Here is a 121,896-nt window from a genome sequence, read left to right on the forward strand (position 1 = left end):
TATGCAAGAGATATACTCAACACTTTTACTGCCTGTAAGCAACATTTTCTACAGTTTATCTCCCAACTGTTATCAGATATTCTCAATGCTACTCCCTTTAGTAGGCCTTATCTTGATCTTTTGAACTATCTTAATTATAATCTTAAAATTCTTCTTCATCCATCTTTTGCAGGCAAGGCAGCTCCTAGAGAAGGAGTACAATGCTCTCATCTCCATGGGAACAGAGAGGAGGCCAGATGAGGTACGACAAATTGGACTGTCAGTAGAAAATCAGTCAACATAATCACTTCTGCCACAAGGCGAGAGTGTATGTTTTTCTTCTGTGGAACTATTTTACTCGACAGTAGGATATTGTTGCCCTCTATTTACATTTGTCATAGCAGAATAATTTCCTTTTTCTGGGAGAAAAAAAACTAGACAGAATTATCTATCTTCTTCGTGGCATCTGAGCGCACCAGCAAATTGTTGGTGTGCCATAGCGGTTCAGCTGTGTTTACACCACTGCTAATTGCTTAGTTACAGCTTGTAGGACTAAAAACTGTGCAACCGGGGTGTTCTGTCACAACAAATAGTCCTTTTGTTGAACAAATCTCATTACAGCTGGTATTTTTAATCTCTGGTATTATTTCATTGACTCCACAAGGATGGCACAAAAACATTTACAAGGTCACCGTCGTGGAGGAAGATGTTCAGGGAGAAGGATCTCCGCGGCGTGACCTCCGACTCCTCAGAAACATTACCTGCCAACTTCCGTGCCTCGGCGATCTCCACCCCTTCTGTCACCCTGAGAAAAGTCCAGAGTGAAGGTGAGGCGAGGAGCGCTGACAGCTGCACTGTAGCCGCCACGCGTGCTTCCTGTTTACACGTTATATTTGCAAGGGAAAAATGATGTAAACGCTTATTATGATCTAACATTTATTCAAATTTATGCCGACGCAACTTGACGCTTGATGTTCATTAATTTACAATCAGATGAAAATAGTGATACAAAGGGGTCACGTGGCTGCAGGAACTGGAGCAGCTCGAATTGGCAACTTAAAAAAAAGCTAAAAAACATAATAAGTACAAATAAAATGTTAAAAATTATAAATGAAATTTTTTAAAAATGAAAATTGTAATAATATCTTCAGCCTAAATTCGTGTTTTTATAAATAAACTTCCAATCTTCTGACAAGGTTGGACTTTAGCTGAAAATAAAGCGAAAAGAAAAACAACAACTTTTTGAAAGGCAATACAATGAGTTCTGGATTGTTCTATTTATTATCTTTTTTTTTTTCATTTCACTGACTTATCAATTAGCCATATGGGAATGAGATGTACAAATTAAATGTCATCTACTTATTAATTTGTAAAAAGCACATCCAAATCCAGTCTCTTCAATTCCAGGCTGTCAATCCCAGTGAAAATCAATTTTAGAAAATAGATTTTCAGATTTAAAGGTGATTTTTACAGACACAGATAGACTGGTTTATTAAATCTAAAAACCTACAGTGAACTCCTTCCTCTTGATCTATTGGCGGAAATAGAATTGTGTTTTATTTAACTTAAAATCAGCCCTTCATCTACTGTACATCTAGGAGGCGAGCCCAGAGTTCGTCATGCTGCGCCACCATTTTTTAACAGTTTGAAGAAACCTAACACTTTCCTGTTTTTACACAGAAGTTGCAGTTCGAATTAGGAGGCGTGAAGATAATGAGGAGGAAAAAGAAGAGCTGCGTCATGGTTCTTTATGATGCGATGACAATGTACTAAACATCATGTCCTTGTCTCTGTTAGTGAACTCCGGTCCGAGAGCAGAGTCGGGATCGGTGAGAACATATTCCTGCTAAAAGATAAGCACACTAGGTGAGGAAAACCCCACTCATCTTTAAATAAAAATAGAAGATCAAAACTCTTATCGGGTGCTGAGGTTCTTAATATGTCTTCTGTTTCATTTTGTAGAAGCCCACTCTATCCTGTCCCAAGGAAAAACACATTTCTGAAGAAAGAAAAAAAAATCAGTGGCTCAAAATCAAAATGGACCCTTGGAAGTGACCAATAACGTTTTAGTGAGATGTCTCACGCAGAATCAAAGACATGGAGTGAATGATTTTAAATGATAAAATAAATGCGTAAATGCCTGTTAGCCCATTTCTCCCTCTCTCTCTCTCTCTCTCTCTCTCTCTCTCTCTCTCTCTCTCTCTCTCTCTCTCTCTCTCGCTCTCTCTCACACCCCATAGCTGTGGCATGATGATGTTTGATTCTGTAGAAAGTGACCATGGCCTGTTGTGATTTCCTCTTTCATTTTTGAGTGTGAGATGGCAATACTGACACAATGAATTCTTGTTTCTTTGGGTTTTGTTTTGTTTTTTTTGTGTGTGAAAAATGCATTCCTGTTCAGAGTGAGAGAGAGGGAGAGTTAGAGAGAGAGAGGGAGAGAGAGAGAGAGAGAAAGATCCCCCAATACACATCCAATCAGGTGATTTTACTCCACTTTAGAGTTGTAACAGAACAAACTCTGGAAAAGTCACCGTTTTTTTGGAAGGGGGGGGGGGTGTAATTGTACACAGGGGATGTGAAGTGTATGTTTTGAAGCCATAAAAAGACATGAGATGCACAAATATGAATAAGACAGACAATGAAAACAATTAGAAAAGTGCTTTATGACAAAAATCCTGTTCGGACTGGAAAATAACGAGTTAAGCATTTGTGTTAATATGCATGCCAAAATCAACCATTTTAGAGTGAACGTCAATCATCCAATGATGTGAAAGCTTGGGTAAGGACTTTGTAAAATGTGTGTATTTTATTTTTATCATTTTTTTATGATAACTGCTATTGTACGTAAGTATGTACAGTATGTATGTGTGTAAACTATATGTTCATTTCATACTTAGTTTCAAGGTAATTTCATTTGAGGTTGGGGGGAAAGGAGCTATGTTTCAAATTATGGACATTTAAGATATGCTACTTGTATGTGTACATTTTGGAAAACAAAATTGTCTTATGATTTAAATTCATATTATTGGAGAGTAGTGATAATTGAATATAATATGATAACAATAATGATCATGATTGTAAAAGCTGTAATTAAAAAAAAAACCCATACCTGTTACTTCCGAGTGGAGGAGTTATTTTTGCGCTTCCTGCACACATTCGTGGTGGATTATTGAAGGTGAAGTACCTGTAACGTGCTTGTAATACAACATACTGTGAATATTTCCCTTTTCAATGTAATTTACTGGTTTACTTCACAGAGAGCAGATCTTCGTCTCAGCCGCCCCAGGCAGTTGATTGGCATCAATTGATGTGACTAAAATATGAACAGGCATGCCATCATGTCCAGAAGGCACAAGATGAGCTGAGACAAGAAGCGTAAATATCTCTGTAGGTTAGATTTGCAATTAAATATTGTGCACTTCTTTTTGGAATTACTTTTTTAATTTTTGTAATTCAAAGATCCTCCTCCTGGAACAATGCTTTTTGCCTGATGGCGTTTCGTCAAACAGAAAGAAAAAAGTAGTTCTCTCTTTGTAAAAACATGCAGACTCATATATGTTTGATTTACAGTCTCAATCCGAAATTTAATTTGAATGCATGTAAAGGCAGTTATGTCATATGTCATTATTAGTCCACTGGATGGTTCCATTTTTTTAATTTTTTTTTACCTCACGCATGCGTAAATTTGACGCCGCGATCACTCAACTCTTTCTCGCTGGTTTCCAGGGATGTAAAACTGAACTGTTAAATAAACATAAACAACAAAAGTGTTAATACACACACGCCAACTGCAGTATTTCAGTTCCACGAGTAAAGTTTTATTAGGCTGTGTGTATCTGATGGCTCGCCCTCACGGAGGAGAGCTCAAGCCTGAGCACAGTCGCAACGGTGTTTATTTATGCTTTTTATTCGTTTTAGCTCTGCGTCTTTGCATTTCGCTGTCCTTTGCTGAGGATGTTTTTCTTCCGCTTAAAGTACAAAACAAAACAACCTGAAAAGAAATCACAACCCAAAGACAAATACAACATTTTGTATTGGATTGAAGTGTGTTTGAGGCTCAAAAGCTTACAGGAAATCCTGAATGACGCTGAGGCCGAAACATAAGATTATATTCATTTTCAAGAACATCCTTTCATAAATCATTTATTAACCTCACAGTGACAACTTGCAGGAATGTTTACTGGAGATCGAGCCACTTACTAACTCATTCACATTAACTAACATTGTTTCCCGGATGACAGATTCTTCGTCTAAGGGTTGCAATACTGGCCTTTCCTCCCAGAATGTGCTATAAAAACATGATAGCGCCATCTCCTGGCCACATTACATGTTTAGAATTTGCTGTCGTTGTGTTGATTTTATTGGTTTTTATAATATTAAAAATTATTGTTCTGTTGCGGTCCTGGATGAGGCACGTAATGCGTGATTTTAAGACGATTTAAAACTGGCAGTTTTTCCTCAGCAGTCCCTTGATGGGTCACAGGGACGGGAAACAGTGGCAGCCTTCGTCATGAAACATGAATACAGTGTTTATTTGGAATTTCCCCAGAGAACACAACTGTGACACAATAATGATCTGAAGTTAAACAGTTAGCAAACTAATTTTTTAAAGTCTTCAAGGTGGGGCAGCAACTCAGCGTCTCAACGTGTCCATCAGACTGTAATGACAACTGAGTAAATTTATTTTGTGATTCATTTGCATGGACTGGCCCTTTAATTAGCATGGTGATGAAATGAAATGAAATGAAACGAGGAATTTCTGAGCAAGTGCATGTACACACGCCGACGCACCGCGGATTCTCTGGCAGCTTTACAGCTGCAGTCGTGTAAACACTTCTGCTCTTCGGCTCATGGATTCCCTCGCTTTCTCAGCCAAACACACTGACATACATGTATCAACTAAGATAAACACTGTAGGTTAGCCCAGAGGTTCCCAAACTTTTCCGTGCCATGGCCCCCTAAACAGAATTCGCTTCAGGCTGGGGACCCCCTTTGCTATGCTACAAAATATGTAAAGAAACATCAACTTTTAGAATGATTTTCTTACTTTTATTTACGATTCAAGGATTATTACATTTGTTTAGCATAAGAAAATTATTAACAACATGTTTTCATCATTGTCTTATGTTCCCACTCAATAAGAAACTTTCCAACAAACAAAGAACAAAAGAAATCAAATCTCTCAAGTAAGTGTGTGTGTGTGTGTGTGTGTGTGTGTGTGTATTGAGCTAGCTGTATGCTAGCCTGAGAAGCAAAGCAGCTTGATAAATGGCGCAAACACACAACTTCTTGAGGTCCTAAACAATGTTTTGGCTGGCAGGCAATCAGACAACAGACAGACAACCATTCACTCTCACAGTCACACCTACGGTCAATTTAGAGTATCAATCAGCCTCGTCCCCTCTTGATGTCTTTGGACTGTGGGAGGAAGCTGGAGTACCAGAGAGAACCCACACAGGAACAGGGAGAACATGCAGACTCACACAGAAAGATCCTGTGCTGGAGCCGGGACTCGAACCCGGAACCTTCTTGTTGTGAGGCGACAGTGCTGACCACTGCACCACCGTGCCGCCCTACTATTATAAATAATATTTCACACTGATGATTTAAAAAAATTATATTACATTTCATAATAATGATTTTAAAAAGTTTCAATTTTTTTCATATCTTCCCTCCAATTGTCCGAGCCCCCCCCCCCCCCCCCCCCCCCAGCGCCCCCTGGGGCTTCAACTTCTCAGAGTTGGGAAATCGCCGTCATGTTTTTTTAAAGTGGAAGAGAGAAAAAAAAGTCATCCTGGTTTTACCGTAAATTGTTTTTGTCCAGTCACGACTTGGCATTTTCACTTATGAGAAAGTCAAAATAAGACGTTCTCTTGTACTTAAATATTTAAAACAAATGTATAACAATGAACGAGAGAGTAATTTGGGATATGGTGATGGAGGACTACTTTCCAAGAAAACAATTGACAGTACGTGTATTCATCAATTAAACCAAAAAATACTTTGCTTTTGTTCATTCATTCATTCATTCATTCATTTGCTGGAAGGGGGAGGGTGAATACTGGAAACAGGAGGAAAAGTCAGTTCATGTTTATCCATTATTGTATGAGTTATTTGTACAGATGAATGTTACACTGCTGTTGTCCAAATATTTTACACAGCTTCCTGTAAATGGGAAGGAATGAGAGTCACAGCGGAAGGACATTAAAAAACATCCTGGATCGTGTCGACATACCTGACTCATGGGGGAGGACGTCCTTCTCCCGGCTCCTTTATAAAGCCGCAAAATATGCTTCTGTGTTGACAGGAAAGAACTCGCTCGGACATAGCCACAATTTTTTTCTTCTATTTATTTTATAAGCTATTTTTTTCTATTTATTATTTATTTGACCATTTTGATATTTACCAGGAACCGTTATTTATTTGTATTTCGAGGCTTCCCTCTACATCTTTCCAAATGTTTTTGTTTCCACACGGCACTTTCTTTCTCCTATCTTTTTTTCTCCTCATCAACTCGTGTCCTTTCTCTCTGGCATTTTATCTCCCCGACTCCAATCCTCTTTTGTCCTTTAACAGTCAAGTCAGAGAAGTGCGTCTTTACACAGGTACTTAAAAAAAAAAAAATCCAATGCTAGTTTCAAAGGGAATACAATACTGATGATACGTATGAATATGATGTTTTTAAACACCTTGTTTTGTTGCAGAAAATCACAGGCGGGGGATGTATCTGCAGATGAGCCAGGATGGGACAGTGTCAGGAAGTGATGCTCAGACCCCTTTCAGTGAGTTTTTGACAGTTACATTAACTTTAACAACTTAAAAAAAAAAAATTAAAATTGGATTAAAGATATGAAGGGGACTTTATGTTCTGTTTTTGTTTTCCAGGTGTTCTGGAGTTGAAATCAGTTAAACCGGGCCACATAGTCATCAAGGGGCATTCATCATCCCTGTTTCTCTGTGCAGACAGGCACGGCTCTCTGAGGGGGCAGGTAAACAAAAACAACCTGAACATCCTAGGGCGTCTGCCTTTGCTGTCGCCGACTGACAGCTTACATCTATTGTGTTATCACCTCCAGAGACTCTACACAGAGACTGAGTGCACCTTCAGAGAACTGCTGCTGGCGGATGGATACACCCGTTTCCTCTCCTCGCAGTATGGATTTCCTGTGTCTCTGGCATCCAAACACGCCACGGATCAACACGCACTCCCCTTCACTCGATTCCTACCAATTAAAGGCGCTTTGACACGAGAGAGTGTGCCTGAACAACCAATAAACACTGAGAGGCCCTTCGACCTGGACTCTGATGACCTTCTTGGGATGGGTCAGAGCTCTATGCACAGTCCTCACTTCTCACTGGACAAGTAAAGGAAGTAGATCCAGAACCCTATCGGTTCCTTGCCCTGGTCAAACTTGAAGATTTGATTGACTAAAAACTTTGATGCGTATTACTTTAGTTAACTTATTAAGCGTGTTGCGTGTTTGCGAGTGTCTGTAAAGTCAAGATAAATCTCGGATCTACCGCGCAGTGGTGTGAGCGCGCATGTTTGTATCAAAGTTTCATGTCCATGTTGATACTTGTCTGAGGAGTTTCACTTGGTCATATGACTGGGAAGTCTCTTAAAGGGATATTTCACCCAAATATCATCATTTGTATATCAGTTTCTCACTGTTGAATTACTTACATTCGTGAAGAAGTTGCTTTTTTCCTGTGGTGAATTTAGAATCAAGAAAATACCAAACACATTTCTTTTTTTTTTGCTGGAGGCAAATGGAGGCCGAAAATTAACAAGAGCATAACCGTAGAAAACGCTCATTTACAAAGGCTCAAATACATCATCCAGCGTAATCCAAGTCTCCTCGACGCAGTTGTATGCTCGATACTTCAAAAACATCTTATTTGACAAAACAAAAAAAATAGTTTCAGTTCTAAAATATACAGCATGATTGTGACCAGTTCATACATTCAGTTGAGATCTCACCTGCTTGTTTCTTCCCACAGAGATCGCAATGCACCCAGTGTCCGGCCGCTTTTAGATTACATTTGCGTTTCTGAAGCATTGATTGTTTACTAGGATGAAGGGAACTTGGATTATACTGGAAATGAATCTTCAGATTCCAGTTCCTAAATGTTTCCTGAATTCTGGATTTCACAAGAAATCATGCTGGAGAAAAAAAAAAAAAAAACCTCTTCATGAATTCAAGACCGTGAACAGTGAGCAACTGACACGAATGATCGGATTTAGTTGGAGTATCACTTGATGATGATGTCTACAATCTCATCGGTGTCTCCCCGAAAGATTTGAATGGAAATAAGAGTATTATGATGTATTTATTTTTCAGTTCTCATCCGTTGAGATGTTGTGCAGAATGTGCACTGGTGGTGGATGACTATGTCACTGGTGGTCAGAGCTTTGCATGATTGCCCCCTAGTGTACAAATATATAAAAACATCCCAAACCTTCTTCATTCAATTGTTGATTTGTGTCTTTGTGATAAACGGCTGTTGATCTGAATCAAAAGTGCTTTGGGTTGTGGTGCCTGCAGTCATTAAATAAAGAGACAGAAAAAAAAAGGAGTAGCAAAGTGATGATATTGCTGTTATGGTACTTATTTTCAAATCTGGGTGGATTTATTTTTTATAAGAATCAGCTTAATCAATCAGTATGTGCAACTACTTCCTTATTTTTATTCATACCCGCATACAAATAAAACATTCCATATAATGCTCGACAACCAAGTGACTGAATAATGTTGTAATCCCACAGAAAGCTAATTTAATTTGATTTTACTGAGTGTTAAATTAGCATTAATACCTCAAACTAAAGCACATTATGGGAGTAGATTACTGTAGCAATGTTACATTAGTACATCAGCCTTCCACGGGTCACCCATCTGATGTCAGGGGCGGAAAGGCTTATGTGTTACACTGAAATTGAGAACAACGTTTTTAGAAGCTGCGGCTTATAACAGCTTAGTAGCTGTGGAAAAGGTCAGTCAAGACCGTTCAAAACTGGAACACAGATTCAGCCTGGCAGACCTCTCTGACTAAATGTTTTACTTGGAGATTCTGCAGCCCAAGTAGAGAAGGTTCATGTATAATGTTGTTTCTTTTACATACGCGCGTCTGTGTCCAATCGCTAATTATTGTTTTGTCTCTGCACGATTAGTCGACACCACAGGTAAACATATAACACAGCGTCTTTAAGGAAAATTAATAAAATATAATCTTTATTAAAAACATTAAATACATTCAGAAGCAAATGGATATCGAACTTTTGCAGTAGCAAAACTGTCCCCTTCAACACTCCGTCACAAAGCTACAGTGTTGTAATACAGCGTGATAAAGGTCATGTCTTCAGGTCACTTAAGCCAAAACTACATAAATGTGAACTTTGTATGTTATACTTCCAGGAGAATGCTGAGAATGTGGCATTAGTTTACAAGAAATCTCTTTGCACTGACGGTTTTGCCACAAGAGACGTCTCTATGTTGTTGCTTCATCTTCACGCGTTATGGCAAGTGACAGAAGTAAGACATCATAGTTTCAGGAAACAGATATTCAGAAAGCCAACTTCTCTTCTCAAACAAGCTGATTGCGTTTTAAAAAAACCCAGCTTATATTCATACGATGACCCTGAGAACGTTTCAGTCCTTACTGTTTTCCCTCTCACTTACTCGTCACTATAGATACACTTTTAAATGTACGGAAAGGCAATTGAATAGCATCATAATCACTGTTGTTATTGTTTTGAAATCCTGTATGTCAGTTTCTATCTGAAAGGGCGACTCTTCATTCCACCTTTACACTGTCACTTCTTCCGACTGTGATTTTGTCAAAGGTCACCCGTCCTACACCTGGGTGACCAGCGGCTCCCTCAGACACATACTTCCTTCTTTAAACTCCGTGCTCTGGCCTGTGCAAAGTCTGCCCAGCAGGGTTCCATTCATAGGGTTGCACATACCTTCAATGGCATAATAATCTCCTTCTGGATCCTGATCCCCTTCCTCTGGTTCCTCCCCCTCATGGTCCTCATGCTCCCACAGTGATGTCATGACATGGGTGTACTCATGTTGATCCTCACACTCAGTCTCCCGATGGTAGAAGTAGCTAAAGTTGGAGACTATGACGGGCACTGGCAACGAAATTGTGAGAACGCCAGCAATGGCGCACATAGAGCCCACCAGCTTACCCCACACTGTCTCCGGGTACATGTCACCATAGCCCACTGTAGTCATGGTGACGACTGCCCACCAGAAAGCGTGTGGTATACTGATAAATGCTGTGTTGGTGTGGTCAGCCTCTGCGAAATAGATGGCACTGGAGAAAAGGATGACGCCAATAAACAGGAAGAAGATGAGGAGGCCGAGCTCACGCATGCTGGCCCTCAGAGTCTGACCCAGGATCTGGAGGCCCTTAGAATGACGGGACAATTTGAAGATTCTGAAGACCCTGACCAACCTGATGACCCTGATGATAGCCAAGGATGTGGCTGGACTGGCTTCACTGTCCTTGGCCAGTTCTGTTCCCAGAGTGACAAAATAAGGCAGGATAGCGCTGAAATCAATGATGTTCATGACATCCTTGAAGAAGTGCATCTTGCTGGGACAGCAAGAAAAGCGCATGAGGAGCTCAAAGGAGAACCAGCATATACACATGGTCTCCACCAAGAAGAAGGGGTCCTGGAAAACACTGGTTGGAGGAGGCATGGTCTCTGATACGTTCTTTGCATAGGAGTGATACTTGTAGAAATATTCCTGGAATAAGAGACAGGACAGACAATAAAGTATGAATTTTAGCATCGACGAATATACACAATTACAACTGTAATTTTGTAAATGGCGCCTCAAATTTTTCCTTTGCTGTATCTTGGAGTTTCTATACAGGAATATGAGAGCTGGATGAGAAGGTTGGTACCAGTCTTGCCAGTAACTATCAAACCACTTAGCGTAAAGATTGTGGCAACATTTTGTCTCAGTTGTTCTGTAATCTTGAATATATTAATCCTCACAAATCAAAATTGTTCAAAAAGAATTAAAAATTGTCAAGCGGATAACCTTACATACAACAGCCAACTGATATTTCTCGATTTTATTTGTTTGTGTGGACAAATAAGTCGAGGCCGATCATGCTAACCGCTAGTTAGCTGCTAAACTACTGCTGCATGCTGCAGCCATTTATACAGACCTCAAGGTGTTGTATCTTCTCATCTAACTTTCAGCAAGAATGCAAATAAACATATTTCAAAAGTGTCAAACTATTCCTTTAAATGTTCGGCTATATTTATTTAATGACACTTTCCTGTGTGATACTGTTTCATAGTATTCTGATTACCTTCATAGCCTAACAACTCTGGTATGTTGTCCGCCATCTCATTGGTTGTCTTCTTTGGCAACATCATAAAAACGTTTGACATCTGCGGCTTTACATTTCAATCATAGCTGTGCCAATCTCTTTTTCAGTCCACCTGTCTTGCCATCTTCTGTGTCAGTTAGCATTACATCCAAGCAATGGATAGGGGCTCTTTAAGGGGTTTAAAACATCTTACATTTAATGTCAAGTTAGAAGCATGAAAAAGGATGACATGCATATAAATGGATCACTTCAGTATGCTGTAATGGGTTGTGTGTGCTATATAATGTTTCAGTGCAGTTTAAATAAACCTTGTGTATTCCATATTGCTTTCAGTAGCAGTTCCGAGACAGTGTTTATTACTAAAGGTGGATGTCTATGTGTTGATCTCCTCCAAGGGGTCTCCTTAGACTAAATATAAACCCGTGGGATCTCTGAAGAGAAACATGAGAGTGCGTAGCCGCACCACTCCTCATCCATCTCCACCTTCGTTGCTCTCACATCTCCCTGGCTACAGCAGCCCTGTAACATTGCCAATGCAGTTCAGTGGGTCTGCCGCTGACTTGTACAGGAGTAAGTTACACAAGTTTCCTGGCAGCTCCCTCGTGTAAAGGCAGCATGGCCTAGCACAGCAGTCCTCCTGGAACGTATGCTATTCATCCAGTGAGACCTTTAAGTCCCCTCCTCTAAGCCACCGAGAAGCTTTGGCTCACCTTCGCCGATATGTTTGGTCACTTGTGTGACCTTTTCTTAACACACCTAACTGTCTACTAACGCCGTCTTTCCCTCTCCTTATTTCATTTGTGCCCCCCCCCCCCACCTCCCATTTGTTTCTTCATGTACCCACTCTTGAATATCAAATTTAATAGCTGGCTACAATAATCACACCATAAGCTTCGCTCACAGTTTCTCTCTGGCTCTGTAGCCTGCCTACACACATATTGGCCAATACTCTTCCTCTTGTCAGTATTTTCTTCCACTGTAGTACTCACCAAGTGTGTGTTTACTGATACACCTGCTGTGCGTGAAATCATGTTTCCTATCAACACAAGCAGTCACACACACACACACACCCCGTTCAAGACCATGTTTCCAGGAGGGGTATATCAGGTCTAACCTCCTGATACCGAAACTATATAAAACAGTCAAAAGTGGGAATTTTTTGGTTTAAGCAAGTTATTTTTTTTAATTTATGTTCTATCCTGTCTTTCATATGGCTTTTTGTTCTAACCTGTATTAAATAACCCTCTAATCTCATCTTGCTATCTCCCAGAGACCATCTTTCTTCTGGTAGTGCCTCACAATTGATTCTGTAATCAGGTTCCCTACCTCTCGAGCTTCCTTTTCATTCCTGAAGTCAGGCAGTGTCTCCAGGCAGAAGATGAGGATGGACACCACAATGACCATAACACTGATGATGGCTATGATACGAGCGCCTGATGAGGACTCAGGGTGTTCAAACAGCATCCACAGTCTTTTCTGAATTTCGTTGGATGGCAACGGCCTCTCCTCCTCTTTTGGGAAACCTTCGTCCTCCTTAAAGCGGTTCATGATCTCCTCACCGAGCTCGTAGAACATCAGCTCATCCATAAAGATATCCAGTGGTATGTTTGCGGGCCTCCGAAGCCTTCCTCCTGACTGGTAAAAGTACAGAATGGCATCGAAGCAGGCCCGGTTGCGATCCAGAAACAGCTCATTTCTTAGCGGGTCAAAGTAGCGTGACCTCCTTCGGGGGTCACCAAGCATGGAGTCGGGGAATTGGGCTAAGGTGCGAAGCTGAGTTTCATAGCGCATCCCTGAGACGTTGATGGCCAGTCTCTCACTCAAAGCCCATCCACTCCTCCACAAAGAGCCAGAGCGCCGCCTCTTCTTCTCTTTCTCATTTCCTTTAAGCTCCTTCTCTCCCTTTTCCTCCGAGTTCAACTGATTCTTCTTCTGTTTATCTTTCTCCCCATCGCTCTCTTTTCTTCTGTCTTCTGTGTCATCGACCTCTGGATCTCTGCGGTCCATCCCTGCGAGCAACCAGGCAATAAAACTCTCCTGAGATTTTGTAGAACAGCTGGAATGAAAGTGTCTGAAGGTGAAATTGAAAAGGGGACATGGTTTTTATTAATACGCATTACAGTTGGCGTATCTGTGGCCTGTTGAGGGTAAAACTACTACAAATATGCCATGTGTGTCTCTCTTTAATAAAGACAAAAGCATTTACTCACTAAGGACGAAACAGCTGTTGGCAGAGACTCACAGCAGTATGAACCATCACATTGTTCATCTCCTGTTGCTCAGCAGGTTCTCGGTCTGTCGCTCTCTCATCTTGTCCGTCTGTCATGAAAACAACCAACTGCGATGGACACCCCAAAGGTCCACCACGGCCGGTCCTGGTAAACTGTGGCTTGTACACAAACTCCCAGTGCTTCCAGTTGTTTGCTCATCCGCAGTCTGCCCCTGCCGCACGCAGCCCCACGTTGTCTGCCTTGTAAGTTTTTGGGAATGCTGTTCTGTTGAAATTTAATCTCTGCTATACTTCTCCAACCCCTCCCCGTCTGTTCCCTCCATTTTAGCTATGGGACAACCTCCCTATCAAATGGCACCTCTTCCTGGGACTGTTGCCCTCACTAACAAGCCTGCTACTCTGAGCGAGAACCCTCACGGTCCTTCGTTTGATATGACTGTGTATTAATACATCATTAAAAACAGCAGACAACGTAGCAGAAAAAAACAATTTCAATGGCAATATTTTCCAGATTTTTCCAGCAGCAAATATTGATTGTGACACAATCGTAATTACTATGTGTTTTTTCTTCAGAAGGCCACCTAAACTTTGATTTCTATTATTCAGACGCGTATAATCATGCATGATAACGTAATATTTGTGTGTCACGGCCTCTAATGTGTGTGTGTAAAGGGATATGATCATCAAATCTGCTTTTTCAACTCAAAAAAATGAAATGTAGAGGGAAAATCCGGCTCTTTTTTGGAACATTTAATCAACCGTAACATCCACCCTTTAATATTTACAAGTTTCCATACAATAATCATACCTCCCCTGTTACATTGCGGTGGATGGCACGTAATGGAAAATGTTGGTTTCTTCTATTCATAACATTGATCGCCATTACTAATTTCTTGATTAATACAATTAATCTGGTCTGGTCCGTTAATCTGGTTAAACCTGGTCTGTGTTGATGCACTACTGTATGACAACGGTACTGAAATGGAGGAAACATTGCAGGAAAGTCCATATTTAGACATGTTCTTCTTTTCTATTTCACTGTATGTGTGCAAATGTTGAATAATTTGGAAATGAACCTGTTCAATGAGGCATTTTTTGATTTCATAGAACTGCAGAATATGGACCTGCATGGCTGAATTAATTTTCAAGTGACATTTCTACATGATGGAGAACAAATTGTGATACATTTGACTTACTTTTTTCTTTTTAGCATTGATTATACAGCAATGCTCCATACTGAAACAGAAAATACGCAGTACAATATCATATTTCGATGATATTCTGTATACATAGCTCTATACATTACCCACCTCACATGGTCCAGAATTCCTTCGAAATATTAGATATAAATATAAAATTTTACGCAGGCTAATGAGGAAAAATAGTCGTCAGAGAGAAGGAGCTGCTTTTGAGAAGTTAAAAAAATAACTTCATTGTGATTGGATAAACAAATCACAATGAAGTAACTGATTTGAAGCTGGTGTCATATTGCCCATGTCACGTTCTACCTGGAGCTCATAGATAAAAGATCCTTCCCTCTCACAAGCGCCCCTGCAGCCCCTCTCTGCTGCTGCTCATTCCTACATTGCTGGCTATTACCCAACGTGCTTCAACAGAAAAACAACCAGCGCTTGAATTTCAAGGGTTGAATTTCAGCTGACATATATTGTTGCAATAGTTGTAAATGGTTGCATCTGCCGTCACACAAACACACAAGTTACTACACGTCATGCGTAAAGATATAGGGGGAGGGGGGGGGGTGTTTTCATAGACATGCTGTATGTGAGGGAATCTTTGATTTAAAAAATGTGGAAATAGGATAGTGAAATAATTTACATGAGCAATCAATACCCAAATAAACCTTGAGAAAATTTGTGAAAATGTAAATTCTAATGTGATCATTTTTTATTGAATCAAATATTTGATATTCACATTAGCTTTGACATGAATAACAATATATATTTTTTGGGGAAAAAATTATGTAAAAAGTAATTTTGTGTGAGTGAAGGTAGCACCACCTCTGCGCCAGTGAACTGAAAGCGAACGCTACTGCCTATCACCACCAGAGGGAGCCGATGCTTTGGCACAAATGGTGAAAAAAAAAACAACTGAAAAAGACTGCCAACATTTCCTCATCGCTGCCCTCAGTAGCAGAAAAATACTCTGCATACAGGGCTGCCCTTTTTCATCAAATAAAATATCTCTGTTTTCTATTTCTCTCACTGCCTTGTTTTAATATTCTATAATCAAGAAGAAGCCTCAGGACGTGTAGAGAAAAATACATCAACAGTATGTGAATATGAAATATTAATCTGATGCAGCAAATCATTCTTCTGTCTTGATTAGCGCAGGAAATCTGAATTAACCGCAAAATGTTCAGCATCACACCCGATATTCTCGGGCAGACACTAGGTTTAGGTGCCTCTGCGTCTTTAAAATGGCTTTAAATGGATTATTGAAGCAGCAATGCCAAGCAATCACGAGGCATGTTAAATCCCATGAATTAAAAAAAAAAAGATGAGAGATCTGAAAGAAGAAATATGAGCTATCACACTACATTATTATATTATAAGAAGATGTTACGTTATCTCAACTTCCCACTTGTCTTGCAGATTATTTTTGTCCAAATTGCCTTAATTATCTAAAAAAAAAAAATCCTTTTCCATATTAAATTGTAACACCATTTAAAATAATAAGATTATTCTTAATCTCATATTCCAGCTATTTATAACAAGTAGCTTTTTTTCTATCTTATTTCTCCCCTCCAAAAATGACTAAAATGTTTAGCAGGGGTGTCGCTAGGGCTGCAAAACATCTGGGGCTTTAGCCCTGCAGATAGAGTCTTTATTTTCATGGGGAAGTTTTAGTGATTGGGCAGTTGAAGATGCAGTTTCAACGTCGTTTGAGAGCAAAAGGAAGGCCGATCGTTGGGGTCAAAAATTTGAATAATAAACACATTAAGCGCCTACCGTGCCAAGGTGACCACAGAGGTTTAGTTCAGGGCGGGACTGCTGAATCTGTGCAAGCGAGCGATCCCCGCTCCTCCTGACCGACGACGACGGACGTCTTCCCCCCCGCGCGACACGTAAGAAGCCTAAGTCCACATTTCAGTTTCAATTTCATTTTAATTTATCACTTGTCATTGGCAAGTAATACACAAGATAGTAGCCTGGGTCGCTGGCTGTACCAGTGACAGTCGTTCGGGGTGGCTCTCAGACATGCTAGTCCATGCACCCAATATCGTTAATGCAAGTAGGCCTAGCTAGGTAGATTGAAATGGTTCGCCTTGTGTCCAGATGAGGATGTAAACACATTTGCTCACTGGTCCATATTTTTGAGGCGCAAAGATCCGGGGTCAAAGCCCCGAGTGCCCAGGTCTAACGATGCGCTTGATGTTCAGTACCTTGTGGTCATTTTCCCAAAATCCTCTGATCTTTTACAGAACCGACATGTAGCCGGAGCCAAATACTGTTACAGTTATTTGACACCACACCGAGCGAAGGAAAGAGAACAAATACATGAGCTCATCCTTCTTAAATAGCACGACAACGTTTGCAGTTTGGCTTGAAGTTATAGACAAAGAGTTACGTGACGAATTCATAAATTATTTCTTATCTTATTATCTTAACAGCTCAAATGTCTCCTTCTTGAACCATATCCTTTAAACGTCCAGCCACAAATTGAATGTGTCATCTTTCACTTTCTTGGAAGACTTGAGATTTTTCATTGTGTTCTCACATCGGATCGGATCATATCAATCACTGTGTTGTGGTTCTGCTGTACCCGACAGGCTGTGAGCACAGCAACACACGCTTCACACGTTAAAACACAAACTGGCCGCACACCGCTGATGTCACGTTTTCATTTATTTTAAGTTCATTTCAATGATTTTTAAGCAATTTTAATGTCTCTGTAAAAGCATCTCATGACTTTTATTATTCATTCAAGCTGCTATGGAGATTGGTTCACATTAGAATTGCATTGACATTCATACATTTTTAAGTCTCAATAGTAGAAATATGTTAAATTATGACACTTTATTGATATGTTTCTATTTTTTTCTTCAAAATATAAAAAGATAGATCATGAACATTCCATTGAAATATACTTTATACAGTTCTTGATGAGTTGTTCTTTGTGTTCCAACATTTCAAAAATAAAATCCGGCATAAAGTCACAACCAGATACGCCAGTGACCACCTCTTCTCCTCATTCACTCTCCTACGAAGACCGCAGTACAATGGACTGGTACCTAAGTCTGTTTTATACTTTTTGATGGTAAATGAATCTTTTATCTTTGGAAATCTTATGTGAATGCGTGTTAGTCTGCAGATGAATTGGTGTTAATCACACAAATGTCAAATTAAAATAACACTGTACATGAAACAGATTAGAAAAGAATCTATGATAACATCTCCTCTGAAACAACTCCGGTCTTTTTTTTTTTTTAGTAAATTCTCTTTGTAAAATAAAATAATTTTTTTTGTCTTCGATTCGTGCGATTGCTAAGTCGCTCTATGGAGAGCCATAAAGCCACGACACACGTGGTTTGCAATCATTTGGACTGACGACAGAACATCTGCGTCTCGTACAGAAAGTGTCAGTCAGTGGCATTCATGGTGCAGATTGCATACGGTGTCCTCAAATGAACGAGAGAAGAAAAAAAACAACCCAGATTAAACGGAAACAGGCACGTAACTGAAATGAATATCATTGAGGATGTGTCATCTATCCGAGGACTACAACACCCAAGCATCTGGAGAGGACGCATCATAACATCGTCACTACACATAATAGCTTTAGTGGCACCTGCTTAGCATGTAAAGCATTTTTTGTACTTTTGGTTATGTGAATGTTAAAAAAACAACAACAACCACAACAACAACAAAAACAAACGATGAGAAAACAAAACAGACTTAGCACTCTCGACATTGCAACTTCTGTTCAACATGACTAAATCAAAGGGCAGTTTTATGCAATAGAAAAGGAAAGACATCTTCTTTTTTTCAACCTGGCATTTGCAGATCAGGATGTAGAGAATGTAGAACAGTGGACAGGAAAGAAAACAAGATGAGACAGTACTTGGCCTGAAACACACACACACACACACACACACACACACACACACACACACACACACACACACACACACACACACACACGGAGCCGGGCGAAGCACAGGGAGGTTTTTTGCAAGTGAGCACACACCATTGCTGGAACTTTAACCTCTGAGATAAACATCTTTGTGATCATCGAAGCCATTAATGCCTTCTAAAACTGAAATGGGAATTTTTAAAAAGTTAAGGGACTAAAATAAAATCCCCGTGGACCATTTTTGCAAATAGACAAAAGTTCTAGGACCCTGTAAAACCAGTGTATACTCTTGAATAGTCTACACCGCACCACCGAGTCTCGTATACTGGTGAGCCTCCGACCGGACTGGGAATGGAACGAGGACTATTCAGCTGCCTGAGCTGAGCCCTGGACCTGCAGGGCCTGACACTCACTTAGAACCAAGGATGAGGTGCTTGGAGGGCACTCAACAATGAGATGCTTTTTTTTTTTTTTTCTTTTTTTTTAAACATCAATCTCTCCTCGGTGGACACTGGTATCTCATCCTCTCTTTTCTCACAACACTTAAAAGTACTTCACTGACATCATTTTGGAAGCTCTGGGTCTCTCTGATGGATGCTTACATGACTGTGCTGTAACGAGCGGCCGACTAGCCAGATGGATGACGGGAACTGGTGGATAATGACGGATGCAATACCTGGCCATTTAAAAACAAAACAAAAATTATAAATTAAAAGAAAAATACAAAGACGAGCTACAGTACCTCTACACACTCATGCTGACACTGTGAGTGTGAGTAGTTGCCTCTCGGAGGAAGACGTTTCTGCTCTACGACACAGCACAGTGTTGATCAGGACTGGATTCATCATGACAAACAATAGGAGGCTAAAAGGGGGGATATGTCAAGACTCTGTTTCCCCCACCTCAAGAGATTATCAAGTCATGCATGCGTTTTTTTACACATCACTGTGAGGTGTTCACATTGTCTATATACTAGAATTTATGTTAGAAATAAAATAGCAAAAAACACCTACATCGACACACCTGAGTCCTGTAAAGCACACATGAACTTTGGAATGGCAGTTGGTTCCATGCAAACCTGAAATCTCTCCTCCGATATCTCTCACGATGTTATTATTGGATAACCTGTACTTTTTTCTTTCTTTCTTTCTTTCTTTTTTTTTTTTTAAATCTTTAGGGCCTATAGCGGAACAGAACTGCCCATCCAAGCTAAAAATAAATAAATAAATCCCGCAAGTGGACATCCGAGGCCTTGCCGATTCTCTTAAAACGCTGAGGCATTGAAGATACTCTCGAGGTTTGCCCTGCTACAATCATGTCACCACGCTCGTATTATTGCCAAAGGAAAGAAAAAAACAACAAAAGGAAAAAGCAAACTATGAGTATTAATCAAGCAGTCGAAGTACAGAGCGCGTTTTGTTTTTAGAATTGCTGCCGTTGCTGCTGCTACAGTAGTTGTGCAAGTGATTGGAGGAAAACGTGGACACAAAAACATCTTTTGCACAAATGCTATAGATTGGCTGATAAGAATGGTTACAAAATATATCATTAAAACTATATGGCAGCGGGTGAAAAACCCTGGAATGAGGAATGTAGGGCAGTAGGAGCAGAGAGATTTCATCAAACAAAACATAGTTCAGGGTGTACTTTGCAAACATACATGTTTCAATATTCACATTTTTTTTTAACTCTTCAAAACAAAATATAGCTTCTCTTTCATTATAATCTTTTTTTTTTAAAACATTAATTGCATATAACATTTTTTTACTTCATTTTATATATACTTTTTTTGTATCTCTAGCACCCTTGTCTTCAACTAAGGGCTTGCAGAAAAGACAGTCATGCAAAGTAGTCATGCTGGTAAACAAAGTTACAAAAATGCATTATCTTTTTTTTATTCATTTGTTTATCTCAGCGTCCATCCTTTGTCGTCCTCGCGTCTTTTTAAGCATTGCTCAGTCTTATCCCAAAAAAAACAACAAAAAAATCTTCCACTGCTTGTCGGGAAAACAACTCGCCCACCCGTCTTTTGACTCCATTTCACGATGCCAAATTCACATTTGCATCTCATTATTATTTTTTTTTTTTTTAAACTCTTTCCATTCTGGACCTTTTTCTGCACAAATACTGCCTCCGAAGCCATGGATAGTTGATTTGTTTATCAAAATATAGATTTGTTCTCTTTGTACACTTCCACTAACTCTACTCTTGGTCCATTTCGTCTTATTACACCCCCGTCTTTCCGTCTTATAGGGCTCCCCTGATGGGCCGTCCTTACCTTGACATCGACTTACCAGTGAAGCCGTCGTTGGCAGCGAGAGCTACAAGAGAGATTGGGCAGTATTCATCTGTGTGTGTTTGGGGGTGGGGGTGGGGGGTTCTTGTGCCTTAATGGCAGTGTAGGCATTGGTTTTGGGGAAACTTTTATCTGATTGGTCCCTTTTTAAATTGATGACGTGACATAAAAAGTCTCCTTGTGGGAGGGGCGGTCTCCTCTTTGTAATCTAGGTAGAATAATATCATCCTTGAGTCAGTCTGTTGTCTCCTCGTGACTGCCAGAAAATACTAGTAAATACTGACATGTGCATATGGGGTGTGGATGCTAAAGGCGGTTAAGATTCTTTTAGAAGAGCGACTTTGGACATACAGAGACAACGGCCTATTTGAGTGCGTTGAAATGTCACCCAAAATGGAATCTATAATACATTACACAAGGTCCATGAGCAAGTGCATGCTAGAGGACCCCACTTTTTTTTTAAGTACATGAGAGATAAAGATTTTTTTTTTTAACTAGGTTAGCTGATGCTACATGTGCTTCATGTGTTCATAGTTAGTGCTGCTTTTGATTATCTCCTTACACGTGGGGGTGGACAGTGTTTCAGTTTGATAGAAGTGAGCGGAAGACAAAGGTTCAGCAAACTTATACAAGTGCTTCGCAATTAATTTCATCTGCACTGTTTGGATTTAGTGCTAACTTCTTTTCATACGTTTGGTTTTTTTTTTAAAGACCAATCCTTTGTCTCTCATGTACTCCATTCTTCACTGGAAAGGATCTCAAGAGGAAAATGACATCGAAAAGGTCCCTTGAATGCATAAATTCCTTTCTCTTCAAACTATTAATGGATCAAGTTATTTCCCAGCCAACAAATGCTACAATATGTTAGCAGAGATGCTACATTGTTCATTCAGTCCTTTGTGAAGACAAGTGTTGTTCGGAAACTGGTGAAAGTTGCTCAGTTGTTCAGCACTGTAGATGTTACTGCGTTGGTCATCATACACCATGGCGAGTATAATGTTGTCAGAGTGATGTCATCTGGAATGTGTGATCAGGAGTCCGATTCTCCCAAAAGTGTGTCAGTGCAATGCTCAGTCAATTTGCCAAAAAAAAAAACAAAAAACAACAAAAACAAAAACAAAAACACCACCCCCCCCAAAAAAAAGAACGAAGAGGTCTGTCAGACAGTTGTCAAAAGTGTGGTCGGAGTTCCGAGAGGCTACTTTGGTAACAACTTGAGAAGCAGACCGTGTGATTTTTGTATTTCATGATTAACCTCTGGTCTCTCTCTCTCTCTCGTCACCCCCCCCAAAAAAAAACAGATCTCCTTTAAACCGTCCATCCACTTGCCGCCTACGTGGCTCCCGCCGCAAATTTGTGTTAACCGGTAACCGACTCCTCATTAGAGAGAAGGCGAATGCTAGAAACTTAACACTGTGAAGACAAGAACAGAAATCCATTAATGTTTAGTCTCAGGTTACAAAATATTAAAACATCTTTTAGAGAACTTCAAACATTATTCAAAGTTGTAATTTAGCATTTGTCTCTAGATTGGTTTACAGGAGTGTTTAACTCCTAGAAACCAATCCTTGACGCAGGTGGATTAGGGATGCACCGATTTTGAAATTCTGATACAGATATTTTTGTTGTTGTTGTTGTTGTTTATGCGGCTTTTGTTGATCTTTTTTTTTCCTGCCAGTGAAACGAAAACAAAAATTACCATTGAAAAAAACCCAACAGTTTATCACATCAACTTTGAGGGTAAATTCATACCTAAAAAAATTCTATAAAACCAAATTTAAGATAACATTTGACATCAACACATAACCACTGATAATTTGCAGTCAACAAGGCAAATATGGGCCGAGAGCAACGCCCAGCAGGTGTATCTGTGCATCCCTAAAGCAGATGATATTCTGATATTTGCCAATAGCATTCATTGTCATTACACAGTTTCTATGTCAGTTATATAAAATACATTAGGGAAGTAATCAGAGATTACCATTACCTGTAAACGGCTGGTTAACTGTGCATGTCAGAATAAAGTGCAAACATTTGAACTGTAATGACACGTCTGGTACAGTAACTGCCTCTCCCTAGCATACAGGAAGTTAGCACACATGACAAGATAAACAGTAACAATAAGATTAGCGCATGGTCTATTTTCTGCTACACCAACAAATTTCACTTTAATAGGAGGGAATGAGAGAGAACACAAGATTAAGTGTTTGTGTGTGTGTGTTAGTGTGTGTGTGTGTGTGTGTGTTTTATTTTGATGATGTGTACACTTCATGGAAGAACACATTTTTGACAGATGGACACGCATGAAGATACTTGATGTTATTCATGGATGTAATCACATTTATACAGGGTTTTTTTTGTTTTTGTTTTTTTGGAAGAGCAAGTTCAGGGTTTAAACCACGACCACAATAATGTATCGTACAAACACAATTAAAGAACATGTTCGTTAACAGAAGTAGGTTTCACTCTTTGCCTACAGTCACTGCAGACTATTCTTGTATCCCATGTGCTGGCATCATGCATCATTTACTGGGTGATTGAACACTTCTGTTACGGTCTTGACAGAATTTTATGGAACACACAATCAACCCACAACCTGCTTTAGCTCTTCCCATCTGCTCGTCATGTCATCTCCCTCGTCTTCTTTCAATTTCCACTGTACAGCTGCAGTTTTCTTCGGGCAAAGTAAGATCCAGCTCTTACTGGACAATCATCAGCTGTACAGTACACTTTACGGGTTCTACAGTGGCCATGTAATTGTATTAAAAAAAATGCGTTGACGTGACTTTAAAGCTGAATCATCAATGCAGACGTGAAGTCGAGCCTCGGGGTGCTACCTCCCTAAACACAATAAATCAATGCGGTCTTACTTCCAGATATCTAGAAATCTTAGGACAATTTTTATAAATGCACACTCCCACATTACTGTTTGTTTAAATTGAAACATTGTTGTGCCACCATGAATCCATTAAAGACAGCCAAAGACAGTTGAGTAGAAGCTTCCGGGTGTTTCCAGTAATCACAGTGTTGGCGAATCCTGTGGAGCGCTCACAACATGAGTAAAATATAATCTCAATCCCCCCCCAAAAAAAGTATACAGCATAAGCCTCCTTCAAACATCAAGACACAGTTGTGTTTGTGCACAATTAAAGTTGTTTCACATGTATTAGAAATGCATTTTTGCCATGTGAAATAAAGGTAATTTTTCCAAGAACGTTATTTCGTTCTTTGGATTATTTTGAAGGAGCCTTTGAGTCGTTTTGCACAGCATGTCAAAGTTATAGTTCAGTACATGTTAACACAGCTGAATGCAGGAACCAATTCAACTACTCTTGAAAAAAAATTATATAAGGCCCTCCAAAACTACTGAGAGACACTATCCTCTTTTTTTTATTTATATTTTTGCCTTATCATTGCCCTCAGTTTCATATTAAAACTATGCATGACGTACTTACGACTTAAAGTGGATATTTTTACAGCCTGTTCAGGAAATACTGTGCGTACATAGCAGTTCCTATGTGGGTTGTGCCACACTGCAGACCTTTGGTTCCAACATGTTGGTACATGGAGTCGTAAATATAACCAAGAACAGCTAAGAAAAGAAGGAATTGTTAGAAATGGTAAGACTGCACACGCTAATAAAAACTGAATTTCTATTGCTTCTATACTTCACTGGATTCTAAATCAAACGATATAAAGTGCATCAACCTCTTGTCAGTTACTCAGGAATGCACACGTACGTCACTATTTTCTCCCACTGCCTTTTCGGCATAAACAACCTTTTTGAAAATTACACGACCTTTTCATTCATATCCAAGTGGACACAAAGCTTTCGTTCGAGCGAACGACAGTTTTACCATTTGCCTGTGCGATATTACAGCTGAGTTAATAAGGTGACGCAAAGTATTGATACAACGTTGCAATGGTAGAGTAAAATAAGAATATGTCTACATGCTTTGTTTTCAATGAACAGACGATGAAAAAAAAAATAATTTAAAAAAAGTGGTTCAACCCAACACTCACACACTCAATAAAAGATGTTTTCTCTCATGACTTTAATGTATTGACATGTGTAGATACAGATATTTACATATTTTGATATATTCAATAATAACTACTGGCCTAGTAAGCATTGCTTTGAAGGTAGAGCTAGTTAAATCTAGCTAGTTTGCATGAACTCCTAAAATGACATCAGAGCCTACAGGGGCCTCATAGAGGCACTTACAACTTGCCTGTTTTGTTTATCCAAACAACATTTTCTTCAGAGTGTCCGACCACAACTATGTGATATGACTCTTTATACCCCCCGTAGAATCACATTTTCGACACTCCTCGGATATTTTGATACAATACAATGCAAATATGAACAGACACAATACAATCATACGTGTTGAAACTAAAGCGACGTTGTTCCTCTCACCTTTTACAGAAAAAAAAAAACTCTCCTGCAGAAAACGGATCAACCAACAATTTTCCTTCACAGTAACAGAACATTCCCAAATAACACATGAGAAGAAGAATGATGTGCAAATTGTAACGTTCCACATTGTGGAATAATGTAAATATTATTGTGTGTGTGTGTGTGTGTGTGTGTGTGTTTGTGTGTGTATGTGCTACCAATATTTTTTTTTGTCCACCGAGGGAAGCGATGCTGGCAAAAAGAACTAACGTAAGGCAAATTATAAATGCGTGTATGTGTTTCACGGTACGCTTAAAAAAACCTGTATTTTCCCAGAGTTACCCTAGCTCACTGTACACATTCAAGTAGACATAAAATGTTAGGGCTGCTGCCAAATGAACTCACCGGAGAAACCCTGCATGCTGTTTCAGATCTCTTCAGACAGCAATAAGTTATCGTCCTTTTTTTTTTCCTCGTCATATCACAATGGTGAAATGTAACAACACTGAGCAGCTACGCACAACTAGAAGCAATCTGCGTCTGAAAATACGGGTGCTGACTTTGAAAAACCTGCATCGGACGAAGCATTGGCGGATCTCCCCTAAATGAGGCCTTCAAAAAAACTTTCTTTCTGGTTAGGTTTCATCTTCAGTCGTAATACTGCATATCCAAGTTCTCAAAGTTTAGTCTGGAAGCACATTGATTTCTTTCATTTTTCCTCTTTTTTTTTTTTTTTTTGGTGACAAAATGGCACTGATCAAGACCATTGATTGTGAAAGTATGACGGTGGAATCAGGACCTGACACTAAAAATCAAGTACTGAAGTACTCGTTGGTTCTAAAGCACTTACAGTTTGTCCTCATTATTTCAGTCTTAGTAATACATTTCTGTTTGTTTAAGGAGTTAAAGACAATCACATAACCAGACAGTTGGGTTGTTGTTTTTTTTTCATTCTAGACAATGAATGATAAAACGAATCCATTACCACTACACAGATTACCAGTACACAAGGTAAAACATAAATATAAAACTTAAAAATGCCATCAAAAACATCAAAAACTCCTGTAAGAGGACACCGACTGGAAATAAAACAAAACAAATAGAAAACTTCTGTACAATCAATTCATGGACATCAAAACAAAAAACCCCAAAAGACTGCCAACTGTGTGAGTCTGTGCATTTTTTTACGATTAAAAATAGATCTACATATTTACACACTTATGTGCACAGAATGGTTTTTTTTTCCCAGCATAAAAGAATATTGCATGTCTATTGCATATGTGAACGTGTCTTTTATTTTTTTTTAATGTTTTTGCTTTATTCTGAACGTAGTATCTATCAGTATTTTCACGTGAGGGTGTCAAGATAATTAAAAGCTAGAAATTCCATTAAAAGATTGTTAGTAATTAGAAATTGTCGTCTCTTTATGTTTGATTATATCCAATGCCAAAGTTTTTCTTAAAGCCCCCAAGAGCCCGCCCACCCCGACCCCCACCTGCCGTAGTTAACTATTTGAGGCTAAAACCAAAAATTGTGAAGAAACATAGTTAAAAAGAAATGTTGGGGGGGGGGGGGGATGGTGAACAAACAAGCAAAACAGATATTTAGAAGAGCTTTTGTTAAGTTTTGTTTGATGGGTTTCTCTGTTCCTGTGCTCAGCAAAGCCTCATGTCAACATGCGAGCTCACTTTCTTCAAATGGCACATTAATTGTTAATTAATTGTGGGTTCATTTTCTTTTTCAAATATATAATTAAGTACGAGTTCTTTCATGTCTGACTTTTTACATATATTTATGATATTTGTTAAATTTCATTTAGGTCGTCCGAATACATTTGTTCGATTTCGGGTTAGCCGATAGTTCATGAACTCGTCATTTCTCGAAAGGTCCACTCAGTCATTTACTTTGATTAGAATTACAGGAAATGTATATAAGAAGATCGACTGAGGTTGTGATAATTGTATTGTTCTACCGGTCAAACTGAAGTCATCCATCTGTTGTCCATACCGCTTATCTGTTAAGGTTTGGCGGGCTGGAGCCCAGCTGACACTGGATGAGAGGCGTGGTTCACCCTGGACGGGTCGCCAGTCGTCTCAGGGCCATCAGCAGCAATTAGGGGTTCAGTATCTTGCTCAAGGATACTTGGACATGGTCACCAGGGGGAGGGAGGGTTGGACCAGTGACCCTTCGGTTGGTAGACGGCCACTCTACCTCTGAGCCATGCCGCGCCCCAATCTGAAGCCAGCAAGCCTAAAGACTGAGCGTTAACTTCCCTAACAACTTTAACAGTTAATTACGTAACTTGGCTCTATTTAAATTCCACGATTCTACAGTGCAGCTGTCTTCAAGAATACAGATTCCACAGAATTCATCAAATCACTCAAGATTTGCACAACTGAGGTATTTAACACTCAAGAAAGTAAGGAGCTGTGGCGCGGACATGTGTGAGTGTGAAGCTCCAATATATTGGAATTGTTGCAAGCTGCAATGTCGGACCAGTAAATCAGGTAAACAGAGAATAAGCCAGCAAGAATTTTGTCTAAAACAAAAATTTCAACCGACACTAAAGAATTGGAATGTTGAAGTTCGCCAGCATAAAACTTTAGCACAGCCAATGCTGCGCTTTATCAGCAAAGGCCAGAGGAAAGCGGCTTCTTGGAGCACTGCAAACCTCCTAAATTCACGTCTATCTTGATATTCTTAAAGGCATATGATTGCAGTACTTACAGTATTTATGAGTATTTTAATTATGGCTGTTAAATACGTCGAAATATCTTGGATCTGAAGCTTCAAAGGCCTGATTAAATGACTGAATAGACCTTTAACTGTACACCATCAGGTAACAGCTGCGGGATTCTGGAAGCGATTTAACAACAAAAAAAGAATAATAATAATAATTTGACTTTCAAAGTGATGTCATGCTGCTTGTTGAGATACAGCAGCTCTTCCGCTACCCTTCAATTCTATTTGTTTAAACCGAGGTTGACTTTTTTTTGTTGTCGCTTAATCAACCTGGATGAGCTGTCACCACAAATTGATAAGAAACAACACGTGTTGATACTCAGACGTCTGTTTTTTTTTGTTGTTGTTTTTTTTAAAGAGAGAATTACCAAAATGACGTGTGAGGTGTACATACGTGAATATTCACAAATGACAGAAACGAGAAACATCAATCTAATCTCTAAATGTATTTTTGGCTTTGGCTAAATGAACTGACGGATCTATGTTCCAAAAGTCATTTCTCTTGACAGAAATGTGAGCTCAGCTTTGTTTGGTCCTTAACACACACAAAAAAAATGGACGTCCATCTACACACATTAGATTTAAAATGTAACTGTGCATTATTATTTTTCTAAACCTTTGATGCTATTTTTTTTAATTGAATTTTTCTTACATGTATTTGAAGTATTTAAAATAAAAGTGTTTCTTTAAAGCTTTTGATTTTTTAAAATTATTGTTATTAATTCGACCCCATCGACTAACCTGACGCATGCATCATTAGATTCACAAGACAAGAGGTCGTTCTTTCTACATTCAAGTTCATTTTATCTTATTGCTTTTTCTTTTTTTTTTCTTTTCTTTTTTGCACTGTATCACGGAGGTTTTAATGCAACAGGGCCACAGCCTTCCCACTGCATCTTTTACCATCCAATCGTGTGCGTCCTTTTTCTGCTACAAAATGGAGGGGATGGGGGAACGACAGCGGCGCAGCGGCCCCGGGGCCTCGTAGGTTTCAAATGGAGGGCTAGTGATAGGAGCGAGCCGCAGTGACGACCCAGCCATTCCCGATATGTTATTGAGACTGCGAGATTTCTCGTAACCCGTCGTAGCTTTAAGAAGATCATTTTTTTCCCACGAGTTATTATTGTTTCCATACGCAAATAAAAGGAAATCATAGTTAAAATGTTTGAGCGTGTTATGACAAATATCCAGTATTCAGGTGGTTCGTAATTCAAATAAATGAAAAGAAGCATGTCAGTGAAAAGAATCCAATGTTATGAAATCATAAAGACACATAAGGGACAGACAAAGACACACACAGACAAGACAGACAAGACAAAACAGGAAAATGCGAGTTATGATATGTCTTTTTTTTTTTCAGAACAGAAATGCAAAAATATTAAGAAATTTCACACCCATACATAGAACAAGGTCCATTGAATAAAGCACCCAACATTTTATCGTGTGTAATGTCGGGGTGTTTTAGACAACTACTTGGCTGTACAGTTGAACACAAATATCACTGATACAATATCGGAGTTGACCACGTGAAGTTTTGACGAGAATGAACGAAGTACGTCCAACGAGATTCAGCGCATCTTTATTTTTTCCTTGCAAACTTCAAATGGCCAACATCAAGTATCCTCCCTGTAACATTTTTAAAAAAAAACATCTCCTATCCCCTGGCGATCGCATCCTGCAACACAGATCAGGTCACATTTTTGTTTACAGCGGGAAATGACACGCTGCTTTGTAGGAGAATATAACAGATTTGGACAAATTTGGACTGAAAAATTTAAATATTTTGTGTCCTTTCCCGCTGTATATTTGGTGTCACACAGCATGCAGATGTTAGACCCCACAACCACCCCCACCCCTCCCTGTAGGAAGCAGCCACAGGGAAGCTAATGCTGTGCTCGTGTTGCATCAGGTGAAGTGAAAAGCACCATTGGTAGGTAGTAGTTAACTGCCCTAACAATGGCTTACTGACCCATAATGGGTGGAGTTGAATTATTTGAGTAACAAAATTATAATCCTGGGATAAATATTTATTCATTTTGTGCTTCTGTGTCAAACTCCAACCATCTCAAGGCCACACAAGACGACAAAGAACACCCATTTGTACGTGATGATGCTCTCTGTGCCTTCCCGCTGAAATGGAAAAATACAGCTTATATTGTGGCGCCCTGTGACTGACTGTACCACTCGAGACTATGCTTCACTTGAGCCAACCATAAATAAAAGCCCTAGCTCGGGCACATTGGTCGGATGGCAACTCAGTGAAATATTGATGGTGCATTTTCTTGAGGGGTTTTTTTTTTTTCTGGGCTAAAAAACACAGAGAAGCTGTCTGGTCAGTGCTGCTTCCCCCTCAACTTCACTTTAAAAAGTTCCTACAGAACAGACGCAGTGACGAATCAGGTTGCATTAAGTGGTATTTGTTCGTTATTTCATTTGCGTGAGCGTTAGTGAGACACCAGGAGGGGGGAAGAGTGAAGCTGGAATGTGTTTTAATTGCGGAGCAACTGTTTTGATTGAAATTGTGGACTTAAAACTAGACCGTGACGAATAAATTTTTCCAAAATGATAATATTATAAACCCGTTACATGACCTACTTGGAGTGAATAGTTAGGGCACATGGAAAAATGTTAGTCTGTTTATTATATGAATTGTTTCACGACCTGCTGCCGCCACGGGGCTACGTTAACAAATCGCGTCAGTAACTTTCCTTATAACCTGTATATTCTCGTTATCGTAGATCTACCATCTGTCAAGCTTTTAGCAAGCAGCCTAGCTGCTAGTATTTGCAAGTCTGGAAACATAGCTGTCACTCACAGATCCAGATTCATCCTGCAGGTAGCACTTCAATAGCAGGCTCGGACCCAACAAACCCAAATGGGTCCGTGGCTCTCCCATAATAGCAGACTCGGACTCACAAACCTGAGTGGAGCCTTTCCTCAATAGCAAGAAACAGCAGATTTGACTGAGCTGAGGAACTTTCAATAGCACAAAACATTGCTCAGTTTCGTTGCTCATGAGAGAGTGGGTTAAACTAAGCAGCTTTTACCTCCAAATTAACACAGGAAAACTCTGTGTTCACGTTAGTTTGCGATGACATTAAATGAAACGATCACGCTTGTAAAATGAATGCGTGTGGTTATGTTTCACAACATGACAGGCTTTTTCTTTGATTCAATACGAAAATAAAACATAAAAGTCAATCCCTTTGCTTCTGCCTAAATTATTTCCCCTGTCCTGCAGCGCTCTCATCGATGAGTCCCCCTGCTCCTCGGGGCAGGTGACGTCAGCGGGTGTTCGGACTGTGCGTCATCTAGGACTATGCTCTTGGTGATACTGGCTCAAGTGACTCAAAAGACTCGTTAACCCGGATCTGTTCAGTGAGCGACCCAGAAGGACTCGAATCCGTAAAAGGAACCAAATTTCCCACCACTATATGTTGTGCATTTAAAAATTAAATATCTGCCTAAATATAAGTTGTTTTTTAAAAGAACACACCAACTTCTGGGGAGAGACAGAGACAGAGCTTAGCGTAATGAATGGTAGCGACTAGGCTGGCAGAGTTAGCACACCTCCATCGAATGTCATCAAATACATCTTTTTTGTGCATTACATTAAGAATGACATTACATTGTATTAATAAATTAATTAATTGTAATTTTATAAAGAGACACATAGCCGGAACTATTTTCTTGATGGACAAAGCACCTTCAACTTCAGCTAACAAGACAATATGTTTGTAGACGACTAGACCACAGCTGCTAGTACACGTCTGACTTTATTAGAGAGGAAGATTACTTCCTGAATCTGATGTGTTTTCACCAGAATACAAAGAGGAGGAACCACAGGTTTTGGAAGCTAACATTACCATTCATTGTGTAAAGCTAACTAGCAGTCAGCTGGTGTAAGTTGATCTCACATCCCTAAGACACGCACAGAAGAGAAGCGGGTATCTAGCGGCCCTGGAGTCGATGGCAAATGAATATAACACCCAAAATGTTGCAGTGTTCCTTAAAGGATCTGACTGTCGAGCGTATTGCGCGCTGTAGCCCTCATTAAAATCATTGAATACGTGACAGGAGTTCAAAAAGTTTGAGAGCTCAAATACCAACCTCAGTAAAAAGGATTTGCGCGACAGAGATTTATTTGGATCTAATCTTGGTGCTAAGACAAACAAAAACAAAAAACAAAAAAACAGCACGCAGCATGCAAAGTATAAAGCAAGTAAAAGAAAGAACACGCATCCAGACTGCTGAGATGACACGTAAGAACACCTTTACAGTGTTATCTTGTAGTATTTGAGTAAAGGTTGTGACTGTTACTGTTACTTTGGATAAATGTAGCTCGTTTACGGCACTCTTTGATTTTAGACTGAGCGAATTTTAAACACTTGTCAAGTATGATGCAAGTAAAAAAATAAAGAAGAGAACAAAATACATCTCTCGATAAGATGGGAGTTGAAATTGATGAAGGACTGTCAGTAATGGGATTGTGATGATACGTATACACACACACACAAGAGTATATGAATGCAAAGGTTTGGTTTTTTTAAATGTGGCGGTCCTTAAAACTAAAAACAAATAAAGTTTTCAGAAATTAAAAAGAAAAAAAATTCTAATAAAGGTAATCGTGTCTGAGCCACTGCAGTCTGTCACGGTCTACTAGCTGCTTAAATACTGTATTTACAAGAACATCAACGGGGCTTTTGTGCTCTGGGGTTCTGTATCAGGGGAAATGGAGAGTCTGGCTGTCACTGTGTTCAGTAATGACATAATTCCAAGTCACACTTAATTTACACTACGGAGGGAGTACGTACCTACCTACAGTCAGACTTTAGTTACACTTGCACTGCAGTGACGGCCTGGGGATGGGATGGAGAATGAGTGTTAATCACAAGAGGAGGGGGAAGAGGAGGAGGTGGTTATGGAGAGGGAGCACACAGACAAAAACAGAGAGGAGGGAAAAAAAACTGCAAATACTCTGACCAGACTGTTTACCAAAGAAAATAATAATTAGTTAGAATTGAAACAACAAAGGATAAATCATCTTTTACAGAAAACAGATACAGTATATGGATGTCAAGAGGTTAAAAATGTATGTTAGAAGTCCCATAAGTCTTAAAATTTCATGTGTTTGCCATCGATACACTGGGTCTTCTCAAAGTTCACAATCTATTCTTGGCATGGACGGATGCTGTATCATTCTTACATTCGATCAATTGCCTGTTAAAGCTGGTGAGATCTCCTGTTACCCCTAATTAGATATATGGATCGTTTCATAAGCATCGGCGAAGCCACAATGTGTCCGTACGGTAGCTAAACTAGTTGGGCATGCTACCGTATCCTCCTGTTACCTGCATGTAGGTCATATACATCACCAGCTGTTATGTATATCCCCTTAATAATTCATATTAAACACACACACATGAATACAGAGCGCATGTTGAATGATGATGTCCATTCAAAGGTAAAAATCTGGCGCAGACGAAGTAGTATTTGCTGAGCGGTGTGATGAGGTGACTTAGTGAGAAACAGTTTTACTTGCTAAAAAAAAAAAGAAAAAAAAAAAAGTACGACGACACATAGGAGGACATTGACAAGTGTCAGGATGTTTCATTTGTTTGTTGGAAACTGTCCAGGATAACTAATTTTAGCACGAGCACAGGTAGAAACAACACTGGAGCGGTCATTAAAGACTTCGATTCTCGATGACGACTAGCATTAGAAATCTTTAATAGCATAACCCTGATGGAAAACAGCCTGAAAGGGTTGCAGCAAATGTGTAGCTTTTTATTTATATAATGTATAGTATTTTTTTAAACCTAAAAAAATTGTATCAAGTTGCACTGAGGAAACAGTTTAAAGGTGCGATTAAAATAGTCCGTCTAATTCCTGTTCCTGAGTCACAAGATAAAATATAATTGAATATTTTAAGGTTTATAATGAATTTGGAGTCTCAGTACCTGGGAATGACTTGATATGGTGACGTTTCCTCCTTGTTTAATTCATTTTTAAAACGTCAAATTTCTGTATTCTGCCAGTCAAAAGTAGGTGATGATAAAACTCAAATGAACACACAACAGCAACATAGGAGAGGTCAAACTGACAGACAACACAATATCACTGTACACAACTCAAATGTCTTAAACAGTCGACAGAAAAAAACATAGGAATTCCAAATTAAATTTTCCGTAAAACTCATATCCACCACAAAAGAAGTGAATGAAAGACGTACACACCATGTGAGAAAAACAGCTGTTTAAAAAAAAGGGGGGGGGGGGAGCAAACAACTTGTACAAAAATAGTGAGGAACGTAACTGTACGAAACTGAAAAGGCACAGTAAGAAAGAAGGAACCGACAAGACTGAGATCCTCGAAGAACGTCTAGAGGAGCGACTGGGCCAATCAAAAAAGGATGATTGACAGTTCAACCTTACTGAGCCATGCATATTGAATTTAGAGCAAAGGAAGCCAAAAGGCCGACAATCAAATAGAAGAATAAAAATAGGAGTTGGCGAAGACATTTTAAGCGTGTATCTATGAAATAAATCACAACTGAAGCACACATAGGATTGGTTTTACACAGCAGGAGAATCCCTCTTTAAAAACAAGGAGAACTTCCGTTGGAGAACAGGAACCTAATGTTTTTGGGTTTAAGTTTTTTGTTGTTGTTGCTTGTAATCTACATGTTTTGTTTAGTTTATCTTTGCTTAAATCGTGAGACATTTTACTGCCATATATACAGAATCCTGCTTTTGACTGCCCCGACGAGCGTCGATTGCAGAGATGGCGCCGAACAGATCGAACTTCTCCGGCATTTATGGTAAACACCGATGAAACTCCGTGCTCAAAACACACAGAGATAGAGAACCAGCATTAACCAACCAGAATGTGGGAATCAAAGGATCCACGGAGCCTGACATCATGCAATAAATGTGCTGAACGGCTGTTTGTTCACATAACTACGACATTTTTTTGTTTAAATTTTACTTTGGCTTTATCTATTTAGGACATCTTAACATTTTTCACTAATTCTGATTTCTATTTTTATCAGTCAATCATTCTTTTTGAAAGTCTCTATCATTATTGTGCTATTATCATTATCCCCGTGTCAAAATAATAATATCATTTATTACAATGGTTTCTGGGACAATTTGTCGTCCAACTGTTACTGCAACAAGCGAATTGAGGCGCTAACCCCAATAAAGTCGTGTACAGAATGGACTCCGTGTTTGCTTTAAAGAGGGATTTTTATAGCATTTAAATAGGCGTTTTTACATCTGAATTATACTAACACTGAAGCAGTGTCCGGGGTCTACAGTGAAGGACGTGGCTTGCTTACCTTTCACACCATGTAGCCACTTTTTCAATCAAAGCTGCCGCTGCGTTTGACTGTCTGTCTGCTCAGTTAAGTCTTTCAGTCACCAAGTGTAGCGTCTACCTGTTTTGTTTCTAGCCATGTCTCTGCAAAGGTGCTGAACTTTGGACTACACTGGGCACTGAAAGCACAACTACATGGTCTAGGGAATAGTATTTCAGACCCATTTACCGCTCAGTGAATCAGCATCATTGTTAAAACAAAAATAAACAAACTGATTAATAGGTCCAGTTAAACAAACCTTTTTTTTTTTTTTTTTTTTTGGTGCTTGGTGTCAGCGCGGCATGTTTCAAGAGGTACTATCCCATGACCTTGATGTCTCCGCTGACCCCAGTGACCTTGGGCCTTGTAAAATAGGCTACACCGCACACATGTTAAGCTATTAGCTAATTAATTTAACATTTAACACGGCATATGTACATGTAAGTATCCCCGTCTGAGCCTCAGATCAGTTCTTGTATAGAAAGAAGAAGGTGTTTTTCAGTGTCTGGGATTGTAAAAGGCATGAGTACATGTACATATTTTATATATAAAGGCACAAGAAGAGTGTGTGTTTTCGAGGCAAACTATTGCTAAGTTGCAGTGCGCGCTAATGTTTGCCAAGGCTGAGGTCCGTGGGGTTGAGAGTAACACCAGTAAACACAGTAGAAGGAGAAAAACTAAACCAAAAAAACAACAAAAAAAAAATACAAAATAAATAAAAGTAAGCCACACACGACAACACAAGCACAACACTCAGACGGCATTGAGAGGACAGAGACACAGTGTTTTAACATGTAAGAATGAAAAAGCCCACATACACACGCGTGATATGACACAACCTGAAGAGAGAGACAACAACAACACAGAGGCACATCAGACAACAATGTGAGCCGCTGTTCCCGTTCAATCTTCTTCAGTGTGTGTGTGTGTGTGTTTTATTAGCAGTTATTGACACAGGACACTGGGTTATTCACACTTGAGCTGCTGGATGTATGTGCACACGGACACACTCTTTTTAAGCTTTCAAACAGACACACAAGTATTCGGTATGTGCACGCTACTTATTGTGGACATGAAACGCAAGGCTTTTTTTCTTTCCGTTTTTTTTTTTTTGTTTTTTTTTAAACACTCAAAAGATTGTGCAAAATGTTCAGGTGTGTGCAACATTGTTCACAACAGCAAATGCAGGTAGAATGTTGGGCTGAGGTTAGGATGATTCCTGCTGCTGCCTAACCTGAGCTCAAGACTGCAATAAACCCCTTCTCATAAGACATTTTCCACTCTTCCAGATACAGAAAACACCTTAAAACTTGCAGGCACAACACTGTGAAAACGGTGGCGTGTGTGAGTGTGTATCAGTGATTTTTTTTTTGTTTTTTTGTCAAGCAACGTGTGTTGAAGTGGGTGCCAAACTAGTGACATGTGCAACTGCAGGAGCATGCTGGAGAGCCAGATTCAATTTTCTCGGCATTTTTTTGTTGTTGTTGTTGTTGGTTGTCGTTTACTTTTCAATTGATTGTTACCTCTGGTCTATGGTTTGATCCAGGAAGAGGTGGAGTTTGCATTGAGGTCCTGCTGTAACAGAGACCCTTCCATCTTATACCAATCCTCAGTCAGAGGGGAGTCTGGGCTGGGTGCCAGGGCTGCTGCCTCTAGTTTGTTGTAAACAGGGGGGTGTTGAAAGTTTGGAGGGAGTGTGAGGGAGTGTTTAGGTGCAGGTTGGCGGCAGTGGTGGTGGTGGTTAGATTGCAGTAAAAAAATAAATCAAGGAGCATGAAGGCATATGAGGTAAACAAAGAAAAAGTGAGGGAGGGGGGTAACGTGGTACAAAGGAGAATAAGGGGAAGGGTTGTAGGTTTAAAGATGGTGTAGAAGGGAAAGGGAGGTAGGAGGGGGAATGAGGGGAAGTTTAGGTTGGGAAGGTCATTACATAGGGAGGGGGCAGGCAAAATAAAAAAGGATGATTAAAGGCAAGGAGAGAGAGAGAGAGAGATAGAGAGAGAGAGAAGTGACGAGAAATAAATTAATGCATGGTCAACTGTCTGAGTAAAGAAGACAGAGAGAGAGACAGATCGTTTACGCGCATGAATGCGTGTGACACATACAGGACAAAACACACATGGAAAGATGGAAGACTGAGGAAGCCAGAGGAGAGAGAGAGAGCGATAGAAAGAGAGAGAGAGAAAGAGCGAGAGAGAGATAGGGAGAGAGAAAGATTGCGGCACAGACAATGATAGAAGAAATAAATTATGAAACCAAGCGAGCGTTGATGGAAAGACAGACAACATGAATGTAAAGAAGTGGAAACAAACAAGAGCAGAGCAGAAGAGCTACGTCTGCGTGTGTATGTGTGTGTGTGTGTGTGTGTGTGTGCGTGTGTGTGTGTGTGTGTGTGTGTGTGCGTGTGTGTGTGTTACTGTGTTTACTTGCTAGCTGCTTCATTGGAGATCTCAATAAGAATTGCAGGTGAGGCTTCTAAAACCCATCTCTGCTACATGTTTGTGTGCATACATGAGCTAAGCTGTACCAGCTTCCAGATATGTAATGTGAACATGATTTGGCATTTTACCATATGGATCTGTTTATATAAGATGTTTATGTATATGTCTCCTGGTGGGAAACGTACCTTTCCGTACATTCCCATCTGTGGCTCGGAATTCCCTGGTGTTAAGCAGGAAGCAGGCGCGGTCCTGCTGGTAGCGTTCCCGGGTAGGCCCTCGCCCGATAGGGCTCCTCTCATCTGGGCTCAGCACCTGGTCGATGGTGGGGCAGTCTTCGTTAGCCAAAGCAGCCGACGCTGCATCACCGTTCTGCTTGGAATCTAAGAGGGAGCGTATAGGAGAACATCGCACATGAGAGCAAAGTGTGTACGTGACGTGAGGGTGAATATACAGCTGTTACATCACAGGTTGTCACCTTTTAGGGTTTTTTTGATACTCACCAAGCTGACACAAAAACAGGATTATTACGGTAAAATGGTGATACCTCAAGAGATTTAAACACGATATCAGACTTAAGCCACAAAACAGTCCATCACAATCACAACACTTCAAACTAACTGAAGGTTATAGGTCATCTATGAGAAAAAAAAATATTATTGTGCTAAATTATCACCAAAACAATCTATTTAGAATTTGCATGGATTTCTCCCTGTATTATTGCAACTGTTTTTATGAGTTTTGCTAATGATAAGACAAAAAATACACCTTACTAAAGGGCTGTGGGATATCATATGGTGTAAACTGTCACAAAGTAGCTGTAGAACTCCTTTACAAGAGTATTTTATGTTATTAATAAAACAGATGTTTTCTTTTTTGCACTTTTTTTCGGGGCTATTAGATATTTTAATTGCTTGGAATTGAATCAAGGTGTTTGTTGACAAGTTCGTGCCATTTTAGAGGCTCAATATCACAAATGTAGGGAGAAAGGAAAAGAGACAGTACCCTTCGTTTGTATTTCCATCCATCCATCCATCCATCCATCCATCCCTCCATCCATCATCAACAGCTTATAGCTTGTAGCGCAAAATTTGGAGAAAATAAAACTTTCTGCTGATTGGCTCATGGATTTTCTAAGCCGTATTGCCGTACCTGTATCAAGTCGCGCCCTGCGTCATGTTCAAAGCGAAACTTAACATTGCCAATATGGATGCGCGTGGAGGAAAATGGATGAAGAAATGGAGGAAGAAACTGCGAGAGGAACTCACGGAGAAACTCCCCACTGATTGATGCGGGTTATCCGGATAATTTTTGGCAGTGACGCGTGATATAAGTAAAGTAAACGAGCCAATAAAAGAAAAAACATGTTTAAAAACAGTAATTTAAAGCTAATTAGCTAAGGAAAGGATACACCGAATGTTACAATAAATGTCTGTGTTCTGAAGGCTTCTTGCCTTTTTGTTTATTTCTGAGCAGTAAACAAGTCTGGAGCAGAATCGCATCAATGTGTTGTATCAGGACAATAAAGCTACTTTCCTTTCCTGAATTTCCTGATATATTTTTTTAATACTTGTACTTAAGTAATTTTTTAAAGCAAATACTAAAGTACTTAAGTAATATTTTGAGCAAGCTACTTTTCCTTGTGCTGGAGTAATATTTGACAAGGAGTACCTGTAGTTTTACTCAAGTAGTGCGGTTGTGTACTCTGTCCACCTCTGTCAAAATAAAGTCATGAGACATGCAGTTAAATTGTTCATATCTTTTTCAAAGAATTTAGAGAATACATATTAAGATGTATATTATTATCAAGGTTGAGAATGACTTATATTGGGATATACATTTTTAACCATATCGCACAGCCCCACTTCTGAAGATCATTTACATCACAGCGTCTAAAGCCTTGAAAGTAGAGGGGGACCCGTCTGTAAAACTGTCAAACGTGGAGTAGCAAATGCAGATTTAAAGCAGTTTTCAACTTCCTGCAAAGAAATTTAAATGACAGGAGGAATAACAAACAAAAATTAGGGTCTTCGCCTGAAGTACCTTCTGGCTCAGGCCCTAAAAAGAAGAACATTTTCAAACTGGAAGAAAGCCAAACAGATCAAATGTAGTAAAAGCACTAATGATCGTAGTATTTCCCCGAACACTGATGTCTATGGCAGTAAAGTAATGCATTAAAGGTGCATTATTGTTGTATGTCACTAATGGTGCAGCATGTAAGCAGAGCCAAATAAGAGCCAAATGACCTCTCCCCATGATTTTACTGTTAACAACCCCCCCCCCCCCGGAAAGAAATTATGTCAAGTCAGCCCAAAGTGAAATACATTAAGCTGTTTTAATTGATAATTGAGTTCACTTTACTCCATCGTGGTAGTTTTTGTCTGACAGATGGAAGCCCTTGAGGCGACTGCGGACCTACCAGTTGATTATAAATTACCCATGACTTCTGATGGGCCACTGATCTCTCCAGAGAGGATCCAGAATCAACTATGCATCATTTCTCGATACTACCACTTCCTTTTGACGCTCAAATCCAACCGTTCCCATCAAACTCGCAGCGTGAGGCAAATGAATGAAACAGAACAACGAGCATTCAAATTTCACTTGGACAAACACCCTTATCTCAACAATTTGTTTGACTTCACATGAAACATCTCACCTCTGTTGATCTCTATAATTTCTTCTTGGGCGAGAGGGCAGTCACCCCCTATGCCTCCGGATCCCATCACTCCACCTAAGACGTTTCCCAAGATCCTTTGCGGTGATGCAGTCGCCATGGCCAGGGCGTCTGGTTTGCAGTAGTTTGGCGACCCTGGTTGAGGCGCTCTGGGAATATGTTTGTTCTTCTTTTTGGGCAGCTTTTGTTTGGCCATAGCCAGAGAGTAGTACATGCCAAAGTTGTTGACAATGACAGGTACAGGCATAGCAATGGTCAGCACACCAGCCAAGGCACACAACGCCCCCACCAGCATTCCTGACCATGTCTCTGGGTACATATCTCCATATCCTAGTGTGGTCATGGTCACAACGGCCCACCAAAATCCAATGGGGATATTCTTGAAGTTGGTGTGGGCGCTGGCTGTCGGGTCATCTGGGTCGGCGCCGATTCTTTCAGCATAGTAAATCATAGTGGCGAAGATGAGGACGCCCAGGGCTAAGAAGATGATGAGCAGGAGGAATTCATTGGTGCTAGCACGAAGGGTATGGCCGAGAACACGGAGACCCACAAAGTGACGGGTCAGCTTGAAGATTCGGAGGATACGGACAAATCGTACAACACGGAGGAATCCCAGGACATCCTTGGCAGCTTTGGAGGAGAGACCACTTAAGCCCACCTCCAGATAGAAGGGCAGGATAGCGACAAAGTCGATGATGTTGAGGGTGCTTTTGAAGAATTCTAATTTGTCAGGGCAGAAGATGACTCGCAGGAGAACCTCAATGGTGAACCAAATGACACAGACACCTTCCACATATGTCAACCAGCTGTCAGTCACCACTTCATATACAGTCTCCTCACGGGTGATGTTCCCCATCGTGACATTCTCTGTCTTGTTGATGATGGTGTTGAAGGCCTCATGCGTCTCCATGCAGAAAGTGGAGATGGAGATGAGGATGAAGAATAGAGAACCAAATGCCACATACTGAGAGGGAGAGGAAGAAGAAATCAGCGTGGAGAGAAGAGATAGAGAGATGAGGCAGAGAGAAAGTGAGGGAACGAGACAAGAGTCAGTGGCAAGTTAAGACAATCCAGCAACATAAAAAGATTAACAACTCTGAATCCAACTGTGGTATAAGTGTAGTATAAAATGTCGCATCTAAATGCTCTTTAAAATATTTTGAACAAAATAAATATACCAGTTTTTTTAATTTAAAAAATAGACCCGTCAGAAAATAATGATCTTTTTCATTTCATATTGTTTGAATACGTACAAATACTAAATACAAGCAGAGAACAACGGACCCTGAACGCCTCAAGGACAATCCCTGTTGTGACCACAGACTCATCAGGCCTGACTGAATCATATCTGACGGGCAGGAATTACTGTGACGAACAATTACACCCATAAAAAGACGTGTCAGTACCTTTCACTTGATGTGTCGTCATGAAATGATGACTTATTGTGATTATAACTTTTTAAAAAGTAGCAATTTAATATTAGACAACTGGGTAAAAATGGCAGTCACAATTTCTGTTTGACATCCACACCAAAAAAAAGAAGATAATCCATACTAAGACATACTTATAATACTATAGATCAAACACTTCAATGCTGTTGCACTGTGCTTGTCGCATTACATTTATTTTTCCTGTTTCTAAAGGTAAAATGTAACACTTGAAAGATCTCTTTGCTGATTTTATCTTTTCCTCCATGTTGCCTGCGGACCTCTCTGCTCAAAGCATCGTCTAGTGGATTTTTGCTGGCTCGTGCAAACTACAGATTGCACTTTTTATGCCCGCGGATTAAGAGGATAATACAGGACAAAAAGACTGTCTGCCATGATGTCAACCAAAGCCAGTGAAGTAAAAAAAAAAAAGGGACATCTGAGAATAGGACGAGTGAAACAACAACGGAGTTCTGTTTGTTGCAGGCAACGTTGCGTCAAAGCTGAGAGTGGAAGGCATTGAGATTATTTACGGCTGGTGTTGGTCGTTTAACTTCCTTTAGTTCGTATCACAGCCCTTTGTGTTTTCTCCGGTCGCGTAGAAACCAAATTCAACAATATTTGTGCCTTCCCGACACGCTTACAGAAATGTTTGCGTGCAGATTCCAGAACAGAAGCGTCAATAGAAACATACAACACTTTTTCATCACGCACAAAGGCAACTGTTCCGAGCATTGACCATCTATGTCTAGATGTACCGAAGCTTATGATGACCCCGGAATTGTCAACGAATCAATTACTGTAAGTGTGTGTGTGTGTGTGTGTGTGTGTGCGTGTGTGCGTGCGCACAAACACAATCTTTCCCTGTATCGGCCCATTCCTACCAGCCCTGCAGTGTATTTATAGATGCAGTATACTTTGTGCTACATCAAATAAATAATAAAACACAGACATGGCCTGAGGAGCAAAAGAGAAAGGTAATTCATCCTTGAGTGGAGCCCATATATATAAGATGCCTGAGTGCCCTCAGTGCATTGTGTGTGTCACTATGTATTTTTGACATTATGCACTTAAGTAATATCAGGGGCAACATACTTCTAAGAGGATGTCTTAGAACTAAGGAAATGGAGTTATATTTATTGAAAAGTCTCCATTCTGTCTTTTTGAATTGGAAATTAGACGAGTCACTGAAACAGACTAAGAATTAATATTGCTGCTGAGGGCATTAGCTGACTAGCATTTAGCCGAAGAAAATGGAACTCCTGGAAAGTCCTATACGTTCAGCACATGTTGCCTGCAGCTGTAGGTGCACTATCCATTGAAGAAATTCATTCACAGAAGCAATACTTCAAGATATTCAACTCTGGTGTGTTAATAGTATCTCTTTCTATCCCAATTTTATCCCGTTCTCTCTCCATCTCTTCCCCGTACCTCTTTTCTCCTCCACTATGTTTCTCGCTAGTCGGTGTCTGACCTACTTTCTGAGATTGCTGCAGTGCTCTCCCCCTCTGTATCATGAAAACACACACATACTGAGGTTCTCAATCACCCTCCTACCTCTACCCCATAGCAGCCCCCCCCCCCCCCCCCCCACTCCCAACCCCCCACACGTCTCAGGGAAACAGGATAGCACCGGTGGGACCAACTCAGGATGATCCTTCATTGGCTGAACACCAGAAATCCTTCACATGTACAAATCAGGGCAACTAGAAGAGTGTAGCCCTGAAGTGTTCTGTTGTTTTTATGTCAACGTTGCCATTATTTCTTACAATGACAATGATGTAAGTCATATAATTAAGAGTTAGAGGAGGTGAGAGGCATTCGTAAAAGCTGCAAAGATGAGAATTGTTCCCTCAAAGTGAATTTATATGTGTATAAACAAACAAACACACACACACATACTCGAGGGTGCAAAAGAGAAAATAGTGGCAAAACTACAGTAACATTATGTCTTCTATGTAGGCTACACAGGTGGAGACACCGGAGGGGGGCGGACAGGTGGGAGGGAGACCAGACGAAGCGGATTCATGCGTGGAGAAGCATAAAGGAGAGAGTTGAAGTGGCCAAGAAGAAAAGGACAAAAAAGAACGATAAAAATATGAGAAAGTCAAAAACCGAAAGCCAAAACAGTGAAACTAAAAGAGAGAGCGTGATTCAAACGCTGACAGAGTAAAGTATCCTGAGCTGAGATTTTCAAAGCTAAGCTGATGTGTCTTATCATTCCCATCAATGTGACGAGATGTGACTGTGTAGCGCAACTTTAGAAAAGACAAGGAAGAGGACAAAAAGCAGAAGAGAAATGATAAACAGAGAGCAGAGAGAAAGTCATTATCAGGAGACAGGAAGCTAATAGTTTATTAGCACTTCTTTCACTTGATACAATGACTCCTGCCGACCAGAGGGAGTGTCTTCCCTGCGTCTCTGTCCATCAAGTGTCTCTGTATTAAAAATGTTATTATACCTGCAGTACATCAAAATTAAATAATAATACATCCGACCAAAACCTGTACGTTTGTAAAGTATTACTTTGGTAAATTCTGCAACCATCCAGAATCCAAGGTTTATAAGCCTTAAATGACAATCTCTGCACTCCAAATATCGACAACAATCGTGCGATGGAATTGTATATCAGGAGAAAATCAACTGCATCCGAAAAAACACCAGTCAGTCTGAGATGAAGTGCTGTGAAGGGTTTGCTCAGCTTCACAAGCTTTTCTTCTCTAAAGCGAAGCTGCGTTTCCCCCCGTTTTCATGCGGCCCATCTTTCATGATGTTAGCAATGCATGCTAGCTTAAACAAACACACACTTTTTGATGCACGCCACAGTCCAATATGTGTACGATAACTTTCAAACGATAATTTCATGAATAATTATTCATAACTCTACAAATGTCCACTCGGCCTGCGAAGACACCCTTGAGTGAGTGAGAACCTGCCAACAAAATGCCAAAAAAGGATTTTATTCATATTATAAAACAGAGCTGTGATTTAAGCTGAGTTAACACCAGCACGACACCAACATTAGGGTTAGGAAATGACCACGTTTTGAGTTAAAATACGTCAAAACAATGTAAAATGTCCTGACATCTTACTATAAAAAGAGGTTCAAATGGTTGCAAAATGTCCCAAAGTCTTGCTCCTGGCTCACAATTACACGGTTTATATGTAAAGAAGAACAGCCTGCAGGTCCTGACAGATGGCTACATACGTCTATTAGTAGATATTAGTTAACAAGAAGAAAGTGTTTTCCTCTTAAGCAGAAATCAAGGTTTCTGGATCTGGAACCAGGAGTTTCAGTTTGCAACCAACCCTCCTCGATACAGAGGAAGCTTAACTCTCCTGGGAAGACATTCAACCAACAGTAGCCTATATTCAAGGTATCACTTGCACTTAGCATGAACATCTACTGCAGCATGAACCAACAGGATGCATTAATTTGGTATCGCTGAAAGCCACAATACTGCAGCAGTTCAATTAAACAGTCTTTTTAAGATGGTGGATTAAAGTGTAGCACTGAACATCAAATCAGTATTGATCAATACTTCATGGCAGCCTTTTTAATATTCTGCTGCATCCTGAGTATTTCTAAAAAATACATTTCAAAAACATAGTAGATGTGTGTACTGTATATGTCCACATCCACACACACACACACACACACACACATGCGTGCGCGCGCGGGCGGGCGGGCGGGCATCATGTTGTCGTGGCGACTGGCACACGTGTGCATGTGGACATAGGTGACAAAGTGAGAGAGACAAACAGCCTATGGGCACGGGAGGAGTGTGCGCACGCTTGCTGATCACAGATAGTGAGTGGTAGCTACATAAACACTGCATCGAGGTGATGGAGGAGGATGAGCGGAGCGGTAGAAAGAGAGGAAAGAGGTGGAGGAGGAAGAAGATAAAAGGAGGAGTAGAAATCTGTCACTTCACACTTATTTATCTCCGCGGGCACTTTGTCTCTGTTCACCCTTCCCTTCTCTGCAACATGAGGACATGCAAATGTGTGTGTGTGTGTGTGTGTGTGTGTGTGTGTGTGTGTGTGTGTGTGTGTGTGTGTGCGCGTGCGTGCGTGTGAGTGTGTGTTCTGGTCTGAACAGGCGTGCTGCTGCTGCTGCTGCTGCTGCTGCTGCTGCTGCTGAATATATGATTCAGAGGTGCACTGTAATATTGCTGCGAAGACTAATGCGTTAAATTCCCTACAGTAAAGCTTCCATGTGTGACACCTGCAGCCCAATGACCTTCAAGGCCCAATAGAGTCTCCGCCACTCTCAAGACTCTGAAATTAGATTTAGAAAGATCATCAACATAAATTTAAAGGAGAGAGAGAGAAAGAGAGAGAGCGACTGAGAGGAGGAGGAGGAGAGAGAAGCAAATGAGGAATTGCGAGAGGAAGTTGATCGAGAGTGTTTGGATGGATGAATAAATAAGAGAGAGTGAAAGAATGTAGAGGAATGAGGCGAAAGAATCAGCGGAGGAGAGAAGACAATGACGTGTATATCTCACAATCCAAAGGAAAGAGAGAGAGGAGAGAGAGAGAGATGGAGAAGAAGAAAGGAGGAGGTGCTGTAAATGATATAACCAAAGAGAAGATTGCTAGCGTCGATATTAGCCCTACAAGCATTTTTGCATGCACGGCGTTATACTGCGCTCTTTCTTAACGGGACCCTTGTGGTGCTGTGTTTACTGCGGCACCATCCAGAAGAGCTTTATCATTACAGTATTACCACAGCCCTGCCTGGCTCTCTCTGTCACCATGACAACCACTGCGTTAGCCTCTGCTTTCAGGCACCAAGGACAGGACTAAGCCAAATACTGCTCCTACTACAGCTGGTGTAAATGGCTCAGCGTAGAAGAGCAGCATCCAAATTGTGACCAGGTTGCTGATTACTGAATGACTGATTAACAGACCAAGATGTGTGTGTGTGTATAAGGTGGTGGTGGGGGGGTTGACCTTGAAAATATTTCTGGATGAATTCTGGATTTTCTCTTTTATTAGCTTTGCTTTTGTTTGAGCACAGGGTGTAAACTGGCCGGTGTATGACAGAGGAAGTCCTTTCCCAGAGGGCAAAGCAAATGGTCGACAACTGCTGCACAGTCAGCAACTATAAAAAAGACATTGAGGGATGATGTGAAATCTGCACATGAATGAAGCATGAAAAATGAACATTTAAACGATGTGAAGTAGAGAACTGTTCTGCTGAAGGGCAACGCAATGGGTGATTAATCTATTATTTTCTATCTTTAAGTGCCAGTATAACCTTGGGTTAGTTACAGGAACTAGTCTTAAACCATCCTGATCACTGCCGTCACCTCAGCGCTTCTATTCTGAACTATTACTCAGCATCGTGATGTTGAAATGGAAGGTTTTTGCTACATGAAGATGAGATTACATAAAAAGCAAAAAACAAAAAACAGTCAAACACTGGAAGAAGACAAAGCGGATGACTAAAAGAGTTCCCTTCAGGGACATGGCGTGTGAAATGGACAAGCAGTAAAACTGAGTGGAAAGGTAGAGAGCAGGATGGAGCGAGAGCGCTACAGAAAAGATGTCTTTACTTTTTTTCACCGTTTTATTTTCTCTACGTGTTGAATTATGTATGACTTCGCTGTCTTTCAGCCATTTATGACCCACAATCTCAAGACCTCTTGATGCAAGTTGACGATTTTGGCCAATATCGTCATTTTACTGATGGTTTTCGATATGAAAACTTTTTCTTTTTTTTTTTAAGAATGTTTGGCAGAAAAAGAAGACGCCTCAGGTCATTTGAAACGTGTCACCACCTCCAGTGGAGTAACGTCTTTGTTTGTTTACATCCTCTCATAATCTCAGCAGTTTACAGAACAGCTTCTGCGCTGCGCTGCATTTCCTGTTGTGGCGAGTGAGGCCGTCAAGGAAGCGGCCAGTCGGAAGTCAAAATGGCGGCGGAACTTATCACTCCTGGAAGTTTAAAAGCAGACATTTGAAGCCCCTTTAGCTGCCAAATGAAAAAAGTGAATTTAAAAAATGTGTTGGACAAAGAAAACGCATTTCTTTTTTCACTGCTATTAGAAATTCAGGGAACACAAGCGACTTTTGAACTCACCTCGGAAGACACTACAAATTCCTGTAGAACATCGCAATAGAGCGGGACACGGCGATACGATCGTATCGTGACCCAAGTATCGTGATCCCTGTTGTATTTATATCAGTCCAGCATCACTCTTCCTCTTAGCACGACATCTGTTGATTACTATGAGGAGACAACGCAGTAGATATGACTTGAGGGCTTTTTCCAAAAAGTTTTGAAAAATAAATTCACAGTCTTGACATGTTTTTTTTATGTACAAAATGTGAATATCATAAATACTCGCTCTTATCCAAATACTGATATTGGTGAATATCAGATATAAACCAAATCTCTCTCTCTTTCTCTCTCTTTCTCTCTCTCTCTCTCAGTTTAAGATGGTATTTCCTGAAATGAAGAAGAATGAAAAAATACTGGTATTGTAAATGAATGGACCTCTTGGTGGTCACAATTCCTTGTCATAAAAAAAAAAATATATATATATATAATCCAGATATTATGTTTCATTTCTGCACATTTTGAGAAAAACGAAAAAAGTAGGCGTGTCCCCACTGTGAATCTGATTGAAGTGAGACACATTCTAATGTACTCGCCCAAACTTCGAGGTGCACATGGATCAATCAGTGACTCAGCCTATCTTTTTTTTTTTTATCATTTTCCATTTTTCAAATCTTACCAGGCTCTAGAAAGATTGAAGAAGATATTGGGGAGAAATTCTGGGGGGCGCCGGTCTCGCTGGGCCTGATGCAGGACCATCAGCTGCAGTAAAAGACCACTGCTCAGGGTCACCCATGTATCTGAAGGGCAGGAGAGGTGAGGCGTGGAGGAAGGTGGTAGTTATTTGAGGTGAGCATCATGGATGAATTATTATTGCATGTGTTCCATGATTGTAAATATACCACACACACGCATATTTATCCGGTACCTGAGAGCAGAAGGAGCTGAAGGAGGGGGAGGTTGGAGGGAGGTTGCACTGAATTTAGATATATAATTAGTTTCAGCTCTGGGTAATCCTTGCAGATTTTTCTTTTCTTTTTTTAACGGGTTGGTAGCAGTGAATCTGTGAGGTCAGTGCTCTTGGAAGAGATCCTGGTAAATTTCAATCACAACACAGACTTCTGTTTAAGAGATTCCCTCAATGACTCAACTCCTTGACATCGGTAAGCTCTCCCACACGCCACACACCACACACACACACACACACACTATCGAGGCGTCACACTGTCGTCTCTTCTCTGCAGGACCCCTCCATTTCCCTCACACTGCAGTCCGCTAAAACATTTCTGAAGCCAAACAAATATACTGTGTGGAGGTAAGTGAGCTGTACATGTGTCCTTTCCCTCTCATCCACTTTGTATTCAGCCCAGATTACTGCAGCGTATTATGTGCATTTGTCCTTGCGACGTAGCCCTCTCTTTCTTCGCCAATCCTCCATTCCTCACCCTCCTTCCTCCATCCGTCCTCTCCTGTCCTGCTCGTCTTGTCTGAGACACATAAAGCAAGTTTGGCAGAGCCGTCCCTGCTCTATTAGCTGAGATGACCCACCACTGTCACGCTTCCTCCGCCTTTTCTCTCACCGTCCTTTTTTGTTTTTTTTGTGCTTCGCTAATCTACCTAATAAAAGATAATAAAAGAAGAAAGGGAGACATTGCAGGACAAACACAGTGTTTTTTTGGACAGCACATGTATATATTTAAATCTCCTAAAAGAGTAAAACAAACAAATGTGAAGTTGTGAAGTGTTTCCGCATGAGCGTCCTCCACAGAGATCAGAACACATCTCCAGTTTCAGTGGTCATTCGCTGAAGCACACACACACACACACACACACACACACACACACACACACACACACACACACACACACACACACACACACTGCCTTGGCTGCCACTTGGACAGGAGGGACAATCACAAGGAAGCAGATGGTCACACAGGAATTGTCCCAGTGACGCCCTCCAATGTCATTTTCCAATGGAATGAGCAGAGATCCAGTTTGACTGTTTAAGCGCTGCGGGGCAACAACACATGGCCGGCGAGGCCGAGATGAAGAACTGTTCATTAGATGTGTGAAGAGAGCAGTAACTAGCAGCAGGGTGGGTCCTCCAGTACAAAACGGCACTGATAATAAAATCATCATCAGTAAGGCCTCACACATGGGAATATCCTCCATATCGAGTCAGAGCGCCCTTCAACTCGGCTGACATGCTTTTGAGCAAGGCACTCCTGACCCTCAAGGCCCCCCCCCCCACACACACACAGTCCTCCTTTGTGTTCACTGTGTTAATAGAAAAAAAATTGAAGATAGCCACAGGAAAAATAATGAACGATTTATGGGTTCATTAACTGAATATTTCCAGGTTTTTGTGAGTTTGCCACACAGAAGAAATCAGCAACTGTTTTAATATCACCTTGGATTTAATATATCAGGACTTTAACATTTTTTAGAGAACAAATAATGATCGAACGTGGTTCCATCCATCCATTTTCTATACCGCTGACGCTGGGTGAGAGGCGGGGTTCACCCTGGATAGGTCACCAGTCCATCGCAGGGCCATCAGGAGAAATTAGGGGTTTAGTATCTTTCATAATTGATTTCTTGTACTGAATGTGACCAAAGAAATGACAAACGTCTGTTTCCTCGAAAACATCCTTTGATGGTTTGAAAGGGAAGAAGATTCACAACACGTGCAGATCGTTTTCGGAAAAATAGCCAATCAAAAGAATTAAACTTTTTTTTTTTATTGGTTTTTGTTGTCATTCAGAACTTAAAAGAAGTTGTTGTTTTTTTAAAACAAAACGTACACACTGAGCCATGATCCTGCTATATATGGCATATATACAGCGTATATATCTGTGGATATATATATAATAGCTGATTGGAATAACGTTGGTTTGTCATCTCATTAACATTCCGTTTGTTCGTTAGTGCCATTTTTACACGCGTGGATTTGGCAAACAGGTCTGTGTGCGAGTGCTCGCGGGGTTACATGTGGAGGTGTGGCGGACGGGTTGATTTATCTGGCCTGTAAGTGCGAATGCTCAGCAGAATGGTTTATGGGCAGCTACACTTACAGAGTATGGGGCCAATGTGTAAAGGTGAGCGTACTGAGAGTGATTGATGCTCCGTCAGGTGTTCCGCAGGGTCAAACGTAAGATGCATTTTGTAATGGAAGTTGGTAAATGTGCTTCACTTTCACTTACACTACGTCCTGGATATTGCCTGTGAATAATTGATGAGCTCAATGCGGTGAAATGACTTTTACTCATTTAATTTTACAACGATTAAAGCAATTTTTTTCATGTATATGTTACTGTTTGTTTACAAACACGTGCTTCCGAATGTGGCATTGTGTGCGTTTGTGTGTGTGTGTGTGACTGTAGTACACAATACACTGCTCTCCCGCGTGATTTGACAAGATTTGCTCCATTTAGAGAATTCAGACTCCCACCACTGTAATCGGCTCTGGCACTGTGTGTGTTCTCCGCCATGCCACTGTCCTGGACCATTTCAGCTCCCGCGCACAAGAGCTAAATATCCAGGGTTTACTACAGGGTCCTGCTAATTGACTGCCTGCACAGAGGAACGCTGAATCAGCACTTAACCAGCACAGCTAAATGGACAAGGATACATAAAGACGGGGTATTTGTGAGGGATGAGGAAGCATTTGAGGCAACATAATCACAGATGATGTCAAGGCATCAACCTGAAATGGAACCTGATACTTAAAGCAACAGTTTTGTTTTGTTTTGTGTTTTTACTATCAGCAAGAAGCTGAATTAACATTTTTGCAACAAATGCATTTAACAGTAACGCTTACACACAGTAAGTGAAACGCAACAGGAGATGAATCCTCCCGACGTACAGCCAAGAGATACTGTCAAATAACCAGGGTAAAAACAACAATATTACCTATTTCATGAATACTAGACGATTAAAATATCTTAAATATTCTCATTAAATACTTGTTTGATATCTCATGAAAAGTTACGCAGAATTATTTGTGCATAACTTTCTGCACAAACCCCTGCAATGAGTAAAATATCTAGAATTCCTTTTGTTTTTTTGTCTGTGGAAAATACATTATTTTAAGATAGATGAGACCAGAACTGCAACGATTGATCAATTAGTCAATCAAAAGGAAATTCACCGCCAACTTTTTTTGATTCTTGAAAAACGTGAAACGTTCACCGGCTGAAAATTCATTAACGTTAAGGATCTGCGCTGCTTATTGTGACGTTCACTAAGAAATGAAGAGTATTCGGAGTTTAGACTGACTGGATGGAGGAATGAAGCCATTTCAACATGTCACTTAGGGCTCAGGGAAATTAGGATGAGCCGTTTTCAAAGGTGTTTTTTTGACATTTTATTGACTAAATTCATCAATTAGTTGCGACAACGATAGTGAGATTAATCAGTGATGGAGAATTTTCAGCGGCAGCGCTTGCCATGATACAAATTGATAAACACTCAAATGAAACTGGCAACGAAAGCCTTGACGTCTCGCCTTTTACAAAATCACAGTGCGTTACTTTTCAGTTGTGAAAACCTGGAAATAATCTAGTAAAACTACAAAGAAGACGTTAAGCTTCCTTATTCCATTGCAGTACCACTGACTTATTCAACACAAAGATCACGTCCTTGTTGAGACAGAGCAACTGTCCAGTAAAATATCACCTACAGGAAAACACTCAAGTTACAAGGAAGAGGATCCAAACACAACATGAGAAGCTCTGAGGTACAAAACCTTGTCAGGGAAAATTGAAACAGAACAAGAATCATTTACCAGTGGCAGATACAGGAAAGTTGAACGTATCGCTGAGAACTTAAGACGATATTCTCTGTAAAGACGAGGTAATTCGGCAGACACTTGTAGTATTTCCGCTCACATGCTGAATGGGTCATACAAGTCTCATTCTGTTCGTCAGTAATGGAGGAACAGATTTGCCACCGGAGAATGAAATTAAGGCCTCCTTTCCCTCCCTTTGCTATTTTCAGATGCAGCCCACAGGGAGAAGAACAAGAATGGAAATGGGAAATAGGCTTTTTTTTTTTTTTTTTTTTAATTTAAACAGGGTCCAGCTTTGAATGGGGAAAAAAACTCGGAAGCACGAATTACAAAATAGCCCCAGTGCTGAAAGTAAAAGTTTAATTCAACATACTCAGAAACCTTTCAGTTCACAAAAGAGCGCCATTAAAGTAGCAAGACATCAGCACTTTTTGACATCATTGCTGACAGCGGGACGCTGGCGAGGGATGTTCGCTGTGGAAGGGATCTCTTGTTGCAGTGGGTGAGAGATCCCTTTGAGGAAAATAAGAGCTCTGGATCTTCTGTTGAGTTTACCTGGATAAGCACACCTTCAGTCTCATGAAGCTGTGAGTTATTTGTGGCTCAAAAACATACAAACAAAAATAATCCAAACTGTAGAAAAAAAAAGAAAAAGTCGATTATAGCTGAATTAGTGGAAGATGTTACTGATACAGCCGGACTCAGGGTCGTCTTCTCTCAAAATGTGACGCAATGTCCCTGACCAAAACTGTAATGTCACCCAAACCCTGCCCCGTATCTATATATACACACCTCAAACACCTATCAGGACATTGGTTTTTGATTTTCTGTCCACCACAGTGATTTTATACCCGGAGACGACCTGTTCCGAAGCTGTCACAGTAACAGGTCACATTTGTGTTTATGACAGCACTGTACCTGAAGCACCAAGATATGACCTTAAGGGACAGTCCCCAGCCCCGCGCCCCGAAAAGTAAGAGAGAATCAAACACGGGCACATGGATTTGGAAGGGGGCACAGGGGGCATTTTTGTATGTGCTGCTGAGCTACAAATGGTGCTTTGTCAGGAAATATTGCTGACAAAGACAACTGTGCCCTTCTGGTGCAAGAAAAAAAAAATTGGAAGTGACCGAAACACAGCTGAACCTGCAGGGTGGGTGGGGAGGGGGGGGGGGGATTATGGGACGACATCCAGATAGTCAGATGTCAGATTCTTCTTTTTTTTTGTCCTGAATTTGAGTCCTTCTATATTTGGTGTTTGTCAATAAAGGAGTCTGAGCTAATACATTTACATCTTGTTACAACGGACTCATATTTTTATGAGATATTTGATCCAGAATCAGAAGATATATCTAAGTTTATGGGCCTTTTTTTTTCTCTAATTATTGATATCGAGATTAAATGTTTGTAAAAGTCAAAGGATGCCAGCTGAGGTAGACGAAATACAGTACGCCAAAATGTACATACTTCGATAACGACGGGTACGATCAAGACGGTAAAGTTACAACGGCTCATAGGTGTCACGCTCAGCAAAAAAAAAAAAAAAAATCTTTTATTTTTCTGCATCCTCTCGATCTCTTTTAGTTCCTCTTATCAGCAAAAAGCAACAGAAAAATAAGAGCAAGCTGAAATCACTTGTTTAACACAATATTCGAGATGAAATTACATGCTCATGTGTATTTAAATTACTTCATCCTTTCATAATGCTTCTTCCCAAGTGTCTAAAATCCGTTTTCTAGATCACTAACCCTGAATACCATCAAGATGACTGCCCGAAGACGTTTGTTTGGTTTTTTTTCAACCATTTCAAACTGGCTCTTCACAGTCTTCAGGATCTAGGATGCACAATTCTACGACACCTCCGACGGTTCATTACTTATTCAACATATCATCACTAATCCTTCTACTGAAATTCAACAAAATCCATTGTTTTGTTTTACATTTCCTGCAAACAAACAAACAAGCGCCGGCGGGCAAGTTACATCCTTGACTGAGGTAACGAAGCAAAATAAAACTGAACCAAAAAAAACCCACAATCCACAGCTGAGACTAGACAAGCAGCAGGTGAGTGAAGGTAAAAAGCTTGAAAATGGTTGCAAAAAACAACAACAATAACATCCACCTGAGCTTCATTTGGAATTTTCTGACCTTCAACTCCTCTTGGTGAAATTTGGTGAATAATTACACCCAGATTAACACGTCGGGTCATCCTTTCAAAGAAAGGCACCATCTACAGAATAAACAGCTAATATTTTTGTTTGTGCAGTTCAACCTAGCTGTTTTTTAAAGATAAAACTCCCTGAAACACTCACTACACTCACGTTTACGTCATTTGTCTGTTTTTATACGACATTATACTGCCTAGTCTGTTTTCTGCAGTACCTTGTAACTTTATTTTGAAAGGCACAACATAAATAATGTTGTTATTTATTATTATCGTTACGATATCAGTTTTGGTTTCGGTGATCCTATGAAATGGTTTAACAGCGAGAAACTATGAACTTTATTTTAGCTGATATCAATCCATGGAAATATTCTCTTTAATATCGGCTCTGCACATTTCAAACTAACCTAGTTGATACAGGATAACTATTAGAAAATTCAGTATCTTATTATTCTACAACTGACCTGCATCTTGCAGACATTTGTAATGTTAAGTATCTAGTATTTCAGTAGTAATTCAAGTGATTATACATTTCGGAATTCCCAAAGGATGCTTTCAAAGTCTGACTAGGAAATATCACCTTGTCCATCTCCGTTTAACACCCTCCCAACCCGCTGATTGACAAGTGATTACATCCAATTAGATTACGTCTGGGTCAATAACAAAACAATAACTACACTTCATTACAACAGATGAATCTTCATTTATCTAATTAGGATCCCACGTAATAGAAAAGGTTCAAACCCAAATCTAACAACTCTTGCCTCCTCTTGGCTGTTCTGATGGCTCCATGTCAACCAGCCCCCGGATCAATACAGAAATCAGTTGCAAATGGTATCGTATAACACCTCATCAGACAGAAACATATACGGCCATGAATCCTGTCAATGTGTGAGCGGTTGTGTTGCCGTCCGACGGACTGGAAGCAGCCCGAGCGACTTCTCTAATATTAAGAGGTGATATAGAAACATAGAGAATGTCTTTAAAAACAGACAAAGAGAATATAATCAATAAAATATCAATCAATAGTCAGGTGGGGGGGGGGGGTTGTTAGGAAGATTGGATAGCCCGAGCCTTCAAAGATAATCGAAGACGCTAAGACTAGGGTCCCCACCCCCATCATGCAATGATTTCTCTCTATGGTTGTCACCTCCTCCCTGTTTATCTCAGTACCCCCCTTCCTCATCTTCCTCTTTCTCTGCCCCCTTTTCTCCTCGATTCCTCTCTACTATCTCACCCCTTTTCCATTTTCCTCACTTTCCCTTTCTTTTCCAACCCCCTCCATCTTTTTTCTCTTTCTCTCTCTCTCTCTCTCTCGCTCTCTCTCTCTCCAGTGCTCCCCCTCCTTCCTCCCGTGTCTACTGCAGCAGAAAAGCCAGCATAGACACCAGCATGTGTGTGTTTCTACATGTGTGTGTGTGTGTGGTGTGTGTGTGTGTGTGTGTATGCACGCGTGTGTGTGTATGTGCGTGCTACTACAGTTATAGCTAGAGCCTCGAACAGTCGTGGGCAAAAAGAAGGTGAAATTGAACGGTAAAAAATGTACCCCAGCGTGTGTGTCGAACGCTCTGATCAAGACATCGATTGCTGATTCATTACATCACAGCCACGCAAACAAACCCCTTAAATCATTAGAGTAATGTCTCTCCTCCCGTCTCCCTGTATTTCCTCTCCTCTCCTGCTTCCTCCCTCGTTCTCCCTCTCATCTGTCTCTTTGTATTTCCACATCAGTATCTCAGCGTCTTTTGGGTTTTTTTTCTTCCTGTCCTAGTCTCTCTGCATCTCTCTCTCTCTCTCTCTCTCTCTCTCTCTCTCTCTCTCTCTGTCTTTTTCTCTCCACGTATAATTTGCATCTCTCAGGACGAAAAGACCAAAAGGTTCTGCCATGTTGGACAGGATACTTTTAGAAATGAGCATGGGGGGGTGGGGGGGGTGGAGTGATCTGGGTCACATCGCTGTGTGACATATAACAGCGGCGTATTAGACCTATACAGAAAGGAAACGGAGATGTATTTAGCCCCAAACAGAGCCTAGTTTGCAGGAGCTGAAATGAATCCCGCAAACTAGGCTCTGTACTCTGCATAACCCCAGCATAGCATCACAAGCACATCTAAGAGCTGGACAAATGGCGATAAAGAACATATTCTAACAATTAATGTGTTAAAAGTGTCACTGTACGTCAAAGAATTTCACATGAATCTCTTTCATGTTGTTGTTTGCTTTACATGTTAGAGGAATACTTTTTGCCTTCGTTCTCAGATTCGATCATCTTGACCCTGAAGCATTAATGAGCTGGTTGGTTGCATAAGTTAAGGAAGGCAGGGGTACACGGGGGTGGGATGGTGATAAATCAATCTGATTGGGATTAGAGTGACAGTTAGAGAAGCACTTCCTGCCAGATCCATAGTCCATCCAGAGCCAAGAGACGTATCAGGTGGCTTCATCCAGACTAACTGTCTGTCACAGCCCAACACTTTCTTACTTCCTCTGGACAATTCAGGTGTCAGCAGGGGTCTGTGTGTGTGTGTGTGTGTGTGTGTGTGTGTGTGTGTGTGTGTGTGTGTGTGTGTGTGTGTGTGTGTGTGATCTGTAATTATAAACATATTTTTTAAAGCTGTTATACGCATATGATGGCATTCATGTCTTCACCGCTGCAGGTGTCTGACTGACAGTATGCACACACTCACGGTATCTAGATAAAATAGTAAAAACAGGAGGGGGGGGGGAGGGGGGGGGTCGAGACAAGATGATCAAACTTCAATGGATTCACAAAAGAATCCAAAATGAAAGCAGGGGTGATCAAGCAGCTGGATTAGTCTACAACTGTAACCTCTAACCACTGGTACTGTTGTCATCCATCAAAAACAAAGCCAGAGGTACTTGTTACTCACATACCTGTGTGATTGGATGCCATCACGTTTGCTTTGAATGGTTAAATCATTAACTATTTACGGCGGGGGGTTAAAAAAAACCCATCTATGACGTCCCAACATGAGATCAAGTTGTGCGTAACAGCACTAGACACCGTGCGTAAAAGCCATGTAGCGTTCAACTGGGACAACGCGAGGAGCCAAGAATGTTGCAGCACCAAGGGCAAACGCGGGGGAAAGACATGTTCTCCAACATTCCATGTCGTATGAATCTCATCGCTGCGGTGCTTCAATAAATAAGACTAAGGTGAAATACGGCGCACTGATGTGCATCGTAAACGGACAAATGTGACCTAATGAAGGCGTTTGGATGCAGGAGGCGCAGCGGAGGATGCGTTCAGAGACAGATGTATATTAAACCCGCTCAAGTTGCTGAATAGGGCGATAGGAATTATGACAGCCATAAAAAAACAGCATTCAGTGGGAATACAGCTGATATGAGATGTCTAATATATCACGTTAACACATGGAGGTGTGTGTGTGTGTGTGTGTGTGTGTTTGTGTGTGTGTTTGATTCAAACCCTGATTGCACTAGATACCAACAGATATAGCCACCATGCTATTTTCCCTTTTTCCTATGCTTTCAGCATCAATTATTCAATATCAGTACGTCTATATCCTGCTATACTGTCAGGGATGGCGTACATACCGACAGAGAGAGGCTAGCAGGTTATTATTATAAAGCACTAGTTCATCTGCAGTTACAAAAAAATGTTTACAAAGAAAAGTTTTAAAAACTTGTCCTGACTCCTGTAGAGCTCAGAAACACCACAAGGCAGAATATGCAACAACACAGAAACAAGTTGGTCCCTCAGGGAGGGACATGGGGGACTCACCCGGGCATATTTGGAGGAGTAAGGGTCTTCAAAGAGTGCCCATATTTTGGGCTGCCAGGTTTTCCACCAGCCCGCTCTCCTCGCGTCCTCCTGCATGCACAGTCTTTTCAAGTCCCCATCCGCGCCGCCTAGAGCCGGGTCGTCGTCAGGTGCGTCCGGTTCTGGAGTCTCAAAGCTGTCCAGCGCCTCCTCAGCATCCCGATGCTGCCGATAATTCATCCAGCAACACGCCTCCACGTCCGTCTCATCGATGCCCCAGAAGGCCAGCTCCTCTTCAAACAGGGGACCGCACACATCATTGGGACAATGTAACTTCCCGGTGCGGTAATAGTTGAGGATGAAGGAAAACACTGACGGGTGGCGGTCGAAGAAGAACTCGTCTAATTTAGGGTCGTAGTCAAAGTTGCTGAACGCGTCCGGCTCGGTGAGCCACGACAAGCGGGTACCGGGCAATGTTTTTAGGGTGCTCCGGTAGGTCTCATGCCGCACCCCCCCGCAGTTTATCACGATTTTCTCGCTTTCCGACGGACAAGTCATGTCTGCGCTGTAACATGCTTTGTTGGACGACTTGTTCCCACCCTTGCGCCCTTTGAAAGAGGATACACACACCGAACTGAGCATAGAGGACCGGGGGGGAGGGAGAGGATGAGAGAAACCGAAGGGAGGAGGAGGGAGGAGTCTGAGGAGTCTGCGGGGAGAGAGAAAAAAAAGGCAGAAATTTTAGCAGAAGGGAGAAATAGATGTGGATTATCAACATTGCAATACAAATGAATATTCACAGGCTAATAGCGGCTGCATGTGCAGTTACGAAGGTGATAATCAGCTCATGGGAGGACACGACATGACCTTGCAGGTGCAGAGACATGATGGGGGTGACGGAGAAGTTGGTTTGAACAGCATCACGGAGCTAAAACGGAGATGCCTCCAACTTAATAGAGCAACTAAAACAGGTGGCTTCGAGTGCGCTCATGAGTCAGCATCCTCTCAGATTGTTGACACCACGGTGATGAGAACATGTGAGAGCTAGGAGGGGGGGGGGGGGGGTCCCAGCTCTGTCATCCATGCTTCTGCTGATGCTCTCCTTCAGCCAACAATCTCTAAAATTGATCCGCTTGATACTCAAGTCGGTGTTCATTCAAATCCTCTCCCTAATTAGGCCACTGTGAGACTTAGAGGGTGAGAGAGAGAAGAAGAAAAAAGCATCCCCACCAGCAACAACCCTGCTCTTTTTCTTGCCTGGGCATACAAGTGTGTGTGTGTGTGTGTGTGTGTGTGTGTGTGTGTGTGTGTGTGTGTGTGTGTGTGTGTGTGTGTGTGTGTGTGAGAGAGAGAGAGAGAGAGAGAGAGAGAGAGACAGAGAGACAGAGAGAGAGAAAGAGAGAGAGAGGAGGAGTATTGGAATGTGGAGAACAGAGTGAAAGGAAGAGGAAAACTGGGGTTCCATCTCCCTGCTTTTCTCTCTTTTTCCCTAAGAATGCCTCTCTGACGTAAGGTGGCGCAGCGTAGTGTGTGTGTGTGTGTGTGTGTGTGTGTGTGTGTGTGTGTGTGTTGCTTCCCGAGAGTGCAGTGTCCGTACTAATGTTAGATCTCCTCGATCAGTTCATGTGCGTGCTCCACACACTGCTGCAGCCCCCTCCAACCGCCTGAGATTCATGCAATGCACAATTATGTCAATGCTCACTGCCACTTGCTGCCATGCAATGTGAGTGTGAAGACATGCAAGTAGAGACAGAGAGGAGGAGGAGGAGGAGGAGTAGAGGCTGGAGAGAGGGAGAGATGAAGGTGGGGTAGGGGGGCTATAAATCACATTTTTAATGGAAGGACTGAAAAGGACAGAACGAATCAGTCAAACAAGCACCTGAACACCAGTGAGATGCAGAAGACAGAAAAGTGAACGCAGCACATGAGTGTAATATTGTCGCTTCCCTAGTAATGGAAGGGAAGGGGGGGTGGGGAGAATGAGGATGGGGGGGGCATCGAAAAGGAGAGTGCGCTATAAAAGTGAATGAATTCTGCTGCAGTAAAAAAGCCAGAGTTTATACGCTTCCTTCTCCTTCTTCTCCAGGAGAGGTCAGAAGCTTTTGCCCGCGAGCTGCATTGGGTGTGTGTGTGGGGGTGGGGGGGGTAACGATGCTTCAGAGTGGCACGCTTCCACACAGCAAAAAGCCTGCATCACATCTATGTTTTTAACCTCTTTATTCCCTCTATTCAAAGAAATACAACCCCCCTCCGTTGAGCTCTCGCTGGCCCTCCCCCTCTCACACCTTCTACTCACTCTCTCTCTCTCTCTCTCTCTCTCTCTCTCTCTCACTTTCACTTCCTTGCTCGCTCTCATATTCCGCATAAAGGATTCACATTTCATTGAAAGAGGGGGGAGAATCAAGGCTTCTTCCTCCTGTCCTATCCAGCCCCCCCTTCTCTCTCGTTCTCTCTCTCTCCGTCCCCCGTTCTCCTCCCCCCTCACTGCTTTATACATTCCTTTTCCCCCTCTTTTTGCATCTTCGTCCACTCTTCATCTCTGCAAAGTAAGCTTTCTTCAGTTTGGCTTCTTCCCTTACACTTCCTGTCATGTAGGACACTGTGGCCTCTCTTCTGTTTTTACTTGTGAGTGTATGTGTGTGTGTGTGTGTGTGTGTGTGTATGTGTGTGTGGTTGTGTGTATGTGTGTTCTGTCGTTTTGATCATTTAGGCTGAGGGAACAACTTTTTGTTCTCAGAAAAGTTGGCTGTCTCTGGGGGTTTTTTTTGCCCTTAGATCTTAAATTGACTTACTTTTTTTTTTAGATTTCATTTTGAGGTGTTTTGTTTTTTAATGATTTTTATTTTTGGAAGATCCTGGAAAAAGACTTAACAGCACGCAGGTAAGATCTCATGACCAAGGCTACTGCATGGCAACAGAAACACAAGTGCAGCTGATTCAACTTACCTGGATGGAGCTAAACTGACTTAAATCTAAAAAAATTTCTTAAGTTTTGAAAGTCTTTGCTGGCGGAGCATCAGCTTGGGGGGGGGGGCATTTAAAAAGAATTTTCTGCAGAGTGAGTTTTTCACTGTCATTCTACAGAGGTAATCAACATCTTTGTGATTGTATTGATTAAATCAGTTAAAATATTAATTAACTGGACTAAAGTCTCTGTCCTGTGAGATGAAATACATTCAGCATCATGGACAGTCCTGCTGTCTCTCACTCATCTGGGACAAAGTTGCTCGCCCAAACTTTTTGGAAGCTTTTTCATCCCACGGTTGAATCACTTCCATTGCTTTGTTGTTGTTTCACATTCTTATGTTCTTCACTTCACTTGCACCAGTTACTGAATATTTTATACCGGGGCAGCCACAAGTCTGTAACTGTGGTTAAATGTCTTTTGTTTCTCCGGTGTCATGTGTGGTCAGTTTATTGATTTTTATACATTTACTGGAGCATACGTTCACGTATAGTTGTTTAACCGGGATAGGATGTAAGTTTTACTCATAACTGAGCTTTGGATTTAACATTGAAGTTAATAAATTCAGGATACGTGACCTCTGATTGGAGGAGAATGTCTGCAGTTTTAGCTCTAAAAAAAAAATAGAGGAGGTAAGCACATCCTTAAGAGTCAGTCTCAGCAGTTTGAGCGCTGGCAGCAGTGCAGAGAGCAAAAAGGGGCGGGGGGTGAGAGAAAGTGGGGGTTGTGTGTGTGGGGGGGGGGTTGCAAGAGAAAGTGAGAGTCAGGTGCAAAATTGAGGAAGGAAGTTGATCCAACAGAGATGAAAAAGTACGGAGGTTAGGAAGAAGGCATAGTTTGCATGAGGAAGAGGCAAACTTGGAGGAAGGGAGGGGGGGGGGGGTTCTGTCTTTCTCTTGCAGCATTTCCTGATTTGGCCACCATGCCCTGCGCCACCCGGCTACTAGCTCACCTCACTGCACACATACACACACACACACAAGATGAGAGAAAGCAAAAAGGGAGGGAGGTGCGTTCGCACGCACACACAAACACACACCGACTCACCTGGCTGCTACAAACATGCTAAGAAAACCATTGTGAGGTCAAATTAAGCTTTAATCATTCTGATTAGAGGACATCATTCCTGCAGTGGAGCGTGTGAGCGAGACAGAGTGGGGGTGATCGAGAGAGAAGGTGCACAAGGCTCGTGCACAAGGGCTGCACTGACGCTAATATATATTAGCACAAACACTGCAGCAAGAGGGGGAGGGAGCACGGGATTATGGGATGCATTGACTGTGAGGTACCAGCAGCAGTAACCAGGGGGAGGGGAGGAGAGTGCACACTAGAGAGAGAGAGAGAGAGAGAGAAGGGAGGGATAGGGGGAGATAAAAGGAGAGAGGGGGAGAAGGCAGGGAGGAATTTGGAGGAGTGCTGACTATGCGGAACCGAGCCGGCAGTTGGCAGAAAAAGCAAAAACCTTTACCAATCACAGAGGGAAGGGGGGTGATGGAGAAGGAGAGAGGTGGACAGGAGAGGAGGGGGGAAAGGGAAGGTAAGATACAGGAGGTGATGCAAAGTGAGAAGGTGGGAGAGGAAAGGTGGGGGAGGAGAGAAATAGAGAAAACCTTGCAGTGGTTAAGGCTGTCACCTGTGAAGGGGAGGGAAGGGGAGGGGAGGGAGGAGGGAGGGAAGGAGGGGGTGATGGTGGCGGTCTGCAATACTAATAAGAGAAAGAGAGGAGTGATTAAGAATGAGAAGAAAACAAGTGCAGGGATGTAAGACAGACATACAGCTGAGCTGAATGGCAAACATACCAATGGGGAAAAAGAGGGCTTTGCAGGCAAACGTGTAGCGTGTGTGTGTGTGTGTGTGTGTGTGTGTGTGTGTGTGTGTGTGTGTGTGCGCGTGTGTGTGCGTTACGTATGAGTTTCTGATGCACAGCCTTTTTTTCCTCTTACCACCCGCTACCTCATCAAAGGATGTAACCACAAGGCGTCACGCTGTTCCATCCATATCGCTTTCCTCCCTCCTTTCCTCCTTCTCCTCATCCCTCATCCCCACATCTCTACATGATCTCCCCTCCTCTTTCACACACTCCACAGTGACGAGGAGACCCCAACAGGAGAGAGCGTGGTACTACACTATGGTGAAAACACTGCGGTCACCTCCCCTTTTAGTGCAGTGTGACACCACAGTGTCCTCTCCCCCTTCGGCTTGTCATTGCACCTCCCGCTGTAACCCTGACTCTAGCAGGAGTGAAGCATCATAATGAGTGCGTGTGTGTCTGCGTGTGTGTTTGTTTGTTTGTGTGTGTGTGTTTGAGGATAGTGGCGAGGCTTGCCTGGTGTGTGTGTGTATCACATGAATGGATGGAAAGGAAGGCAAACAAAAAGATGTTCGCCTGGAAAAAAAAAAGACAACACACAATGACCCAGTCGCTCTGAGATGGCTAATGTAAACAGAGGTGGAGGTGGGTGGTGGTGGTGTGGGGGGGGGGGGGGGGTTAAAAACAAGGCATTTGTCATCATAACAAAGCCTGCCAGTGTCCAATTCCCAGTACATGAATGAAAAAGTCAATCAATTAAGCAAGCAGAAAGGAAATGGCCAATCTACCGGAGGCAGCGAACGCGCCTCTACTCAGCAACACCAGAGATCTCCAGGGGCTAACCAATCCACACGTACTGCAGCACCAACACCCCTCGGGGGGTCTTGAGCTTTGTGCATATTGGTCAATCACTATCAAGAAGCTACTGATTTCATGCTGTGACCCCCCCCCCCCCCATCCCCTCTTTGGCAAATCTTTCTGATTGAGAGGGGGGAAAAAAAAAAACTCCTGCCTGCAACTGGCTGGAGATGATTAATACATAAGGCCATTTTCAGGAATAGACCAGGAGAAATGAAGCCTGTAATAGAGCTCTGAGAGTGCCTCCTCCTGCCCACGCCAGAGGAAATGCTGAGATTTTTCTACAGATACACCAACTGCCTTTTTGAGAGTTCACCGGTGACAGAAGGACGTGATGGTAGAAGAGGTTCTTACCCCCTGCCCCCCCCTCCCCCTGTTATAGGTAAGACAATCAGATTTGATTAAAGAAGGCCAAATAAAGCTCAAAGGTCATGCTGGCAGGGATAATGTGTCACTCTGTTTTCCAGGACCTGGATAGATCTGAGCTAATATCCGTCGAATGGGACACGACGTAAAAATTCTTGGAGTATCAAAAGCTTTAACCCGGCGGGTCATTAAAGCATGTCTAGTCTTAATTAATGACGCCCTCCCTGCATGATTAGGTCCATTATGATCCAGCGGTGCACTAAAGTATTGCTGAACAGATTCCTGCCTATTAGACATAGAGGAGGGCCGAGATGAGGCGCTGAACAGCCGAGGAGCTGCGGAGGTTGGGGGTTGTTTTTAAATTGTAACCATATGGAGATGTAGAGGGAAGAAAAGAGGTGAGATGGAGGCGAGCTTCAAGGTCAAGAGGCTGAGGTGTGTGTGTCTGGGGGGGGGGGGACTGGATGGGGGGTTGAATTAGATGGAGGAAAAAGTTGTGAAGCCGAGGAGACAGAGACAGACGGAGAAGACGGGTCAGACGCAAGAGCACAGGACAGTAATGCAATCACAGCCTCGAAATAGATGCATCACCCCCCTCCCGCCACCACCACCACCACCACACCCCCCTACACAAACAGCAGCGCCCTCCTTTTTTTGAGCCCCATCACTACTCTACCAATCACATCCACTGACAGCGTGCCACTGTCTCCTGTGGGGAGGCTTCTTCTTCCTCCTCTTCTTCCCTTTTTTTTAAATTGAAGGGGTGTTTTCTGGGTTACCCTCGGTCTAAAAATAGAACCAGCTGTAGATTTATAATGCAGGATTGAAGGGGGGTGGGGGGTGGCCGTGGGGGGTGATGGAGGAGGAGAGGCAGAGTTACGGGAAGAGCACAATGGAGGCAGTTGGCAGAAAGACTGGAAAGTGGAGGAAGAGCCGTTATGAAACTGGAGACTTTGTGTATGTATGTGTGTGTGTGTGTGTGTGTGTGTGTGTGTGAGAGAGAGAGATGCAGTGTAATGCGGATGAAGTTGACAGAGTAAAGGTGATGTGGTGGCGTTTGAAGGGGGTGGGGTGGGCGGGGAACAACAAGATCACCGTCTAGACATTTAACTGCCCTTATCTTCGAAGAGATGCTCCCCGTGATTCTACTCTGATGCCCCCCCCCCCCGTGTGTGTGTGTGTGCGTGTGTGTGTATGAGTGCCCTCCCTTCATCAGTTTGAGGCCTTGACACTTGTGCCACCACACCACACAGACTCACACACACGCACACACACACACACAAACTGACCGCACATGCAAGTAGAACAAATGCATGCATACAAATGTACAGAGCACATGTAGGCAGACTGGAATGTACTCTCAGAGCCAAGTCTCGTGAAGGGATGGGGGGGGGGGGACACCCACCATTGTGCAATATGGAAAATGAATCTATGAGCGTCATAGTACAATTCTCTAGAATTAATCATCATCATAATAAAGAGGAGGTTCATGGCTCCGATGCTCACATTCTAATCCATCCACATATCGATCCCAACATTCAATCCTTACAGACCACACAAGACAAATTTGTGGATAAAACGATACTTGTTGAATGTAGGTTACGCTCCTGTTAGTGCTGGCCCAATAAATGCTTCCTTATTAAAGGTGATTAATAAGAAAATAAGCCACCAAATAATAAGAATTAGATATAAATAGAAATACAGACATATACACAGACACGATTTATACTCACTTGGTTGAGGTTCGTTTCGAGTGCGTGCGGAAACACGCACATCAAGCTTTAAAAGATCAATCAAAATGTAGTTTTCTTTGTTCGATTCTTATGATTTCAGAGAGTATATCCAGTTTCTCGCAGGCATTCACTTGGTCTGTTTTTTCCAGCCGATTCTTATAAATCAAAATAGCATTGCGCGCGTCTGTTGCTGAAAATCTCGGGGGGGTGGGGGGGGAGCGTTTGGACACCGTTATTGCCGAATGTTACTTATGGTCATGCTGATGATGGCAAAGGGATGAGTCTTTTTTTTTCGGATGAAATGAAGCAGAAATCCCCCTGAGATCTGGCTTTTTTTTTGTTATTTTCCCTCGATTTCAGAGCCCCCCTTTTCTCCCTCCTCTTTGTTATTGCCACAAAAAAAGAAAACCACAAAAAAAAGAATAATAATTGCCAGCCTTTGTTACAGTGTCTCTACGCTTCCAGGCGCAGGGTGTAGCTACCATTCAGTTCTTCAGTCTCCCCCCTTCCTTCCTTCTTTCCTTCCTTCCAAATGTTTCAATGGAGATGCAGCCTGTTCTCTATGGCTTTCCCTCTCTCTGCTGCTCTCTGTTCCTTTGGAGGAGCGTCACCTTCTGCACTATTTTTTTCCTCAGACGATACATGTGGGCGGATTAGAGACAAGACGGAGGGGTGGGAGGAACCCGACGAACACAGAGGCTAATTTCTCTTATTGCTGTTGAACTTCAAGAATGCGTAAACACACACACACACGCACGCACGCACGCAAAAGCACGCACCCGCGCGCAGACACACAAAGGAATGACTGTGTTGATTTATTGTCATCTGTTTAATTGGTTCATTTTGCTCTCTCTCTCTCTCTGTCTGTCTCTTTCTCTCTCTCTCTCTCTCTCTCTCTCTCTCTCTCTCTCTCCCTCTCTCTAGCCCACACATGCTCGCTCGCTGTGTTGGAGGGACGCACAAACACCATTTTGTCTACAGGTTCCCAGCCTTGACATCAGCAGTCATGTGGTAGGTGGTAGCGGAGGAGCAGCTGATTTATACGACACTGTCTGAATGAATAAGCTCCGCAGACATAATAATCATATTAATAACGGCTAGAATAAATAAGGAGGAACGCCCTCGGGCAGGGAAATTCCACTGTTTGGTAAGAGATAAAGGGAACCGGATAACTCGTCATCTTCATCGACGTTTATTTGTACAATTGGACAAATTTTAAAAAAGTATACATTAATAGTCTAACGTGTTAGATATGTTATCTAGGCGCATCAAGCATGTTCTATTTCAGAACAACATTTTTTTTTAAATTGCAGGATATTTTTGGAACAAGAGAAGCTTTAGGAGCAAAGAGCTGGACCGATATTTTATTCCGGTCGATAATATTGACATTAACATGTCGTCCAATACCTGCCGAACTGAAATTTACTCACAAAAATTTGCTATTGATTTTTTTTCCCATTCCACTGAAGTCATTTTAGACTGTAAAGTTTTTTTTTTTTCTAAATTGCAAAACATCATGCCTCTGATACGTGTATTTGAATAAGTTGTGGGAACAAATAAGCCTTCGTTTCCTCCCGATCATTTAAAAATATTCGTCTATTTTTGCACCTGTTAGATTTCATTACTTTTAATTTGTACAAAACGAAGAATAAAATATCTTTCTCATAGTTTGTTTTTGAGAAATTTGATAACCTCATAGGAGGGATGACAATGAGAAAAAACAAATTGCATATGTGTGTGTGTGTGTGTGTGTGTGTGTACTTATTTTTTATGCTAAATGATGTAGAAAAGCTCTCACAGTTGAGCTGTTGAGTGGGTGACAGTGTGCTACGGGTCACATGATTTAACCATCAGCACAAGTAATTCTGAGATTGCTTGTATTTGTTAAGGTTTAATCTCAATTTTCACCAATAAATTTATATGAAAACCTCACAATTCTTGCCTGTTTGTTTTTGTTACATCCTGTGCTGCTCACCACGTCTGGGTTCTTTAGCAATACGATTCAAACTAGCAGCTAACTGACTTATTCTGGGGTGTGTTTGTAGTTTATAGAACACCATACAGTATTGGCCACAGCCTTCCAGTGATCAGTAATGCTGCTAATGCATTTATTGACAGGAAACCTAAAGTGAGTGCAACACTGCCTCATGAAAATTACAACAGTAGTAAAAGGGCAAAGGGTTCCTTTAGCATTTTCCTTTCACCACAAGAGCCTACAGAGCAAAAAGCGGGGAGGTCAAGAAAAGGACACAAGAAGTGAGACTGTGAAAGTGCATTTAGAATTAAAATAAATGAGTGAGATTAACTTTTTAGAGATGCGAACAAGTCGCTTTTAAATGTAGGAATTTCATTTCCAGCCAACTTCTTTCCCAAATGGACTACAAAGCTGAGTTTGTCCGAGTGCCAAGCAGCTGTCCTCATGATGCAGACGGAGGTCTTTTTTTTCAAGGCTACACTTTTAAACAGCGAGCCACAACTCCGGCGCCTTTCTTGGGGTCAAGTTCAATTTCTTTTTAAGCTCTTTTAGGAGCGTATAGTCAAGATTTTAAAGCACCATGTGGCTGTGGTCTACAAAAAAAACCCTCAGATGTCAAAAGTTTTTGGATACCAAACCAAAGCACAAAATTCTCGACGGTGTTCCGCCACGTCTTACTGTTTAAAGAGATTAAGTTTTGGCCATTTTTAATAAAATGTCAAAATGGTTCCATCATATCGTGTAAAAGAAAAAAATATCAAAACAAAACAACTTATCATACGTAATCGCATCTGGAAATAGCCATCATATCAGCCCATCGTCATGTGCTGTGCGATTATATAACACCAAAAAACCCCCACCAAAAAACCCCACAATGTTTGTTACAAGTTCATAACAACAAAAGTTTAAAAGATCTAACTAAAGATTGAAAATGTCTGTGGTCTCTTGCAACCCAGTCTCATGTCAAAACGTAAAAAGGCTCCGTTTGTCCACAGTGCAAAACGTATCAGTTCTACGATAAAGGCCTAAAAATTGTGAAATGTGTACGTTTTTTTTCCCCAATTCTTTTCGACTGGAACGCTGGTAGGTCATGTGACTCTTTCACGTGGATCTCTCGAAACAAAAAACATGGCGGCCGCTCCTGTCATTTTCGGAGGAGAGTGCCTTCTTCCAGTATAGTTTTGATTTAAGAAAGCATTCTGATGACACTTCTAGCGAGAAATATGCATTTTGTTTTCATAATCTTGGCTCAGTTCTTGTGTATAATCTTTGGTTTGTTCGTTATTACGATGAATCTTTCACCTCTCGGAAGAGAGTCGTAACAGTGTCACGTTTCTGCTGTTGCTATGCTGGTTGCTAAGGACGCCATTACGGACGAGCGTCATTTCAAGATAGGTTTGATTTTTTTTAAAAGCATTTTAAGGACATTTCTGGCGAGAAATATACATTTTATTTCCATAATATTCGCTGTCCAATAAAAAATAATATGAAATGGATTTAAGTGCCCCATATTGTGCTGGTAATGTCATGTAATTTCTTTTCAAATGCAATTTTTTTTCGTTCTGATATGTGTATTTTTACTGCTCCAACAAAGCTGTTCCTCTTCGTGGGTAACTCAATCATTCAGGCAATCAATAACTGAATGTCTCTGATGCTGTACAGTGTGTACTGCATTACAACAGATGCGATCCTTATGGAGGACAGAACAACATATTAAAATTTCAACTTCCTAGGTTAAAAGAGAAAAAACTATCCCCTTGTGAAACGGGGAAGATCAGGGTCTGTGACTTCTGCAAAACGTATCAGTTCTACTATAAAGGCCTAAAAATTGTGAAATGGGTACGTTTTTTTCCCCCACGAGACTGGGTTGTTGATCGAGTCTCATGTCAAAACGTAAAAATACTACGTTTGTCCACAGTGCAAAACGTATCAGTTCTACGATAAAGGCCTAAAAATTCTAAACTAATGGGCGCGGTCTTTTGTTTCTACTTGGGCTACATACACCAAACTTGACACACATGGTATAATGCCCAAGAGTAGCATGTGCTGTGAATTTCAGCCATCTAGGTGCTAAGGGGCCCAAGGACGGTCCCGGGGCATCCACTAACCCTAAGGAGCTCCTCAAAGTCTGGCCCTGCTTCCCTGGTTTCATTTGAGTTGAAGCCACCAAAAGTCACACCAATGATTGCTGTCAGTGAGAGGACTGATTCTGACATTTTCAGCCATCTAGAAGTTACAGAGCTGAAACACAAGACCCCAAAGCCCCTTCCATGTTTGTTGCCAGAGATATCGTAGTAATGACAGTGCACCTCCTTTATGAAGAAAAACAACAACTGCTGCTGTCTTTGGGGCCCAGATTTGATCCTCAATTCTGCTCCAAAAGGCTCTCCGAGTGCAGCAGTCACAGACCCTGATTTTGCCCAGTTTCACAAGGGGATAGTTTTTTTCTCTTTGAACCTAGGAAGTTGAAATTTTAGTATGTTGTTCTGTCCTCCATAAGGATCGCATCTGTGGTGGTTTGACCCCCCTAAGTCCTTTCTGCTGTCCGTAAAGGGCGTGGCAAAGTCCAGTAAAGTCTATCAATTAAGCATCATAACTTGGTCAAAGTTGCTCCAAATGAGATGGGATTTCTGGGAGGAGTTCACACCTCTGCCAGAAACCAATATTTAAAATTTTGAAGCCCCACCTCCTTCCTGAAGCTACTTCCCTTTTGGGAGGGGGTTCTAGAATTATTCCACCAGATTATGATTTCATACATTTTAGAGGCCTCACAGGACATGTTTCAGGTCTGTATCCACTGTAGAGGCCAAATGAGAGCAAAAGAGCAACAGGGTCAAAGGTCAACAGGCCTCACGTCTCAGCCAGGCCTCAAAGGGTTAAGTGAGCCTTTTGGAGCTCCTTTGAAAAAAGGCCCGAAACCAATCTTGTTCAGGACAAACATAAAGAATGATCTTTGGAACATTTTCACATCTTTAAGACCGCCTTGACTCCTTTTTATAGCAGGTGTCACTGAACAGCACAAAGCTGCTATTTCAGCCATCAGGCCTCAGTTCCTGATCAATTATTATTGTTTGAAACAAAGCTTAATATAAATGATTTATTTTTATTGTAATCATTTTGAACTCTTGATAAGAGAAACACAATAAAAACATTTGAAAGGGAAGGATCAAGGTGTTGTTGTACTGCAATACCTACTGTACAGCATCAGAGACATTCAGTTATTGATTGCCTGAATGATTGATTTACCCAGAAGAGGAACAGGTTTGTTGGAGCAGTAAAAATACACATATTGGAACGAAAAAAAATTAAGCAGATGTTTGTAATTCCTGGGGCACTAAAAACCATTTCATGTTATTTTTTATTGAACAGCGAATATTATGGAAATAAAATGTATATTTCTCGCCAGAAATGTCCTTAAAATGCTTTTTTAAAAAATCTAACCCATTTTGAAATGACGCTCGTCCGTAATGGCGTCCTTAGCAACCAGCATAGCAACAGCAGAAACGTGACACTGTTACGACTCTCTTCCGAGAGGTGAAAGATTCATCGTAATAACGAACAAACCAAAGATTATACACAAGAACTGAGCCAAGATTATGAAAACAAAATGCATATTTCTCGCTAGAAGTGTCATCAGAATGCTTTCTTAAATCAAAACTATACTGGAAGAAGGCACTCTCCTCCGAAAATGACAGGAGCGGCCGCCATGTTTTTTGTTTCGAGAGATCCACGTGAAAGAGTCACATGACCTACAAGCGTTCCAGTCGAAAAGAATTGGGGAAAAAAAACGTACACATTTCACAATTTTTAGGCCTTTATCGCAGAACTGATACGTTTTGCACTGTGGACAAACGGAGCCTTTTTACGTTTTGACATGAGACTGGGTTGTCTCTTGAAGGGTTAAAAACAAACCATATGCAAGTTTAAAACTGTAAACAGCTCGGAGATTTACTTTGAAAATAAAACAAATGAGCACTTTTCCGACCGTTTATCAACCAAATTCCACATTAAAGTATAAGCGTTTTTCAGGAAGCTCTGAAGAATTTTAAAAATAACACAATTCAACTGCAGACCTTATACATCAGTTCTGAAAAAAGCTACCTTCATGTGTGAAAGTGTTTTAGGTGTCAAGCTGGGAATTTTTTCTATGTATATCAAATATTTAAACACTCGCACTACGTTACACTCACCTCATCTGGCAGTCAGTTAATAAGTGGGAGCTTTAGAGTTGCTTCGCAGTCTGAGGAAATTCTGCACAACTCTTATTACAGGACTGGTGTTTTTGTCGTTTTCACTGTGACCCTCCCAACTCTCGCAGCTGCAGCTGGGAGGAGTCAACATTCAGCATTCAAGTACTAAGCACAGTAAAACATTTAGACAATACTTCATTAGCAAGAAATGAATGCACACTTGAATCCATAGTGAGAATCAGCACGTATAAAGGCAATAATCTCTACATCAGCCCAGATGTGAATTCACCCTCAGCTCCATCAGACCAGAAGAAATGAAGGAAGGAAGTCATCCACAGAAAGTAGCTGACGGTGTTTCTTCACCAGGCTGCATAAATACTGAATGGTGTGTGTGTGTGTGTGTGTCTGTGTGTGTGTTCTTGTACTTGCTACATATTGAGGACTAGAATACTGTACGTATTTAACCAACAGAGTGAGGACATTTTTGAAAAGTGAAGACATTTCCTCACATCTTCAAAGGGCCGTTTGAAAGTCAAGACTTGGTTTTTGGTTTTAGGGTCGGGTTAGAATAAAGTTAGGGTTAGGGTCAAGGTTAAGGTCAGGGTTAAGGTCGGGCATTCAGTTGAGATGGTTAGGTTTAGGGTAAGGAGCTAGGAAATGCATTACATCAATCAAAGTCCTCACAAAGATATAAGGACAAGGTCGGTTTTGTGTGTGTGTGTGTGTGTGTGTGTGTGTGTGTGTGTGTGTGTGTGTGTGTGTGTGTGTGTGTGTGTGTGTGTGTGTGTGTGTGTGTGTGTGTTGGGGGGCATTAGTCTACACATCCAGGGTGGATCTCAGGGCGGCAGCATCACGCAACTCATGCATAAAGAAACAGGGGATGTGTGGTCAAGAATTTCAAAAAAACAAACAAACCCAGATGCATGATTACCTCTCGGATGCTGCCGATATTCCATATATAGAATATGACATTTTTATTGAATATTTACAGATAAAGACCAAGTCTTGTAAACCAAACTGACTGCAGGCCTCGAGGAGGAGAAGGTTCTCCGTCAGTATTTGAAGGGTTTTTGGGGGGAATTTACACACAAGTTCTCTTCTATCTGCCATCGGGATGTGGAATCAAGACATGCTGATTTCACTTAGAGGTCGAAGTTCTTTTACCGATGGAACCTGCTAACTTCATTTACTGCGGTTACACTCTCTTGTGACAAAAATTTACAAATTCATGGTCACAAGAGAGCACAGGACAGGCCTCATTTAAACTATTAGATGTTACAATTAAAGTATCTGACAGTTCTTTGTATAAAAGCCTTACTAGAGTAAAACCTCATCATTTCAAGTAGACATACCGGAAATAATGGAGGGTTTTAGACTTTTAGTACCTAAAAAATCCATTTGTAAAAGCTGTGAATGTACCTTTAACACCGTTGATACAAAAAAAAACAACAACAACAACCTTTCACGCTAGTTGTTGGTTTATTAGCTACATCAAGCCAACACTAATCCAGGCCAATAAAACAGCCTGACAATAAAGCTGCGTGGTCATCTTGGTTTGTGGTGGTGCTGCTGCTGCTGCCGCTGCTGCATTACGGTGCATTAGACCGAGAGGAAGGATTCATCCAGCCTTTTTTAAGAGCCGAACGTGAAAATGACATTTACAGGAGCTGTTTTATAACCAGATCAATCAATCAAGTTTAATTTTATTTTACCATGGACGCTTGTAAACTTTGATCGCTCCGTGCCGCTTAATCTTCATTCAATCCGGGAAGTAAACAGATGAGACATCGAGGTTAAAATGGAGTATTCTTTTTGAGCAAAGCTTCAAGACTGAAGTGCAGTGCATTTTAACTGATATTATTTTAGAATATTACAAATAATCACCCTTGTCATTGTTCACATTTTAATAGTAAAAAAAAAAAATTTAAAAAATGATGACCTGTGCTGGGATTTGTATCAAACTCTCTGCAGGACCACAATACTTCATTTTGATGTATTTGGACACAAATACTGCACCTCCTGCAACCTGAAGAGATTAAAATATATCAAATTTGGATTATTCAGCTCATTTGAAGAGGTTTTGCTGATGTTTTTGAATCAAAACAGTAAAAGACATCATAATAGTGACGATAAACTTGGGATAGGAAAGCTTGTAGAACGGTATTATAAAGATCTCAGTGTCGTGGGTTGAATTTACTGCATGTGTTCATGTTATTATGTCCAACCTTGAAACGTCGTACGATTTATGTTTCATCTCTTTTGTCTGAGGTGGCAGCGCCTGCTTGGACAGGCTTCATAAAAATGGCATCACCGTTATTCTTTCAAGGTTTAAAATGAAGTATCAGCAATTGATGTGCTATAGTCTATCAAACCTCATGCTTCTCTGTAGACTGAACTCTATAATCCCTAAATGGCTGCTCATCACTTGCATTATTTATCAATCTTACAATGTTTCCCCGCTAATGTGCTGACTTTTAGTTTGGAGATCACTTCTTCTATTTTCCTGTTGTGGAACGATTACACTTAACTCAGTCTGTGGTATTTACCGGTTCCTACCACTAGGTGCAGACAAATCGCAGTTTTCTTATTACGATAGGGAAAAATCGAGCTGCACCCATTTATTCAGAAAATATAATCTTACAAAATATTTTCAGTTCATCCCTGCGTCCGTCTTTGCTCCGAATTCTGCCGTTCTGGAGTTCCATGTAGAGGCTAATTCAGATCCAGCGGACCAAGGGCGGCACCTTCATCTCGGCAATGTAGGGCACACTGTGCATCAGCCACTGGGCAGCAAATCACGCTGACATACTGTTGGCGCACAGGGAGCCTAAATCTCTTAACACTATGACTGGAATAATAGAGAAGCCAAAATATGAATTCAGAGGAGGTGCATTTAATTAAAAACCTTGATCGAAAGTTGTTTTTTTTTACTGTATGAGTAAAACAATATAAGGAGAAATGGTTCATGCGTATTTGAGAGATACCAGTCCCGCTTTCCTTAAAATGTGTTTTTAAGAGGAAAAATACAAATGGAACGCCTCGGTTCGAGTCCTCCGGAGTCCGACTGATTTTCAGCAGGAGTGTAATTTAGAGCCTCTCCAAACCGAGGACAGGGTTTTCATTCCTCTTAGCTGATAGTCTGCATTTTGTCAATGAGAGTTCAGCATTACAAGCACTTTTAAATCAGTGGATATGCAGCTATAAAAACCACAGATGTAAGAAGATCATTTAACTGACTTTGGTTAAACAGAACTTAATTGCTATAAACAGATAAGTGCTGAATCTGCAGACACGACGAGGGAACCTTCTGGTTTCGGTTTGAGTAGCTTTGACCCTTCACGTTTAAGCGGACCTCGGTTGCATCCACGCAAACGGTCCTTGTCGAGCACAAAAGAGGCGGAAATATAAAGTCCAGCAAATGTCTGTAGCCTCACGATTTAAGAAAGCCGTCGTAGCGTCTTTCGACTGTTAATTGAGTGTAAACCGACTACTTTTGGAACGATCCACTCATATTCACCGTCCGTCAACTAAATGCAAACGTCTCAAGTTGTTATAGACTGAGTGGTGGACAGAACAAGGGAGTTTTGAACTGGAGCCCTGAAATAGTGTCCCTTGCCCCCGGAGGTTAAGTCATCAGACCTACAGTTTTAGGAAAAAAGTATAGGAACCTTTTGGAATTACCTGGATTTCTGCATAAATTGGGCATAAAATGTGTCCTGGTCTTCATCTAAGCCCAAACAGTCGACAGTCTTCTTAAACTAAAACCACACAAACACTTTTATGTTTCCATGTTGCTATTGAACACAACATGAGGTCATGTCAGTTCAGTTGAGGTCAGGACTCCGACTGGGCCAATCAGAAGGCATATATTCTTCTGTTGTTGATTTACTTCTGTACTTTGGGTCACTGTCCTGTTACATCACCCATTCGCTGTTGAGCAATCGGCAAACAGATGGTCTCAAATCCTTCCGCAAAATGTCTTGAGAAACTTTGGAATTCATTTTTCCGTTGATGACGCCAATCCATCCAAAGCAGCGCCAAAACGCAATGTCCCTCCCGCCATACTTAAAAGTTAGGATGAAGTTTTGACGTTTGGGTGTTGTGCCTTCTTTTTCTCTACACAAAGCGTTGTGCGTTCCTTCCAAACAGCTGAACTTCAGTTTCATCTGCCCACAGAATGTTTTGCCAGCAGTGCTGCGGAACATCCAGGTGCTCCTTTGCAAACTTCATTTCGCAATGTTTTTTTGGACAGCGATGGCTTCCCCCTGGTGTCCTCCCACGCAGTCCATTTTCTGGAAGTTTTACTCATCATGGATTAGTCATCAGAGATGTTAGCATGCGCCAGAGATTTCTGTGCGTCCCCTAGCAGACACAGTACCCTTCTTCTTCCCCTCACTGAGCATTCGGCGCCGTGCTCTCGCAGTCATATTTACAGGATGGCTACTCCCAGAATGGCAACAGCGCTGAACATTGAGAGACAATCTGTCTTGTCATGGATTGATGAACGTCAAGGCTTGTAGATATTTTAGTAACCCTTTCCAGCTTCACGCAAGTCAACAATTCTTAATCAGGGTTGGTGTGAGAGCTGGTTTGTGCGAAGTATGGTTCACATCAGGAAATGCTTCTTGAGAATAGCAAACTCAAAACTGGTGTGTGTTTTCTAGAGGGCAGGGCAGCTTTAACCAACACCTCCATTCTCGTCACATTGATTGGACTCCAGGTTGGCTGACTCCTGACTCTGGTTAGCTCTCGGACAAGTCATTAGCCGAGGGGTTCACGTACTTTCTACATGGTGTGTTCAATAAAGCTTGAAAATACATAATTGTTTGAGTGGCCTTAGTTTAACCGGACTGTGTTTGTCTATTGCGGCGACTTAGATGTAGATCAGATCACATTTTAAGACTGATTTATACAGGAATCCAGGTAATTCCGAAGGGTTTACATACTTTTTCCTGCAACCGTAGTTGACGGGTTCAGGGGTTGGAAGAAACACAAAACCGATATATTTGCCAACATGTGGAAGCTGAAATCAAACATTGGGCTGCCACATTGTTGGGACTTCTGACAGTAAATAACAGAAACACTCAAACTCTGATACTGTAAAACGGCGTCATTGTATCTTAAATGTGGCAGTGGAGGTCAAAACGGAGAATGAGTTCATAGGGTTGTACCCTTCCCTGGTGACCTTTCACCACCTGAATCTTTTCAGCTCATCCTCCAGTCCCAGTGGACGTTACATTTGAAGAAAGTCCCTCAAGGACCTGAGATATTGTGCTCATGCGACCTTTACTAATGGCCGCCATAATTTTTCACGTGTCTCAAGTCCTGGTGGTTGTTTGTGTCAAACCTGAATAAATTCCTGATATCCTTCTTACAACAACGATACGGATGCTGCAGATCCGCGAGTTGACAGCGACCTTTATCTACCAGGACCTTCTGAGCTCATCCTCCAGTCCCATTGACCATTTGCGCCAGATTTGAGGAAATACTCTCAAGGCGTTCCTGACATATTGCACTCACGAAAATGGAAGGTGGTGCTGGCAGTGGATATGTCCGTACTTTCATTTACATCTCAGAGATAAACTATCACTAATGAAGTGTTTATCAAGATTACCAGAGCTACATAGACGCAAAGTCTCTTGTATTTTATTTATCTTGTAATAGTACTGTACAACTTCAACCAAACATTAATCAAATTCCAACAAAATCACGTAATGAGCGACAAAAACAGATGTTTGTAAAACACTGGTGCAAAAAACTCTGATGGGGACTTTTAACATTTACCTCCGATACTGGGAATGACACTGTGAGAGAAGTCTGAAGTTGCTGAAAGGTCCAGCGTAAAGACAACTCGCTGTGAGATTCAGTCTGAGACAATCTGGTAGAACATCAGCTTCTAACAACCCAGCTCACCTCCTGGACTCTGCTGTCTGTTCTTCATGGCGCGTCGTCCTCACCTGAGACTGTTCCAGTAGATTTTCCGATGGTCATATTTTCAGTAAGAGTCTGCTTTTTTTGTTGTTGTTTCTTTCCCCTGAAAAACCGAACTGTAACCTCTGATGACTTCAGTCTGGGTTTCTTTGATCCGCAGCTCTCCTCGGAACGGGTTTCCCCCCCCCCCCCCCAAATCATAATCCCTTGAGATGGTTGCCCTTGTTCTTAGGAGACTTGGGCTTTCTCTCACATTTCTTGTTGGAGTCTTTGTTCCTCTGACTGGCTTTAATCTCGGCTTCCCACTGTTTCTTCACCAGCGTGTACAACCTCATGGTGGCCTGGGCATCCTGGACCTGAGACAGACAGACAGGCAGGCAGACAGACAGAATACTTTATTGGTGATTTATTTACTAAATTAGACGGTATTAATGCAGATTATTCCACCAATAATCCAGTGTGACTGTGTGTCAGGCGTCAGTGACTTACAGAAGAATGCTCCCCCTGCTGGACCTTGACGTTCAGTATTTCTCTACAGAGGAGCTTCAGCGAGGGTCGACTGCTCTAAAAGAGGAAAATGATTGGGTATTTAAAACAACTGAGGAAGACAGTAAAAAGAACTCTCTGGGATGGTCTCAGTACCTTTACTCTCTTCTTGAAGGGTTTATACTTCTGAGTGTCCCGGATTTTCTTTTTGGGATGATCTAAGAGTAAAATCTGAAATGAAAGATGACTGATTTGAATAAAATGCACAAAAAAAAAGCTTATAAATATGAAAATGAGGCTGGCTCTAATGCAGATGTACCTTTAAGTCATTATGTATAGCGTGTCCAACCACGATTCTTCCTTGTAGGATCTCTGCTACTTCCCTCTGAACAGTCTGAACACCCTCTCCTGCGGTAGGGAATTACGGAAGACAAAAGTTGACGATAAACTAGAATATAATGGTGGAGAAACATACTAAGGGGGTGTGACAGACAATAGAGAAGAAAACAAATAACTACAAATAAAGTGAGCTGGCTGACAAACTGTTTGTAATCTCAAAGCCGATAGGATAAACATGTGGACACCGCGGGTTATCTGTCGTCGCCGACTGCAGGAGCTCAGGAGTTGAATTGAGCAGAGAAATGGCTGAGACGCGTAAGGATTCATTCATTATCAATCTCAAATACTATCAGACCAACAATGGAGCAAAATGAGTGAATATTGGTTCAGCGTGTCTATGGTGGTCTAAGTTGAACGACCAAAAGGGGCAGAAAACCATGCTGACGTGGCCATTTTTCCCCTGGACGGGTAAGCTAACGTTTGCTAACGAACAATAGCAATGACAGGTTCATGTTGTTATTGTTGGTGCGTGACAACATCACAAAGTGTATCATGATGAGATCAACCACATAATTCCACGCAAATCCAACTCTGACCAGATGTGTTTAGCTGTGTTTGCCTGGTAATTAGTAAAATAGCTGAGTGCAGCAGGAATAGAGTGACACCTACTGACTGGGAGGTATAAATGTTGTCCATTGCACCTTTAATTCTGGCTACCAAAAGTGTGGATGGGAGTCTGAGCAATGATTTATGCCACAGCGGCCGAGGTCAGGGCCACGAGACATCGAATTACAGCCAGTCACTCAGTTGCCAAGTAAGGCTAAGCTATGAAGCAATGTGATTAGATGATGTCAGTGATGATGCGGCACGATGTAAGCTAGGCCTCTACCTATTTCTAGCTGCTCACAATCAGATGCCTCAGATGTATTCCTCTTATCAATGCCAGCAGCTTTTCCTGACAGTGAAATCCAACAGAAACAATAAAACTGTTTCAACTGTCCCTGCATTTGCTGAAACTCAGCAATAATAAAACAGCTGCACTGTGCTGAACCCTAGCACTTCTCCCCCCCCTAAAGGATCAAGTAGCGGAACGATAAAGCTGAATTAATCGGGACATTAGTGTCAGTCAAATCAATTCCCTTCTGCAATCCAACTTCATTTCCAGACTCACCGTTTTTGATGTCCTGCGGCCGGATGCCGCTGACAGCCGTCCTGTAGTCCGTCACCTTCTCTGTCGGCTTCACAAATTTGTCATAGATACATTTTCCGAACTGGTTCACAAGTGACACACGCGCCAAGATGCTGTCCTCGCCATCCGGGCCCACTCCCACCATCTCACAGTCGATAGCAACAGCTCTGGTGAGGCTGACGGTTGCCCAGGCAAACAAGAAGAAACAAGAATTTATCACACTGTGATTTTTGATTTTGTCTCTATTCCCCAGCACAATCCAGCCATCCATTTTCTTTCCCACTTACCCATTAAGGGTTGCGTGGGGGCTGGCGCCTGTCTCAGCTGACATTAGGGGAGGCGGAGTTTACCTTGGACAGGTTGCCAATCTGTCGCAGGGCCATCAGGAGCAATTAGGGGCTCAGTATCTTGCTCAAGGACACTTTGACATGGTCAGCGGGGGAAGTGAGGATTAAACCAGTGACCCTTAAGTTGCTAGATGACCACTTTACCTCCAAGTCATGCCGCCCCCCTCCCCCCAGCACTATTTTGTTTTTCATTTTTTTAACCACGGGCTCAAAATTTCTGAATGTACTTTCAACTGCATAAAGATGTACCGTCTTATAACAATGTGACCTGTCACTTACCCCTCAAAAGCTCTCTCCTTGACCAGGGCGCTCTCTGCGTCCTTATATTTCGGAATGCCCTGCTTCTTCCTCATGATCTCTGCTGCCTCCGCCCCAACTGTTGCCTCCATGTCATCAGGGTCAACGTCATCAAACCAAATATCGTCCCTCAAAAAGCACAGAATAATGTAAGCCTGGGGGTCCGACGCAGCGGACATTTTATAAAAGTAAAGCTACTCACTCGGTAGGTTGAGTCTCCTCTACCACGGGTTTCTTCTTCTTGGCCGGTTGCTCTTTGTGTGATTTCTCTGGTCTGTCCTTTTTCCTTTTGGTAGCATTAGCCTGTCTTGTATCTGAGACAGCTGCAACTTTCACATCCACATGAGAATCAGCGTCTTTGCCAACAGTTTTAGGCTTTTTGGTTTTTCCAGAATCAGCTCGTCCGGGGCAGCCGTTGCTCTTTGTAATGTTTTCTGAAATTTTTTCTTTTGATTCTAATTTTCTCAAAGAACAATTCTTGGGTTTAGGGGACTGATGATTCGCAGTTTGGCTGGCCTTTAACATCTGCAAAACAAAAATATGTGCCAAGTTGGAGATTAAGACAAATCACTAAAGATTAAGAAAGAAAACTTTGTTCCTAAACCAGTTCTTACCTCTTGAAGTGTTTTCCAGTTGACAGAGAACTGCTGGGCGTCTTTCGGAGGCAACAGCTGGGTTGGTTTAGTTGTGGCTTCATTTCCATCCTCGACTTTCTTGTTCACCTTCTTCCAGAATTTCTTTTTCTTTTTTTTCACAACATTGTTTTTCTGTGCAGGTTGTGCTTTAGCAGGAAACTCTGTTTTCTTCGCCTTCACCTTGGACATTTTAGCTATTTTAAAAGAGAATATTTGGTTAAAACGTGAGGGAAGTCAGGTTGTCCTCCTCGGCCACGATGGACCATCAGATCTCCGTCATTTAATTGTCATATAATGTGAAAAATAGGGGGGAAGAGAAAGAGAGAGACGCCAAACTTTGTCTCACCAAGTTACGTTATTTCCCTTTTAAAGTTGAAAGTCTGGTAACGGCAAAGTAAAAGGTGTGTTCTTATATTTTCCTTAAAATTCGAGGAAAAATTACCAAACAGTCAACTTGAGCTACCCCACGCTCCAAAGCCACGCATGATTGTGTATTTCCGGGATGTGTAACAGCTAAAGATGCCCGACAAGAACATAAACTCGTAACATGGCGCGTCTGGGTAGCTACATATCCCATCTGAACAGAAACTAAACGATATATTTCAACTCATAACGCACAACGCACTATGAACATAATCCATAAATTCATTTAAAAAGCGACTTTTTAAAATGGTTTTGACTTTCAATTTCAAAAGTGGAACTTTTTTTCCGGTGATGGTTTCTTGTCGTTTTGAACATCGCACGGACAGTGTAGGAATTATAATTGATCGTCGATGTAGTTGGCTTTGATTCCGGAGCTTTCCAAGGTATTTAGTAGAAGCCTATATGCTCTCGAAAACTTGTAATCGTTCGATAAATGGAATTAATAGTTATTGTATGTTTTATTTCTGGTGCTGTAAATGAGCTTTTAATATTAACTATGAATTTGGTTTTAGATCATGGTGGAAAACTCTCCCTCTCCTCTGCCAGAGAGAGCGATCTACGGGTTTGTGCTCTTCCTTGGCTCACAGTTTGGCTTCTGTAAGTCAAATATTATAATAACATCATACGTCGACTGCACAGATCATGCATGCAGTTTTTTTTTTTTAAAGTGCATGTCTATATTCAAGCATGGCAAACAAATGATTCAACATCAGCTTTATTTACTTGACAGTTCTCTACTGTCTGTGGGCATTCGTACCGGAGGAGTGGCTTCATTCAGTGGGGCTCACATACTGGCCTCAAAAGTAAGTATTAATTATGTCATCAAATATGGCATCTACGATGACAAGTTGACTTTACTGCTACATGAAAGTAGAAACCTCCGTAAATGAATGTGATGGAGTCTTTTCTCTTGCAGATATTGGGCCCTGTCTGTTCCAATCTACCTGCTGGTGGCAATAACCATCTTCGCGGTGATGCTATTCGGAATAAACATGAACAACACAGCACCACTGGACTCCGTAGACAACGTCACAGGTGAGGCTGTGCTGAATGCTAACTGTTAGCTTCAAATGTAGCACATTGCGGTTACTGCCATTGGCTCTCCAGTCGCTAATATACAGTAATTACAACAACTCCCACTATGCGAACAGAATAAAAACATAGTGCAATTGAGAGCAGGTGTAAATGCTCAGGATATGGTGTTCACAGAAGCAAAATATTATTCAGTTATGATTTTTTTAAAAATTACAAAATCTTTTTTCTCAAGCAACCAACCTCCTCACCTCATCCCCCTTTAATTTCTGTCTTAGATGTCTATGCACAAGGTCAGGTGGCTGAAGGCTATCGGAAGGGGGGAATACCCCGACTGAAGGATGTCTCCATCAGCGAAGTCAACAAAATGTTCTACATGTCATCAAAGCTCTGACAGATAGGTGCAGGAATGAGGTGAAGCTGTCAACATCGCTGTTTCCATATTTATTCATCCAGGATTGACGAAACATTCAGCTGAGATGTGCAAAAGGGGGCGTATTAAATAAAATCTCTATTTTTTCATATAAAGTGTGTATTTTTGTGTTATATACTGTAAATGAATAATCATCGAATTAATGGTAAATTACATCTTTACCTTCAAGATTCGTACGTTGGAGTGTGACATTGAAAATATTAAAAGCAACCACAAGAGGTGTAACGTCCGATGGTGGATGAAAGTGCTGTGCTGTGCTGAGAAATGATCTAAGTAGCACTTAAAATATTAAATCTATATAAGTGCCAATTATAGTTCAAATACATCTATCTCATTTGTCCAAATCAAAGCTGGGCTGTTACACCGATTTTTTTTAATTAATTTTATTTATAATTTTACGCCATCTTGTCTAGAAATATATAAATAAAGACAAAGAAAGGAAAGTTGGAGAATATAACAGAGTTAGGGAGAATATCCCAATAATATCTGAAGGTGAAGTCAACAGATGAGTCAATTCCCCAAAGAGGAAAGACAACATACCCCCTGTAAAAGAAGCAGGAGCTAAAACAATGCGCTATTGATAATAATGAAAAAAATTGGAATTTTTCTTTTACATAAAAATGACAGCATTCGTTTATTCAAGTTATTTAATGAGTTTTATTTGGTTTTCGATGATTCACGTTCTATATATTCATACTTACGTCCACCGGGGGGCGACAACGCGCCGTTTAGTAGCCTGCTGCCAAAGAGAAGAAGACGAGCGCTTCCGTGCTCCTCGCTACTGTTTACGTCCATTCAGCGAGCTTCGTTGCCCGCATCTCATGGGCATTTAACCGAACATCCTAGGCGACTAGATGGCCTTTGCTCTACCGGTGTGGTTGGCGGTGCAGGAGCAGCTCCTGGGACACGGAGGATCGGACGACTCTGATTCTCCGAGCTGTTTTGACGAATTCGACGATGAAACTTTGTTCCAGTTGTTCAACCTCAGTCGACCCTGCATCACTTTTATCACTGATACCGTCCGGATCCGTATGAAGAAAGTGGCTCTGAAGAAACCCGGCTTGTCCGTGGACGCCATGGTTATGGTAACACTGAACTACTACGCTCACGGACTCTCCGCGGCTGTGATCCTGCGGAGACTCGGACTGGCCCAGACTGACTGCCCCGCTATCATCTGCATGGTCTCAGGGGTCATCGCAGGCATGTCGGACCAGTTTATCTCTTTCCCTCTGACCCAGGAAGCCAGAGCAAATGTGGCTTCCAGTATTGAGGCACTCAGCGGGATCCCAGGGGTGCTGGGCATCCTGGCTCCGGCCCACTTCAAGATCAGAGCGTCGCCTTATGAGAAGGACACCTTCCGTTCCTTTGTTAACTCCATGGGTTACACGTCAGTGGTCAGCCAGATCATCTGTGACTCTGACAGCAACATACTGAGTGTTGAGAAGTGTTGTGTGGGCAGCACGTGCGAGCAGGACTTGTGGGACTCATCGTTCAAAGGACGAGAGATAGAGGACGAGCTGCACGGGCCGTACTGGGTCGTAGGTAATTCAAAATGCAGTGCGAACATGAAACAAGGGATCATGCACACTCACCGACTTCCTCAGCAATTAATTCAACAGCACTGGTGCTGCCGGCTTCCGCCATGTGTCCAAATGTTCGTATACAACAAGATAAAACACATGATTGTATCACTTTTTTAACTACACCCATTTAACGTGATTACAAACAGCAGTCTGTTGTTCGCTCACTCATGCAAATGCTTGACAAAAAGCTTGTAATGCACTGCTTGGACATAAAAGTAGTTGTTGTTGTTTTTTTTAATAATTGCTAATAATAGTGCATTATACAGACTTGACTTCAAAATAAAAAATAAATAAATAAATCCGCAAAGGCACCCACAACACGTACTGTAAGTTCGATCTTAAGGTTTTTCAGTTTCATGTTCAACTTCCAAGTTTTCGCTCTTCTGATTCTGTATTCATCAAATCTTCTTGTCTGTCTTCTAAAGGAGGCCGAGGCTACTTCTTAAGTAAACATGTCCTGACTCCTGTGTCTGATCCTGCAAATAAAAAGGAGCAGAACTTCAACGAGGCCCACGGCAAGATCCTCTATGTCATGCAGTCAACCCTTTGCTCCATGAAGACACGTTTCAAGTGCCTGATGCAACTTGGTTTTGCCCAAGAAGGCTCTCTGGCTAAAAAGTCCAACATTATAAAAGCGTGCAGCGTCCTGCACAACATTGCAAAGAAGTTCTCCGTTCCTCTCCCGCCTTCGCAGAGTAAAATTGAATGGATTAATCCCGGGAAGCAGCGTTCCGTGGCGGTAGAAATCAGCCCCGAGGCTCTGAAAGCCAGGCAGGATCTCATCGACGGTCACTTCTCCGATGAGTCCAGCGGTCAAGAGGACACACAGAGTAACAGTATCACAGAGGAGACAAAGCAGGAAGCGGATGAAGCTTCGCCAGAGTGACACTGAAACTGAATCAAAAACTAGTTTACAATGCAAACAGGACGAAGGAAGTTGCCGGTCTTGTTTAGGTTTTGTTTTGCTGTTCGTTTCTGTTAAAACAGTCAGTTCAGCCAGTTTTGTGTTATTAAAGATATTTTATTGTACAAATAGAAAATATTGTCTACCTCCATTTCTTATGGTTATTCTTTTTTAAACATTCTTTGGTCATCTGGAGTGTCATACCCTTGTGGGATGATAAAATAATACACATACACACACAGAAGAGGAAGAAATTAAGTTAAATAAAATTGTACCTTGACAGTAAATATGACTTAAATATATATTTTTTTTTTAATTTTGTACAGACAATTAAAAAAAAAGACAGCATTGACTTTGGGATTTAAAGGAGGATCTCAACTTTGACAACTATGCTAAGTTGCCCAGCAGCTGCCATTTGTTGTGCCAAGCTAAATAGCAGTCAAGTGCAAATAGGAGTAAATATTTTGTTGTCTGGCTTTGCTGAGAACGGCAAATAAGAATATTTCCAAAAAATGTGGAGAGTCCTCAAGTGCATAAATTATTGCAGTGCAGAGCTGACAAGCTTGTTAAGTCATTTTGGTTTTTAAAGGTATAGTTTGTAGGTCTTCTGAACAAGCTAGGAAATGCTAACTTTCTCAGCATGAGCCATAATCCAGAACTTAAGTTTGCCAGTGGATGTACATCTTAACACTAATATGGTGATAATCTTTGATTGACAGAATGAAATTGCTGAAATGTGTCAGAGTGGTAAGGTCGGTCTACTGCCCCCTTGTGCCAGAGTGACACACAATCACCAGCCGCTTCAGTTTTCCCCTCTATGAAACTCTCTCAGTGCAGTGGCGTTAACATATATCATGTTGTCGTTCTCATATATGTTCTCTTCAGTCGTGTCTGTCGCTAGACAGTCCATGATGCACTGGTGCAGGAACACATACTGGCACTGACAGGAGGGAGAGTTGTGGGTTATTTGAAAAGCAGAACTCAGGTGTCACGTGCAAATGAACGTGCTATTCTGGTAATCTTTGAATGCAGTAAACCGCAGTGGGCTAAAGCAGTTCCGTGATCAGTTTTACCTTCGTTTGCACCATGTACGGTCGCCTCAGTCTCATCTTGTGGACAAAGGTGTGGATGCCCACTTGTTTTTCTCTGTCTAACTGCTGAAGCAGCACATCCAAGGCAATAATGGTGCCCGTCCTCCCCACGCCGGCGCTACGAAAACACAAACACGAAACAGCAGTGATTAGATGGATCCGGTGCAGACTTCCTGTCTCAGTGGTTGGCTGTCATCAAGCTGTGATTCGGTACCTGCAGTGAACCACGGTGGGCGCTTCAGCTTCCTCTTGTTCTATGTGATGTCGCACCAGCTGTCTGAACTGGATGAGGATGTTGGTGCCCTGTGGGACTCCGTGATCGGGCCAGGCAGTGAAGTGGAAATGTTTCACTATCCTCTCCTCCGACGTGTCGCTCTGTACAGAGGAGTCAGAAAAGTCATAAACAAACCCACCAGTCAGGAGTTGTTGCTTGAATTTTAATTTGTTTCCGGTAGCTTCCATGACACTGAATATTAGTTTACTGGAGAAATAAGACACTTAAATACAGCACACAGTAAAACAGCATGTCTTATTTGTTACATGTAGCAAAAATTTACTTTTAATATTGATATGGAATAACTGGGTCACATGACATGGAATATGTTGAAGTAGATTGATATATTTTTTTGTATTAAAATATTATTCTAAAATACAAGACGGTACTAAAATGCAACTAAAATGGTCCATAGCAATGTTTTTCATAAAAAATATAAGAGGAGGTTTTTGTGTTAAAATATTGAACAATAGTGTTGTTTAGAACCCTTAAGTGTTGCTTTAATTTTTTTATTGCTCAGTGTCATTTCATATTTTTAAAATATTTGAAATTATTACTTGTGCTTTGACAGTTTGACATTCACTTTGTTTTGTGACTTGGAGGTATACTTATATTCGGCCTCATAAATGACATCACTGAGTTTTTAGGGATGTTACATACGTGTTTCATCCTAAATTCCCTCAGTGTCCAGTGCTGCTCTTCCTGTTCGGATACGAAGGTGACCACTAGCTCTCCATGAAGGCCAGGATGGCCGGGGGAAGGCCAGTAACACTCACACTTTGTCTAGAAAAAGGAAAATTTGGTTGAAAGTAGCTGTAGGACCAGCTAAAGGAGTGGATGTATCAGCCGTGTGAGGCAGCAAAAGAAGTATGAGAAATAATACAATCAAGTTTCTCTCAGCAGCTCACTCTGCAATTCTACTGCAATGTGGTGATAAAAACAATAAGACTCACCCGTCCTCCCTCGTTACAGTTTGTTACCATGACGATTCGTTTCACTCTTTGTTCCCAAATCATCCTCCAGAAATCATTGACTGTGGAGGGCAGAGGACCCTGGGTGGCAATGTACTCATGTGTGCTGTTGTAACCCTGAAGTACAATTGATAGGGATGACAATCCAGCCTAAGAACTTTAAATTAACAAGAAGCGGACGGTAATTGGTCGTCCTATTACATCATTGGTGCATGTCATTGTCTTCCATTTTGAACTGAAGAGCTATATCCAAAAATCAAACCAATTTTGATTCCAAACTCTCTTTGTGTTTCATCTGAAGCCTCCAACAGACTGTGAGATGTCGAAAACGTTTATAGCAAACTGTGAACTATGATTTGATTATGCAGACTGTTGACATGGCTACTGAATTGCCGGCTACACTGTGTCCATCACCATCAGTACAGAAGAGTTAAACGACATCAGCCCAGTTCTATTGTCGCTCTAGAGGTAGGAGGAGAAGATGACACCAGGCATGAACACAGTCATGGTATGAGCTGGACGGCACAACGTACAGGCCGCCACAACTCCACAACTTCCTATTCAGCCTCTATGTTAACCACCCGTTTGCTCACATTTAGCGCTCATTAGTTTGTCACTTCAAGCATGATGGTGCAGTCCTATTGGCTGGTTAGAAGACGTCGGTCATACCTACCGGAATGTAACTGGCATTGATGTAATCCGAAGTCACACTGAGATTCGATAGCTTCACTCGGCACCAGTCGTCTAGGGTGAAGAGAGGGAAGGTGCTTTTCCATTGCAGCAGCTGACACCAGGGGATGGATCTGGATCACTTGTTGAGTAACACTTACATGGAAGGACATTGGTGAAACGATTCCTCCGTCGGTTTTCAGGGAGATCTGCTATATTCCGTGTCTGTTCCATGCCAATCGGAGCCAGGCTCTATATAAAAGTTGGCAGATGACACAGCATGTGATTGTGACAAAACGTAATGTTCATGAAAGTGATCAGTACTCAAGATGAAGAAGCAGCATGTCAGCGCACCTCATACTCCAGGATGAATCCTCTGTGTTCGTCAGCGTTTAACTGGTTGAAGTGTTCTGGGAACTTTGCTACAGGAATAGATCTGAAAACACACACACACACACACACACACACACACACACACACACACACACACACACACACACACACAGTGTTACCAATGCATACTTATAATATGTAGTCCAAGTGATCATGCAGGCATATTTAAGCATAAATATTGACATTAATCCTAGATGCAATGTATTTTTTTTCATTAGCGGTCACTTATTCTTTAATTCTTGTCAGAATTTGCCTTAATTTGCGAATCAAACTATTATGACAATGATCAGCTGATAATGATGATAAGATGAACTTGATTAAACTTCAACTCACCTGGGTTTTTTTGCTGAACGTTTCACACCCCAAATAAATGACTTTTTTCTGCTGCAAGAAGTAAAGAAGAAGCTCACTGGTAGAAACCTTTTTTTGGGGGGGAAATAAGCTGAGTAGGGTCAGAATGAACACCGACCTGATAATATCTGGTCTTTTTAATAAAATGAAGACAGCCGCACAGATCAGGATAACAAAAAGCAGGACACTGAGTACCGATCCTGCAATGACTCCTGGAGGGAGTTAAATTCAGAATGAATATTTTGTGATATACAACAAAACAACAGTTTTATTAGTTTTATTGTCATTGGAATGATTTTTCTCATATAACCAACATGAAAACATGAAGATATTGTATTCTTGTCAGAGAAGTACATTGACTCACCCCTTGGATCAGTAGAGCATTGAAAAACATAAGGTTTATGATTCCTTACGCTCCCAGACAGTGACGTTAAAGACACTTTATATGTTCTTGCAGGTTGGAATCCAGATATTTTTAAATGCCGTTCCTCTTCAGCCTTCACCATGTAAGTTTCATCCGTCACATTCACCTCCACATCCGTCCACACACCGTCTGGTTTATCCCAGATAATAAAGATAGAGTAGGCCCCTGCCCAGCTCTCACAGTGGGCTCTTAAATCTGGAGGAGCTGAGGACCAACAAATTGAAAAAATGCCTTTATAATCAAAATGGGATGTAGGTTTCCAAATAGCATAGCAGCACTATATAAATACAGCAGAAACTAGAAGTGAAACAGAGTAAAAGAACTTACTGATTGTCAATATGTGGGAACACTGTACCTCATACGTGGAGTTATTTTCGTATATAAGAGACACAGTATACGTTGCACCAGCGTAGAGGCCAGTAAATGACACATTGCGACCTCCGGGACTCGTATTAGTTTGCGATCCATTAGAGGCTGTTGCACTTGAGAACAAGCCGTCAACTACTCCCTGGATGGATGAGTTAGTCACATGCCAGGCTACACTGGCGCAGTTAATGACTGAAATGGATGAGAAAAGAGTCTTTAAGGGTTAAGTAGAACTCAGTAGCATTTTAGATTTCATCAGAGAGAAGGCCTGACTATACCTGTCAATGTGGAGCCTGTAAACACAGTGCTGTTCAGTCCAGAGAACACTGTGATCAAGTTGAACGGGTACTCAGTTCCAGGTTGGAGACGACGGGCCGTGTGTGACACGATATCTGAGGATGGTTTAACTGTAACAGTTTCATCGTTAATTTGGAGAAAGTAGCTCCAGCTGTTGTCCATGTTCTCCCACACAAGTGTGACACTAGACTCAGAACGTTCAGTCACATTGACCAAAGCCACCATTGCAGGAACTGAAGAAAAGAGACCAAAAAAAAAAAAAAGAAAGCCTTAAATCAATTATTAAGGTTGTGCATAGTACATCGCACACAAGATGTATCAGATTTGTAATTCAAGTTAAAATCTTGAAGAAAAAAAACACAGCCGAACCTAAGTATGTCGTGTGAGTAAAAGACTATGGCAGGGCCAAATTTTAGTATGTGGGTTTATAGCTGTAATCACTGGCTTTTATTACTGGTCAATAAATCTTTTGCCCATTCTGAGCCCAAATCCTTTGAGCGAAGTGAAAGCGAGCATGTTTCAGCACAACAAGGGAGGTGCATGTGTGGATTTATCTCACTCCTTAAACTGGCTGTTGTATTCTTCTGAACTCAAATCTGTTTTCTGCATTTTTACTGTCGCGTTTAACTGCTGTGATTCAATCAATCTACTTCATTTCCTTCTGTTTAATTCATGGGTAGATTTTAAATTTAAAGTCATTTCTAAACCCTGACAGATTTCATAAGTAATTGCACTATTTATTGATTAAACTGTAAAATGCCTGACTTCAGATATATACTCAAATGTTACCTACCAGTTGCAGCATCAAATGAGAATCCAGTGCTGTTGACTCTCTCAAACACAGTGGTGAGAGTGAAACTATATTTCGTGCCAGCAGTGAGTGGAGACACCTCATATATAATGAACAACTTCGATGTAGAGATTCTGTCCTGGATTTCAATGCTTTGGTTTCCGTATTGTAGGATGTATGTTGACATCTTGTCAACCTTGTCCCACAACAGAGTAATACTGCTGGTATTTTGTGTCACCACTTCCACTTTCTTGACATTATCGGGAGCTGATAGAGGTGAAGGATACATGCATTTGATTTAGTGATTAAAAAATTCTGGCAACAATGAAATTTCTGTTAGCGAACCACTCCAACTTTTTGGGAAAAACATGGATTGTCACATTCCCCAGAGCCAGAAAAGACGATAAATACCCTTCTCTCCTCTGTGTCCATTAGAGACCAGCTGACCACTAGTTATAGTAGCTTAGTGAAATGAATGGTAGAGCGTAGGAAGTGTTAGCATACCTCTGCTGAAAATCTTCAAGTAGATAAGTTTCAGGATCTTGGTCTGTTCCCTGTTCCCAGGTCAACATTCTCTTTCTCATTTACCAAGTTAGCCAGTCGCTCCTCCAGTTGTCTACAAAATTTGACCGAAGTTTTAAGATTCTGTATCCACTGAGTGGGAACAGAAGTGTTTCTCACTGTCTGCTACTGAAACTGTAATTGCTCATAATAATAAACCACAATAAATGTTATACACAACTCCAGGTATATTAATGGAAGCAAAGACTTTTGAAAAAAAAAGTGTATTTAAAGATTTTTGACAGAGCTACGCTAACCTGCCCATCCACTACCATTCAAAGTGCTAAGCGAACTGGTGGTCAGCAGATTGCTGTGGTGCTCCCTCGTGCACACACGGGGGGGGGGGGGATTGTCTGTCTTTTATTCTGGCTATGAGGAGGACAACAAATAACTTTATTTCCCCTAAAAAAAAAGTTGCTGTGGCCAAATAATGACACATTATGAATTCAATCCTGTTAAACAACCCTGCCATGGCTCTTACCAGTGACTGCAGAGAGGCTCACTCCTCTGCTTCTGACGCCTTCAAAGACAGTGAAGAGAGTGAAATTGTATCTCGTCCCGTTCGTCAGGTTTGGGATGGTGTGGTGTACTTCAGGTCCTTGTGATGCAGTGATGTTTATGTCCTCTCCATTGAACACAAGTGTGTAGTTGAGGATGTCTTCCACTTTCCTCCACTGCAGAGTGATGCTAGTATCATTCTGACTGATGGATTTAAAGTCCTCAGCATCGAGAGGAGCTGGGAGGTAAAGAGACAAGAAAAAAAGAACTAAAACATTTTTAAGAATGATAGAGAGTAAAACATTTGGGTGGCACGGTGGTGCAGTGGTCAGCACTGTCACCTCACAGCAAGAAGGTTCCAGGTTCGAGTCCCGGCTCAGGCAGGGGATCTTTCTGTGTGGAGTCTCCATGTTCTCCCTGTTCCTGTGTGGGTTCTCTCTAGTACTCCAGCTTCCTCCCACAGTCCAAAACATGCAAATGGGAGTAGGCTAACTGGATACTCTAAATTGACCGTAGGTGTGAGTGTGAATGGTTTTCTGTCTCTATGTGTTGGTCCTGTGATGGACTGGTTACCTGTCCGCTGTGATCCCTACCTCACACCCAAAAGCTCCTGGGATAGACTCCAGCCCCCCCGCGACCCTTAAAAGGGCAAGTGTGAGAAAATGGATGGATGGATGGAGAGTAAAAATGTGTTGCGTTTGATTCCAGCAAGTTCTCACCCATAAATGAGCCAAATGTGTTTGTTACAGCAAAACTTCACACAAGATATTATTGTAGAACTGCATCATAACCTTACTGAGCAATAAAGAGGAAGGTCTCTTACCAGTGACTGCAGAGAGGCTCACTCCTCTGCTTCTGACGCCTTCAAAGACAGTGAAGAGAGTGAAATTGTATCTCGTCCCGCTCGTCAGGTTTGGGATGGTGTGGTGTACTTCAGGTCCTTGTGATGCAGTGATGTTTATGTCCTCTCCGTTGAACACAAGTGTGTAGTTGAGGATGTCTTCCACTTTCCTCCACTGCAGAGTGATGCTAGTATCATTCTGACTGATGGATTTAAAGTCCTCAGCATCGAGAGGAGCTGGGAGGTAAAGAGACAAGAAAAAAGAACTAAAACATTTTTAAGAATGATAGAGAGTAAAACATTTGGGTGGCACGGTGGTGCAGTGGTCAGCACTGTCACCTCACAGCAAGAAGGTTCCAGGTTCGAGTCCCGGCTCAGGCAGGGGATCTTTCTGTGTGGAGTCTCCATGTTCTCCCTGTTCCTGTGTGGGTTCTCTCTAGTACTCCAGCTTCTTCCCACAGTCCAAACATGCAAATGGGAGTAGGCTAACTGGATACTCTGAATTGACCGTAGGTGTGAGTGTGAATGGTTTTCTGTCTCTATGTGTTGGTCCTGCGATGGACTGGTTACCTGTCCAGTGTGATCCCTACCTCACACCCAAAAGCTCCTGGGATAGACTCCAGCCCCCCCGCGACCCTTAAAAGGGCAAGTGTGAGAAAATGGATGGATGGATGGAGAGTAAAAATGTGTCACGTTTGATTCCAGCAAGTTCTCACCCATAAATGAGCCAAATGTATTTGTTACAGCAAAACTTCACACAAGATATTATTGTAGAACTGCATCATAACCTTACTGAGCAATAAAGAGGAAGGTCTCTTACCAGTGACTGCAGAGAGGCTCACTCCTCTGCTTCTGACGCCTTCAAAGACAGTGAAGAGAGTGAAATTGTATCTCGTCCCGCTCGTCAGGTTTGGGATGGTGTGGTGTACTTCAGGTCCTTGTGATGCAGTGATGTTTATGTCCTCTCCATTGAACACAAGTGTGTAGTTGAGGATGTCTTCCACTTTCCTCCACTGCAGAGTGATGCTAGTATCATTCTGACTGATGGATTTAAAGTCCTCAGCATCGAGAGGAGCTGGGAGGTAAAGAGACAAGAAAAAAGAACTAAAACATTTTTAAGAATGATAGAGAGTAAAACATTTGGGTGGCACGGTGGTGCAGTGGTCAGCACTGTCACCTCACAGCAAGAAGGTTCCAGGTTCGAGTCCCGGCTCAGGCAGGGGATCTTTCTGTGTGGAGTCTGCATGTTCTCCCTGTTCCTGTGTGGGTTCTCTCTAGTACTCCAGCTTCCTCCCACAGTCCAAAACATGCAAATGGGAGTAGGCTAACTGGATACTCTGAATTGACCGTAGGTGTGAGTGTGAATGGTTTTCTGTCTCTATGTGTTGGTCCTGTGATGGACTGGTTACCTGTCCAGTGTGATCCCTACCTCACACCCAAAAGCTCCTGGGATAGACTCCAGCCCCCCCCCCCCCGACCCTTAACAGGGTAAGTGTGAGAAAATGGATGGATGGATGGAGAGTAAAAATGTGTTGCGTTTGATTCCAGCAAGTTCTCACCCATAAATGAGCCAAATGTGTTTGTTACAGCAAAACTTCACACAAGATATTATTGTAGAACTGCATCATAACCTTACTGAGCAATAAAGAGGAAGGTCTCTTACCAGTGACTGCAGAGAGGCTCACTCCTCTGCTTCTGACGCCTTCAAAGACAGTGAAGAGAGTGAAATTGTATCTCGTCCCGCTCGTCAGGTTTGGGATGGTGTGGTGTACTTCAGGTCCTTGTGATGCAGTGATGTTTATGTCCTCTCCGTTGAACACAAGTGTGTAGTTGAGGATGTCTTCCACTTTCCTCCACTGCAGAGTGATGCTAGTATCATTCTGACTGATGGATTTAAAGTCCTCAGCATCGAGAGGAGCTGGGAGGTAAAGAGACAAGAAAAAAGAACTAAAACATTTTTAAGAATGATAGAGAGTAAAACATTTGGGTGGCACGGTGGTGCAGTGGTCAGCACTGTCACCTCACAGCAAGAAGGTTCCAGGTTCGAGTCCCGGCTCAGGCAGGGGATCTTTCTGTGTGGAGTCTGCATGTTCTCCCTGTTCCTGTGTGGGTTCTCTCTAGTACTCCAGCTTCCTCCCACAGTCCAAAACATGCAAATGGGAGTAGGCTAACTGGATACTCTGAATTGACCGTAGGTGTGAGTGTGAATGGTTTTCTGTCTCTATGTGTTGGTCCTGTGATGGACTGGTTACCTGTCCAGTGTGATCCCTACCTCACACCCAAAAGCTCCTGGGATAGACTCCAGCCCCCCCCCCCCCGACCCTTAACAGGGTAAGTGTGAGAAAATGGATGGATGGATGGAGAGTAAAAATGTGTTGCGTTTGATTCCAGCAAGTTCTCACCCATAAATGAGCCAAATGTGTTTGTTACAGCAAAACTTCACACAAGATATTATTGTAGAACTGCATCATAACCTTACTGAGCAATAAAGAGGAAGGTCTCTTACCAGTGACTGCAGAGAGGCTCACTCCTCTGCTTCTGACGCCTTCAAAGACAGTGAAGAGAGTGAAATTGTATCTCGTCCCGCTCGTCAGGTTTGGGATGGTGTGGTGTACTTCAGGTCCTTGTGATGCAGTGATGTTTATGTCCTCTCCGTTGAACACAAGTGTGTAGTTGAGGATGTCTTCCACTTTCCTCCACTGCAGAGTGATGCTCGTATCATTCTGACTGATGGATTTGAACTCATTTGTATTTAACGGCACTGGAATATCAAGACAGATATGACAATGTTTCTAAATAGAAAGTTTAATATGGCTGATATTGATGTATATACATGCTGGCTATTACAAGTACAGGTGCAATTGAAGATGTCTTACCAGTGACAGCAAAAAATGTGTATCCACTGCTGTTACCTCCCTCAGATATGGTGAAGAGAGTGAAATTGTATTTTGTTCCAGGGCTCAGAGAGTCGGCTACATGTAGGACAGCAGGTCCTGCTTCTGATGCATTAATACTCTCTTCCTTCAAGCTGCCTTCTTGAAAGTACTGCAGAGAATACGTTGAGATAGCGGCAACCTTGTCCCACTTCAGAGTTACACTGCTCTCAGTTTGATTCAACACCATCACATTGACAACATTTCCAACAGCTGGAAAGACAAAGAGTTGACAGTTTTAAAATAAAAAAATTTCAAGCTAATTCCAAAGGACAGCGACGCATACTTACGTGGTTTTGTTGTTGTTGGTGTGGTTGTCATTGGTGGAGTGGTTTCTGGCACTGTTGTTTCGATGGTGTCTGGTACTGATGATGTTACTCTTTCTGTAGTTTGGGAGTCAGCACTCTAAAATATATTTTTTAAATGGTAGGAAAGACAATAAAAGAAAACTTAATTCACAATATACCAAATTCCTATCTGGCTCTACAATCATATCTCGCATTAATTTTATGCATTTCGAATCATAGCAGCATGTTCAAAACACAAACATCACAAACTTTTGACCTTTACATCCAATACGGTCCTCTAGGAGCCTTGAAAAAGTGATCTTTAAATGCAATTTTACACACATTTTACACATTTTACTTCTTGATCTAAATCTAAAGTATGCAAATAAATTACCAGACAAAAGGATTATTTTGACTCAATTGTCAAACACAGTGTGTGTGTGTGTGTGTGTGTGTGTTTGTGTGTGTGTGTGTGTGTGTGTGTGTGTGTGTGTGTGTGTGTGTGTGTGTGTGTTATTACATATAAAATACTGATATGAGTCACTTCCTCATTCATGTTCTTGTCTCTCAGAGGAAGTTGAGAGAAAATAGATTGTGGCTTCTGAGAAAAAATGTCATATTTCAAAACGCATAAAAGTCCATCTTCTTAATGTTGTGCTACAGTTTTCCCTTAAATGATTACATTCATGCATACTCAACACTGTGTCCTTAAATGATTACATTCATGCATACTCAACACTGTGTCCTTAAATGATTACATTCATGCATACTCAACACTGTGTCCTTAAATGATTACATTCATGCATACTCAACACTGTGTCCTTAAATGATTACATTCATGCATACTCAACACTGTGTCCTTAAATGATTACATTCATGCATACTCAACACTGCTGTCTAAACTGTGGTGCTTATCATGCATTGACTATCTCATTGGGGTTTGGACTAAAGAGTTTCCTTTTGTTGAGGCTGGCCTGAAACACAACCTAACAAACTATCTGCTCACTGTCAGAATGAAAGTTGAAAAGGACTTACCCAGAGTAGACTTAGTAAGATACACAGTGGCAAGTGGCTTGAGACGACTTTGAAAGATAAATTTTCCATTGTTAAGTTTGAGACATACTACAGACTTGCTGATAATCTTCGTTTTACAGTTCCAACACGGGCCTCTATTACCGGAGCTGCCACTGGAGTGTTGATTAAAAAAAACAAAAAAAACAACAATAGTTAAGTTAGGTGATGGACATCTTCAGGCTTCAACCCTTGACCAACTTGATCCAACCGGTGTTGTCTTTTAATTCTAAATCGCTTCCTCCTTTTTTGACCTCTGGTTTCAGTTCATATTTGTAAGGGAGTAAGTAAATAACTGCTTCTCCTTTTGGCCTTTACGAGCACTGGAACCTTTGCCCGCTTGTCACTTCCTTATTAACCGTATTTATGCACCAAACGTCACTCAAACGTGTGTGTTACATGTTTACTCATGGAAAAAGTTTAATATCACTTTTCTTGTGATTAACATGTTTCCAAAAGTCTCTGTGCCTATAAAAATAAAGTAAAATGAAAGCAAAGTAAATAGCAAAATAAAGTTTGTTTGTTTTTTTAATATCTGACAATCCAAGATAAAGCCTCCAAACACTGGAGATTTTTTTTAATCTATTATAAAATTGTTATTTTAATAATTTCTTGATGTAAAATGCCCAGTCCAGTTCAGTTACCAAAAGGATGGTTTTGCTCACCATTTCTTTGCTCTCTCTTATTTACAGGTATTTACAATTGAATAGCTTCCTTTTGGTTGAGACCTATGAGGAAGTGTTTACAGCACGCGCGACCAACACTTCTACAACAACAGAAAAATACAATGCCATTTATAACAATATTTTTTATAACGAAGCAAAGCTCAAAAATGTGTTGGGAAGTGATGTTATGAGGAAATACGGCGATGAAAGTTTCCATAAATGATTTCAATTTTCCACAAAACTTTACATTGAGCACATTTTCATGAACGCGTCACAATTGTCGGTTGGCTAAATGCAAATTTAAGTGTGAAATGCTGAATGCAAATGGAATCTACTTTTAATGAGTTTTTACAACAGCAAGTAGAGTTCTGTAAATGGTATAGATAAAACTATAGCACACAACAGTTGTACTGAATCTGTAGTCTAACAAGTTTTGCAAATATAGGGAGGAAAATGCTATCTCATCACAAATGTCAAGCAAATCTAATGCAATCCAAATCATACTCATTAGAATTATTTGCAATTTTTTTTCTAAGTTTTTTTACAGGCCCAGAGGAAAATAGGAGATCATGCTGTCATCAATGTCAGTGTAACACGAACAAAATATACATTCTGATACATTTCTATACAAATATTAGTTTGCCTCATCCTCTCCTGGGCTGATGCTGATACGCCCCTGCGTGTTTGTTGTGTGTGTGTTGTCGTTTAACTGTCGTGGTTACCTCCTGCATCTTCAACAGACTGTTGCATGCACCGATTGTGTTTTAACTGGTCGGCCTCTTTCCCACCACGTCTTTTACTTCTCCACAACATCCATTGACTTTCCATTCACTGTAGGTTTCATATCATGAGTGTCATGTTTGACAGTGCTCTAATGCAAAAATTAATGAAATTGCAAGAACAAGCATGATGTCAGCCTGTATTATTATCCATCCATCCATTTTCTTCAGCTTATTCCTTTTAGGGGTCACGGGGGGGCTGGAGCCTAACATGCAAACTCCACACAGAAAGATCCCGTGCCCGAGCTGGGACTTGAACCTGGAACCTTCTTGTTGTGAGGCAACAGTACTAACCACTGCACCACTGTGGCACCCTTTTATTTTATTTTACTGCTATTTATTTTATTTAATAAAACATTTTTTGCAAATATGTTGGACCAATTATTTTTTTGGACCTGCCCAAATTTCTTCATTCAAACAAAACACTGCTGCACAACTGTTATAACTAAGCAAACAGAATTATATTACCGTTTGTTTCCTATATGGCAATACTGAACATAATAATCTAAACCGTTTTGCCATCTAACCTGCCTGCTCCTTGGCACTCGTACTTTCAAAGCTATGGCCAAACATACTGTGGAATTTTTTTTTAGATAAGTCGTATATTCTTAATAATTGTTTCATGTATTGTATTATGGTTTCACCATGTGTGACCGTTTTTGTTTTGATGACTTCAGACGACGGTAGGTTGAGTTGATAATAAATTACGACCATCCACCCACTAGGCGGCGGTAGAGATTGACAAAGAGTGTAAATTAAATAAACGAGCTAACAGTGGGTGGGTTAGCTTGGTCGTTGTGTGTAAGATAAAGCCAGTCTCAGCGACCAGTCCTGGCAAACTGGACGATTTCCACTAACAAGTAAGTCGCAAAAGAGAAATGTAACAAAGTCCTGTAATAACGCTCACGCTAGTAATGTTGGTCAAGTGTTGTTAAGTTGATGGAAACGTCAGAAAGCTAACGACGCAGCCTACATTGATTGCATGTTAAGATGATATCAGTGGCTGTTTAAAGGAATTGTGGGGAGTTTGGGTTTTAGTTAGTTCGGCAGATATTGTCTGCAACGGTAGTATAAATAATTTCTACACGCGGAAATGTAATCTCATCATAACAGCTAGCAAAACATGCCAACGTATGCATAACCTTACGTTCACCTGGCGACAAATGTTACAACCTTCTTGAATGCTGTTCGCTTTATGTTGTCTTATGTCGCATGGCGACTGTCTGGCTGATGTTTTACCGAAGATGTTGAATTGCTCGCTAGTATATTGGGACGAAATATAAGCCTACCTACTTCGGAGGTCGTGTTAACAGATGCGTTGTAAACTAAACTAAGCTAAGCTAAGCTACCTGGCGGAGAAGGAATCATTTGGTAATGAAGTATTTATTTTTCTGGATTTTGTGCTCTGAGTGGACTTACTTTGGCTCCGATCAAGGCGAGCTGGTTATGTGTTTTTTGTTTTGTTTTGTTTGTTTGGTCTTTCAGACATGCTGTCCTCGGTGAGGCAAAGTTTCCACTCTGACAGCGAAGCGGACATAAACAGACTAATTAACGTGAAGCTCTCAGCATCCTACACCTACCTGGCTCTGGTAGGAAGCCTTTAACTATATTCACAGTTTTGACCAGCATTTGTCTTTGAAATGCATGTGGTCCCGCATTGATTTGTCACAAATCACAGCTATTTTGTCTTCATTCAGTCTCCTCTTCTCACTCGTTTACTGTCAAGTCTAAAAAATATATATAATTCCTCATCCCTTCAAGGGGATGTACTTTGACAGGAATGATGTTGCCTTGAAGAACTTCTCCAGTTTTTTCCTGGAGCGTTCAAGAAAGGAGCAGGAACAAGTGGAGAAGCTGCTGGAGTATCAGAACATGCGGGGAGGCTGTATTTTTTTCCAGACGATTGCAGTATGTATATCGTTGTAGGATTTTTTTTTCTCTTTTTGATTGGAATTTTTGTATGTTCATTTACTTTTATGTTGTAGAAACCAAGCAGAGGAGACTGGAAAGATGGTCTGGATGCAATGGCCTTCTCCCTTGACTACCAGAAGGGCTTAAACACAGTCTTGCTGCAAATACACCAAAAAGCTGGCAACCACACCGACCCTCATGTAAGTCTTGACTGTTATTAAGCTGCTTTCACATGTAAACTTCAGGCTCGCACTTAATTGGACGTAATCGACAGCATATGTTGGAGCGCAAATGTCCAAATCAAAGAGGCTGGACATTATATGGACTTATGCCCCACCGGCCCCAGAATACAGATTTACGTCTCTGAGAGGTCAGAGATTTCACAATAAGTGAGTAAGCAACGTGTGCTAAATTGGAAAATACAGAAACAGGACAAAAGCTGCATCCATTTGTGCAAGATTTAGGACTTTGTCAGCTTATTTAGAGGAAGCCTGCAACTCCTGAGGGTAGCTGGAACCCACATTTCATCATGACTACAAGAGTTCTCCTTTTGACTTTCTACAGATTTCCAGAGTTTGCTTGGTGATTGTTTATTTAGTTGTCCATAATTAATTGCCTGACCATATAACAGTGCTATATTAAAATTATATATTTGAAATTATTTTCTGCCGCATAATGATAGAGATATGGTCATTTTTATTATTTTAGATTTAACATGGTACTAACCAAACAGCAGTGTGGTGTTCTGGAAAGTTCTGAGACTGAGTCCCCCTCAGTGATTGATATTCCAGCATGGGGAACGTTCAGATTCAACCTAACAGTCTCTGCCCTCACAGACTCAATTGACAAGTCCTGAGGATTTACATTTGGGCTCAGCCAAACAGTTATCTCCACAAAGTTGCAAACAAGTTAAATAACTGAAGATAGAGTGTGAGAGAGAAGATTCAGGAGTTTGTGTCAGCGAGGGTTTTAATAAAAATCCTTTCAAAATTAAGGAATGCCAGCAAGTTTCTATGTAGTTTTTTGCCATGTACTTCCTCCTACACGTTTCTTCCCTCATTAACCATTTCCACGATTTTAGAACATGTCAGACTCAGACTGACATCTCCGGTTGTATGCTTCATGTGTGAAAGGTCAACAGTTTAAAATTGATGAAACATAGGAGACCTCAAAGGTGTTTGACTATGTGATGGTGAATATAAAAGTACCTTTTTTGTGAGTTTAAGATGCATTGGGCAACATCAATGTCAAAAATACATTTGTGGTTTTTATTAGTTTAATATTTCCAACTGTGTCCTATCTAATCAGTTATTTGATCTTCTATATAACATTGTTTTACAATCTGTGTCTGTTTGTAGTTTTGTGACTTCCTGGACAAGCACTTCGTTGCTGACAGCCATGACACCGTGAAGAAGCTGGGCGACTATGTTGGCAGCCTGACTCGCTTAGCCGCGTCAGAGACCCACGGCCCAATGGGAGAATACCTCTTTGACAAACACACTCTGTAGATGCCACAGCAGTGCAGTGAAAAAGCCCCTTTTTTTTTCCAAAGAGGGCGTAGACGCCTTACATTCTTGTCCGTTAAAGGAGTCTTGATATTTTGCATTGAACTCTAAATCCATTCATTAACTTTTATTACTGAAAAGGTTTACAATAAAATGGCAGAAATACCTCACATTTTCTCTTCTACCAGTGGAAAACTCCTACAACTATGGTGCAAATATTAATTAAAAAAAACTACCAAGTTTCTTGCTGTTGAAATAAATTTTAAAGTAGTCTGTTGAGTCAGGCGTCAATCATTCCAGCATGTCAAACTTTTAACCGTCCCTATTATTTTGGTAAAATACCAGCAAAGATTTTATTTTCCTATCTCTGAAGGAACACAAAATAAAGTCAACCTATGATTACAAGTCATTTCTGTTTGTGCTCTTTTCCTGGTCATAAGTTTGCAGTTTAGCCTTAATTGCCGAGATATTCCGTCAAGTCATCCGACCATCATGCAGCTTTAATACAGTCTGTCCTCAACTGAATGTCTCGTTCTCACCTAAAGAACATGGTAAAGATAACAGCGGGACTTTGCTTACTCATTCTTGGGTGGGAGCTTAATGTTTAACATCACCAGACAGCCTGCGGTTTTAAAACGTGGTCACATGGCTTTTTACTCAATTCTATGTTTCAACAAAGATAAGCTACAGTTAAAGAGGGACGTCACCGGCGCATCGCTCATCACAGACTTGAATTTGTTTGTGGAAAAAGACATTTTAGGGAATGGTCATTAAAATTGTCCTTGGTGGTAATTTTTTTTTTTATTTAAAAAGTGTGTAAACCCTGTAAATCATTTAGTTTAACTTTTAACGACCCAAAAGCAATAATAGTGAGAATTGAGAAAATAAAAGACCTGTGCTCTCAGATCACTATTGAAAAAAATGTGGATTGGTGCATCTCTGTTTTGAAGTAAACAATAGTTTGATTACCAAGCAAATGTTTGAGATAATAGTGCAACAACACGTCCTCTATACAAGAGGCGATTGGGAAGCAGTCGCTGGCTGTTGCATGTTGGACGGCAGCCGCTGAGTGTCCAGATGCAGCGGTGCAAATATGTGGCAACATGCCTGGGGGATTACTGTTCATCGTGCTCTAAATATTCATGGCTATGCGTTTCGTACAGTAAAATGGTAAAGTCAGCCGGGGAATATCCACTCTCAGTGAAAGTTAGATTGGCGATTGCCTGAGGGGATTAGTGAGGGCTTCGGGAAGCGCTACAATCTTCTCAGTCTAATGGATAAACACATCCTGGTCTCCCATGGGTCATCAATACAGTGAATTTTATAAGGAAATTCATCAATCAATTCATATGTATGATTTTAGTTGCTGGTTAAGAGGTTTAAGAAAAGGCTTTTTATTCAGATTCAGTCAGAGCCATAAAGCAACAGATGTGTGGTCAGCATTCTAATATTGGGAGGGGAGGAGGGGTGCGGTGGGCGGGGGATTAAATCACAACACTGCTCTAGTAATTTGCCAGAGCTTTAGCTTTGATGGAAACAGTCGGAGGGAGCCTGCCAGTCAAGAGTCAACGACGATGGGTGTGTGAGTGTCCGACGAGGGCAGCAGCACAAAAATATACTTTGAATTCAAGCTGCTCCTTGTTGTGAGGGAGTTAAAAAAGGAACATATCAACAGGTAAGATGATTATTGCACAAGCTTTGAAACGTTTCTGTTGTGATCAAGTGCAACTGCGACTCGCGGCAAAACCAGAACTGCTGGATGAATTTCTTTGTAAAAAAAATTTTTTTAAAGCACAGTTTATTAAATGATGTGTTGACTCTGATGTGAAGTGTTTGCATATTTTCCCTTTCAATTTCAACTGAGTAATTTTTTTTTTTTAATGACAAGGAAATTTCAGCTATTCATGTATATGACGACATGTTTTCATTGCATTCAGCATCATGTTGTACCTAAACGTTTTGCAAGAAGAAAATTGTGAAAAGCTCATGCAAATTTAGTTCAGTCTAAATTGTGTGTGGGGGTTGGAATGAAAATATTGTAGGGTTTCTTCCCCTCCACTGGCCATTATTCTAGACAGGTCTGAAGCAGAGTATAGACGAGGACATTTGAGTCAGGAGACCAACTCCTATTTTTCTAAGCTCTCTGGGATCTGGGGGCCTGGATTAATATTGAAGCAGTTAAATCCAGTTTCGTGCAGAGACGGTGACGAGAGCAAAAAGCAAAGAGAAAAATGGGGATGGGACAAATGGGGGGGGGGGGGTAAACATGTGGGTCCTGGGGTGGGGGGGAAGCAGAAAGAATGAGAGTAACAGAGGGATTAGGGTCAGCTATGTTGAGCTCCTGGCTTAGAGATGTCCTGTGCTCTTACACTGTACTGTGACAGAGACAAGGGAGGATAACACAATATACATGTGAAGCTCTCAGTGGTAACACATTGGAAATAACTGTACTGATTCTGCTGTTTTGATAGGAGACATGAGGTTGGTCAGTGTGGGAGTTCGGCCCCGGAGGGCTGCGGAACCATCCGAACCAGAAGCAGGGGAAGCAACGGAGCCAGCACATCATGAGCACATCCACCCAGAACACCACGAGCATTCCCATCCAGAGCATCACCCTGGCCACGATTACAACCACATGAAGGACAAGTTCATGAATGAGATTAGCCGACTGTCCAGTGAGCACCTAAGAATTCAAAATAGCATCGTCAGGAAAACATTGTGATTTAATTGTTAAACTAATAAGAAATTATGGTTATTATTTGAAATGCTATTGAGTTAGATTTTCCAGTTTAGTCTAAGAGTGTCCAAATCTTTTCCCTTCGAGGGCCAAAAGAGCCGGCCATGTGTATTTAGCTTGAAGCTAAGGGCAACTGACAGCTAACACGAGTTAGTGCAACAAAAACTGCCAAAACCTAAAGTTTACAAACTCTCAAATTCCCTGTCTTTTAGGAACCAGCAGTGTTCAACCAGCTAGTGAATTCAGTTGCATCATTCATGGTACCAACAAAGTAGAAGTGCTTTAGTTTGTTTTTATCTCATCTCAAAGTGTTTGTGGATTACTGATCATACTCTGGGGAAAGAAAATATGGGTTTTACCACATGGTATACTTGAGATTTTGTAAAAAAAAATTATTTTTTTTTTGGGGTGGGGTGGGAGCTGTAGCTGCTGTTAGCCATCAGTAGCCATTAGCTTCAAGCTTAACATTAGTGTCTTGGTGAGCTCCAGACAGCTAATTGTGAAAAAAATTGAAAGACAAGTAAGGGCTGCTTTATCAGTAGATACTGAGTGGCAAAGTGTCCCTCTGTTGCCTGATCAAATGAAAAACCAAGTTTTCCCTTCGTCTACTGCAGAGGCACTGTGAGCGTTGCAGTGCTGTTGGTGTGGTGTCGGCTATTGTACAGTGACACTTCAAACCGGCAGTGTGTTATTAACTGATTATGGAGAAGGGTGTTGCTCAGCTAACCGCCCCCTGATAAACGAGTTGCTGTGGGATCCAAATGAACTAAACAGTCCCTGGTCCATTTTTAGGACAACCAATGTTTTTGTTTTTGTTTTGTTTTTTCAGTATCATGCATTAAACCTTCAGATCTGTTTTCAAGCTTTGAAAACGTGCTCACAGACTGAACTGCTTCAGATTACAGGAGTAAACTGACTTATCAAAGTGGATGTTTTGATGATGTAATCCCAAGATGTGAAAGATTTAAATCCTCTGGAACATTCTGATAAATTCTCTGTCAGAGCCTCTACAAAGCCCCTGATATGAGGGTTGTGTTTAAGAGTAGACAGCGACCAATATTTCAGGGTCAGTGTTTATTTCGTCCATGTGCTGATACTAAAACTATTGTTTTTTTGTGTTTTTTTTTTTGTTTTGTTTTTGTTGTACCCTTCAAATAATTCTAAAAAGATGCAGTTTCAAATTTGGACAATAAAGTTTATTTTAAAACTGCCTCCATTACATATCTTTGTCAGAACTTTTCCAGGGATCATTGTAAAAGGAATATTGGCTGATATATATTGATTTTAGACTATTTACGCCCTATTGGTACCAGCCTCAAGCCCCTTCAAGATGAGATCCAAATACAATTGGATACTCAAGATTTTTTTTTTCTGCCATAATAATTGTAGTCACTGTGTGCACAATGAATTTAATTTCTTATGTTGCAGTTCCCATGTGGGCAGTGGCGGCCATTGTTGTGCTGGTCCTGGTTTTGGTGGCGTGCTTCATCTTCTGTGTTTTCAAAAAATGTTTCGCGAAAAAGAAAAAGCCAAAGAAAGTCCGGGAGGGGAAAACGGGTCGCCGCAGAAAGACGAAGGAAGGCGAAGGAGAGGCTGGAGAGAAGGTACAATAAGATGTGATAAATGATGGAGGCGCTATCTTACCTGACCTTAACCCCTCAGGATGAATATTTGTTTTTCTGGTGAATCTCGTAGGAGGGGGAGGTGAAGAAGGAAGGTGAGGAAGAGGAGAAGGAACAGGAAAAGCTGGGGAAGCTGGAGTTCTCCTTAGACTACAACTTCACAGACTGTCAGGTAGGTCTTCATCTTTTTTCCCTTTAGTGCAAAAAAAATCATCAAAAAAAACAAACAAACAACAAAGTAAATAATTAAGGAGTAATAATCAATTTCAACTATAAAAATTCAACATTTTAAACATTTTACAGAGAATTGGCCATCACATCAATACTGAAATATTTTAAAAATCTGTCAATCCCAGTGATGAGCTGATATTGTCACGCATCCCTTTGTCACACCATATTTGGAGACCGACATTTTTGATTTATAACCGTTCACAACAACACGTGCAACCCATACTGATAAATGCTTGTGTGAACCCTCTGTTCATCCCTTGCGATCACAATATCTGCTCTCTTTCCTCTTAAGCTCATAGTGGGTATCCTCCAGGCTCAGGATCTTGCTGCTATGGACATGGGGGGAACCTCAGACCCCTACGTCAAAGTCTTTTTGCTGCCAGACAAAAAGAAGAAGTATGAAACCAAAGTTCAACGCAAGAATTTGTGTCCTGTCTTCAACGAGACTTTCATTTTTAAGGTCACTGTGTGCTGTTGTGTTTTGTTTATGCATAGTGCTCATGAGTATTTGTGATTTTAAAGTAAGTGTTTTTACTCTGTTTCATTCTAGATCCCGTACGCAGAGCTGGGTGGAAAGACTTTGGTGTTGCAGGTTTTCGATTTTGATCGTTTCTCAAAGCATGATGAGATCGGTGAGATAAAGATTCCCATGAACAGTGTTGACTTAGGCCAACCCATGCAACAGTGGAGGGATTTGGAGAGTGGTGAGAAAGAGGAGGTACAATGGATCAGTTTAATATCGCTTAAATTCAGCAGGGAGTGACGGTAATGTAAAATATATTTCACAAATTTTCCTTTTAGCAGGAAAAACTTGGCGATGTTTGCATTTCTCTGCGATACGTTCCCACTGCCGGGAAACTTACTGTGAACATTATGGAGGCAAAGAATCTGAAGAAAATGGATGTTGGTGGTTTATCAGGTATTTTTTTTGTTTTCGATATGGGCTTCTTAAACAATTTTTAGTCTCACTAGGACATGAAATAAAACAACCATTTTTTTTCCCTCCACAAGATCCATATGTGAAGATTGTTCTGCAGCAAAATGGAAAACGCATTAAAAAGAAAAAGACGACGGTGAAGAAAAACACGCTCAACCCCTACTTTAATGAGAGTTTTAGCTTCGATGTCCCATTCGAGCAGATACAGGTAGGTTGTGTCTTGATATAAGTCATCAACTCACAGTTAGGTAGCAAGAAAATGAATAACCCTTGTTTGTCTTTGACTCAGAAAGTGCAGGTGGTCATCACGGTGTATGACTATGATAAACTTGGGAGCAATGACCCTATCGGTAAGACCTTCATGGGTTATGGAGCTACAGGTGTGGGCTTGCGTCACTGGTCAGACATGCTGGCCAATCCCAGACGTCCAGTCGCCCAGTGGCACACTCTCCTGCCGGAGGAGGAAGTTGATGCAGCACTGAAAGCAAAACCTCGCTAAAGCTACAGCTGTGTGTTTATTGTTGTTCTGTAACGTTATACCTGACCTTCTCTCAATTTGTGTGCAGGGGTGTGACACCCTGGCATTCTTTTTTGATATTTGTTATGTTTCTGTTTCCTCTATGAGCCCTTGTAAGTCAGTCTGACTCTGTGCTTGTTACATGGACAAACAACAGTTATCTTTTGTGTACACTCATCAATGAGCCCACAAACACATACAGGAAAGATTTCCATTCTGTTTATTTGTCTCATGTTATTTACATTGGAACTCTTTGCTTATTTTGTATTATTGTGACACACCAGAGTCCCAAGATTTATTTGTACGTATTGAATAACCAATAAAACCCACAATGAACAGTCTCAAATCCTGAGAGTTTCTCGGCCACTGGTTCTTTGAGGTTATTTTAATTCATGCTCTTAATGTTTAGCTGTGACAAACAGAACTATCGGGATTCTCTTCACAGAAAACAAAAATTAGTGAATATAAAACTAAACAAATGATAATATATTTCTCTAAAAATACTAATTCTAAACTCAATCTCCAGTAGATGGCGTCTGTTCTCTCCTCCTCAATGATACTGTTGCCTAGCAACCGAACCAAAACTTTACTTTCCAGACGTCTATTTAGTTGTCTAACACACTCAATTGTAAGTAACAGTGTGTAAGGTGGGTTTTCACATAGTTTTAACTATATCTGAACTGGGTTTGTATCCCCGTATAGGAAAATGCACGAGGCCGCGAATATGATAAACTGACGTTTTGTTTTGTTTTTTCAGGGGTTAATTAGCAAATTAGCGTCTGCATTTACAGTACACACAGCCTCTGCTAACCGCTAAGCTAAACTCGGCCTCCGCTAACCGCTGAGATAAATTCATGCAGTTTCACGCCCCCGAATTACATGAGTGTCGTTTTAACTTAAAGTAAAAGAATAAAATTACCGTGTAGCTGCAGTCTGTGTTGAAAGCACCTACGGGACGTGATGAGTGCTGGACGGGCGTCTGAAGGGGCCGGCTGCGTCACCTGGTGGGGCTTCAGCCCGGCCTGCGACCTCCTGACTTTAGGTGAGACCATAATGACCAAGCACATTTCTGAGTAATTACATTTTAAGCTTCTTCATGTTCCTACTTTAACTTTTGAACTCTACTACATCCGATAAACAGAAATAATACCTTACAATCTAAGTTGATTTAAGTATGTTTATTTTATACATATTAGTTCGGTTTAGGGTACTTACATGAAAAGGGCAAAAATAGTTTAAAAAAAAAGAAGAAAGAAAGTTTAAATTCAATTCACGACACATAACACGAGAGAAAGAAAATTAGAATAAGTCTTTGGCTATGTTTTAAAAATACATAAAATAGCTTAAACAGATGATATATTAATTTAAAAGCAATACTTAACAAGCTTAACATGAAAATTAGACAAAGATAAATACATATTATAATTAAAAATACATATATTACCTTACAAAATACATAAAAATCGATCAATGAAGTTAATTCAATATAGCGTTTAAGTATATCTTACATGTTAATGAAACAATCATTTACATTATAATGTAAATTAAACACTCCTTTTTGCGTCATGATACTTATATCCTAAATACATGCATGATGCTTGTATATTTTATCCAAAAAAATGTACAGTTTTTAATAGAGATGCACATTCATATCAGCACATTATTGGTATCGCCATGTATTGGTAATTTTTTAAAATATATCGGTCTGATGTTCTATGTTTATAACAGCTCAGTTTTGCCCAATTCCTCATCTGGGCTCATCATCTGTCCTTTATGATGATGAAATAATGCAGTAAATATATAATCTCTGAGCTTTTCTAAATGAAAATAAAGTAGAAACTTTTTTTTAACAATTACAATGTTTATATGTGTTTTTCAGTTTGTAAATATCATATAAATTTGCCTCTAAACATATAATATCTACATCTGCAATATCGGCTTTTGACCTCAGCAGTTGTAAAAATATCAGATATTGCCAAAAATCCAATATGGTGTATCACTTGTTTTTAATTTAACATAAAATATTACAGTGAATGCATCGCTAGGAAATGATTGTATAATGCAGTCTAAATGTTTCATATATCTTTGAATAAAGTGTATATAAAAGATATGAAATATGCACAAGGTTCATACTCATTGATTCCCACCCGACATTAGAAGTATGATGTTTTGGACTAAGTATTCCCCTCCTCTTGTCTGCAGGTCCTGTGAGACAGAAAGGTGAGGTCAATGTTCTTCTGGTTGGAAGCGCAGATCCAAGACATATTCTGAAGACTATTGCCGGATTAGGGGATGAGGACAGCCTTCACGTGAGTTTCTGAAATGTGTCTCACACTGTCATGTGACCCCCGTTGGATATATTCCCACACGCGCTCTGCTGTTCTGCAGGTGTGGCTGATTGAAAGCAGCATGGAGGTGGTGGCGAGACAGCTGCTGCTCCTCTACCTGGCGCTTATTCCGCAGGAAAGCATGGGACTTAATGGTGGGTTGAGTGAAATAAGGAATAAAAATTATCCTAAATCTGTAGCATAAATTGGATTTCATTCTCAGAGAAGACTGAGGTGTTCCTGGAGGTGTTCGGAAACAGCGAGATCCGCAGTCAGACAGAGAAGACACTCAAACATGTGGCGTCAAATCTCATACTGTATGTTACCGACGCACAGGAGACGACCACACACTCCTGTCTGAACACATCTCTACTCAAGGTAGTAAAATCAGCTGATCTCACCGCTCAAGTGCACCACAAGGTCATTTGTCTAAAAATTTTAATGTTTCTTAAGTTTAAGGAGCGGGACGAGCTGGCCAGGATATTCAGTTTTTGGATCAAGCCTGACTCTTCTGCTCCTCCGTCAATGTACAAAGTCTGGGATTATCGAGTCAGGCAGCACCTTGGGACACGCTACGACTCCAAGACAGGCTGCTTCGACTGGGACCTCACAATGAAGCTGCACGACAAAGGGGTACGTGAACATGTAGTGTATGAATGCTTTCTGATGGACACTCTTTGTAGACCGATTGTCTGTCTGCAGAGTGGTGTCATCAACAAACAGCAGTATGTGCGATGGAGGGAACGGGGCGTGGCGTTTGAAATGAGGGAGGGTGTCTATCAAATAACCAACCCGAGCCTGCTCTCTACTAGAGTGTTCCGTCAGGTAGGTGTCTGTGTGTTTTTGATGCAAAACAAGTCAGTACAGGCATTTCATGGAGGGAAGTTATTGTGTGTGTGTGTGTGTGTGTGTATAGAAATTGGACAAAGTGTCAGTGAGAGGCTACTGGGGCGACATCGTATCCAGCCCTTACATCGCCTTCGGCATTCAAACTGATGACAAAAGTCTGCTGAAGACCCAGAATGGGCAACACATCAAGGTTAAGCTTGATGACATCACTTCCTGTTCATTTATAAAAACATCAGCAATAAATTGTGCATTTACTCTGTAACTTCAGCGATATTTCCCCGCATCCACAGACAGCCCAGGATATCTCCTTTGCAAATGTGCAGGAATTTTTCCACTCCCTGTCCAGAAGACAGTCAGACACTGAGACTGAAAAATCATCTTTGCCGACCGACAAAATATCTGTCACAATTAACGGTAAATGACTTCTTCTGGTTGTTTGTTTTTCTTGTGGAAAAATAAGCTTTTTAAATCTTTCTTCTGTGTGAGGATGACTACCTTTTAGAGAGATTTTATTGAATCTGTAACCTTTTGCCAGGAACGCTCACTCCTGAGGGACTTTATGCTTTTGTCCTCAGGGCTCCTGTTGCCTCCTTCATCCCTAGATACTTAACACCATATAGCAATTCTAGCTGCTTTGCTTGCACTTTCCCTTGCTGACTTGCATGTATATGTTTATGACATCCTTTCCCTGTTGGAACTCTGTGTTTTATTATGTTGATGCATCACTGATATCTTCTTCCTTTGTTTCCTCTTCTTACTTGAACCCTGAGTGCAAAACTAATTTCCCCTTTTGAGGCATAAAGATAACCTAACCATCTCACAGCAGCAGTTCTTAGACTTCACATTGTCAAACTGTGAAAATTAGAACAGAAAGTGAACGACAACAAAACATAAAACACAGAACTCACTTCTGAAGCAGTCAGAGGAAAGGAACTACACTTTTGTACACTTGCCCAGTTTTCCTGTCCACATGAGGTCTCCTCCAAGAAATGCATGAAACGTTCTTCTTATGTGTTTCAGAGCTGATGCAGCTAAATCGCATATCTGTCAATTTCCTGCCACTGGATTCACTCAAAAAACTACCCGAAAAACAGAAATACTCCCACTTCTTCAACACCATCTACTTCTCTGCCAGGTTTGAGCTCTTTTATTGTCTTACAAACGACAACAAACAATAACGTGGCATAATTCAGCAACTGCTTTTTCATCTCTGTCTCTGTTTCCTCCTCTGTCCATGCTGTAAAGCTGCACACACCATTTGGGACCAACCATGAGACAGGCTGCAGCACCAGACGCTGTGCTTGCTGTGGAGTTGGCCAAGTGAGGGTTGTTGTTTTTTTTTTAATAGTAGCAGGGCTTGTTACCTGTAATGGAAAATTTTAGTATCACATTGTGTTTTGTTTTGTTTTTTTTGTTTGTTTTAATCTTTGAACTATGATGACCTCTGTTGGTTTTATGTCTACAACCTGTTTGAGCTTTGCGGTTGAGTGACCTAAAGTTTGAAACGGTCACGTATCTGGAAAAACGTCTCGTATTACACTTCCTGTTCCTGCATCGAGGCAATAAGCTTTCTAAGCTCTAGTTTCTCTGAATTTTCAAAAAAAGAGTTCAACTTCTAATTCCTCTTGCATATGACAGCAGATTTCATGTTCTTGGAACCTTAAAAGGAAACCTTAATGGTAGGCGGGTGTTAATCTGCGGGGCAACAAAGATTGTATAGAAGTTCGAGTGACTCTGCACTCTGGGGATTCTTCTTCAGCACACACTCGTTGTGTGTTGAACCAATTTCCCTCCTGCAAGATGAGAGAATTGCTCAGCCTCAGCAACAGTTTGTTTGAGTGTTGTTTCTCATCTCACCAGAACTTGGAGCCTCTCGAGACGAACAGTGTGTGCAGCTTAATCATTTTTCCACCACATTACCATGGCGACAGTCACCAGGAAAACTATGACTCAAGCCTTTGGAGTATTTAGTTTCATTTTTTCCTTGTTTGCAAATTGACTGATTGACACTTATTTGTATGCCAGGTACATTTTAGACCTGAACAAAGAGCAAGAGGAAGATTTTGCAGAAAAAGTGGCGAGCATCTCCCAGGAGGCGGGGTTTCAACCATGTCAGGAGGTGAAGAGGGATGACGTTCAAGCTGTTTTCATGCTGAAGAAGTAAAATGCAGAGGAGCTACAGTACCCCCACCCCCATCAGCATCTTTATCCTTATGTGATGCAACAGACTGGTAGTCAAGGTGACGCAGCAGCTTTACAGCACAAGAATTTTCTTCTTCCTGAGGAACATGATACCTACTCATTTTTAATCATTTTCTTTCTGTAAAAATTCTTTTTTTTAAATTCCCTCAACAGATATTTTTGATAAATACATCTGCAAAGTGGATACATTTCAGTAAATGACACTACAACAACAACAACAAAAAACACCGCAAATGTGCTGCGACGTTGTCCAGAAACCAGTAAACAGTCGTCTGCTTTCCTTTGACGTGTCAAGTGTCAGCTTTCACTTCCAGCGTCCTCCGACCTTCCCCTTACCGTGGCCTTTTTTGCTGCGCCGAGAAAAGAAGAGATTTTTATTTAAAATATGGAATTTCCATCCATCTGTGGTGTGTTTGCATAGCTTAGGCAAAGTAGCTCCCTGCATGCTGGCCTCGTGCTCTGTTGCAGTGAAAAGGGGGAGGGGTCAGGCTATTGTGTCACGTCGGAGTAAGACAAACAGATCGACTCACAATTTTTGAGCGTGTTGGATTCTGTTCAGGAGGACGTTGATCTGGGAGAAATAAGTACGAAGACTTCAATCTGACATCACAAATTTCTGAACATGTGTGTGTGTGTGTGCACGTGTGTGTGTGTGTGTGTGTGTGTGTGTGTGTGTGTGTGTTTGTGTTTCAGCGAGACGCTTTACCTCATATTTCTGCCTCTTCATTTTCTCAGTCAGGTCAAATTTCTCCGACTCCAGGTGGTAGATCCATTCCCACATCTCCTTTGCTCGCTTCCTAAAACACAATATTAACAGCCAGAGATAACGAAGAACCTAAAGTTGGGCAATATAGAGTTCATTTTATCGCAATATTTCCTTCTTGTTTTTACCATAAAGTTAGCAATGGCTAGTTTTTGGCCACACGACACATCCGCACCTCGCAAACACAAAAACTGATCCGAAAATAATGAGCGATATTGATTATCGTCAAATACCTTGCAATACCAGTTGAGTTAATTAAATGATACGAAGAATTTGATTGGCAAATTGAAAATGATGATAGAAAATTGAAACCCTACCAAAACAACAAATGTAAATGTCAAAATATTTTTAGATTGCGAAAGAACAAATGATGCTTGAATCTTGCAGATACCTCTAAGAGCACAATATGGATGACATGAGAAAGAATGAACCACAGCGAGGTTATGCAACGGTGTATCTTAGGAAAGATACATGAGAGCCTGAAAAGGGGGCTGAAGTAAGTCTAAAACCCTCATACAATAATCAAGGGAACGTAGTGTTTTGGGGAAGTAAAGCCAAATGTACTGGTAAGAAGATGATAACGATTTTAACAATAAATTAACTAGAGCCCACTCTTCTGCCGAGGCGATATGACATCATCAGATGCAGTTGCGTACCGATTCCTGCACGCTTGCACTATCATCCTTCCATATTTCATCAAACTGCTGGTGGTCACATGACCTCAGTGATGGAGCTGAATAACTGTGAGACTTCTTTTCTAAACTGACCTCAGGTCATCTTCCCTCTGGTTGTCAATAGCCAGGGGCTTCCGTCTCTCCGCCAAAGTCTTCTTCTTGATCTCCCGTGCCGTTTGCCTCTTGCCTCTCCTCTGCTCCACCTGCACCAGTCAAACACATCTCAATCTCTTAATGGGATTAGACACTCACAGCACACACACACACACACACACACTGCTCACACTTGCACCGACCTTAGCCAGGAACCCTCCAAAGTGAGCCCCCATGTTTGAGAGCACCTTCTTCTTCTTAGCTTCATCATCTGCTCTCTTCTTGGCCTCTTCGTCCTCTTTCCTCTGTCTCTCCTCCTGCAGGAGTCAACTTTAGTTTAAAAGTTTAAAAAAAAAAAATTGGAATTTGACAATCTAACGTGGTTCGGTGTTAATCACCGCAATCCTGGTCTGTCTGTCTCGCTCTTTTTCTGCCCTCACACGCTGCTGTTCAGCCCTTTCAGCCCGGCGACTCTCCTAAAGCAGAACAAAGGACTTCTGAACGCATCGTATTAATTGCATATTATTTTTCTCAGTGTTAAACCGGCATTACAATCCTCTCTTTGAGTCCAATCAGCTCCTCCTCTTCTTTCTTCCTCTGCTCAAAGTGGACATCAATCAGCGTCTGCAGCTCCAGAAGATCTTTCTCCATCCGTTTGCGGTGGATATCCTAGCAGCAATTACACATTAATGATGTTTTTTTAAATATATATATATGTGAATCATTTTACATTAATAACACATTTAGAGGAACATACGTCAAAGTCAACCCTCTCCCCTTCAGGGATTTTGGGAGGGACGAGCTGTGTGACCACGGGCCTGTAATATAACACGTCAACGTTTGAATTCATGCGATTAATCAAGATCCTGTAAATATTCCTTGATGTATACAAGCATGTATGTGCTCACTTGTATTTAGGGCGTTCTCCTTGAACAGCAAAGTCGATCAATAACCAGAGAAAAGTTGATATACATAAAGTGCAGTCAAAAAAAATCTGTGACTTTCTGAATGGGATGATGTATTTCAGCACATTTGTTTACTTAGTATGTTGCTGATTTGGAAGTGGAATAGGATTGTCTCACCTCCTTCTCCCTGCTCCTCATCTTCCTCTGAGGAGAGAGAGAACAGAAATTTTTTTTAAAAGCAAACAATAAAAACCAGCTGCTTTTATTTTGAAATGAAATGTCCTACCCTCTTGATGGCCCCTGAATAAGAGAGAGTTGAAAGATTTACGTGAGGTTTGGAAGATCAGATCAGAAGAACATTTCATATCGAAAAGGTTCAAAATTCTAAAACAGGGTGAACTCACCCGTGATCTTCCAAATCTGACATTGTGAGACTAAAAAAAAAGATGAAAAATAAGCAGAGATTAAATAAGAAATACTGTCGTTTCATTCTGTTTAAGATAACTCATAAATCTCACACTGTCATGCATGTAGAGCTGGACTTTCCAGCATGAGTTTGTCCCTGTAATTTCTGAAAAAGTACACTTTTTTTTAACAAGCTAACCCAAATTTTCACTATTTGAATTAATCTTTTTGCATACTCAGTACCTGGATGATTATCTTGGCTGGAGGACACGGTGCTTTCTCTTAAGTAGTTGTCTCAGAGAATTTTTGATTCTTTTTTTCCTTTTTTTCTCCTTTATTATCCCGACCTACTTCCCTTCCCTATCAATTTATATTATGAGTAGTAGCAGTGGTAGTATTAGTAGTATCTTTCTCTTTGCAGTCCGCTTATCATCCTTTTCCTCTTGTGTGCTGATAGTGTTCAAACTCTAGAGAGAACATGACTCAGAGTGAAGGGTGTGTGTGTGTGTGTGTGTGTGTGTGTGTCCGCAGCAAACGTGTTACTCAGCACATGCTGGCGCTTTCGTTCAAAGAAAAAGATTAAGGGGAAGGCCATTTGTAGCTAATGATCTAGGAATAGACGAGTCTCGTCCGCCAGGATAAGAGGGAGGTATCAGGTGACCAATCCTCCATCTTTAATTTGATTAAGAGGAGATGGAAGAGCTTAAGCAGCTCGGCTGGCTGCTATAAACACCTGCCAACTTCCCTATTATCATTTGATCTGCTGCGGGCTGACTGACCCGAGAGCATCTGACCTCAACGCTTCAGTGAGACAAGTCACCATGATGTCGACTGATTAATTAAAAATATATAATTATGCAAATAATTGCAGGCCTTTCTAGACTGGTTTTTATTAATTCCATTATCATAGTAGAAGATCAAGCACCGCTGCCGCCACTGGGATCGGCTCACGGTTCTTTTTTAGCCCAGATCTCAGAGCATGAGCATGTCAATCTTGAATAAACATGGGCACGCAGACAAAAGGCAGATGAAGGGATTGAGAGAGGAATGTCGAGTCACTGTTGGATGTTTCTTTCCAAACTGAGGGCATTCACAGAGGGAGATCAAGGACGCCAAGTATAGCTCCCGATGAAGGGACGCACCGTGAGCAGCTCCCCTCTTACCAAGGTGACAGAGTTTGCTGTTATGTTCTGATTTTATGTGGAATTTAGCGGTGGTCCCAAAGACTATTGTCTATTAAGTGGAGGTCCAGCAGGCATCTAACTGGCCACCAATGCCGCGTTTGAATGTAGGTTGTGACCTCAGGCGTCCAGAATTCAATGTCAGGACATCTGACAGAATATTGTAGTTTTTACTAGCGCTGACTAACTGAAATCCTTCTTCTTCTTTTTTTTTCAGAACGTCATGATGTTTGGATGTTGATATTTTGTTTATTGAAAGTCCAAAATGGGAATAAAATCTGGATAAAAATAGTTTTTGCCAACAGAATTTTCATTTAACCACAACACTGTGTTACTTTTATTTTGTTTCCTCACATGAAAGCGATGTCCCCTGCCAGCTTGGACGACACAAATGCATTATCACCTCTTTAAGTTGGTGAAGGTGTGTGACACACGTCTATTATCGCCTCCTTTTAGCTCTGATTTTGGTCCCCACTAACTCCTGAGGAAAATATGTAACCTCCTGAGCCACGTAATCCTTCGCTATGTTTTCCCGCTAGTTGCTAACTTTGTCCTGCTAATATTATTGGAGCGTTCTCTCTACAAACAGCCGCCTGCAAGAGTGAACCGAGAACAAAGCAGTGAGCTGAAAGACTCTAAACTGGTGGACGGAAAAGAAAAATGTACACAGGAAATAAAGTTTCACCGTTACCCTAAACCTTCATTTAAAATGGTATTCAACGCTCAGCATCCATTAAAAAAAACAAAAACAAAACTGAATGAAATAAACACCGCTAGTGTAGTAAATGTAGAGCAAATTCTTAAAGATTAAAGCTACAGAAGAAAAGTTCAAACATACCAGCACAGGAAGCAATAGAGAGATAGATGGATGGAAAGAGAGAGAGAAAGAGAGCTGTTCGGGGATGATGACAACAAGCAGCAAGGGGAGACGGAGCTTTATATAAGGGGGTCGCCCCGACAAGGAGGTGACTTGAAAAGAAAAACGTGTGGCTGGAGTCAGGAAGGGACGGACGGGGTCTGTATGTGGATTATTGGTGGCTTTTGGGAGTATAAACTGAAGTCTGACAGACAGGATGATGAGGGAAGGGTTGGTTGGTGACCTCACGGCTGGAATGTGACAAAAGACAGGTGGCGGCAGCAGCTCGGAGCGAAAGGGCAAAGTAAAAGAACGAGGCAAAACCAAAATCTGAATATGACGATGACGCAGTCCCGGATGCTAAATTCTCTCATTCCTGCATTAATCCTTCAGGAAATGATTGAGAAAAGATTTACGTCATCCTGCTGTAGCTACAGGATACGGAAGCCAGGAGGAGCCACAACTCAAGCACTAGGTTCTTTATTATCTCCTGCTAGCTAACATTGTGCTCTCATGATAACAAGTTAACATACCTCATTATTTTTCAGATAATAAAAGGCCAATTTCTTGAGAAAATGATGCGTATTTCTACAAGAAAACCCACAGTAATTTCCCCTTAACCCTCGGAGAACAAAGTCATTATAAGCCTGGCTCCATAACACAACAGCTCCTGCTTTTCACATGCATTTGTTTTTTTGGTTTTGTTTTTTTGTGAAATGCAAATTTACCCCGGAATTTGTCAGCTGCAAAAGCATTTCCATAAAAAACAAATCCATATTGTGTTTCAAGACCTCTCACAGCTAATTATGTGTGAGGGGAAAGAACCGGCCAGCAGGAATTCACTTTGATGATCAGGTAAGAAAGAAAGCAAATAAATGAGGGTTTGGGTTCGTAAAATATAATTCAATGAGGTTTTTTTTTCATGGCTACAATTCTGAGTACTAATACTTCGAATGGTTGTCATTATGCATTTATTGTTATCAGTACGGATGGTATGAATTCATAAAACAGCAGTTACCATATTCACACATTATTCTTTGGATGCCTTGTAGAAACACTGATATGAATAGGAAATTTTGGTATTACAATGATTAAATGTATTACAGTTCTTTGTTTGGATAACGAATCTCTTGAGACCTTAATGTCAGTTAAATTCTATCAAAGCATGTGCAGATGCTGCTTTGTAGCAGAGAGGAATTAAAAAAATATTGCTGCAAAGAGAAGATCATAATAACCCTACTCATAATATGATAATACCCCAATTAGATTTTATACATTTTATTTGTTTCTGAATTTAACGAAGGGCTTAGTTTTGTTTTGTTTTTTAATTCATGCAGTGAGGATATTGTGAGTTTAATCATCGAACTAATCTCGTTAACTTGGAAACAAGCCGTCCATTCGTCGCGTCCTTTTGGCTACTTAAATGTTTACCGAGTCAAAGCTACAACAAATAAAGTCGACAGGAACATTCCTGCACTCCCGGATGAACGTTTTGGCATTTTTAGAAAAAAATCGTATCTTTTAAATCTGATCCTTCATCAGGTACTTGGAAAGAACATCCTCTTTTAGCCCTCAAAGATTGAGACGGTGTCCCTTTGAATTAAATTAAAATAAAGGTTCAGGCAATAAGCAGACATTTCTGAGGAAATCCTCATAGGAAAATGTTCATTTGACTCCTAATGTAGATCTTCTTTTAGGTTCTAGAAAAATGATGCTTCACTTGCTGATGGTCCTTCTGGCTTCAGGTGAGTATTTCTGGGTGAAATGATGAGATAATCTCCCACGTATGATCCAGTTCATGTTAAATCCCCTTGCAGGGTCTTTGTGCTCACATATCCATCGAGAGTATCATCTGGTGACTACGTCCAAGAGCTGGGACGAGGCTCAGACTCACTGCAGACACGTGCACTCAGACCTCGCCACCATTGGTTGTCGTGACGACATGGACAGGCTGGTGAACATGACAGCAGCCAGTGGAGCGACGGCAAGCACCTGGATTGGTCTGAGAGAGTCAGGGCCGGCGTCCTGGCTGTGGTCTGTGGGGGAAACTCACACCAGTCAGGGATTAGTAGAATACACTAACTGGGCCAGTTTACCCAGTTCCTCTCGCCACTGTGGAGGCATGAGGGGTGACGGGAAGTGGTTTGGAGAAGTCTGTGACACCAAGCTTCCTTTTGTGTGTCAGGAAGGTCAGTAAGGTGGCGTCATCATGGAGATACATTTCCTCCAATCAGGAACAAGCTCTTCTTCTTCTTCACTTGGATGTCTTGAGCTAGCAACTACCTTACCTTAGCATATAGACTTGAGTCTATGGAAGAAAGTAATTACACACAGTGTTTTTAGTTTTGGCTTAGAGCTTCTCAGTCTTTTAAGCCACGCCCACTTCTAATATCGTAGGAGTCACTGCCCCCATCTCTACTGTCATAATTTGTGGATTGTCTGCTGTTTTTCATTCATGCACTTGTGCTGCACGATATAATGTACTGGAGATAAACCAATACAATGTTACAGTCTGAAATGCAACATTGTCATAAAAATGCATACTCATTAATGTACGGTAAATAAAACTAGGCTGCTGTAGACGCCAAACCCGCTCTTCCAGCACCACAGACAGCTCCTACCAACCCTCACAATCCACTTAAGGTTTTGAGAAACTCTTCAA

General features: G+C 41.2%; 12 protein-coding genes across 26 annotated transcripts in view; 7 read left to right on the plus strand and 5 right to left on the minus strand.

The window, feature by feature from the left end:
- LOC147239551 (liprin-alpha-3-like) overlaps positions 1-3,085 on the plus strand; it is a 25,620-nt gene extending 22,535 nt beyond the window's left edge. Inside the window, exons 29-32 of the mRNA XM_086195292.1 lie at positions 173-241; positions 644-806; positions 1,777-1,845; positions 1,942-3,085. Coding sequence (XP_086051418.1) covers positions 173-241; positions 644-806; positions 1,777-1,829 — 285 coding nt within the window. The 3' untranslated portion in view covers positions 1,830-1,845; positions 1,942-3,085. The remainder of the gene's footprint in view (positions 1-172; positions 242-643; positions 807-1,776; positions 1,846-1,941) is intronic.
- A 3,083-nt stretch (positions 3,086-6,168) lies between these two features.
- Positions 6,169-8,210, plus strand: fgf21 (fibroblast growth factor 21). Its single transcript, XM_086195436.1, has 4 exons — positions 6,169-6,584; positions 6,684-6,761; positions 6,865-6,968; positions 7,056-8,210. Exons 1-4 carry the CDS (start codon positions 6,437-6,439, stop codon positions 7,344-7,346), a joined length of 621 nt encoding a protein of 206 aa, XP_086051562.1. The 5' UTR covers positions 6,169-6,436; the 3' UTR covers positions 7,347-8,210.
- A 986-nt stretch (positions 8,211-9,196) lies between these two features.
- On the minus strand, positions 9,197-15,007 carry LOC147239553 (potassium voltage-gated channel subfamily A member 1-like). Of its 2 annotated transcripts, XM_086195010.1 has the most exons (3): positions 13,545-15,007; positions 12,661-13,343; positions 9,197-10,736 (listed from the first exon to the last, which is right to left on the minus strand). In XM_086195010.1, the coding sequence occupies exons 2-3, from the start codon at positions 13,339-13,341 to the stop codon at positions 9,831-9,833; spliced, it is 1,587 nt and encodes a 528-aa protein (XP_086051136.1). In that variant the 5' UTR covers positions 13,342-13,343; positions 13,545-15,007; the 3' UTR covers positions 9,197-9,830. The 2 variants fall into 2 exon arrangements, with proteins under 2 accessions (XP_086051136.1, XP_086051135.1); XM_086195009.1 differs by having other exon boundaries at positions 12,661-15,007.
- A 2,405-nt stretch (positions 15,008-17,412) lies between these two features.
- On the minus strand, positions 17,413-72,719 carry LOC147239554 (voltage-gated potassium channel KCNC1-like). 8 transcript variants are annotated; one of them, XM_086195004.1, is made up of 7 exons: positions 59,563-59,702; positions 58,784-59,471; positions 40,550-41,531; positions 38,079-38,273; positions 36,976-37,104; positions 36,271-36,291; positions 29,166-29,183 (listed from the first exon to the last, which is right to left on the minus strand). In XM_086195004.1, the coding sequence occupies exons 1-5, from the start codon at positions 59,646-59,648 to the stop codon at positions 36,983-36,985; spliced, it is 2,073 nt and encodes a 690-aa protein (XP_086051130.1). In that variant the 5' UTR covers positions 59,649-59,702; the 3' UTR covers positions 29,166-29,183; positions 36,271-36,291; positions 36,976-36,982. The 8 variants fall into 8 exon arrangements, with proteins under 8 accessions (XP_086051128.1, XP_086051131.1, XP_086051134.1 ...); XM_086195002.1 differs by lacking the exons at positions 29,166-29,183; positions 36,271-36,291 and adding an exon at positions 17,413-22,367; XM_086195003.1 differs by lacking the exon at positions 36,271-36,291 and having other exon boundaries at positions 29,038-29,183.
- A 6,060-nt stretch (positions 72,720-78,779) lies between these two features.
- On the minus strand, positions 78,780-82,396 carry rexo4 (RNA exonuclease 4). 2 transcript variants are annotated; one of them, XM_086195011.1, is made up of 9 exons: positions 82,230-82,396; positions 81,863-82,077; positions 81,451-81,773; positions 81,231-81,377; positions 80,587-80,780; positions 79,396-79,484; positions 79,233-79,307; positions 79,080-79,154; positions 78,780-78,946 (listed from the first exon to the last, which is right to left on the minus strand). In XM_086195011.1, exons 2-9 carry the CDS (start codon positions 82,070-82,072, stop codon positions 78,788-78,790), a joined length of 1,272 nt encoding a protein of 423 aa, XP_086051137.1. In that variant the 5' UTR covers positions 82,073-82,077; positions 82,230-82,396; the 3' UTR covers positions 78,780-78,787. The 2 variants fall into 2 exon arrangements, with proteins under 2 accessions (XP_086051137.1, XP_086051138.1); XM_086195012.1 differs by having other exon boundaries at positions 81,863-82,396.
- A 56-nt stretch (positions 82,397-82,452) lies between these two features.
- pigp (phosphatidylinositol glycan anchor biosynthesis, class P) lies at positions 82,453-83,867 on the plus strand. The gene is made up of 5 exons (XM_086195450.1): positions 82,453-82,689; positions 82,819-82,903; positions 83,037-83,109; positions 83,223-83,341; positions 83,617-83,867. The coding sequence occupies exons 2-5, from the start codon at positions 82,822-82,824 to the stop codon at positions 83,730-83,732; spliced, it is 390 nt and encodes a 129-aa protein (XP_086051576.1). The 5' UTR covers positions 82,453-82,689; positions 82,819-82,821; the 3' UTR covers positions 83,733-83,867.
- Positions 83,868-84,268: 401 nt separating this feature from the next.
- LOC147239557 (putative nuclease HARBI1) lies at positions 84,269-86,443 on the plus strand. Its single transcript, XM_086195881.1, has 2 exons — positions 84,269-85,313; positions 85,780-86,443. Exons 1-2 carry the CDS (start codon positions 84,626-84,628, stop codon positions 86,238-86,240), a joined length of 1,149 nt encoding a protein of 382 aa, XP_086052007.1. The 5' UTR covers positions 84,269-84,625; the 3' UTR covers positions 86,241-86,443.
- Positions 86,282-110,026, minus strand: LOC147239558 (receptor-type tyrosine-protein phosphatase H-like). 3 transcript variants are annotated; one of them, XM_086195874.1, is made up of 24 exons: positions 109,899-110,026; positions 107,317-107,487; positions 98,040-98,191; positions 97,008-97,122; positions 96,661-96,930; positions 96,291-96,545; positions 95,448-95,702; positions 94,605-94,859; positions 93,767-94,021; positions 92,927-93,181; positions 91,888-92,151; positions 91,076-91,327; positions 90,759-90,989; positions 90,372-90,635; positions 90,126-90,219; positions 89,990-90,040; positions 89,618-89,699; positions 89,425-89,515; positions 89,268-89,338; positions 88,577-88,711; positions 88,284-88,406; positions 87,564-87,724; positions 87,332-87,467; positions 86,283-87,198 (listed from the first exon to the last, which is right to left on the minus strand). In XM_086195874.1, the coding sequence occupies exons 3-24, from the start codon at positions 98,106-98,108 to the stop codon at positions 87,061-87,063; spliced, it is 3,822 nt and encodes a 1,273-aa protein (XP_086052000.1). In that variant the 5' UTR covers positions 98,109-98,191; positions 107,317-107,487; positions 109,899-110,026; the 3' UTR covers positions 86,283-87,060. The 3 variants fall into 3 exon arrangements, with proteins under 3 accessions (XP_086052001.1, XP_086052000.1, XP_086052002.1); XM_086195876.1 differs by lacking the exon at positions 98,040-98,191; XM_086195875.1 differs by lacking the exons at positions 107,317-107,487; positions 109,899-110,026 and having other exon boundaries at positions 86,282-87,198; positions 89,990-90,037; positions 98,040-98,407.
- On the plus strand, positions 100,250-103,344 carry LOC147239559 (ferritin, lower subunit). 2 transcript variants are annotated; one of them, XM_086194999.1, is made up of 5 exons: positions 100,250-100,379; positions 101,005-101,108; positions 101,281-101,427; positions 101,505-101,630; positions 102,789-103,344. In XM_086194999.1, the coding sequence occupies exons 2-5, from the start codon at positions 101,007-101,009 to the stop codon at positions 102,936-102,938; spliced, it is 525 nt and encodes a 174-aa protein (XP_086051125.1). In that variant the 5' UTR covers positions 100,250-100,379; positions 101,005-101,006; the 3' UTR covers positions 102,939-103,344. The 2 variants fall into 2 exon arrangements, with proteins under 2 accessions (XP_086051125.1, XP_086051126.1); XM_086195000.1 differs by lacking the exon at positions 100,250-100,379 and adding an exon at positions 100,445-100,890.
- Positions 104,461-109,314, plus strand: syt5b (synaptotagmin Vb). 2 transcript variants are annotated; one of them, XM_086195879.1, is made up of 9 exons: positions 104,461-104,610; positions 105,407-105,610; positions 107,101-107,276; positions 107,368-107,466; positions 107,818-107,985; positions 108,076-108,243; positions 108,327-108,444; positions 108,537-108,670; positions 108,752-109,314. In XM_086195879.1, exons 2-9 carry the CDS (start codon positions 105,412-105,414, stop codon positions 108,959-108,961), a joined length of 1,272 nt encoding a protein of 423 aa, XP_086052005.1. In that variant the 5' UTR covers positions 104,461-104,610; positions 105,407-105,411; the 3' UTR covers positions 108,962-109,314. The 2 variants fall into 2 exon arrangements, with proteins under 2 accessions (XP_086052005.1, XP_086052006.1); XM_086195880.1 differs by having other exon boundaries at positions 108,330-108,444.
- dnaaf3l (dynein axonemal assembly factor 3 like) lies at positions 109,548-118,663 on the plus strand. Of its 2 annotated transcripts, none has more exons than XM_086195877.1 (12): positions 109,548-109,607; positions 109,906-110,021; positions 111,182-111,288; positions 111,368-111,461; positions 111,530-111,684; positions 111,760-111,939; positions 112,009-112,131; positions 112,223-112,345; positions 112,446-112,569; positions 113,176-113,290; positions 113,401-113,475; positions 114,181-118,663. In XM_086195877.1, exons 2-12 carry the CDS (start codon positions 109,940-109,942, stop codon positions 114,317-114,319), a joined length of 1,317 nt encoding a protein of 438 aa, XP_086052003.1. In that variant the 5' UTR covers positions 109,548-109,607; positions 109,906-109,939; the 3' UTR covers positions 114,320-118,663. The 2 variants fall into 2 exon arrangements, with proteins under 2 accessions (XP_086052003.1, XP_086052004.1); XM_086195878.1 differs by having other exon boundaries at positions 109,567-109,607; positions 109,912-110,021.
- LOC147239562 (troponin T, slow skeletal muscle-like) lies at positions 113,293-119,265 on the minus strand. The gene is made up of 13 exons (XM_086195882.1): positions 119,217-119,265; positions 117,197-117,226; positions 117,079-117,092; positions 116,970-116,996; positions 116,796-116,814; positions 116,645-116,705; positions 116,440-116,556; positions 116,286-116,363; positions 116,091-116,204; positions 115,888-115,997; positions 115,064-115,154; positions 114,888-114,928; positions 113,293-114,707 (listed from the first exon to the last, which is right to left on the minus strand). The coding sequence occupies exons 2-13, from the start codon at positions 117,217-117,219 to the stop codon at positions 114,662-114,664; spliced, it is 741 nt and encodes a 246-aa protein (XP_086052008.1). The 5' UTR covers positions 117,220-117,226; positions 119,217-119,265; the 3' UTR covers positions 113,293-114,661.
- Positions 119,266-121,896: the final 2,631 nt, after the last annotated feature.

Source organism: Aulostomus chinensis, chromosome 23 (assembly GCF_037954235.1).
Source record: "Aulostomus chinensis isolate RoL2024-O1b breed Wild chromosome 23, RoL_Achi_v1.0, whole genome shotgun sequence".
Taxonomy (NCBI): Eukaryota; Metazoa; Chordata; class Actinopteri; order Syngnathiformes; family Aulostomidae; genus Aulostomus; species Aulostomus chinensis.

Excerpts from the sequence above, each read along its gene's own strand:
- fgf21 (XM_086195436.1), top strand. The coding sequence starts at position 6,437 with ATGTTTTTGTTTCCACACGGCACTTTCTTTCTCCTATCTTTTTTTCTC. Across the intron at positions 6,585-6,683 it reads AGAAGTGCGTCTTTACACAG|AAAATCACAGGCGGGGGATG; the intron begins GTACTTAAAAAA and ends GTTTTGTTGCAG. Across the intron at positions 6,762-6,864 it reads TGATGCTCAGACCCCTTTCA|GTGTTCTGGAGTTGAAATCA; the intron begins GTGAGTTTTTGA and ends TTTGTTTTCCAG.
- LOC147239553 (XM_086195010.1), bottom strand. The coding sequence starts at position 13,341 with ATGGACCGCAGAGATCCAGAGGTCGATGACACAGAAGACAGAAGAAAA. Across the intron at positions 10,737-12,660 it reads ATGAAAAGGAAGCTCGAGAG|GAATATTTCTACAAGTATCA; the intron begins GTAGGGAACCTG and ends CTCTTATTCCAG.
- LOC147239554 (XM_086195001.1), bottom strand. The coding sequence starts at position 59,648 with ATGTCTCTGCACCTGCAAGGTCATGTCGTGTCCTCCCATGAGCTGATT. Across the intron at positions 41,532-58,783 it reads ACTCCTCCAAATATGCCCGG|TATGTGGCATTTGGTTCTCT; the intron begins GTGAGTCCCCCA and ends TCTCCCTCTCAG. Across the intron at positions 38,274-40,549 it reads AATTATAGAGATCAACAGAG|ATTCCAAGCAGAACGGTGAT; the intron begins GTGAGATGTTTC and ends GCTCCCTCTTAG.
- rexo4 (XM_086195011.1), bottom strand. The coding sequence starts at position 82,072 with ATGTCCAAGGTGAAGGCGAAGAAAACAGAGTTTCCTGCTAAAGCACAA. Across the intron at positions 80,781-81,230 it reads AAGGAGAGAGCTTTTGAGGG|CCTCACCAGAGCTGTTGCTA; the intron begins GTAAGTGACAGG and ends GGCAACCGTCAG. Across the intron at positions 79,485-80,586 it reads GCCGCAGGACATCAAAAACG|GAGAGGGTGTTCAGACTGTT; the intron begins GTGAGTCTGGAA and ends TCCCTACCGCAG.
- pigp (XM_086195450.1), top strand. The coding sequence starts at position 82,822 with ATGGTGGAAAACTCTCCCTCTCCTCTGCCAGAGAGAGCGATCTACGGG. Across the intron at positions 82,904-83,036 it reads TGGCTCACAGTTTGGCTTCT|TTCTCTACTGTCTGTGGGCA; the intron begins GTAAGTCAAATA and ends TTTACTTGACAG. Across the intron at positions 83,342-83,616 it reads CTCCGTAGACAACGTCACAG|ATGTCTATGCACAAGGTCAG; the intron begins GTGAGGCTGTGC and ends TTTCTGTCTTAG.
- LOC147239557 (XM_086195881.1), top strand. The coding sequence starts at position 84,626 with ATGGCCTTTGCTCTACCGGTGTGGTTGGCGGTGCAGGAGCAGCTCCTG. Across the intron at positions 85,314-85,779 it reads CGGGCCGTACTGGGTCGTAG|GAGGCCGAGGCTACTTCTTA; the intron begins GTAATTCAAAAT and ends TGTCTTCTAAAG.
- LOC147239558 (XM_086195874.1), bottom strand. The coding sequence starts at position 98,108 with ATGGAAAATTTATCTTTCAAAGTCGTCTCAAGCCACTTGCCACTGTGT. Across the intron at positions 90,041-90,125 it reads AAAAGACCAGATATTATCAG|CAGAAAAAAGTCATTTATTT; the intron begins GTCGGTGTTCAT and ends TACTTCTTGCAG. Across the intron at positions 87,725-88,283 it reads GGGAATTTAGGATGAAACAC|AGCGACACGTCGGAGGAGAG; the intron begins GTATGTAACATC and ends TCCTCTGTACAG.
- LOC147239559 (XM_086194999.1), top strand. The coding sequence starts at position 101,007 with ATGCTGTCCTCGGTGAGGCAAAGTTTCCACTCTGACAGCGAAGCGGAC. Across the intron at positions 101,109-101,280 it reads CCTACACCTACCTGGCTCTG|GGGATGTACTTTGACAGGAA; the intron begins GTAGGAAGCCTT and ends CATCCCTTCAAG. Across the intron at positions 101,428-101,504 it reads TTTTTTTCCAGACGATTGCA|AAACCAAGCAGAGGAGACTG; the intron begins GTATGTATATCG and ends TTTATGTTGTAG.
- syt5b (XM_086195879.1), top strand. The coding sequence starts at position 105,412 with ATGAGGTTGGTCAGTGTGGGAGTTCGGCCCCGGAGGGCTGCGGAACCA. Across the intron at positions 107,467-107,817 it reads ACAACTTCACAGACTGTCAG|CTCATAGTGGGTATCCTCCA; the intron begins GTAGGTCTTCAT and ends TTTCCTCTTAAG. Across the intron at positions 108,445-108,536 it reads GGATGTTGGTGGTTTATCAG|ATCCATATGTGAAGATTGTT; the intron begins GTATTTTTTTTG and ends TCCCTCCACAAG.
- dnaaf3l (XM_086195877.1), top strand. The coding sequence starts at position 109,940 with ATGAGTGCTGGACGGGCGTCTGAAGGGGCCGGCTGCGTCACCTGGTGG. Across the intron at positions 110,022-111,181 it reads CTGCGACCTCCTGACTTTAG|GTCCTGTGAGACAGAAAGGT; the intron begins GTGAGACCATAA and ends TCTTGTCTGCAG. Across the intron at positions 111,940-112,008 it reads TGAAGCTGCACGACAAAGGG|AGTGGTGTCATCAACAAACA; the intron begins GTACGTGAACAT and ends GTCTGTCTGCAG.
- LOC147239562 (XM_086195882.1), bottom strand. The coding sequence starts at position 117,219 with ATGTCAGATTTGGAAGATCACGG. Across the intron at positions 116,557-116,644 it reads GGGAGAGGGTTGACTTTGAC|GATATCCACCGCAAACGGAT; the intron begins GTATGTTCCTCT and ends AATTGCTGCTAG. Across the intron at positions 116,364-116,439 it reads TTGGACTCAAAGAGAGGATT|GAGAGTCGCCGGGCTGAAAG; the intron begins GTAATGCCGGTT and ends GTTCTGCTTTAG.